Source organism: Uloborus diversus, chromosome 1 (assembly GCF_026930045.1).
Source record: "Uloborus diversus isolate 005 chromosome 1, Udiv.v.3.1, whole genome shotgun sequence".
Taxonomy (NCBI): domain Eukaryota; kingdom Metazoa; phylum Arthropoda; class Arachnida; order Araneae; family Uloboridae; genus Uloborus; species Uloborus diversus.
Genome location: NC_072731.1, coordinates 106936746 through 107040780, shown reverse-complemented (window position 1 = coordinate 107040780; position 104035 = coordinate 106936746). Strand labels below are relative to the sequence as shown.

Sequence of the window (104035 nt, the reverse complement as noted above, 5' to 3'; positions counted from 1 at the left end):
ATACATATATATCAATATGTTTTTTCTTACTTTGTCCAGCTTATATTCAAGGGGCTTCTTCGTAGTCATATACTTTGTAAGCTAAAATTTTCGGTGAAGTAAAAACGTTTTTGAAAACTTAAATATTCCTTCCTAATTTTGTAAGATTCATTGGGCGCATCCCTTAGAACCAAATATAAAATTATTAGAGTTAAAAATACTATTACTGTGGAAATGTCGAGCTTTTTGTAAATTAAAATGTTCTTCAGAACTATCCAGTATTTTGATTAACAACCATAAAAATTTTAACTTAGAGCTGTTCAAGTTTCTAATGCTGTGTAGTTTTGGATACCTTAATTTTTACTACTTATTTTCTTTGGAATACTGGTTCTATCACAGAACTCTTATGAATGTAATGCTACAAGTAAGTAATGTTTTATCTTCCCATTTTTTTTCAATAAAATTTTTTTAAAAAAATTAAGAACTAGTCTGATTTCTGTCAATTTTGGTATGCAAATTTAAAGGGGGAGGATCACATAATATCAGAAAATCTCGCTCTGTTCCACTATCATCACCTCTGGAAGTAGTAGACGACATCATAATTGAAGAGGATCGTTGTTGCGAGATTTTCAACCTGTCCATTTCAAAGTCTTGTGCCTTAAAATCCAATTATTTCTGTCTTTTGATTTATTTCTTCCTTATACATTATTATATAGATTCTAATTCAACACCCATTTAAATCTTGTACTGAAATTTGAACTTGCTTTAAATTAGTTATAAAAACTGACTCATGTTATGAATAGGATTTTTTCTCTCAAAGTTAATGATTCGTGCTATGTTGTGATTTTCTTTAAAGAAGCTTTATTATACCGTTTCTAATTAATAGTTGATGCAACGTTGATATTTCGTGACAGATTTCGTTGATATAACGTTTCAAAGCAACGTTGATAACACGTGACAGATTTCGTTGATATAACGTTTCAAAGCAGCGTTGATATAACGTGACAGATTTCGTTGATATAACGTTGCAGAAACCGTTGACAAATCGTGGCAAGAAACTATTTTGCAACGTTGCCTGAGCGTTTTGCAACGAGACATATTTTCGCTCTTTCAACGTTACCGGTAACGTTACGTCAACTTTTAAAAGCAACGTGATGTAACGTGATTAGTGTTACTTGGGGAGCACTTAAAAAACTGAATATTCGAAAATGTTCACAGCAGGTTTTTTTTTTTTTTGAGCAATCACGATTGCTTATTGTTCTCATTTGATTGTTTTGAATTCCTATCATTTTATTTTCCCACCAGCACCCTCTGCCAGCACCACCGTTGCGTCGACCGGCCTCACGATGCTGCTCCTCCTGCGAAAACCATCTCCAGGTTGCGTCCATATCTTACACACACACACGCATACACACACATGCCTACACACATACACATACACTCATGCCTGCGCACAGACACAAACACACACTCATGCCTGTACACAGACGCAAACACCTATGCCTACATACACATACACACACTCATGCCTGCGCACAGACACAAACACACACTCATGCGTGCGCACAGACACAAACACACACTCCTACACACACACTCATGCCTGCACACAGACACAAACACATATTGCCTACACACACACACAGCACTGCATACACGCGAACTGCTGCACGCAAACATCACATGCACACAGCACGCACACACACCCACACACATGCGCCTGCACAAACACACACGCGCATTCATATACACACATGCTCTCGTGATTGCGAAAAACATAATTTGAATTCAAGATGCCAAAAATTCAATTAATATAATTATTATTATTATTATTATTATTTCTTTTTCAATCGCGTTTTTCTCGAAACGACCTTTTTTCAACTGGTGTGCATTCTAGGACAAAATGTTATTGGCCAATCGTTCTGGAATTTTGTGTGAATATTCTTTATTCAATTACAATGAACCTAATTCTGAGATGATATTATTTATTATTAAAAATATTTTTTAACGGTGAAAAAGTTAGCAAAAATGGTAGAAAAACTTGCATTTTGTGACCAAACACCTCAAAAGCATTAAATGTTTCATTTTTAAAACCAGAATTAGGCTTGTATTCTGAAGAAATATGTTGCTTAACGATGAAAAAAAATTATAATGATTATACAGATAAAAATTGTGACTCCAGGAATGCACACGAGCTCTGATTGCGGCCATCCATGGAGAAATGTGAAGATTGGAGGCCGCAGATGGCGCTGTCGATTGAGCGCTGGGAACATTGGGCAAAGAGCATATTATGGGCGCCGGGAACACTGGGTGCCAGGCATATTGAGCGACGGGAACATTGGGTGCCAGGCACATTGGACGACGGGAACGTTGAGCGCTGAACATATTGGAGGGCCGGGAATATTATGCGCCGCAAAATTGTGCCCCGGGAATGTTCGGCGTCACAAAATTATGCGCTGGGAATATTGGGCACCCAGGTTTTGGGCGCTGTTCAACAATTTCGATGCCCAAAAACTGCGTCGAATCGACTCTGCACCATTGAGCTATAACACTAAGAGAAGAGAGAACTTCCCATTCTTCTACACTGAGGCTCACGGTCTGAATTTCGAGCGAGTTTGGCAAAACCAATTGTATTATAAAACACCTTGTTTAATGGCAAAAGACCGCCTTTTTTTTGCCACAACGATTTGAACATATTAAGGATTTGAAAAATGCACGGCAAAAGGCTTTACATGATAAAACTTGAGTTTAAATGTTAAAAGTGCGATTCTTTTGCCATACTCGCTTGGGCAAAAAACGGACTGATTAGTTCGCTCTCCTCTTTTAGTGTTAAGCTCAATGCTCTGCACACAACTTTCCCTGTGCCCAATGTTCTCTGGACCCAATATGCACGGCGCCCAATATGCTCGGCGCCCAATGTTCCCAGCACCCAATCTTCCTAGACCGATCCACGGACACCAGCTTCTAACTCTTCTATTTCGGGCAGAAATGATTTGAAAAAATTACAACTTGTACTTCAAAATATGAATAAAATATCCTTCAAGTTTCTGCAAATTCTGATTACTCCTTTCCTGTTGTGAAAATTTACGAAAAACATTTTAATTTCGGCCTTCTAAACTAGTTTCTCCCCTTAAATATAAAGAAGAGTTTATAAGCCGCATAAAAACAAGTATTATTAGACCCCGTAAGCCCATTTCCTCACCTAGTCCACAATGTACTGCAGTGACGTTAAATACACACAGTGACGTCAGGTGAATAGGATTTTTTTTCGTTTGACGCGCTACCTATTGGTTCAAAATGAACTATTCTTTTCGTATGCGTGTCGATTCGAACGCCTGTTACAATAGGTTTCTGGACGATTCCTTAACAAATAACAACTTTAACTTTAACTTTGATTACAAATCAACGCAAATGTAAACGGATTTGTTTTGTTCCACATTCTATCGTGCTAATTATGTATTTGTCCATAGTTTTAAATTTGAATCACGAAAATTGATTAAATGTAAACATGGAAGATTTACTGCTGAATTCTGAAGAGTATAAAATTATAATACGCCACAAAGATTTCTTAGAGAGGAAATATTTCGTGAAAATATGTGTTCCTGAATTTAAATCCTCGAATAATAATGACATTATATTTGCAGCTGTTCATGGAAACGTAAATAATATACGCAAAGTAAAAGTAAGATACACACTAGAACTTTGTTTCTCCTAAATATTATGAATGTTATTTTCCACTCAGATCATGGTTTTGGACGTCCAAACTCTTTGATCAGGTTAGATGGTCTTAACCCAAGGGTGGTTTTAATACTCTTTTCCGTCAAAAGCATCGTAAACTGTCCAAAAGTATGCAAAAGCTAACGTTTCTAATCTAATAAATTTTGTATTTTCTACAATGGTTAATTCCATGTAAATGTATCCAACAAGTGAATTACAAAAATATTTTTTTAAACAGTTATATTTTTTATATGTATTTTAGAATAGTCTGAAATGTAAAAATTTTACATCAAAAACTTTTTGTTTTTATCTGTGGTAACACTGCAGTTTCAAAATGGCTACTTTGTTTTGAAAGCATGGTCTGTCTTTTTTCATCATTTTGATTTCTTGAATTTAAAGGTAAGTGGCATTTTCATCAGATTTTTGTAGATTAATTATTAAAATATAATATATTTACCATTAAACAACCTATTTTAAATAGTGATTCATGAGTTTAAGTTACTTAATAAGAAGCATAAAAATTACCTTGTTTTGGTTGTAGTGTAAGTCACAAAAAGATACTAAAATTTCTCTACTTGATTCAAAATTAAGCTTTTCTTTAAAATTTTTAAGTTATTTCTTTCTATGTGTAATGTCTCTAATTAACACATGTTTAAATTTTAAATTTTAAGTCATTTTCTCTATTTATGAAATATTTTAACTTTGTAGTGTAAGTCACAATGTAGTGTCAGTCACAGCTTCTGTTTGATCTATCTGCTGTAGACAAGCCATTAGATTTGTGCATTTCTGATATTTTGTTCATTTTGATTTTAGATGGCTAAATCAGCAGCTGAAAGAAAAAGAGAGCAAAGGGAGAGACAAAGCTAGTAATAAATTTCAATCCTTTAAAGAAAATGAAACCAAAAAACAGAAGAGTAGGCGTACAGCAAAGAAAAAGTCAGTGACCATTGAGGATAAAGAAGCTCTACGAGTAAAGAAAAGAGAAGAAATGAGAAAGTACAGACTAAAAAAATCCATAAGAGATGCTTCAAAAAACCAAAGTACTTCTTTTGATCCCAATTCCGATTCACCAAGAAAAGCATTTAAAAGTCCAATGTCATTTGGGAAAGCCATTGCAAAAGTCAAAAGGAACCTACCCACAAGTCCTAACAAATGTCAAGCTCTTGTGAAAAAGTTAGCTCACCAGCTAGTTCCTAACATCTTAAAATCACCTGCTACCCAGTCATCAAGAGTAACCAAGATACGTAATGAAGTAATTTCTCATGTATTATCTTTTTTTTTGAAAATGATAGTATATCCTACCAGGCACCTGGTACTAGGGATTTTATAATAATGAAGGATGAAGAAGGCAACAAAAATAAGATTCAGAAGAGATATTTGATGCTGACTCTTGGAGAAGCTTATTAAATTTTTAAAGCTGAAAATCCAAGTGTTAAGATTGGTCGCTCTAAATTTTGTGAGTTGCGACCAGGTCACATTTGCCTCAGACATCAAACACCATCAAATTTATGTTTGTGTATTTACCACGAAAATGTTCGATTAATTTTACAAGCAGTCAAACAGTTACCAAAATATGCTTCAGAATTGGTCAAGCTAATTGTTTGTGATGGCAATATGGAAGATTGCTTTTATGAAAGATGTTCCGTTTGTGGAAATTTACAGAAATTTCACGATGTCATGGAAGAGCTAACTGAAGATTTGAATTTGGAAGAGGAAATTAAATATTCACAATGGATGAGAGATGAGACAAAAACCCTTTTCAGGGGAAATGTTTCTTCTACTTCAAAAGATGCTTTAGAAAAATTAGAATCTAAACTTCCACAGTTTTTAACACATGTTTATATCAAGGGACAACAAGATACTTTTTTTTAGAATTGAAGGCAGGCATATCAACCAACACTTTGCTATTACATTTCGACTTCAGCAAAAATTATGGTTTCTTCTATCAAGATGAGATACAGTCGGCTCATTGAGTCTCGAAATCGTGCACAATATACACGGCCATAGCATATTTCATATATCAAAATGAAAAAAAAACTGTGCCAATAGTTGTAGTATCAGATTACATGCAGCACGACAAATACGCAGTAGCTGTATTTAATGAAAAAATCATAGAGAAAATTCAATGCGACTATCCTGAATTGTTTATTTCAAGACTTATATACAAATCAGATGGAACTGGACAACACTTTAAGCAAAAATATTCAATCTGCATCGCCATGTTGCAAAACTTCCCCATTGTTGAATGGCATTTCTCTGCAACCAGTCATGGTAAAGGACCTATTGATGGACTTGGTGGCACGGTGAAGAGAAGGGTCAAAGAAGCCACCCTCTCCAGGAAAATTGATCCACATTCTGCAGAAGAATTTTTTCTCTGTGCACAAGATATTTGCCCAAGCGTCACATTGTTATATATTTCTGACAACAACATAAAGGGAGAAATAACTAAACTCAATGATATTTGCTCTCCAAACAGAAAAGAAATATTTCCGATTCCCGATACTCAGAAATCCCACTGTTTCATTAAAGTAAAGAAATACATACTTAAATTTTCAAATGTTTCCTTGAACCCCAAAAAATTTTGTACAGTTGATTTAACCAATGGACATGTAGATACAGAAAAAGATGGAGATGTAGATGTGGAAAAAGATGTAGATGTAGATATAGAAGAAGAAGCAGATGAAACAGAATTTGATGTCGGCGGCTGGGTTTTAGTACCATTTGCAGGAAAGAAAAGTGTCAAATATTTTGTGGGACAGATATTAAGCAAAGATTTGTTTTCGATAAAAGTGAAATTTCTGCAATGTAAAGGAAGTTACTTCACGTGGCCTGTCAATGAAGATTCGTCAGACATTGACACTGAAGAAGGTATTAAAAAATTACTGGAACCTAACTTTGACCGGCGGTTACATATCACTTTTCCCACTTATGATTTTACCATGTATGCAATGGCTTAACTTTAATTTACTATATATACAGTGACTAAACTTCCATTTACAAGATTTAAAGTTACTTAAATTTGTTCAGTATCCATTGTTGTTATAAAATTTACATACTGTAGTGTAAGTCACAAAATTAATGTAGTGTAGGTCACGCACAAAAATGCTAATAAATATTTTTCTTTAATAGTTAAAATTTGTTTGTATTCAATTTTATAGCTTTAAACCTTGTATTAAAAGAATACACTGACAGAATGTTAAATTACTGCACCAGTGAAGAAGAAAATTGAATTTAGAATGGTATCTAAAACTTGACTTCCTTTCCTGTAGTGTAAGTCACATCATGACAATTTTATGATTTTTTGGTAAAATACAAAATGTAAAAAAGTTTTTGTATATTGCTAAAAATACTACATGTTCAGAGGTAAACTGACATACAATAAGATTTTTTGATTAAATGAAAATTGATTATTAACTATGCAAGCAATACTTGTTAAATTGTCAATTGTAGTGTAAGTCACGCATGGAAATGACCCAATGTTAAACATAGTATATTAATTAGTCATTATGAACATTTGATAATATTTTCTTTAAAATGTTCGTTTAAAAAATCTATAAATAATTCTACATACTCTTAAAAAACAGTTACATGCACATTGCACAATATAATTGATTTCAGTTTTTTATTATTGAAAGTAATAAATTATCAGTTAATTGCCTTATGCCTGTTTACGATCTAAATGTGCTGTTTTTTATGTTGTTTGAAAAACCCTTGCTTGCTTAAAGGGTCTGTTTCGAGGCTTTTGCTGGTTGTTACTTTTATTCTGAATTAAGATAATACTAGAAAATAACCTGTCATGGTATGATGGGAGCAAATAGCCTTTTTATCAAAGAGATTGGCCATCAAATTTGACTTGCTTTAAAAAAAAGTCATTTTCACTACATTTCTGGAGAACATAAAAACGATCGACTACATACGATGGCTGGGACTTGTGTTCTTAAAACATTGGTAAACAAATAAGGAGTTTTTGCTTTCTTAAAAAGAAATTTACATTGTTATGGCTAAATGCGAAATAAGATTCTACATGCAATGTTTTAATAACCAGAAAATAATTTTTCTACACAATAGTATAGAAATAAATAAATACCTTTGTGCAGAAAAGTAAATGGTAATCAACAACGTTTTGTCGCTCAAAATTGGCAGATTTCTGCACTGTTTTCTGTAGCAGCATGCACCTGTTTCAAGGTTTCAAGGGAACCTCTTTTTCAATGCAAATAGTGAGCTTCTGGATGAAAAGACATCCGGTGTAAGCAATGATGATGAATGGTAGACAATAGGGTGGGCCAAAAAACACTTTTTTTTTGGAAAATTTTGACGTAGGTCGTGTGGAAAAGGTACCATCAGTAGAGCAAAGTACACATACAAATTTTTTTAAAAATAATTCTTTAATCTACCGCAATTGGGTTGAAGTTTCGACCCAATTTTGTATGATGTTTTAAGCAAAATTAGTAGAAAACATATTTTTTTATATTCAACGATGAATAGTGCGGAAAAGGTACCATTACTAGCAGGGCAATTCAACGGGTAACTGTCTGACATTCACAGAGCAAAATGATAAGTATTGAACCACAAAATTTTAATTTTAAAAAGATATTTTCTCTTCTTTTATTGTACTTTTTATTCTGAATTTCATGGTATAGTTGAATTTCTAAAATACATATTGGGTGATTTTAGAAAAATTGTTAAAAGCTTGGTAATTGACTGACAAAACTTGACTGACATTGACTGCAATGCGTGAAAAGTAATACTGATTCAACAAGAGATTTTTCCAACAGTAAATGTAATTTTTATTAAATTAAACTCAGGATCAAAAAACAATGAATAAACGTTCAGCCTATGAGGAAATTGCCTCAAATATTATCAAATATCAGTAGCAATCAAGTAAAAATATTGCTACAATAAAGAATTACAGTACTTAGAGCAGCTTGGTAACTGACTGCCATTTCTGAAATTTCCTGAACATACTAATGCAAATATTCAAAATTAAGCAGCAAAACTTATTCCTAAGAACTAAGATGAAAAGTCTATTTATTTGAAATCTTTAGTTTTTTACTTTTGTAAATTGAATCAATCCACCCTAGAGAAAATAATATTTCATTCGATTATTTATTTTTTACTCTGAAAAATGAGGGGGCAAGGCCTTTTACTTTTGGAAGAAAGGGGGCAGTTGCCCCCTTGCCCCCCTCGTCACCGATCTCTGCAGCTAGTGGAAACTTCACCTCAGCCCACTTCTCGGGTTAACCTTAACTATCTTACTGGAGATTTGTGTCTTTCAATTGAAGCAGCTGAATTATTGAGCTCTGTATTAAAGGAAAAAAAAAATCATAGTTGAAGGAACCTCTTTTTATTTGTACGGATATAGAGGGAAGGACTTTGCTAAGGTCTTCAAAGAAGAGGGGAACCTGGTTTATTGTTCTGATCTCAGATTGATGAGTAAATTCCGTATCACTTACAATACAGATGATTGGAGTCTATTTATAGATTCATCGAAAGTAAGTCTTTAAGCCTTTCTTCTTCATCACGGAAATAAGTATGCATTTATACCGATTGGATGCTCCTTCACATTTAAAAGAATGCAAGGGAGCCTTGACTCTTGTTCTAAACAACATGAAGTTTGCGGATCACAAATGATGCAGTGAGAAGCAAAGGGATAAGTTCCAGTCCCAGGCAGACTATCAAAGTTATTTTCTTGATCTTTTCCCCCCTATTCCATGGGTGCAAGACCTTCCGTCTCAGGACGGATTTCCGTCTTGGACAAAATTTCCGAGACGGAGGTCGGGACGAAAAGAAATTCAATGACTTTCCTTCAGTTTTTACTTAAAAATCGAGGTGTTTGAAAAATATGCTTTAATTACTGGATAGTTCCATAACCTTGAATTTATATCTACATTCTCTCGATTTTCCGCCATGGCTTGTTTTGTTTGCACCATGCTTTTGCATGAGTGGCTTTTAGACTCGTTCCGGTTTGACTTTTTTTTAGGTTGCCCTGTTATTTCCAACTCACGGCATTGCAGACCGCGGAGTTGCTCACTATTCTCCCTGATTTATCGAATTAATCGACTCTATTTGAAAATTTAACTTTTACTCTTTCTATTTTCCATCATGCTTTGGTTTTTTTCATTTGCGGTTTTTTTTGCAAACTTTACACCCATTAATGAAAATTATGTGCGCTCTGAAAATGTCTTAGAGTTGAATCTGAATGACCGATTGAGAGTGATTGCCAGATGTCAAATGTTTGTCCACAGGCAACACCAGGCAAAACGGGAACTATCAGGGAATTTGATAGATTTTAATAAAAATGGGAATTTTGGAAAAAATCGGGGGGGGAAATTTCAAGCTGGTTTGAAACGCCGAAGGGCAACTGTTCCTGCATTTTTTGACATGTTTCTGGTAAGATATTCTAAGATTTGAGGAATCACTAAATTCAAATGTTTTTCAATCTAAACACTCGCTATAATGGAAATATTGGGAGGGGGGAGGGAGAGAGAGAAAAGGAAACAAGAAAAATAACGGCAGCACGAATTTGCAAAAAAAAACACTGCTCTTGCAAAGAGGGTAAGTCCGCAAATTAACCCACAAAACTGAGGTCTTAAAACATTTGTATCTTGGGACAATCAAAAGGGGGGGGGGGGGGCTACTCAAGGGCTCCAGAATTAAATCTCGAAAAATTGAATTGAAAGTCATTTTGGAAGCTAGGAATGGTTTGGGATGTTTCCTCTGCAAACTCTTAAAAATTTAGTAGTCAAAAATTTTAGGCTATCTTAAATGATGTAAAAGTAGGAAGGGCAAGGTTTTTAAAAACAATTGGAAACTAGAGTCTTAAAAACACTAATTTAGGCAATCTTTGGTGAATTAATGAGGGATGGTTTTGGTGTTCTAACCTGAAAATGTTTTGTTGCTGATGTATTAAAAACTATTTGAGGCTATACTTAATTTTCTTAAGAGAAAGGATATTTGGGACCCTCCCCCCGAAAAGTGTTTGAATTTGAAGTCTTAAAACTTTTAGGCTGTCTTTGGCAATGTCAAGAGGGGGGAGGGGGCTCTCTTTAAGCAAAATTCCAAAACTGGAGTGTTTAAAAGCCCAACTTTAGACCGTCTTGGGGTTCGGGGTCCCCCTTCCTCGAAAAATATTCAAAGCTGGAGTATTCAGAACTGAGTTTTAGATAATCTTTAAAGGACTTATGAAGAGAGAATTAGAGGGAGAGAGGGCTTTTTCCCAATAAATTTTAGAACTTAAATTCTTAAAACTTCGGTGATGAAAAGGGGGAACTGAAATTTAAGTCAAAATGAGTGATTTTAAAGGAAGGAGTTCGGGGGGGGGGGGGGAGGGGTCGAATATTTTCAAAATATTTCCGTTTCTGAAATTTTAAGAGCTCTGTTTTGGGCTATCTTTGAATGATTTCAAGGGGAAGGGAGTTGGAAGATTCTTTAAAAAAGTTTCCGAAACTAAAGTATTAAAACTTTTAGGCGGTCATAAGTCATGTATATAGGTAAGGGGGGGTAATGTTCGTAGAAAAAAAATTTAGAAACTGAATCCTTAAAACTCAAATTTAGGATATTTGTAGTGAACTCAGAGGAAGGGGTTCAGGAGTTCTCTTCCGAAAATTTTTCGATGCTGTAATATTTAAAATGCCACTTTAGGCTATGTTTGAGTGCCTTAAGAGGGATGTGATGCAGAGGTGACCCTGAGGTGCAGATTCAGTTCCCCTACTGTTTTCTTTTTAATTAAGGAATATTGGAAAGTGTACCTCATTTAAAAAATGAATCCACTTCACTGAAGTGTTTTTTTTTTTTTGTCTAATTTCACCACCTGCTATCTTATAAAAGAATTATTTTTCAAAATGAAGACTGTGTGGGGAATGGTGCCAGTTCATTATCATTAGTCGCCCATACTCTTCCCCCACCTTTCCTGCTTTTCTGCTTTGTTGGTGCTACCTTGGGTAGAATTTCATATCAGAACTGAATTATGTTGCAAAAGTAAAAATCTGATGTTCCAAGCAATTTTATTACTGCAATAAAAATGTTTACGATGGGCAAAAACCTATTGGCGGAGAGCTCCGAACGCTTTTACCTTCAGCATCGTCTAAAATTGCGTTTTTGGAACTTTAAATTAGAAATATTGCCGAAGGAGAGTTCCTGAACTCCATGCCTTCGATAATGCATTCAAAGAGAGTTTTAAACGTTATGAAAGATAGAGAGTACAATTTTGTTTTTAAAGTTTCAATTTCTGGTAGAGTGCAGAGCTCCCTCCCCCCCACTCTTTCTCCAATATTTTAGAATGTGTAGATCATTAGAACTGATAGCCCCAATATTGTGATTTTGGGGACTATCAGTTTGAAAAAAAAATGATGTAAGAGAGTCCCCTTAACCCCTCCTTTCCCTGAACTTTACCAAAATGGCCTACCATAAAGTTTTTCAGACTTCAATTCAAAAAAAAAATTTCTGGGGAAGAGCCGCCAGACCCCCCGTTATTGCTGCTTTTTAGGTTTTTGGAATTACGATATCAAAACGCCGAATATACATACAATTTAAACTAAGTTCATGTTACTAGAAAAGTCAAAAGCTTGAAATTCAAGTCAAACAGATTCAAAAGCTGGTATAGTAAAAATCTACAACATTTATACACATGTATCTTTTTCCCCTTAAGCATGCATGCTTAGGGGGGGGGGGGCAGGGGGCTGAAAATATTTTCCATCTGGAACACATCACTAAACTTGCACCCATTCTTGCACCCAACTGCCTATTCTTGCTCCTGGGAAATTATACCCAACTTTTTTTCTTTCAATGTGATATATTGGACCTACTCTTGATTCATTTCATCATGCCTTAGTTTCATGTTTCTTGCTCGAACTAAAATTAAATGTGACCTGCCCATATGATCTTTGAACAATTCATAAATAGTGTACTCTTAATCATTTATTGCTCTAAATTACTTATTTTTATGCAGGAATTCCTTAGTGCACAATATGGAAATGATGTGCTCATTCTTTCTGAGGACAACGAATATAGTCTTCTTCAAAATGAAATCCCTGTCATAACATTATCTGACAGTGACACAGAAGTTTTGGATGCTTCAGTATGTCAGCTCAAAAATAAAACTACTAAGCAGTGCAAGAAAAAAAGAAAAAAAAGTGTAATCGATCTCACTTCCTCATCTGTGTGTAATAATGATAATGTTTGTGAAGTTAGTAGTACAACAATGGAACCGGGTAAGTTTTCTCTTTTTACTATTGTCTGTAAAATTTTTTGGAATACAAGAATTCATAGCGAAATTTCACTTTGAGGTTCATCTTTTCTCGTGCATATTTTTTTCCGGCCACTCTACTCATGATCTTGAGAGTCATGGAACAAGTCAAAAGTCTGGATTTAGTTCAAGTTGCATTAAATATGAACCCAGGTAAAGTGGTTTGACTGTATAGAGAGAGAAACCGTAGTTCAACTGTAACATGGGTCCTTAGTTGCTAGTTTGGCTACAAAATGTAATAGCATTTTCTTTGGAATTAACGTTTTTTTCTTCTTTTCATCATTATTAAAGAATATATTCGATATAATTTTGTTATATTTTGACTTCAAAGTAGTCAAGTTGACAAAAAATCACGTTTTTAATTGCCTCCTTCAGGTTGACAGTTGAAAATTTGTTAGTCCATCACTTTTCTGACCCTCCTTTATTTGGAAAACAATTTTTCAGTGTTGACTATACTGTATAATATGTTTCATTGTAGTTGGATTGAATGTTTCGTAACAATAAATTTAGAAAGTACTCCCATGGTTTCTTTCTTTGTCATTAAACTGTGACTGTAAGTAATTTGGCATTTAAATTAAAAGCAGTGGAGTAGACTGGGTACACTTAATCTCCTTTTTTTGTTGGAGTTTTTAACTTTTAATTGATTCAATGGAACTAAACAATCTCATGCTACATATTTAGGTCAATCTATGCCCTGCCTTAATGCTTTGCCATTAAAAAAATATATATATACATATTAGATAAATATTTTTAAAGAAAACTCTAAGGTTGGTAAAAAGATCAAGTCTCCTTGGTACAATGAAGTGTCCTTACAAGTATTTTAAATACAAATCTGTCATTTATTATTGCAACATGATTACTATTTACTCTTGAAACAACCAAAATGGTCTTGTCAAGTTTAAAAAAATGAAACAAAGCAAAAACAATAGTTATTAAAACTTATATTTAACAAACAAAATCTACTTTGTAATAGGAAAAAACTAGCAGTGCTTAAGAAACTCATCCTTTTTTCATCAGTCTTTGATCAAGTATACAGTGATAACTAAGGAATTTAAAAATATATATATATATTTAAATGCTGCTGTAAATGCAAGTAGTAATGAACAAAATTAGTGTTTTAATGTCGTGAACTATAAATATATTTTAAAATAGACACTATCAATCAGCTAAAATTAGTGGTTCAAATGAAAATATTTTTTTCTCTTAATTTTCAAATTTCAAGAATAATTTTAGATAATTTAAGTTCCTGATTAGCTTAATAATAAATTTAATAGTTGGGCTGAGAATTTTTTTTAAAATGTTATAGCAACTCCCCCAAGTCAGATTTCTCTTTTTATAAGCTTTCACTATTAATAGGGGATTTACTGTAGCTGTAAGCTAGATTTTGTAAAGCCGCTGTATTTCTGTTAAAAAATAAGTTCTGTTAATAGCATATACTTATATATATATAATAATATTAAAGGATACTTAATCCCTGATCTAGTTCCTTTGGTTCGAAAGGATCAAGTATCCCAAAGTATACTCTTCAAACATATTTCAAAATTGCAGCAAAGAAAGCCAAAATTTGGCAATTCTCATGCTTGTAACAATGTTTCAAATCTTCTACCATAAAACAATGTATGTATCACTTGGTTTCTTCAAAAACGCTACCGACCTCTTTGATCCACCGCGCGCGCACACACACACACACACACAATTCAAAAAAAAAAAAAATCTCAACTCTGAAAACTGACAGTGATCCATATCCTCAAAAGCATGTGCAAAACAGGGAACTGATGTCATATACCCTTGGCGACTTTTTCCTGTTAGCGCCAAGAAAGCGTCGCCAAGAAAACGATGTATGACGACATATGTCATACATCGTTTTTAGCAATGCTTTTTTTAGCGCCAACAGGAAAAAATCAGATAAAAAAAACACGATCAAAGCAATTCAGAACACACTATATATAAAAACAACACAAAATTACAACAAAAAACATCGCGAATATACGCTTCAAAAATACCAGAAACTAGAAAGGTTTTGTACACAAGGAACAATTACTAGAAAGTATTTAAAATGCTTAAATTGACAAATTACCATAATAGCTCACCAATGAAATATGTACCAATAGAAATAAAAGCTATTTTACAACATGCATTTCATCAAGCAAAAACTTTTCTCACACTCTGCTAAAAAAAGAGCAAAGCGATTCAAATCCCGATGTTTAAAGCGGAAAACATTCCCAAAATCCATAACTATTTCAGCCAAAAAAGCGCTTAGTTACTCAAATTTCCATGTATGAAAAGTAGAAACGTCTCAACAAAACATCCTAAACATAAACGATACAAAAATACCATACATTTATTTGCTATACAGACATGCTCTCAAAATACCTTTTATATTTTACATAAAATAACAACTTTATATTTTTATAAAATGCTGGGGTCAACTTATTTTCAGAAATTCAGTACCTCAGGGATTCACGTTAATAGAATATGTCTAAATAATTCGTGGCATCTATAAGAATTAACTTTTAGAACAAAATAACTGTACTATTTTTGCAAAATTAATTTACATACAGTAAAAATAAAGTTAAAAACTACAAGAACCCCTCAAGGATTTGTAAAAAAACAAAGAATTTCGGAAGTGAGGGTTTTTTTTTAAAAATTATAAAATAAGGAACTTACCTTTTTATAGTATAAATCCTCACACTCAGTCCAAAACAAAGCATCATATAACAATGGCACGTTACAGATACACACCACGTTGGAGTTAACTTTTAATTAACGTTCAAGTTTGAAGAAACTGGCATTTTCTAATGTTTTTACTTCAAAACACAACTACTGAATTTAAACTAGCACGAAATAAGATTTCCTATAAGGTATATTGTACGAAACAACCTGTATCTCTCCTGCGTGAAACCAAGTAAACAAGTTTGAACAAGATTGCCTTCTCGTTGCCAAACACATGTTAGTTTCACCAGGGATGCCATGCTTAAAAAATTATCGCCTCATTGGCGAGAAAAATTTCAATTTTGTGCAAAAAATCGGATGTCGCCAAATGCGGGGGTTTATCACATCTGTACCGCAAAACAGGTGTCTGACACTTCGGGATGTAAACATACCATCGCTTCTTCATTGTGTTTCCATTATCAAAATACTATTGCCTACTATTGCAGTTTCACGATATGAGAGGGTGAACGAATCTCTTCCCTATATCCAGTTTAAATGCCGGAATGAATTATTAAAAATTTATTCATATATAACCTAATTTACTCTTGCAATTGGCTCATACTAAAATGCAATATCAAAAGGAAAATAAATTTAAAAAAGGTTAAATCTCAAAAGAAATGCTATTGCATTTCTGATGCCTAACTAGCAATTTTGAACCCTTGTTGCAGCCAAATTAGGGCCTATGCAGTCAAACCGTTTTATCTGGGCTCATATCTATATAGTTGGGGCGAATCTAACCTATCAACATTGTGGTTAGGTGGCCAGCCTATGATTAGGATCTGTGTACTCTTCATAATGGTGCCAGGTTAGATTTACCCCAACTATAGTACATACATGAGATTCTTTGGATTCACAAGTTTCTGCATTTTTGTAATTTTTCTCTGTTTTCCTTTTTTTTTTTTGTTTTCTAGTTTTTTCCTACAAATTCATGTCTCTTTTAAGGCAGTGTGTGTAAAATGAGCAATGCTGCTGTTGAAAAGTTTTTCAACATATTAATTTCAGACAAAACATGAAAATAATTGAACACTTCTTCTATTGGTGTCCTCAAAGTTGATTGATTTTTGTCTCTTTTTAAAAAAAAATATTTATCTCCTGTTATCTCAGTTTTTATTTCGTCTCTTTTCTCAATATTTTGAGTCATAAGATTTTGTCTTCTGCTTGAAAATAACAAGAAAGTCGACTTTAGATTTTCTCTCTTCCTGCTCTATTAACAGCATCTATATACTGTTATAGTCAGTAGTTCAATCTTAATCAAATAATAATAATAATAATAAAAAACTCAAGTGTAAAAAATTCTTTGATCACCACATAAAGCATAAAATCTGCTTAAATGGCTGAGTACCTTAGTATTTCCTATGTTATTTTTTAAGTTGTAAATATGAGACTTCAGGAAATAAGAAAAAAAGGTCTATAATCTACTGTACAGTACGTCAAAGTCTACTGTGCATTGGTCTCTCTTATGCTTTTCAGGCTATTGGATTTTAATTATTTGACGCAGTGAGAAGCAGAAGAATGTAAGTGATCCTAGGTAGGTTTTCATTGAAATTTTGTTCTAAATTATGCTGTATAGCAGCAACTACCAGGGCTACTGTCTCTTGCCCCAAAATAGAGGAGCAGGGTTTAAACTGGATTCAAATGCTCTTTAGCAAAAAAAGCTAAAATTGGGAAAAAGGCTTCACACAGCAAAATGCTAAAATGTCGAAGGTTAATGAATATGTTTACATATCTTTTCACTGACACTATATGTCCGTTTCCATGGACACTTTTGACCCGGGAAAAATCTGCTTTTCACCGCATTCCGGTTATTTGTGGGGTGTATGGGGAATTTGTCTCCTTCTGCTACCTTCTGGAGTGAAAGTGGAGTTTTTACCCAGAATGCATTATGTGAAACAAGTTCGTCAACTTGTACTCGCTAGGTAAAAACCTCTTTCTCTGGTACAGTGGAAAACCTCTTTTTACATTGGATTTTGCGGAGCCGGAGCGAAGATTTACGGGGTCGAAAAGTGTATCTTGAAAGAGGCTTATGTGTTTCATTTCCAGTTGAAAGTGAGATTTAAAATTCAGATATGACATCTTCAGAGAAATAAATACACAGTAGCTAATATTTCTTTTAAATTTGGAACTGTACACAATATTGAGAGGATGCAAGATTAATTTTTAAAACTCCAATAAAGCTTTATTAGGGGGGATATAATGCATAATTACAAAGTATTGTTGAACTTATTGGTAGTTGAAACATTGACTGCCTCAGGAATTTTCAAAAATCTGGCATGAAATGAATTTGATTTATTTGCAATATGTTATTAAAAACTCGTAATTATAGCAGGGTTGTTGTTTTGGCTGGACAAAACATATTTTGGCCATGCCACTGACAAAAACCGACCAAAACTGGTTTTAATCAACATCGAGCTGACCAAAACTGTGTTGTATAAAAGCACACTAATATGTGTACATATATAGTTTGTATGCATAATTTATTGATTCAAATGCAACTTTTCTTATATTAACATTAAAAATCATTCACAACAAAGACAAAGGACACTAGTTTATTAGGAATACTAAACAGCCTGCAATACAATCTGATAGCTATTCTTCACAAAACTTGTAACATGTACTCAATGTATTAAAAATTAAGTAATATATTCACTTTGTTTAGATTTGAAATTCATTTTGTGCACATAAAACTATGAAACAAGTAAAGTGAAGCCTCAATAACTCGACACCCCAAGGGAACATGAAAACATGCCGATATAAGCGGTTGTCTACTTATTGAGGTTCCATTATTTTAATTCTTAAAGAGTTACTGTATCTCCTGTTAACATACACATAATGAAAAATAATTCCACTTAATTTTTCTTTTTTTTTTCTTTTTTTTTGTAAAGTACATAATAAATCACTATATTTGAATACCTTATGAGGCATAAATACATAATTAAAAAAGAAAGAGGTGAAAAAGCTTCTTGTCAGTCATGTCTGTTAAAAATAACTCCTGCTCACAACATGTGAGCAGCATGTGCAAAACATGTCAACATTCCTTTCTCTAGAAGACTTCCATTGATAGATTTATCCTACCCTTTCCTAGCTTTTAACAACTACGCTAACAGCAGAGTGGAGTGGCTGACTCCGGTTAATATACAAGAATATTGGTAGCGAAAATTGGACTACAATAGCAATTAGATATCGACTTATAGGAGTCTCTGCAAATGCGTGTCAAGTTAGCGAGGTTTTCGCCCATTAAAACTAGCATTGAGCAACCAGGGCCGCGTCATCCCTATGTGCAAGGTCGTGCGATGCACGACGGCACCAGAGTCAAAAAGGTGCCAAGCTCTATCAAACAAAAATGCTCCAAATGAGTGGAAAAAATCTCCAACCAAAAAAAATAAAATTGAACTTTCATTGTATCTAATAGTGATGGTTAAATTATATCGCTCATTAAAATAAGCAATCCTCCTTGTTTTCTTTCTAAAAGGAAGAAATTGCCTTGTTGTGTCCAAACATGCTATTCAGAAGCGCAATCTTTTACATTGAAAACACATGATTTTAATTTATGCATACATGAGCATTTTCCTTCATATGTGGAGCTGCGAATGCTATTTCAGTATGTCTATAATTTCTCAAGGTCGAGCATACGAAGCGCAAGAATTTTGCTATTTCCCATTTTGGTTCTTGCAGTGAATATGTTGTACTATAATTTATGCACCTCCAGAATGCTGAGTTGAATGTTTTTCAAATATACTCTTTATTATTTAAGAGGAAAAAAAACACATCTTAGGAAAACAAAGTGATTTTGATAAGAAAAAAATAATGATGATGGGGAAAAATTTAAGTTTCTTTCAAAAAGAAATCTTTGAATTAAACATTTTCAGTAGTTACAGCTAATTGTTCCCCCCAGCTACTCCGCCCACTGCCCTATTTTTTTTCTTTTTTCCTTATTATTTCCTTTTTTCTAGTTCATCTGAAAGTAAGATTGTCTTCAAAATGCTACTACTCCGATTCTCTCCCTCTCCCGCCACCAAAAGCATTACGGGGCATCTCAGATTTCATTTTCAAATCTTCAATTTCGCAAAATTTCCAGGGAAAGTCCTCGAATACCAAACCACATACATAGGCGGATTTACGGGGGTGCCAGGGGGTGCACCGCACCCTCAAAACTTTTGGTTGGGCTTTCAAAAAAAATAATTTAGTATATTTCACCCAGAAACGCAGTTTTGGGAAAAAAATTCACAGCAACTATATAGTAAATTTACTTGAATCCATTGTATCACCACACTTCGCTAGTGCAAGAAAAACATAACTGTGCTTTCATATTAAGAATTAAAGTAATTTTATCCATTAAAAAAAACTAATAAATAATTTCATGCAAATAAAGAAATTTCCCAAATAAGTTATTCAAAAAAAAAAGGACTGTTGCAACAAACTTTATCAATGAAATCTACTTCGAAATCAACTAAAAGGCAACATTTTTAAGGTAAATTTTTAAAAATTTTTTGAAGGGGGCCCCCGGACTTTTTGCTGCAGTCAGGGCCCGATTAAGACTTCGAGGGACCCTAGGCCAAATACATTTTGAGGCCCCCTTTATTTAAACTTCATAACTTTAGCCATTTGCTGAAACAATTTTAGCCATAGACTGAAGTAATTTAAGCCATTTGAGGGCCCTAGGTCACTGCCTAGTTGGCCTATTCCAGTAATCAAGGCCTGCCTGCCATGCTGCATCCAGGGGGAGGGGGCACAAGACCGGTGACCCTCCCCACAAAATGCTGAGTTGATGTTTTTAAAAAAATATTCTTTATTATTGAATGGAAGAAAAGTTCTCATTTTGGGAAAACTCAGTTACTTTAAGAAAAAAAAAGAATGTTGGGAAAAAATCTTAAAACGAATTGTATGCCTCTCCCCCCCCCTCCTCGCACAATCCTCTTTCTTTCATATCTCCTCCCTTTTTTTTTCTTTTTTCATTTTTTTAAATTTCGTTTTCATTTTTCCTATTTCGTTTTAATTTTTTCCAATAGTGCTCAAAATTTTTCTTCTCCGAAGCCTCTCTCCAGCCGAAGTTATTACAGAGCATCTCAAATTTCGTTTATTGGGCTTCACTTTCGCAAAATTTCCAAGAAAGATCCTCTAATCACCTAAAAACATTGAAAATCTTTTAAAATTGCCTTTTTGGAGCTTCAGTTTTGAAAAACTGCAGTGTCCCAAACATTACCAAATATGGTCTTACTCTCACGTCTTTAAGACTTTAATTTTGGAAAATATTCGAACAACGGCCTCCGACGCCCTTTCTCTAATATTATCAAAAGATTGTTAATGTTTTGGTTTTTAAAACTGCTATTTCGTAATATTTAGTAGGAGAATCCTTTTTTTAATACCATGGAGTATTGCATAAGAATTTCATTTTTAGGATTCAATTTCGAAAATTTTCCAGGGAAGAGCTCCAGAGCACCATGTCTGGTAACAGCATCAAAACTTGTCCACCATAGCGTTTTTGGAACTTCAATTATGAAAAATTAAAGAGGTAGTTTGGGGGACGTATTTCTATCTGTTTTTCAAAAAATCGATTGGAGACAGTCCATAAGTATCATTCCTAACTCAGACTATAAATATGGACTATAATCACATTTATAAGACTTAAATTTCTAAAAATAGCCTTGGAGCCCCACGTACCTTTCTCACCTCTAAAATATCACCAAGAACTGTAAAACTGCGTTTTCAAAACTACTATTGCAATTTTTTTCTGGGACGTGAATGCCTTTCCAAACCAGAAACTGAATTCACCCATTGCTTCTAACAACATCGACTTTCGTTGAAGATTTTCTGCAGTTTGAAATGTTAAGAATTGCCAATCCCCTAATATTACTAAATATGGTTTACATCGAGTTTTTTAGACTTAAAAGTGCGCGCCGCCTAAAATTACTTTCTGATTTCGCCACTGCCTTGTTACTCCGGGAATATCCTCCCTCCCTCCAGATCCCCGTTACTGTTGCACCCCCAAAACTTTCAGCCTAAATCCGCCTATGACCACATAGCTTGAAGCTACTTTCGAAAATCACCTAAAAGTGCGTTTTTGGAGCTTCAATTTCGAAAGACTGCCAGCCCTAATGTTACCAAATATGGTCTTAACTATAGCGTTTTTAAGACTTCAATTTCAGAAAACATTTGGGGAAGGGCCTGCGAACTGCCTTCCTTTAATATCATTAAAATTTAGGTTTTTAAAACATTTCTTACGTAAAATTTAAGTGAAATAGCCTCTGAACTTCTTTTCCTAATATCATAGAATATTGCTCAAGTTTTTAGGGCTTTAATTTTGAAAAAATTTCCAGTGGAGGAGCTCCAAAATCTTCGTCCCGTAAAAATCTTCAAAGTTGTCTACAATTGCGTTTTTGGAAGTTCAGTTTCTAAAAATTGGAGGGGAGAGAAGAAATTAATTTCTAACTGTTTTACAAAAAAAAATCTTTCTAGAATCCCAGAGTTTCATGTCCTATTCTAACGTCAATAAATACGGCCTATAATCGCGTTTTAAAGCTTCAACTTCTACAAATTTCCTTGGAGCCCCTGGTATTGTTTTCTCCCATAACACAATCAAAGACCGTATAAAATTGCATCTTTTAAAACTACCAATTTCAAAAATTTTACAAGAGAATTTTTTTTCAATGAACTCCTCTGAAACTATTTTCTATGTGCGCCATTGCTTCTGTTGTCATGTTTTGACAGGTATAACTGTTTTATTTATTATTTATCACTTAGAGATTAGATAGATACTCACAGTGGCATGAACTTTGCTATTTCAAACATTTTCCTTTTTCCAAAATGCATCATTAGCATATCAGAGGAGCTGCTGAACTCTAAATAATTTCGCGACATGAAGTAAAATGTACGCCCTACTCCAAAACTAAATATTCACACATTATTGTTTTAGTAAATTAAATGCAAAACTTATTTTTTTCCATTTTATATTTGTTTACAAAACTTCTTTCCAGGTGTTAACTATATTTTCCCCAAACGCCAAAGCATAAAGGTGCTCAAAAGACGTTTGCACGACGGCGCCCATCAGGCTTGGCGTGGGCCATATGGGCGGCCTTGGGCCAACCATAAGAAAAATAAATGTTGAGTTACCGGGGTAGTTGAGTTATCCACCTGTCAAGTTGCCAAAGTTTCACTGTATAGGTTATGTAATTTACACTGCTTGAAACATATTTTTAAAAAATTATCACATATTTCTCCTATGATATGACTAACCTGTTTGAACATGCCGTCATTTATTACTTGCTTCAGGCGTAAAGTTAACTGTTTACGTAAATAATGAATAGTGCCTGATTATGGAATTGATGTTTAAAAAGTTTTTTAATTATGTACTCATCTGTTTTGATTTTAAACATTATTATTTCCTATATCCATGTCCATTGGCTAAAACTGGTTTTATCCATGGTTAAAACCACCACTGGCCAAAACTTTTACAACCCTGAATTCTAGTATATAGTTTTCATCAAAAAGCATAAAAAAGGAAACCACCTACCAAAAAAAGAAAAAACATCGTCTGACAAGGCCATGTCGTATGTGTACCCAAGCACAAAACGACAAGAAACGCGTTATTTCCGTCCAGCCTGTAAAGAGGAGCTAGCCCTGGAGATTATTTTAAGAAGTTCCTCAAACAATAGAATATTTTATTTCTTGAATTTGAATTAATTTTTATAATTATATTTTTTTTGTTCTTTTCCCAAAAGCCATCTATTGATATTAGCACTGATATATTTCAAGTGAGTTTAATCGAAGCTGCACAAAATGGCAAGTAAACAAGCACGAGATAACTCGTAGTTGGCGTCCTAGAAAAGAACACGATCTATGAGTTATCTCGTAGTTGGCAGCCCATTGTATTTCTGTTACTTCGTCCTTGCTAAAACAGCATTTAATGTTGCTGCAGGAGGAAATAATAGGCTTTTAAACTTGTTCATGTACTTTTCTACTAACGTAGTGATATGGAGATCTATATTTTCTGCTTTGCGTGTCTTAAGCAGACATGCAATTTAATTCTAATTATTGTACTTTAATTATCTTGCTTTATTTAATCATTTACTTTTGTGTTTATTGTTTTGTTCTCCTTAACCTATCAGGCATTCAAGAGAAGGAACATGGGTTTCCTCGGGACTGGAAGTTATCCTTTGCAATCAAATATGGCTCAGACTTTCTTTCAAAAATCAAACCAAACAGTTGAAACTATGCTCAATTTACGACAAAATCATGAAGTGCCAAAAATTTTTGCAACAAAACCAAAGAAAAAATTGCAACGAAAAGTATGTTGTTCTTAAATATACTAATTTTCTTTCTCTGAAGCTCATGAAAAACAAAGCAGTGTGTTGAAATATTGCATTCTGCAGTTTTTCAGACTGTAACAGATAATCACAGACCCCGAAGATTGCCTATTTTTTCTACTTTTTAGAGGTCTCTCCTTATTTTCCTACTTTTTCTTTCTTTAGTATTGCACTTCTAATTGTGCATTTTTTCTTATTTTTACAGTGCCGCACCGATAATTTTCTGCATGTTTCAATTTTAAAAAGTAAAAGAAACAAGCGAATCGCAAGTTTTTAATTGACTGAATACAGTAATTTCTGGAAGGAACACTGCGGCATCTGCGTGTTTAAAAGTTAAATATTTGTAAGTGACTTTTTTGCTGTTGCGGCGTTTATGATCGACCTTTCTTTTTATCGCCCCGACTTCAGCGAAACAATAAAGAAACAGATACTTGCCCATTCTGATGCAATTATATATTTTTTACCCCTGAATTAGAAGCTTTAATTAAAGTTAACGGCCGACTGTCCAAAAAGTGCGGGAAAAGCCGAATTTCCTGTTTGCCAATTTTTTGTATAGTTGATTACAAGTGAAATGAAGCTCTATTTAAACAGAAAGGCAATGAAAAACCTTAAAAGGAACGTAAGGAAGCCAAAAATGAAAAACCTGTACACTGTACATATTTTATTGATGTTAGTACAAAATAAAAGGCACAGATAACAGAAATTCGCAAAAACAGATCACTTCAAAAATAATTGCGAATTGCAAAAAGTCTATTTGCAAAAAAAAAAAAAAATCGGTAAAACTTAGATGGGCAAAAGTTCCCGTTTTTTGGAGAAAAACCGAAAATCAATTTAAATGCGAGATTCCGTTTTTATTTCTTTACATTTTTAAAAGTTGGGGGATAGAGCCACAAGAAAATATGTACTGTATTTTTTTTCTTTTTAATGGGTATTTTCTACTCTGATATATCATCAATATTGAGGAGTTGCTCATCATTTTTATGTGCTGCATTTATGGTAATGCGGCATTGCGGAACATCTAAAAAACTTTTGACACTTTTACACTTTTCGAGGTGCGACAATTATACCAATGCGGCATATCTACTGTAAGTTATTGTACTCAGAGCGCCTGATCAAGGGGGGGGGGGGAGAGATATATGCTGGCATTTGATACCAGGTGCTCCCCCTCACTCAATTTCGTGAACAATTTCCGAATGAATATTTTTGTCGTATGATGAGGATCAAAAGAAACTACATGTCTTCACTTTTATGCACAGAGAAACATTAGTAATTAATCTTTGGCTTTGATAAAAACGTTAACCATGCTTGTATTTTTTTTTTTTTTCAGTAACATTTTGAAACAAGAAAGCGATAAAAAAATCATCAAACCAATAAAACAATATTCGTTTTTATTGCTTAATTCAAATTAAAACTGGCCCGTCATTCTGATTTCCCCCCGGGGGTGGCTAACAAAGGATGTATACTGAATGCAAATTTTATCTGGAAACAACAAAAACCGCACAAACTTGTATAGTTAAGCATTAATTTGCCATAGCCAGTGAGGGGAGAAATTGACCCCACATAAATGACGTGCCTGAAACAAAAAATTTATGTTGAATGCTAAAAGTACACAACATAATACAAATCCTATAGTTTACTTATTTCGTTATTTATTTAGTTTAATTATTTTATTACAAATTTTATGTCCCATATTTAAGAAATTTATTTTAGTTCTGTATTTTCAGTCTTTTTCCTTTTTCTTCAAATTCAAACATCTGCCCCTGTTTCTGCAAGAATGCATGTCAGCTGCTGATTATTTTTAACTAAAACCAATTTAATATTTACTTTGCTTTTTGTATCAGAGTTTATGACAACAGGAGCTGAAAGTGTTAGTATTTTCAAATGATAAATGGATGCTCTCAAAGGAATGTTTCGTTTTTGACAAAACAAATGTTTGACAAAAATGGCTTTATTGCACCAAAATATGAGGGTTTTTTTGTGATCGCTATTTTGCATTTTATTCTTTCACACTTAAACATTTTATTACTGTATTGTTGAAAAGTGTTTCTTTGTTTGGATTTTATTTTCATATATCTTTGTTTCCATCAGCTTAGTTTCCATACTGATGATTGTCAGCTTGTTTCTTTCATTTTGTTTTTTGCAACTCAACCTTTCACTAAACCCCTTTAATACTTTAAAAGTACTGTTAGTTTATTTTGGGATAGTTGTAAATCAAAAATACTGTTAGTTTATTTTACATTAGAAATAACATTTACTCTAAATTTGTTTCCTTTAGATCTGTGCGCAGTCTAATCTCTTCCTATTTTTTCCTACTTTTTTAAATGATTTTTCCCCTACTTTTCCTACTTTTTCAATTTTTGATTCCTTATTTCCTACTTTTTCTCCCCAAAAAAACACTTCGGGGTCTGTAATCAAAGCATAATATTTTGACACAAGAGCAGAGCTCAATCTAGGTTTCTATCTTTAGGTCTGCAATTTGAAAATATAAAAATTTTGTGAACGTTTTTCATTGTGTGGAAAAAAAAAACTTTTTTGGGCTTTTTTTTTTTAATGAAAAAAATCCTGTCATTTCATATTGAGCATTCTTAGCTATCACAAATTTAGGGATGGGACAGCTGCGCCAAATCTTTGCATCATCCTTTTTCAAAAGCATATCTTTGAGCCTGCCTGCGTCAAAAACCTGCAAAAAAAACCTCTCCAAAATATTCATCCTGCTCTGAATCGCTGATCGCTGAAAGTCTGCTATTGGGGGCCACTTTTCATGACAAAAACTTCAAAAAAAAAAAAAAAAACTGTGCAAAAAATTTCATCCAACACATAATCAGGATTGTTAAAAATTTGCAATCAGTATTTGTTTGTTTGTGATCAAAATTCAAAAAAAAAAAAAAAAAAAAAACCTAAAAAGTTTTATCCAGTGTATAATCGGCAACAGTCAAAAGTTTGCTGTTATGTGCTTCTTTTTTATTTCCCTTTATTTTAAAATCCTTTAGTAATTTAGAATAATCTAAAAAAGGAACTATTAACATAATAGAAATCAATCTTTAATAAGTTAAACACACGCTTAGCTAGAAATTATTTTCTTGCAAGCGTCTCATTGATTTTCATTCTGCAAAGTTTTGTCTTGTTTTTTGGATTACATTTTTTGTCAAAACCTTTTTAAATAAAGTCTCTAGCAGTTTGGTTGAATTATATAAAAGACATTAGACAAAAGCTTTTGTTAGATGTCTTTTCAACCATAAGCTCACTTCTTTTTAATTGAAAAAGAAGATCTTTGTAACTTTGAAGCATTCCTGGTAAGTTGTACATTCAAACGATATTTATTATTCCTTTTAAAGATACAAGTTATTCAATAGTTCTTCTCAAACTGAAAAAACCTAAAGGACTATTTTATAAGACATAATGCTATTAACAACTGACTTTACCAGTTGAAAGGAATCATTTACTTTTCACGTTATTTAGGTAAAAAAAAGGAAGTACTGTTTTGAAATAATTTGTTGTACTAATTTTATAGATCATATATTCTAAGAAAACTTGAAAAATGCATAAAGTGCAAAAGTTCCATGACTTAGGAAAACTAACTTTTTATAAGCTAAAATATTTTTCTTTGCTGGAAAAATCCTGGACAGAAGGAATTAATTGAATATTATCTAGAATTCCTGTCCAGAGCTAAACAGTCTTGCTTTCCCATTCACCAACTTCATTTTTTGACTTGAGTTAGATATCTTCCTCAACTAAATAGTGAATGAACGATTTGTTTTATACATGATAATGATGATTGTTTACGAGTGGCAGTGGTTCCTTTTTTCTGATGTTTTTTATTGAATGCATAATGTATTGGGTAGTTAAATAAGTCCATGCTGTTTTCCGACTAATGGCGTTACTTGAACTGACTGCACTATTTTATGATAGTGACGAAGCAATATCATTGCCTCAGAGCAACACTAAGACATCTAATCCCAGAAATAACACTAAGATATCCTACTGTTGCTTTGAGGTGACAATATACAAGCAAACTTGAAATTCAGTGTGTGTTATTTTGCAAAGGGCAAGCAACTTTATTTTTCACAGCCTAAATATGTCAAATTTCGTCAAGTAATTTTACTGCATTATTTCATTCAAAAAAAGTCTGCAGTTAAGTTTTATGAAATTCTCGTGGAGACCTTCTGCGATCATACTCTTCCTGAAACAATTTGTTGAGATTATTTTAGACCCTTTAAAAATAATGATTTTTATTTTGAAGATAAGAACGTTCTGGTGCACCGGAAAAGTTTGAGAAGATTTGAGCTGCTCAAACCAAATGAATCCATCATGGGAGATCAATACAGACTACAAATGAAGTGATTAAGTCAAGCATTGAATAAAAAACAACCGTGGTACAAGCAGAGATGCAACCAGGTCATTATGCAGCATGACAACGTTTGGCCACATGCTGCAATTCTGTAAAAATCTAATTGGAAACACTTAAGTGTAAGTCCTACCTCAGCCGTCATATTCACTGGACATTGTCCCTGTGATATCCTGTGTATTCCAACTACCATTTGTTCTGGTTGATGATACATGGCCTGGCTGAGCAGAATTTTCATTCTTATGAAGATGCTGAAAATTGGGTGCACTCATGGATGCGCTCAAAAGACATGTTGTTTTTTTCAACATGGGACTCAAGTGCTGCCAGGCAGATGGTAAAAAGTAGTGATTAGCAATGGACAATGCTTTCAGTAACATGTTTTTTGTAACTAAAGCATTAACTTTCACAAAAAAATAAATAAAAAGAAATGAAAGCTTATTCAACATTCTAATAGCTATATTTGATTTATGTTTATGTTTGCTTTTGATTTTCTTTAAAAAACATAATAAAAAAAACTTGTCTCCTTCATCCCTTCTATTTTAAAACAATTTTTCCCCTTGCAGGTCTGCAAGCACAAAAGCATTCCAGCTGAAGAGTTTATTCCTATCAAAGTTAATTCTGAGAGTGTGAAAAGTAATAATTCCTCATCAGTTGTAAAGCCAATTCCTAAAGATCCCAAATTATTAAGACCAATTGTTATTGATGGAAGTAATATAGCCAGGGAGTGAGTATTTTTTTTTTTTTTGAAATTTATAAGCATGCTATTTATGTAATAGAACCTAATTTGTTTATCTGGGCCCTTGTAAATCTGGGAAAAAAAACAAGTTTTAAGTTATGATACCAAGAATGTTACTATAATTGTGTAGAGTTTTCTTTTTACTGTGATTAAATGTACGGCTCCTATTTAGATTGTACAATAAAATATGGTAAATATAACAAACATCATGGTGTGCTTGGAGCGTCATCCTAATAAACCATGTGTTTGAAACAGAAGAACAGAAGACAATGGCCTAATTGTTTGTTATGAAATGATATAAAAAATTATTTCCATGGTTTTTCATGCCGTTGTAAAAACTGTACATAATTTTGTAACAAACCATTGTTTTACATCGTAATAAACAGGAAGTCTATTTAAAAGTTGTTTCGGTTAAACGTCAAAGTATTGAATCTTGCTTATTAACCGCAGGATGAACTTCCTAAGATTGCTCCTGTGTCTGTTAGGTTGTTTATCTTACCTAGCATGAAATTTCCTTTCACGCTTTCAATGCGACGTAAAATAAGCAACCATAGAGGCAAAGAGGAAGCCTTCATTAATGCCTTAGCTCCTTTGCCTTTATTCCGTTGTCTCGAAGTGATTAGCAAACTGTAATCGCAGTTTCAAGAAGAAATCTTTGGTTTTTGAATTAATACTGATAAAAGCTTAAAAGCTATTACTTCTTCGCGTTTTTAACCCTAGCGTCAATGACCAAAATTTTCCCTTACTCTCAATAATCGGATACCCATGTTGAATTTCGAAGATTTAGAGCAGGAAAATATTTTTTTTCTGACACCTCTTCCATTTAATTGAAACGTTTTCTTCCACCCTCATCTTGGGAAATGTGTCTAGCTTGTTTTTACCAAAAAAACAAAATGGCTTATTGTTTTTCCAACATTTTATATTTACGTTACTTGCTAAATGGTTCATTAGAAAAAAATGTGTTTCTCCAGTTTTTTTTGTGACTGGATGTATTAGGGCTTACGCTTGGGTATTTCCTAGTGATTTCATTTATTTATACCAGTAATGTTCATCTTACGACCCGCGAACCACATGGGGCCCGCGAAGCTCATACAGGTGGCCCGTTGCATCGAAAAATATTATCTGTAATTTTTATCCTCACTGTCATTTGCTCAACCATTGCTGTCATGCCGTCTGACATTTTTTAGATTTTTTTAAGGGGGGGGGGACTTCCTTGAGTGTTCCAACATGCCACAAATATCCATGCTTTTGAACTATACACTACTCTAATCCTTCAGAAGAATAATAATGGTGAATACAATGCTGTTTTTCCTATCAAATAGAAATAATTTTTATGTAACTGCCGAACACAAATAAAATTAGGGGGCGCGATATCAAGGGGGGGGGGAGTGATGTTGCAAAACAGCAGTCATATTTTGATTCAGGGCTCATTTCACATGAGAATCATCAAAAATGGTGTCAGAAGCATTTTGAAGGGGTATTTTTTGATGTGCAGTGTAATGGGTACCCGGTTATTGAATATAGGTATAAAAATTTTGAATGCTAAAAAACTGCCCCCGGAAATTTTTCTGAAAACACGGTTTTAACTTTCTTTTGTTCACATTCATGTAAATAACTAGGATTAAAAGCAATTTTACCAAGACCTAGTTAGAAAGAATAAAAATTATGATAAAAGTCGCAAAAAGGTACCCGGGTACCTGGTCATTGATGCTAGGGTTAATTTAATTGTTAAAATTGAACTTTCAATCAAAAAAACTTTGTTTTTTGCTATACTATTTGCTGTCGCCACAGATTATAAAGGTTTTCTTTTCTTCAGACTTAAATGATTCTTTTATTTTATAACCAAGTTGTATTCTTCTTTTATACATTTTGAAGTTGACCAATTGCTTTTTTTTCTGTTTTTTCCCCCTTGCATTTCAAAGTTGTTTCTTACAAAAGCAATCTAAGATTTTTCTGTTACATACTTAAATCATTTGAAAGAGTAAATATCTTTATTTTTCATTGTTAAAATGCTGTATTCATTCATTAAAACCTATGTTCTTGATTAGAGAAAAGCTCCCTATGAATAGATGTCAAAAGGTTTCATATGTTTTGCGTAAATATGTCAATTAGTTCTTCCATTCTTTCACTATTACTTATTATTCTTGCAACAATTATAATACCTTTTGAAAATTTAGTTCAAAATAATTTCAATTACTTCTTCGTTCTACCATAAATACACATGTTTTTAAGAGTGATTTTAATAGTTTCTTAACATTCTTATGCTAAGTGGTTTCTAGAAGTAAAGTACTTTTTTAAAATTTTCTATAATCTTTACATGTAGAAAAATTTAATATACTGTTTTTTAGTTTTTTTTTCCAAAAAAATTAACGTGATTTTTTTAAAAAACCATTTTGTTAAAAAAGTAGCATTTTTTAAAAATATATCTTTAGATCACAACTTACACAACTTAAAACGTTTAAAATACTGCATTTTATACAAACATACAATGAATTTCAAGTAGAGCAAAGAAAGGGAACCGTTATCATTGGTAACCTAAATCAGGGAAATTTGGTGAACTTAATCAGGGAAATCAGGGAAAAGTCAGAGAACTTTTTTTCAGTTTCTGTCGCCACCCTGAAAAGAAAGGTAGACACTGAGCCCCCAAGCTTTTGAATTTTGTTGACTTTTTTAGCTTTTGATTCAAAAGTATAAACATGTGTTCAAAATGGCCTGTAAAACAATTTTGACCTTTGAAAGACATTTTTATAGCTACTATCACGAATTGACCAGTTTTTTTCTGTTTTTTTTTTTTTTTTAAATGTTTACGTAGAGGAATGTGGAGCAAAGGGAAATAGTGGGGCAGAGTGAATTGAAAAAATATTTTCAGTTTATCTCTGTGGCAATGGTGTTACTTACACCTGTTTAGCAATATTTTAACCATTTTCTTAAACAGGTAGAATTCCAGCCTAGCAATTTGCCATCCATTTCCACTTGTTGTAGTCGATATAACTTTCATTTATGCAAGTTACTCACTGCGTCACCTGATCTACCTCGAAAATGAAAGCTATGCCAATAAGCATGTTCAATAATCTGGCTTAAATAAAAGAAAAAGTTAAAATTTTCCCGTCAGAGTAATATCAACAGTCCCTAAAAATCCCTATTTAAATTTGAACATTGAACTCTAAAAATTCCCATTCGATTGAGAAAACTTTGTACAAAAAGGTAATACTCCCTTAATTATCCAAATGCCAATACTCGAATAAGGAGAAATTTTGCAGAGAGGGTCATTAAAATTAAGGCAGCAGTCCCACTATAGTGTCAGCAAGCCCTCAGCCCCTCTCTTATATATGCCCTTATAAGAAGCTTTCTGGTATTAAAAAAATATAATCTTCCCTGATCGAGCCTGTGTTATATATTTATTTTATGATGTGAAATTTTGTGAATGAATTGCTTTTACAATGTGGAATTTTGTGAAGGGGCAGCAAAGTAGACCCATTTCGGGTCTGGATCAGCCCCTGGTTAATAAGGATGTGATTACTTAAACATATGCTCAATATGTGTAGTATGATTCAAGTAATATTTATCACTTATAACATGAAATTGATATGAATGTAAAACAATATTTTTCAAGAATGCTGCAAAATGTTTTCACTCAATGTACTAATTTTGATATGTTTTGCTGGTGAAAACTCATGCAGTTTGAAATACAGTTGTAAATTTGATTGTTTGGTTAATATGTTGAATAATATATTTTTAATTTTTTTTAAATAGGCATGGGAAGAAAAATAACACATTCTCTTGCAAAGGTATCAAATTAAGTATTGAATATTTTCTACAACGAGGTCACACACAAGTTACAGCTTTTGTACCAAATTTTCGAAGGCATTGTACATTTGGACCCGTTGTCACAACAGATCAACCAATTTTAGAAGATCTTGCCAGATCAGGCCATGTTGTCTTTACCCCCTCAAGGAAGGTGAATGGAAAAAGAGTTACGTGCTATGATGATAGGTAAAGTATTTTTTCCAGCCTAATAAATTTTTGATAATGCTGTTACCAATTCTTGTTCTAGACTAAAACTCAGTCTGGTTCTCTGTCAATAAAATAAGTCTATACAGTCAACTCTCAATAACTCAAAGTCCCCAAGGGACTGGCTGAAACCATCTAGTAATCAATTGTTTGAGTTATTGGAATTTCTTTTCCAGTCTTTTCAAGAATTGTTTTTATAGTTTTTTTGGGGAGTAGTCAGGGTTCGTCCACACTTCTTTAAAACAAAAGGACTTGTAAGGACCAAAAAATAAGGACCTCAGAATAGAATTAAATTGGCACACACATTTCAGAGGATAATGAACAATATAGAACATAAAGATAGAATCAAAACAATAACAACAAAAATTCCTAAAAATGTGACATAATAAAAGATGGAGGGAAAAAAAACAAAACCTAGCAATCAGATTAAATATCTTTAATTCCAAACTTTTTTCCTTTAATTTTACATCCACGGAACTTATTTCTTTTTCGTTTAGTGTTTTCTTTAGTTCATGTGATTGAATGAACAACTTAATGTCCTTTGATTTTTTTCAGCCTCATCTGCCAAATGATTTGCTTTTGCATTTGCTTCCATTATGTCTTTTTGGAGAAACATTTTCTGCTTCTTAAAAAAATTTACTTCCTCTTCTAATGTTTTACGTTTTTCTTGTTTTGTTTCATGTCCTTTGATTTTTAATTTTCCAAATACTGGGTGTGTTTTGCTCTAGCAGATGTAGCAGCTGTCCTCATTTCTTTGGTTATTTGCATGTCATTAACTGACCCAGACAATTTAATAAATTCATTAATTACACTCTGAAAAATGTAAGTGTCAACAGTGATTAGTTATTGCAGTTCAATTTTCGTATCAGTCATTTAAGATAGACCAATTGTATCGGGAATTGGCAGTTGCACTGATGGATGTGGATTCCTAGAACGAGAGCCGAGATGGGGTCGCATTCGCCCCCTCCCCACATTCTGCACGAATTCCCTTAACGAGGTTTGAGATTAATAAAGCTGCCACCTAGTGGAAATGGAGCACTTGCAACCACTTGACTTTCCACCAGCAACTGTAATCTTGCCCCCAGTTTAGGAGCAGCTTGCCCCCAGTTGCCCTGCAGTTTAGGAGCTCTCTAAGGGGAAATTAAATTCATTTAAATACTGCTGCTTGTCCTCTACAGTTTGGGTGATGAAGTGAGTAGCAAGTGCTCTATTAAAAAAAACAAGAATCTGATTTTTTTAAATAATGGCAGAGTAAAAATAAGGACTTATAAGGACTTGGAGCATTGAAATAAGGACTTGTAAGCACTTATAAGGCAAAATATAAAAGTAAGGACTTGTAAGGACCTGTACGAACCCTGATAGTGTGTAGACCATAACACATATAGTTTGGATTAATTAATTATTAGTACTGTATGAAAATATCTTTACAAAGAATAAATTTTAAGATAATTCGAAAAAGGAAGTTTTTTTTGACTGCTTTCATTTTTTAAATCACATTTGAATAAAGATGTTGTTTTCTGATGGGTTTTCCATTGCTTTGCTTGACAAATCTTGGTCGAAACTCTTGCACAGTAAAATTATTTTGTCACTGAATATATCCTTCTTCCAGTCTTGTGCAGTCCAAGATTGATATTTCCTGATCCAGTCCAAAAATTTTCTCTTTATTGCAGGTATTAGTTTTTTGTTCTTGCTAATTTCCCAGATGCAATAAACCTATGTTGAATTGTCCATGACTACATCCTTACATCAGTAGCTGATAATTCTCTCTGAAGATCTGTAGGTACTTGTTTTGCGAGGATGCATTTTCCTATTTCATGCAAGAAGTTTGTCTCCTTGAAGAGTAGTCTTGCGTTTGAGTCCACATTTACAATTCTGTTTTTGAGACACTGTCCCAAAAGTATTTTGCTGAATTATAATCCTAGAAATAACTGTATTTTCCCGACTCCAACTAATGCAGAAACATCCCTCACAGTCATAGAAGTATGTTGTCTACGGGTAACAATTCTAGCACTTCTCCTGGGAGTGATTTGCATAAATTAAATACGCGTCAGAAGCTGACAGTTTGCACAATCGAACACTTCTTACATCTTACACAAACTAGAGGGAAACATTTTTGATATGTCATGATCACGTGGTCAAATTGGTTTCAATTAGTCAAGAGCAGTTATACAATGGAAGAAAATGCAGTTGAAACTGGTTTGAAGCTGAAAATCTCAGAGAAAGAAATAGCTTTCCTAAAAAACATGTGTGTCCCAAATAATTCGCACAATACTGTAGTTTGGCTGCATTTTTAGGTATGAATTTAAACAAAACTTTTGTAAAAAAATTTATGAAAAAGTATTCAAAATTTTCCATTTGAATATGAACCTTGAAAATACTGCTAGTTCAATCATAGCACATTGTACTGGTTTCTGGGAATAAGCTTTCCCTCAATATCCTTTTTACTTCCTTTTACAAAAGAGGAAGTATTGTATTTGCAAAAATATTTTCACTCAAAAATCAATCTTAATTTCCATTTTACTCACCCCCGAATGAATGTTGAGTTTTTTTTCGACTAGACCACACGTGAATAAGTGCCTAAGAACGTATAGACACACAAAATATCCATTTTGACAATTCCTGAGTTAATTACCATGAGTTGTCTCGTGACGTCTGCAGTGGCGTAGCTAGACCCGACTTTCGGGGGGGGGGGGTTACTTCTTATATATATATATATATATATATATATATATATATATATATATATATATATATATATATATATATATATATATATATATATATATATATATGTATAATCGCTTGGAATTTTTTCCTTTTCTTCTTTTTTTTTTCTTTCTCTTCTCTCTTCTTTTTCTCTTTTTTTTTGAGACTAACTTTTCGGGGGGGGGGGGGGTTTTGTCCCCAAAACCCCCCCCTTAGCTACGCCCCTGGACGTCTGTATGTATATATGTCGCATAACTCAAGAACGGTATGCCTAGAAAGTTAAAATTTGGTATGTAGACTTCTAGTGGGGTGATTCTATCTATGCACCTCCCCTTTTGGTTGCATTCGGGTGTTTCTAAAGGGGTCTTTTGCCCCTTTTTGGGGGGAAATCATTGTTAATTTCGATGTAAACTGAAGTAATGTTATAATTTGGCAGATACTTGCCGATATATCGGCAGTCTTTTGGTCGCCAAGTTTTGTTGCCAACTTGGCGACAAGTTTGGTGATTTTTTTTTTAAATTCCATTTTAATTTTGCCACTGTTGGTGATATTTAGAGAGTAAACTATTGAATCACATTAAAATTGCCAGTAATGGTGAAATGACATTGAATTGGAGTGAAAGAAAGTCATGTGATGCACACATCATCTTTTTTTTAGAATTTCCTGAAAACTGGTAAAAGTGCATTTTCAATGCACCCTTCAGGACTAGTACAAGAGAACTGTAGAGAACAAGTAACCCTGTTTCGCATTCGTGTAACCAGAATTTCTTTTAGATATCATTGTTTCACATCCCCAATAAGAGGGTGGTAGAAAAAATGATTTTTCCCGACCGTGCTAAATGCTAAGTTCTGAATGTCACAGTTTTCTTGTTACATTGCACATGAATACTTGAATTTGATACCAAGTTACTTTAACTCTGCACTCTTTTTCATAATTTATCCTTTTCTGATCGTCTATTTTCATTTCAACTTGTGTGAGTCAGACATTAATTTATTGTGCTATTTTAAAAATAGCGCAAAAGCCAAAATAGATATTTTGAAATGAATTAAAAGGTTTAAGATAGCATTTGTGCAATTTTTTTACTATTATCAAAGAATGGTTTGTTTTTGCGATCATGATTTTTTCGTAGTGTTTATTTCAGCGTTTGCAATTTTTTTCTATGTTTCTTTGCAATTGCTAATGATAATTCATGGTAAGGCCATGAGTGGCTGTTTGATATGATTATTCTTCCTTTTGCTAAATGTGGCAGTTGATTCGTAGCAAATTCTTTTTTGAACATGAAATTTATTGCTAATTTATTAATAAGGGGTTTCATTTTGACAGCAAAATGTATTTTATGGGTCTTTTTACTGAAATTTATTGCTTAACGGTTTTCTCTGGGAAGGAATCATGCGATAAATTTCGACTTTGAGTTCCATTTTGTCTTGTTTTGCTTTTGTTAATTGCTTATTTTGATATTTAAGCTGTCTACTGTCCATTTTCATTGCTTTTATTGGGTGTCATCTAGAAGCTCACACCTTTCATTTGAAAAAGGGGTTCTTTGAAACCCGAAAAACACATGTAATCTGTGCATTTGTGTTAAACAACATTGGGTATTTCCTGTTATACCATCTCCAATTGTTCATATGTGCCCCTATAGGGGATTACATGTGACCAATTTTTTATGTGTATTGTCAAAACATTTTTTTTCTCCAAAAAATATAAATTGGTTTCTGAGTATGTTGCTAAATTTTGTTAAAACTTCAACCTTTTTTGACATAAAAGTGGGAATCTTATTAAATGTAATGGTTTCATTTGTGCTATAAGCTCCAACGAGATTGTAGTTTTGATTCGCCAACTTGATTACATGGATTTGCAAAAGTTTTTTGTACACATTCATGTGTGTTTAAGGTATACATTATAATAGTGTAATATGTTTACCGTAATTGATATTTTACTTAAAGTTTTTCAATTCTATATCAGATTTATTGTTGAGCTGGCATCTAAAACGGGTGGAGTTATACTTTCAAATGATAACTACAAAGACCTGATTGGTGAAAATGAATCTTTCAAAAAAACTATTGAAGAGAGGTAAGTTACTAAATTATATGCAGATCTGTTAGAATTTCTTCAAATAATTATAATAATGGTAGTACAGAAGAATCTTTCTCCTAAAATGTATGATACAGCAATTTCTCTAGAACATTATTTTGAGGTCACCCCAGATTTGTATACAATATATAAATTTCTCTAACATATGTGACACAGGATTTGAGCTTATTACTTATTGCCAAATGGCAACAGTTAAAACGTAAATAAACTGGCGGAAAATTTCCAATTTCAAAACGTTTCATTTGATTTGATTATTCGCTCACGTTTTTGAAATGTACAGTTACTTTTCAATGTAACTGCAGTTATTAGAAATGATTGGAAAGGTGCTTTTTATGTGACTGAAAGCTGCATTCTGTCTGAAGAAACAAAATCTAGAAGAAATGCTGATGCTAGAATTAGGTGTCTTACAAAAAAACCTAACTTAGTGTAAAAATATGATTTATTGGTCGCCAAATGCTGTAAAATAATCATATGACTTGTCTATGCGCAATATTTAAGAGCATAATTGCTGCAAAATGTCCGATGTTTCCTCATTTTGTAGCATGCTTTCCTGGAAACAATGAATTGAACAGACATTTTAATGACATTAGGAAACTGGGCAAAGTAACAGAAAGTTGTTGTGGTGAGTTTACAAAAATCTTAGTGCTATGGCCATTCCAAAAGTTATTAAGGCCATTAAAATATAATAATTCTGCCAAATAAATAAGTTAGGCCACAAGAAACTATTAAAGGTTCCAGTAAAATTTAAAAATAATCCACCAAATACGTATAAAGAAAATACTTTAAGTAACAATAAAAGTTCCATTAAAATGTAAAATTATCCTACAACTCTGTTGTTAATTGCCAAGGGACCATGTTAGAGTTACCCTGCTGGAAACTTCCAAAACTTCTAAGACTGTGTAACTGTTTTTTGTTCACACTTTTAGGAATACTGTTAATTTCTAAATGCAAAGTTGATTTTTTTTCTAAAACTTAAAATAAACTTTTTGAATGTCAATAAATGTAACATTGCATTTATTAAAATCTTACTTTTTCAGATTATTAATGTTTTGCTTTGTGGATGACATTTTAATGATACCTCAAGATCCCTTAGGTCGAAATGGACCATGTTTGGAGGAGTATTTGTCTTTCCCTGAAGACTATAAATAATTTGTGCTCATTTTATAAAATTTGTACAGATTTACCGTATATACTTGCGTATAGGTCAATCTTGCATATAAGTCGACCCTTTTTTAGAGAAAAAATCTAAAACCCGCGTATAAGTCGGCCCCCATACTTTCCAAAAACATTGCGAATTATTTTCAAAGAAATTTCAAAATAATGAACACATTTTATTTACAAATAAAATAGGAATTAAATAGGAAAACATTTCTAAAAGCCTTCAAACTCGCATTCCGAGTCAGACGCAAAAAAAAGTTCATTCAAGTCCGCTTCCGTCATCACCGCGTCATTGTATACATCGGCGGCTGCAGAATCGTCAATGATATCAGAGTCTGAATCGCTGTCGGCACTATGGTCATTAAATATCAGTTCATCTTCTGTGCCATCCAGTTCATTGCTTATGCAGCACTTTTTGAAGGATTTGATTACCATTTCTTGAGGGATTGCTTCCCAAGCATCTTTTACCCATTGGGCGATCAATGCTACGTCGGGTTTTCTCAGGTTGCGGCCTTTTGTTGACGTAGGCAAACCTGAGTTGATCCATTCTGCCCAATATTGACGAACATTGTTCTTGAATGGCTCATTGAGGCAGACATCCAGGGGCTGAAGCACGGATGTCAACCTCCCTGAAATTACGGCAAGCGTAGTCTTCATTTTTTGCTTGTCTTTTCGCGGCGTTGGACCGGCGAGCAATAAACATGTCCCACACTAAAAGCGATTCTTTTTGAAGGAGTGCACCTGGCTGTCTATTTCAGACGGTCTTCAACCAATCTAATACACCCTCTTCATTCATCCACCCCTTTTCTTGAGCTCGAACCACTACGCAAGTCGGAAACATTACAGACTTTGGCAAAGTTTTTCTTTTAAATATTATGAGTGGCGGTAACTTGGTCCCGTCAGCACAACACGAGAGAACGACAGTAAAATTCGCCTTCTCATGACCGGTTGTTTTTATGAGGATGGTTTTCTCCCTCTTTTGGTTTACAGTCCTGTTTCCAGGGAGATCGAAACAGAGGGGGGTTTCGTCCATATTTCCTATTTGAGATGGGTCGTAAGCAACCTCTTGCTTCTTTCGGATAATGAATCTATGGAACTCCATAATCTTATGCTCCAAATCAGCTGGCAACTTTTATGCGATTTTGGTGCGCTGTCGTAAGCACAAGCCGTGCCTATTCATGAAACGGGTACACCACCCTGCTGATGCGCGGAAAGTGCTGCCGGAAGCAACTTCTTTGGCAAGTTTTTGCTCTTTCAAACGAATTGCAGTTCGAGAAACTGTGTACCCATTTTTCCGGCAGTCGATGAGTCGATGACCCAATCGTTCAAAGTTTTTTCCAATTCTGGAAAAGATGCAGATCCATGACGCATAGCCTTCTTTGTTTTTGAGCAGCTCTTCTTTCTCCAGTCCTGCACGAGTTTTTCACTCACGCCAAACTTACGTTAAGCAGCAGAGTAGTTCGATGATTCGGCAAATAAAATAACTTGCAGCTTAAAGCTTGCATTGTAGGATTTTCTCTTTTGTTTGCAATAATCAGCCATCTTAAGAAAACAGGAGGCAGAAGTGCGCACGTGCTTTGAAAAGATATGATTAAGCAAGTATGTTGCCACTCTTAAAACAAAAAGTATAGCAGTTAATTATTTGAATGGCGTGACTGTTGACGATAAATATTTTCATACGTTTCACGATATTTGTTAATTGCTGATTTGATCCTTAATAAAGAGGAATAAAATTATTTTTATTTATGTGTATTATTTAGGTTTTTTAGTTATTATTTTTGAATAAGTTTACTTTTTCACACGATCAACTTATCAGCAACTACCTGTAACCGCACATCGGCATTTCTCGTAGCTTCCCAGCTCTCGTTGATTGGAATATTTTTTTCGGAAAATTTGACCCGCGTATAAGTCGACTCCCCCTTCCTTTGATCTCATTTTTTGGACAAAATTTCTCGACCTATACGCGAGTATATACGGTAATCATTTCCCTTCATTTCTCGGTGTAAAAATGGACCAAGATGGAAAGTATTTGTTTTTCTTTAAAAACAAAAATAATTTGTATATGTTTTAAAAAAAACTTGAAACAGATTTTATCATTTCTATTGCTTTCTCCATAATGATGTTTGTAAAGAACTTGTAAATAGCTGCTAATAAAGCCAAATTCTTGAAGTAAGCACTGCGCTTGTTATATCTTTCTAAAATGCATAATATATTCATAACATTTCATAGAAATATGAAATATTTACAAGATTCCCAGTATTAGACATGATTAGGGTCATTTGAGAGAAGGCAGAACCTTTTAGCCTCTTAAAAGTACTTACAACATTTTTTCTTTGTATGAAAAAAGGAAGTGTTGCCATATAAAAAGTTTCCTCCAAGAGTGAAAAGAAAAGGCCAAGCTTTGGCCAAAAGGTCAAAGTAGAATGGAATCATAGTGGCAAAATGTACAATTATGTTTACATTAAAAAAAATAGAAAACCTAAAAATATATTTAAAAAAAAACAAACAAACTAGAATTAAGGCTGTGAAACACAAAGGGATGTAAGTAGACATTTTACAGTTTTGTCTAAAATGCTTTTGAAGTTCCGGTCCTAAGTAGGCTTTCATTGGAAAGCTCTTCTAAATTATGTGGTATAGGACTACTTACCATGACTACTTGTACTACCTCTTGAATCAGAAGATAGGTTCTATTACTTCTATTATTTTTTGTTTTAATAAGCCTTCCAAAGCACTCGCTCCCCCCCCCCCCCCCCCCAGGTTTTTTAAGGGGAAAAAAGAAAATTTTTAAAAAAATATTTTTTTACTATTTAAACTTAACTATTTATAATTATTTGTTATATAAATAAATTAATTCATTTTAAACACTGGACAAGCTACAAAATACTTAAACTACTACTAAGTAAATCACAAAATAATCTTATGTTTTTGTCCATGATTGCCAGCAGGGTCATTCCATGTCAAGTGATCCAAAAAATTATCACATTTTTGTATTTCTTTGAAATTTGGCTCATAGAGTGTGCCCTTCAAGGTCATCGAATGTCCAATTTTTTTTTTAGCTCTTTTATTTTTTTATATATGAGACTTTGATTTTTAGAAAAACCCTCTTTTTTTTTCGTGGATGCTTGAACATAAAATGGACAATAACTCAGCACCAAATATAGATAGAAAGATTTGATAAAATGCATTTTAAAGTACATTAGTTGCTGTTTGATGTGATATGCAACATGACTAATTTTATAAAAAAAATTCAGTTTTTAAAATTTAAATTTAACATTTAAATTTTTCAGAAAACAGGTTGAAATTAAAAAGAGGTTTCCTAAATTTTCACAACTGGGATGAACTCAAAGCTAAAAAGTCTACTCTTGACAGTCACCAAGTTCTGCAACTTTTAAATTTCCTAAAAAGCAGGAGAAATTTTTCTGGTGGCAGGAGGCTAAAAATTGAACATAGAAACAGGAGCATCCTGCCTAAAGCAGAAGAGTTGACAAGTCAGTTAGCTGAAATTAGTGAAAAATTTAAGATATGTGATGGTGTATTTTAAAAACTGCTGAAGGTGGAATTAATGTAAGCAGTTAAACATCTAAGAATTTTTTGAAGTTCACAACAGAGTTGAATGAGCATTGATTCTGCCTATTATCTATTATTAAATTGCAATAACAGAAATAATACTTAATTCAACAGAATATCATACAAACTTAAAAGAAGAAATGTGACCAATGTTGTAGTTTAGGATCAAAGTTTATAACAAATTATTATTACACTATTTAAATAATGTTTTTTTAAAAAAATTAAAAAGGAAAAAAAATAAAAATAACAAAGAATGTATTTTTAAAACATTTTACTGAAAAATATTAAAAAAAAAAGTCTTCAATGGATTTTTTGTTGGTTGAGCAGTTAAAATATTTCACAGGGAAAAAAAAGATGGATTTACAGAACATAGCTAGTATATTTTGCATGCATTTGACTGTCATAACAAATTATTTACAAAAAATTGGCTGTCAATCATCAGATTTCTTCTTCCTTTTCTTGCTAGTTTTTTCTTTTATAACTACATCAGCATCCATGCCACTAATATGATCATACTAGAAAAATCATTGAGAAATAAATAGTTAGGTGATTGAATGACTAACCTTTGAATGCTGTTATGTTTTGCATGCAAGAACTTTAATTTGAATCTAAAACTAATAAGTTGAAAGGAGCTTTATAACATTTAAAAATATTTTGATTGAACCCATTGGTAGATGCATGACCTATGACAATTATTATTCTGATTATGATTGCAAAGTGTAAAAGATTGTTTCAAATCAAAGTTATTTGTCTTTGATTTTTAGTTTATTTCAAAAATTTAATCGATATGTAATTTTGTACTGGATGATTCAAAATCGTTTTTACAAATTGAGAGGGGTGATAATACCCATCTAGACAACCAATAATTACATAAGAACATTGGGTCACATTTCTCTCTGATAGGCAGAAAAGAGGAAATTTAGAATTACAACTTGAACTTACAACAATGTTTTGAAAGCAAATAAACAATACTAAAAGTTGCAGTCAGTTTTATTGCTTAGTGAAAAACACAGCAAGTGCCCAAAATGCCGACAACTGTTGTTACACAGGAGAGACCAGCCATTTTTTGCCATATTTTAAAAAAACAAAAACAATGTTTGCTCTGATTGCTTTTTTCCGGTACCAATTAAGAGCAAAATATCTTCTCAATGAAAATTTGCATGTAATAGATTCTTGATAGTCTTAGGATATGTGCAACTTAGGCAGGTACAAAATGACGTCAGAGGCGGTTACATGTATTGCTTCATCTCCAAGGATTCATTTCTACTTTCTTCTTATCTGCCTCTCAAAATGGAATGTGACCTTATGTTCCTGTGGAATTATTGGTAGTCTGAATGGTTGCTATCTTCTCTCTTGATTTGTGAAAACAATTTTTAATCACCCTGTATATATTAGTGATATGCCGGCTCGTTAAAAAAGTAGATCCGCGGATACGGATACGGATCATTAGTGTCTGGATCCGCGGATACAGAACTCAAAATTTATTTACCCAATTCAACTATCTAAGTGTAAAATTCGTAATTTAAGGTATTCCCGTCAGGGTAACGGCACTGTTTCTTCAAAGAATCATCTACGGCAGAAATAAAATCAAGACCATGATTTACTCTTTAAAGAAATATCCGTTAAAATTGAGGGACAGTTGAGGGGAATAGGACAGCGGTGCATTAATGCTTAAATAAAATGTGTGCTTGCTCGGTAGATGTAGGGAATACAAGAGCAAGAGTCTAAAGCTGATACTCTGGAGAGGCTAGAAATAATTTTTCACATTTTATTTCAGCATAAATGCAGCGCTGACCCATTCCACCCAACTTGCCCTTACCAACGAAATAACAGAGCCAAGAACACCTTTACAAATAGTAGAGTGTTTAGCCTCGGTTTTTTTTGAAGAATGCCGAGAAAAACCAAAATGAAGAAAAACAGAAACCCCGAATCAATAACAATACAACTAATGATAAATTAAAAATTAAAAAACAACATGTCCCAGAGCTTCGACCTTAGATTAAGATGAATTTTGCGGGTCAGAACACACATTGTTAAAAAATATGAACTGACAGCAGATAGAAATTTTAAATCATTGAGCTTTGTCTTCTTGTGTCTTCCAACAATTAAATCCTAACGATCACGCATATATTGGCTTAGAATTGCATTTAAAATTTACTTAACAAGATCCTACTGTACATAACTTGAAAGTCTCAAGCGAATATTAAACGCAGAAAACTTCGTTCTTTAAATTAGTGCCAATATTTTTAATGTACGGATAAGTTTTCACTACCATAAGTGTGAAAAACGTTAAATCGGTTTTTGATTAATATCTTTGGTAATTAAAGTTCAGCAAAGACGAGGCCAAGCTAAGAACACTTTCGATCAAGTAACCCTTTGAAAGAAAATAGAACTATCAAAATCAGTTCATCTGTTTAGGAGCTATGATGCCGGAAATAGACACAAAGATACACTTTTAAAACTTATTCTTCTTTTTTGCGATGGGTGGTACAAATTGGCTTTGTAAATAATACCTTATAATTTAAATAGGGAATATAGCCTAATTTAAACAGAACTTAAGTGTTTTATTCAAATATTTAAGAATTTAAGAATAAAAAAGATCCATTTAAGATCCGTCAAAAAAGTAACGTATACGGATCTTTATTTTCCCTCGGATATCTGCGGATACGAATATCCGGCACATTATTAATATATATATACAGGGTGTGGCAGGTATTTGAGAACAAGTTGATGTCTATAGAAAAAAGGGAACAAACTGAAGAAAAGGAGAATGTATTACATATTGGAGTTTTTGTACAGGTGGTCAGATATCTATAAAGGACGACATCATTTAAAAAACCCTCCATCAGCGACAATGACAGCTTGTATACCCTGTCAAAACCAACTGCAGGGAATAATGAGATGAGTCTTCAGAATTTTTGACATTGTTTCCACAATAACAGCTGTGAGAGCTGGAAAAGTGTGGGAGAGACTATTGGAGTCCCCCTCAACTGCGCCCCACACATAGCAGTCGATTAGATTGAGATTTGGTATACAAAACCATTGGTACCTCATCAGGGCTTTTACACAATCAAAGATACTTTTTTGTGGCTCACCTTTTCATCCTGAAAGAAGCTCTTCTCATCTAAAAACAACAGAATTTTTTAAAAAATACTAAGCACTTTTCACAACGCGCTCAAAAGGACAAACTAATATTTCTGGGTCAAAAAGGACAGTTTAAGTATTCCTATATTTTTCAAAAATTCCAAGAAAATGACACCATAAACAAGAAAAGTGCGGCTCAAGTCATGAAGAGAATTTCTTATCATTATCTAGCTTTGAATCTTAACTTTAAGTGTTGAAACAAGCATATTTTTCTTATTGGGAAAGTTAAGTTAGAAATGGTTAGAACCGCACTTTTCTTCGCGCGTTTGTGGTGTCATTTCTTGGAATTTTTGAAAACTATAGGAATACTTACATTGTCCTTTCTGATCCAGAAATGTTTTGTCCTTTTGAGTGCATTATGAAAAGTGCTTAGTATTTAAAAAAAAAATCTGTTATTTTATTCTTTTTAGTGTAAATGTGTTTCAGAAATTAAATAATGTTACCATCACGAAGCTTCATCTTAATTTTTGATATAAATGCTCCATACTAAAAGCTAAAACTTTAAGCAGATGGCACTAAAAATTAATCTTTGTTCCTCTCTAGGATTTATTCAATAACAGGGAATACATTTCATGCTTGCTACAGAGAAGCCTTGATTCAAAATTTTCATTATGATTACTTTTAACATTACTGTTGCAAGGCAACTCTTCGGCAGTTGAAAGAATTGTGGAGCTGGTAAGTGAATCTGCAGAAATTCATTTGAGGTATTGGACGCAAGAGACGGATTTATATGAAAAATTTTATATTCGCCAGCATCAATGCCAAAACTGAATCATAAGTCCTACTCGAAACTTAGAAACTTGTTTAAATAATATTGTTATTGCGAATATAAGTTACTTTATAAATATACTAGCAAAAAGACCCGGCGTTGCCTGGGTTAGCAATAATTATGAGAAACAATTGTTACTTGCATTCGTTTTCTGTTTTAAGTGAAAGAACTTAAAACACACCTTTTTGACGTGATTTAAAATCTAACTTCTTCCTTACTCATAAAACTAAAGTAGCAGTAAGTAAAAAGAGCAAAATAGTATTCATTTAGAAACGAAAACACGAAATTTAAGCGTATACAAATTTGAAGAATTTCCGAAATATGAAATTAAACTTCAGTTTAAAAAGATTTATCAGTTAATACTTATTTTTTTTTTACACGGAGTCTTACCTTCTCTGTTTGTCTATTGAAGAACGAACTGTTTAAAAAAATGTAGCCGCGCGCCCGTGATCCCCTTAAACTTGCTTTAGTTATTTTAGAAAATTTTAATTATTGTGTGTTCTTGGTGCGATTTAAAATGTTACCGAATTTGCAGGAATCATTTTGGGATACATTGGATAATGCTCCTCCTCCTTACTTTGTAAAACGGTATGTTACTAATTTTTGTTAAAGAGATATTGTCGCCATATGCTAAGATACTTTTGGTCACCATAAAATGGCACTAAACAATTTCATCCGAAATGTTTCCAAAATAAGTAGTGAAATTTAGCGATAGTTTGAATTTGTGCACAAAGTCACATTAATGGAAGTTTTTGTGCTATTTATGGATTTGCCTAATTTAGTTGCTGGATTATTTTACAGTAAAAAAAGTTTTTAAAGATTCTTTGATTGACAATATTTTGTTTACATGGTGAAAGCTGACAAACATTATTACGTAGTCTTTGACTTCAAAAACCGTGATAGTTGAAAAAAACTACCAAATGCATCCGCTACTGAAATCTTTCTGCATAAATTTTAGCGAGGTTTCTGCTGTTAGATTGGATAATGATTAAAAAATTCAATCAGAACAAATATTTTTTAAAAAACCCCATTAATTACACTAAAGTTCCGTTTAAATGGAAAATAATCAACCAAATCTAGTTATTATTAGCCAATCTTGGGAAAAAAACGTTACTTTAAGATTTGACTTGAGAAAAGCCTCAAACAGTCCAGACGAAACACGAAATTATTCAACAATTCTAACTATGAACTGGGAGTTGAGATGATACACTAAATAATGAATTGGGTTGAGGAAAGCCTTCGAACATGGAACAAAAAAGCCCATAACTCATTTTTCATACAACTTAGAACTTTCAAACAGATGCCATCTTCAGCAGAAAAATAAGCGCTTTGGATGGACACATAATTTTAATATGTGCACGTATTTTTTAACCATCATATTGGGGCATTTATGCAAAAATTTGGACAAATTAGAATAAAAAAGGAACTATCAATCGGATTTTTATCGAACTGGTCTACAAACCTCCCCAATACCAAAAAGAACAAATGGTGAAAGTTTCAGCCAAATCTGCCGGGTAGTTTCTGAGATCTTAGGGAACAAATTTACCAAAGTCCATTTTTATATATATAGATAAGTCCTGTGTATAACTATTGTTCTTGGGAATTTCAGGATTTAACACAAAGTGCAACCACCTACTTGTGGTGGGTTCTCGATTGTTAATGCAACAAAACATAATTGCATTTCCAGCAAAGAGTTGTTTTGTGCACATTTATAGTAAAAAAAAAATACAACTGGGATATAAAAGAAGAAATACTGCCCCCCACCCCCATTTACAATTTTTGCTTTACTTCACATAATTTAGTGGCTTATGCGCGAACTAAAAGAATGTAAATATTTTTAAAGATATAGTTAAAGAGTATTAAAAGGAAAGCATTTAAATGGTATTCGTACAAAGATTTTGAACAGTTGGAATTTTATAAAAATATTTCAAAATGGATCATGTTTTACCTTTTTTTCAAATTTTGCTGCTAATGTGTGACCTGAAGAAATAAATATTAATTTTTTAAATTATTTTTCCCATATTTATTATGACAATACACAAGTTTTTTTTTGCTCTTAGATTTTGCTTCTTGAAAATATCCTTTTTTTGGCCCACCCTACTGCAGAGTTACCCTACTGCCCCCCAAAATTTTTTATTTAGGGTCACCCACTATATTAATCGGGCCATGAAAATCAGGTGAAGCGAATATATGCAAAGCAATAACTGACAAGTGAACCTTAATTCGTTGAAGGCTTGGTACTAAACTTGACAGATATTTTGAATTTTAATGAACGTAACTAGACAGCAGATTGACAACAGATCAAATATGCTGGAAGTTACCATCTGTTTCAGAAGCCTGTACTTGCTTTAAAAATGCACAAAATGGAGTTAAAACTACATATTTTGGATAAAACAGCAGCAAGTATCTGAAAAAGTAGAGCTGCTAGAGAAAAACTAATCTCATATTTTGATTCTGAGCCCCAAACACAAACATTCAGAACCTTAAAATCTGTTCTCAAACTGAAGGGCAGATCCAGAAATTTTTGTAAGGTGGGTCAAGTTATACCTCTTACATAAAAAAAATAAGTAAATCAGTTAAGCAGGGTTGCCCTGGTGCACCCCGTCATATGCTACAGAGCACTCCCCCCCCTAAATGAGAGCAAAACCCTTTCAAATTGCCCCCTCCCGCTTCAAAATTTTCTAATGGCACAAGTTGCACCATGGATCCTAGTCCCTCAAATTTTCATCAAAACTCATATTTCTTTAGGCAGATAGATTAGTGTGGCTGTAAGCTTTGAATATGTGAGATTACAGCTATAAAATATTTGGAAAAAGCCAACACCCACACAATACAAACACACGACATGTGGTTTGAGGTGAAAGAGTGCTCTGAAAAAACGTAAAGCTAGAGATAATTGCTGGTTTGAAAATGAACAAAAAAACTCAAATAAGCAGTAGCCCAGTAAACAAACCAGTCAATACTTTGAGTTATGATAAGCTGAAAAGAAATACCTAACAGAAAAAAGCAAAAAAAAAAAAAAAAAGGTTAACATTGATTCCATGAACTATTTGTTTGGATCTAGAAAACTGAAATTTTATAATAATCGTAAAGAAAGTAAGTTTTTTTGTCCCCCTGTGTTGTGGTAGATTATGGTAACATAACCATGATTACTCCAAGCTAGTACATAACTCAATCTATCTAGCATAAATATTTTGTAACATTTGCATTGGCATAGCCACTAAAATTATTTTTTCGGACAACAAGTATGCTAATCAAAAACTCATTTAACTCACAAGCTCTTTCTTATAATCCCAAGAAACCTTTCGCTACTGATCCAGCATAGCATTTGTGCGGGATGTTTGATTTTTCTAAATGTGAGTAAGTCTTGAAACAGCTACCCTTAACAATCTTTTTTCTAGCTTTTATATTGAGTTTCAACAAAAAGAGAAATAAATGCCGCCTGGACCAAGGGCCCTTTTCTTGCTCCTCCCTCTCCTCATGGATCCACTGCACAGCATGGAAATCAACTAAATACTATCAAACAATTTTTAAACATTATTCTTTAAATTTTGATCAGCAAAATATACATACCCGAGTAGCATCAACTCATCGGCCGTTCATCGAAATCCGATCAAACTTAGATCGGATTCCGATGAGTTTTCATCGGAAATTGCTCCAATATGTCTCATCGGCAATAGTAGAATCCGATCATCGGAATCCGATGAATTTTTCTCTCTATACCAATGAGATTTGGAGCAATATATGAGCAGTGCTGTTCCGAAGCGAATTTTGGATGAAAATACGATGAGATTTGGATCAATATACGAGCAGTGCTGTTCCGAGGCGATGAATTTTGGATGAAAATACGACGAGATTTGGTGCAATATACGAGCAGTGCTGTTCCAAGGTGATGAATTTAGGATGAAAATACGATGAGAAGTAGTAACAACCGCGATATAGGGACAAGCAGGAGGACAAAAAAATGAACAGTGGGAAGGGGGGTGCGCCATCTTGAATGATTACGTGACCCTTCCGCCATCTTGAAAACTTTTAGGAGGGGTATTTTCGGTTGACGTCATTTGGGACAATTATTTAATATATTTTAATTTTTTTAATAACTTGTTTATTTAATTTCTAATTTAACGACTTTTGATGAACGTGAGTCATGAGTTCAATCTAAGTCACTTTAGCTGGGAATCGAACCCTAGAACTCTGGAATACGAGATTCATATGCTAACCACTAGACAAGTAATGCTCTTTCCAAGGAGGAAAATAATGTATTAAATGGAAAATCATTTGTGAGGGCTATCCATCTATCGGGGGCAAAGCCATGACAGATTTCTGAACGGAAAGTGAGAATTTTATTCAGCGAATATACTTGTGGCCAGGGGTGATTGTGTTCCGGTATTTTACCGAATTTCCGGCATTTTCGGACGTATTTCCGGTATTTTTATGTCTGAAAATACCGGAATTATGTGTTTTTTTTTTGTTATGCTTTTATCTCCCTACCTTCGCAATCTTTTTAAATTATATAATACTCATCAAATATACCTGCAAGAGCCTTGAGATGGACACCTATCCCTTAAGATGGACAAATGTCAAGATAATTTGTATAACACCAGCTCAAAAGTAACTTTGTAACCCATTAAAAATTTAACCAAATGTACACACAATATTTTGACTCAGAACTATTTAATACATTTAATACTATGGCAGAGGTGCACTTAAGTAATAGGGGCCAAAGATTACCCCCCCCCCCCCCCGTTCTCGCTTTAAAACTTTCAGGTATTTTTTAATGAACTCACAATCATCCCTGCTTGTGGCGCCAGCTAGTAAAGAGTCGGAGTCAATCATTTTGCCCGCAAACTGAGTCGGAGTCTATAATTTTGGGAGTCAAATTGAACGGAGTGGAATTGTTTTGGAGTTAGAGAGAAATCATTCCAGAGTCGGAGTCTCATTTTGTTCGCAATTCCAGTGAGGTAATCGGGGTTGGAATCGTGGAGTTAAAGTTGAATTGATTTTGCAGCAAATCGGAGTAAACCCTTCCAAAATATAGGAGTCGGATTCAGAGTCAAAGTCTCAGTCATTTTTCCTCCGATTCTCAACCCTGAATGTTGATCCGTATAGCCTTACGTTTCATCAATAGCCGGATATTCGAATAATAAAACTTATCCTATTTTAACAGTTGGGAGATTTCCAAAAATTTTAGATTGGGAAAATTTTTATCGGAAAATTTAAACGACCTACTTTTTTTAAAAAGAAATGTAACTCGGCAAATTTTCATCGGAAAATTTGATCGCTACGATCTCTTTTTCCGATTAAATGTAGCTCGGCAAATTTTCATCAGAAAATTTGATCGTTAATATCTCTTTTTCCGATGAAATGTAGCTCAGCAAATTTTCATCGGAAAATTTGATCGTTAGGATCTCTTTTTCCAATGAAATGCAGCTCGGCAAATTTTCATAGGAAATTTTGATCGTAAGGATATAGTTTTCCGATAAAAAACCGTTCTCGGATTCTGATCGCAACGATATCAGCGTGCATTACACGATGAGTTTAGGAGTTGATGATCGGCCGAGCAAAATCCGATGAGTTGATGCTACCTGGGTACATCGTAAAACAAAAGTAACCGTAAAGGCTTTTAAAATTCCACGCAAAAGGGTCGAAATTTAATAGTCTGAGTAGTTATGGACAGGAGGCTCCTGTCTACGAAAGATTCGAAATCTTCCATGCAAACAAACAATTGTAATGAATTCAGATAACTGTGTAGAAAACACATTACAAATCAAGCACTAACTTCTGTATGGAAATACACAGAAGGCTGCAATACTGGTTCAATATTGCTGCTTTTTCTTCCTCCCCCCCCTCCAGCCAGAAATGCGATTCAGGACATTTTGGTCTGGATAGAATATGTGAATCAAGGAATTTTCATTGGTAAAATTTTTTAAAAGTCCGAAAATGTCGCAAATTACACAAATTTGGGAATATTTATGAAAAATATCAAAAGTTAAAACCAGCTTAAAAATTCACTATTCAGTAGTTATTTTTTTAAAAATATTTTTAGAGATTGTAAGATTTTTGGGTATCACATCAGGATTTTTTGGAAAAAATATAATAATTTTGTTTGTATGTAATTTTTCCCATATTTAAAATTTAGTTATAACAGCTAGTTATGTTTAGTTATACAGCTTGTTAGATTTCGCTTCAAGCAGAAATCATGAAAAATCTTGGAAAGCCATGGCTTTCAAAACTCTAAATGTAGTAGTCCTCACTTTCAGAGGCAGAGGTGGAACCTTTGGAAAAATTTTGAAGGATATGTCCAAAAATTGCTGACATAATGTCTTTGACAGCTTGGAAAAGGGAGGCGACAAATGTATTACACACGTGGAGACTATTTAGGTAAAGGCTCAACATTTAGAGAATTAGAACACAGTTTGTTTTTATTAATGTCCGATCATTCTCTATCGATCACTTTTCGTACATGTAAATAACTACTTTCAACCTATTCTTATCTACAAACATCATTCATAATCTGAGTAGGAAATAAAATTAACAATGGAAAAAAAAAGGAATACATACCAGTAATTTATTTTTCCTAGCAAGTAGTTTTACATCTTCAGCATTGATTGTTGATCTTTTAGCATGGCTATACAGAAGACGCAGAAACATTAATTACCATTCAGTACATTGTATGCCATTCAATACATTATTGCATTTAGTTTTTAATTTTTTTTTCATTTGTGTGAATTCGCATTGTTTTCTAGATCTGCTTTTATACCTATTACAGTGACAAATATTATACCATATGGAAGAAATTCCCTGTTTTTTTTAGAATAAAAAATGTAATTGAATTTTTGTGTCAAGTTGTACCCACTCTTCCCCTGTACTAAGTTACTACGTAGTATTATAGCATATTTACAAATTTATTCTTTTAAAATGTACTCATGTATTTGCAAAAAGAAAAATAAAATAAAAATAAATTTTATTTTATTCTTTTTTATTTTAAATGCCAAAAAAAAAAATAAAATAAAATAAAATAAAATAAAATGTTCACATTTGGCTATAACATGTTAAAAACACTACTTTTATACGTTTAACTTTACATTTCCTTGATGTCAGGTGTCATATGTAATGTTGAGGTTTCATTGTAATTGTGCAGCAATCTTTTTGCATTTGCTTTCAGCTCACTATACTTATTACTTTCTTATTAATATAAAGTATAATACATATTTAGAAAAAATACAAATATATTTTCAGTCAATTCTTCTATCTTTAGAAACTTTATAGGAGGTCAACCTTTGTAATAGGAACACATTTAAAATAACAAAATTCACTTACTGAAATGTCTTTCTTTCAAATTTTTATTTTCTCTAGATAAACTGTCCAAATTTTGCTTGTAAGTAAGCAAGTAAGCTAATATGTTTTTCCCAAACAAAATACTTTTTAAATGAAAACATCATTCAAATACATTAAAAAAATATTTAAAAAAAAAAAAAATCAGTTAAAAAAAAAGAAGACTTGAAAAATCTATAAACAAAAAATGCAAATAATACCCAAAGTGAAAATGAGAACAAATGCATTCATCATGTTATTACGTATCAGTATTCAAGCTCTAGTGATAAATGTGCAAAATGTCGCATTCATTGATTTTTATTTTGTTCATAAAAATGATTTTTCCCAGGCAGATTTATTCAACTACAAAATATTAGCATTTTTAAAAATATTTAATTTTCAAAGAATATATGTATACTGAACTTATTCCTCTAAATGCAAACCATAATTATCAGACCCATACAGTTACAGAAAAGCATTGTCTAAAATCAGTTTAAAAAATGGCAAAAAAATAATATCACTGTAGTTGAGGCAAACCAAACCTGGCAGGATTGTGAAGGCTGCGCAGGTTCTAATCACAGCAAAACAACATTGCCAGGTGTGGTTTTCCCCAACTATAGCTTTGTTCTTGATAATATTGTGGCATTGTACATTATTAATTCATAATACATATTTTCAAAAGGTGCTCCAATAGAAGATCACTGCCGCACAAAATTTTTTTTTATAAAATTCCTTATGCGGCACAATTTGCCTGACGATTCAGCAAATTAGAAGATATAGAGCAGAATTGCAGTTTTTCCTATGCCTATAATATGTCTCCTCATTTGACGTAGGTTTGTGTGCATGATCATATTTTATCACTTGGTAAAATTTGAAGTTTTATTTGGCATTGACTCACTGACACTATAAGATAGTTTTGACTTGGTTAAATTATTAAAATTCCTATTGGCACAAGCCTAAATATTAAAAATTCCCCCAATAATGAGACCCCATAAAAAAATCAATGGCACAGTTTGAACCATGCCCCCCCCCCTCGGCTGGAACTTTAGCTCAGTGCTTCTCAACTAATGAGCCACAGCAAAGTCCTCGGTGGGCCACAGTATTTTTGGAGTTGTAGAAAAACGAAGAACGGAGACATATTTTACCTGCGGAAGAGATCATATATAATGTTGCTTGTTTAATTAATTGCCAAAATGCATTGAAAACTGCAAAACCAAAATTTAAGCATTTCTTTTACTAGCATGTAAGAAGTCAAACGGGGAACAATGAATGAGGTGGTCAGAATGTCAATTCCAAACAATGTTACTAGTCAACGAATTAATGACATGACGAGTGACATTAAAAAACACTGGTTGATAAACTACAAAGAGCTGGAAATTTTTTATTTCAAGTTGATAAATCATCAGACATAAAAGGTGCACTACTCTTGCTAATGAGGACGGCATTCAAGATAATTGTATTTTCTGCAAAGAACTTTCTCATCTTGCAACAGGGGATGAAATGTTCAGCGTTGCAACTAAATAAATACTAAGTTACAGCTGCACATGCGCTTGCAGTGATGGAGCAGCTGAATGAAGGGAAATGTCAAAAGGTTTACATTAAATGCAAAAAGTCAAAATCCCAGTGTTCAAATGAGTTTACTCCATCCTGAAACTCTCTTGGCAAACAACATGCCAGATGAGCTTAAATAAGCCATGGTTGAAGCCGTAAAAATCGCCAACTTCATGCAATTAAGACCACTGAACTCACATATTTTCATTGTACTTTATGAAGAGGTGGGGCAGATCACCACTACCTGCTCCTTCACATGGAAATCTGCTAGTTTTTGAGAAACAAGGTCCAACCAATAATTTTTGAGTTATGAAACAAGGTACAAATTTCTGATGTTTCATAATGAAAACAAAATATACCAGTTTGTTACATGACAAATATTGTCTGCAAAGCCAAGCGTATGGGACTAATACTTTTGAGAATTTTAACCAACTAAATCAAATAGTTTATGGGTGTGTAGTGAGATTGTGTTTATATGTATGGACAAGCTAAACCGGTTCTAATCCAAAATTCAGTTGTAGACAAAGGAATTAGATCGTGGCTCACTGGACATGTTCAAACAGGCCAGCTAAACACATCCTGAAGGAAAAGCTTTTGAATATGGTGACAGAGCATTTGACTATAATTCAGAACAAATTTTAAGCACTACTTCTACTTGACTGGCACAGAACAATATGACTGAGTTCGAGATTCGTTGATGCATCAGCGGAGAGCCATTGAAGGCATGAGAAAATATTATGGATCACAGGAGTGACCGCTTTTTAAAACTAGGGCTCAGTGAAATGCCCTTGTACGCATATTGGTTGTTAGTAAAAAGAATACCTAAAAAGCTCTGATCACTCCAGTCATGAGCTGTTTAAAACCTAAGGCTTACAGCTAAGTGGTGGGGTGTGTGTGGAGAAAAGTCATGAGCTGTTACTGTTACAGTTTCAAAAAGATATTTGTAACGTGGGATTCTTAGCCATGACACTTTTCAAGAACAACAAAATATTATATCTATTTCCTTGATTTAAAAGCTTCTTGTATTTTTTTCCCAACATAGAGCTGAATAAAAAGAGCCACTGTCCCTCATGAAAGGCACAAGTGTCTCAGTCGTGTTAAGTGAATGTTTGGGGCGTGCTAGCCGTAATGAGCACTAAAAGTCATATTGAACTTTAATTCAATTTCTAAAATTACTGCAATATTTAAAAGATTAATTTTTATATCTTTATGGAAACATTGTCTTATTCTCTTCCTTACTTTGACTAGTTAATGACTAAAACATTGTCCATACATATAAATTAAATTTGGTTCAGTGTGCTGCAAGAATCGTGCCAACTATCAAGTATGGGGCCAATTTAAAAAGGTTGAGAAGCACCGCCTAAGCTGACATTATGATGTTTATCTCGAAATTTAAAACCATTACAAACGAAAAAAATTAGTTACTTTGAAAAATGTTCCAGATCAACAGCAAAAGAACCAATCTGACGGTAGGTGAGTTTTGCAAGAATAGCTATGAATTCCTTGGAGAATGTCACATTGTGTTTCTTGGCTATTGTCATGCATATTTTTCCAACATCATAATGGAGTGTCGTTTTTAAACCCTATAATGAAACAGCAAGAAATTTTTAAATAAGTTAAAATATTTGTATTTTATTAAACGTAAAATTTGTATTTTCAGTTGTAATAATTCATAAATTTCATTGTAATGACCACAAAAGTAGTATGTATAAAAATAATAAAAACAAGAAGTTCTGTCTAGAACTAGACGAGCCTACTTTCCCATATACCCATACTACTTTCTAGTACCTGATCAATACTCCCAAAAATAGCTAAAATCACAAATGTTTTCAAACATATTTTCAAAATACTTAAAGCTGATTTCTAGGAATAAAATATTCCTCACTCATCTAAAAAAAAAAATAGATGCGTAAAAAATAAATAAATAAAATAAAATAGCAGCAACTTTTAAACAAAGCAGCTAATACACTTTATTCCATTAAAAAAATCTTTAACAGCTTTCAAAACGAAAAAACAATAATTAAAATTAATAAGCTCATTAAAATAAATACATCATATCAAAAAAAAAATGTTTCTTTTTCCCCTGTTGCCAAAAACAATTTTTTAAATGAATTAATGCACTTAAAAAATTGAATAAAAAAAAATAAAATGTCAACTTAAAGAAATAATTTTCATTGTGAAAAAAAAAATAGTCTGCGCATATCTTTATGTAGAAACATAGATGACTTCGAGTTTATTCGCCGAAAACTGAATGCCTAAATTAAAACTTTAGCGTAAAAATAAAAACAAGTCAAATCAATAATAATTATTTCACAGTCAAAACCATAGCTGCGGAGTCGGAGTCAATCTCATTTTGGGGTAAAGGAATCGGAGTCTAATATCTAAGAATCGGAGTCAGTCATTTGTCCTCCGTGTACAAATTTTTGCCAAAGCTACGAAGTCGGGGAGTCGAAGTCCGATTAATTGTCGAGCACAGGAGTTGGAGTCGGAGTCAAGTGCCCCTAAATTCTCGGAGTCGATGTCTGGAGTTTGGCGTCAAGAGCTATTTCCAACAAAATTTGTTTGAAGTAAATCCGCCTTCAAGTACGGAATCTACATTGACTTTCAGTTTCCCCGTAGGCGCTAATGTTAAGAGACTTGAACTGTTCAAAATTGAATGAAAACTTGTTCAAATCAAAAAGATATTTTCGATACATGTTTTTCATCAAAAGCTTTTCCCTACAAAGTTTGTTTGGAGCCACTTCGCCTCTAAGTTCAAGATTTATTTTTGATTTGAATTTCCCCGTAGGCGCTAATGTTAAGTTTTTTTGAACTGTTCAAAATTGAACGAAAAATTGTTCAAATCAAAAAATGAATTATGGGAATGGGATGTTCTCGCCGAGATCTTTCTAACAAAAAAAAAATGTTCGAATCGGACTATTCATTCAAAAGTTATTAGGGGGGGGGGGGGACAGACAGACATTTTTCCCCATCTCAATACCCTACTTTCCAATTTTTAATATTTCAATATTTATCTAACTATTTTATTTATTTTTGACTTTTTTTTGTTTTTCGGGATATTTTTAAGATGCACTAAGCCTTCTTTCATGCTTTTTTCTTCTTTCTCCGACTTTTACTGGGAAAGTAGGCTAAAAAGCAACAAAAATCAACCAGTATAATTATATTTAGAAATGCCATATTCCAAAGTGCCAAAATGTTGGCAACTCTTTCCATTGAATCCCTTCCCAGACGTGCAACTTTAGTATAGTAAATTAATTGTCCAAATTTTATTCAGGTAATCAATGAAAAGTACAACTAAATTTTGAAAAGTATTGTGCAGACTCAAAGATTTTAATCACACTAAAATTTCATTAGAAAAAACAATTTAAATATGTACTCTGAATTTTACTTTTTATAATATAAAAATCAAATATATTTTTTATTTTCATTTGCAAAGCAGTTACACAAAAAGCAAAATTATAATTGACTTGACTTAAATTTTTTTGACACTATATTAATCTTTGCAACTATATATACAGTCGACTGTGGAAAAAGTATGAGTTGTAGCTCAAATTAGATTTGTCGGGATCATAAAAAGAAATGAAATATAGTGTTTCTTCTAAGCTTTTTTTAGGAGTGTACTGTGCCCTGTCCCTTTTAAATTAATATTTGATGCAACTTCTTGTAGTCTAAGAGCCAGCGACATTTTTTCATGAGTCATTTACTTTCGGCTGAAAATTTCCAAAATGCTTCCTGTAAAAGCATAAAAAAAAGTTAGTGAACGTCAGCTACAGCGCCATGAGTGGGTAAAGCAGCTTGTTTAAGTGCAAACGCGTGAAAAAAAGAAAAAATTTTATCATTTACTCCAGCTTGAAAATTTGTCAGTAAGTAGTTGACGTAAAACTAAAACAAAAGTGAGCTGGCTGCACCGCGGTGGATTAAGCGTCAGCTGGTCACATAAACTTGTAAAAAAGGAAATTTTTTGTAATCACTTCCTCTCCCTCAGGAACTTAAGAGATATTAATTTACTACTTAATTTTAAGAAAAAAGTATTGTAAGCTGGTTGTACTCCAGTAGAATGGTCGTCAGCTGATGTAGTGAAACGTTCTATATGGAGCACCATCCATCTACCCGTATACGGTCAGCTGACTATTTTTTTAAATAAATGCAACTTATAAACTAATATCTTTGAAGTTTATGAGCAAAAGGAAAGGATTTTAATAAAATAATTCAACAATAAATGGTGATTTTAAACCTGAAATGATGACTAAAATTCATAATTTTTGTTATGCAAGATTTTATTTAAGAATAATTTTATATATATAAAAAAAATCACTATTTACATTAGTAACAAATCTAAACTTTCAAATACTATTTTATTACTTTACAAAAAAAGACATGTTAGGGGAGGGTGGGCCACAATGAGACATTGTTAATTCCAAAATAAATACTATTCCGACAGCTACCACTACTTAGGAGGAGTAAACATAACCAAAATGCTTCCTCGAAATCCTAGTTACATGCTGTTCTATGCTTTTGTTTTGTAGAAAAAAAAAGTTACTGTTTCGACACACTATTGAACTATTTACTATTTGCACTAATCATGAGTAGGAGGCTAAAACATCCTTATGAAGTGTAGAGTCCGTAACAGCCAAAATACTGTGAAATGCCCCTTTAAGAAAACTTCGCCACAAAAGCAAACTCTTTTTTTAAAAGGTGAAGATTCATGCAAGTCTGGCCGTGAAGAATAACTCTTTCAGATCACTTACACATTAAAATCTGATATAAATGGAAATCTGAATGTTTTTTAGCATTATTTTTGAAACTAATTGTTAAAAATATTTTAAATTAAATTTAAAAAAAAATGATTAGTATAAAAAATACTTGGATTTCGTAAGTATACCAAAGAAATGAAAGTCATAAAAAGCATTTTTCTATTACAAAAAATCTATCAAAAAGTGTCCTTTAAATTGAATTAAAGTGCCCTTTTATCTGTAAGTACCCTGCTTCTTTCTTAGTTTGGGAAAACACTAAAATAGAATAAATTACACAGGCCTGCAATGATAGAAATACTAGAGAAATGATAGCTGAACTTCATGTAATTTTGGTGCTGATTTCAGGAAAAATAATAAAAAGTTTCCATCATGTTACATTTTTTTTGAAAAATTCAATTTTTCATCCTTGAAGCCAGTATGCATCTGTATCAGTTGGGCAGTCCACACATTTAAAAGAATGTCATGAAGATCCAACTCTTGGCGATTTAAAAGTCATTTCCTAGATCAATATGATGGCACAATGGAAAAAGTAGCCATTTTTTGTTTGGGGGTGGGATAGCTGTCCGTAATAAAGCTCTACATAAGGTTAAATTTTTTTAAAAAAAGCTGAAAAGTGCTTGAAAGAAATATCTTGAACTAGGCATCAACAGTGATTCGGAAAGCTGACTTGTGCCAAAAAGAAGTATTATTACTGCCTCTATACATAAAAATTAAGAGTAAAGAAGCAGTTTGTCATAGCTATACCAAAAGATGGTGATAGTTTCAAATACCTGTGCAAAAAAATTTCCTAGTTTATATGTAAAGTTTGTCTCAGAAATTAAAGTATGAAGTTGTCTCATGTCAGGTTTAGAATTAAGTGTGTTGTGATATTTTTCTTTTGTTAAAATAAAGAGAGAACTAAGTTCCAAAAATAGATGAAAATGGTGAAAGTGCCATAAAATATCGTTTCAAAAGATTCGTTTCTGTACCTGACATAATCCCAGTGTTGTAAACTAAAGACAGCAATTTCTTCGGAACCCAGAGGTTCCGTGGAACACAATTTAGAAAACCCAGCTCCAAACAGTAACCAAGAGATTTGAGTCGAGGGCCAACAAGAAGTCCGGCTCAGAAACTGAGTAGAATACATTTAAGTTTTATTCATTCTACTCAGACAAATAAGTAGGTCCAGCAACCAAACAGACTAGAGGCCCATCTTGGCTCTCTGCAGCCAAGCCCTGCCTGAGCTTGATATTATGAATATAGTCTGTAATTGAACCAACCAATAGAAAACTATATGTAAAACCACAAACATTCCAAACAAAAGGAAATATTTATTATTTATCCCAACAATGTTAAAACATTAATAGTAACAGTTGTTTTGTAAACAAAAGGCTACTAATGTTATTTGCTTATAAAATAATTTAATAAAACACTTTTTACTTCTACATCTGAGTGTTTTTCCGTTGTTGGTTCCATTGAAAGTTTACTAGTTTACACAACGATACATTCGCCGCTTTAGCACATGAGAGGAAACGATAAGAGCAATTGTAAATGGGTCTCTCCTTTCCACTAACGCTCGAAGAAGAAATTTCAGTTCCGGCTCCAACAAACTATAGGGGCACTGCAGCCGTTGTCTAATGGACAGTATTCACCTGACGTCACTGCGGGTAAAAAACCCCTCACTGCAGTGCATTGTGGGAACTGTAGCAGACGAAAATCCCGCACTACAGCGTATAATAACACTGGCTTTTGTGTGGTTTATAAACTCTTCTTTCTATTTAAAAATGGGAGGTTTTTTACGTTTTTAACTAAGAAACGTTGTAAAAGAATGATGAACGATTCATTTGATACGGAATACTCTCTTTATTATCGTATTTTCATGGGTTTAAACCTCTTTGGTTTCTTATCAGAAACATGGTGAAAACTCGAATTCTCTTTTTATTTTCCCTGTTTCTCGGCATTTTCCATGCATTCGTAAGTCTTTTTAAGCCCTTAACATGTTCATTATGCGCATGAAGTCCAGTAATCCTTCAATAAAACGAGTTTTTTTAGCACTACTGACACTACGTAATTGGTCAAAATACCCGCAGACGGACAGCTGATGGGACCGTTGCCAAACCGTGAATAAGGTCCATGGCGAATGAAAAAGGTAAAACAAACACTCGCCGTAATATATAAATTGCTTCTAAGCTTAGTAAATGACAGACATTTTTGTTCGTGTGTATGATTTTTTTGTTCTTCATTCTTTTGAAATGATTTTTTTTAAAGTCTTTTAGTTCTGAACCTAGAAAGAAATGAGAAATCAAAAAGTATTACGAATAAATACAAAACACACAGTAAATTGCTTTCAAGCAGCCATTTTTACGATATTGAATTCGATATTCATAATTTTTTATGTCCATTTCAAACGCCATTTTCATTTTTACTTGTTTTTTCTAAACATTAATACTTATTATTATGTCTAGTTTCGCGACATTTCCGGCATTTGATGATATTTTTGTCATATTGTGCACGTACAAGACCGTTAGACAGTTCAAATCGGTTTAGTTTTTATTCTCGCCGTTTCATATATTTCTGTTTCACAACTAAATGATTTAATTCTGTCATGCTATGCTGTGTGAATCATCTACAAAATGCTAGTGGCAGTTTTGTTTTAAATCTTCAAGATGCATTTAATTCATTCGTCATGGAAATGATTTAAGTGATGAGCGAAATCTCGGGGCGCCGGGAACATTGAGCGCCGAGCATTTTGGGCTCCGGGAACATTGGGTGCCGAAGACATTGGGGGGACTGAGCACATTGGGCCCAATGTGCTGGGCGCCCAAAGTTCCCGGCACCCAATGTTCCCGGGGCCCAAATTTCCCGGCATCCAACTGACGGCGCGCAATCTTCCTAGACCGAAAACAAAAACCCTAAACAAATTTTTGGGAAAACTTTTCCACCGATAATGCAGCTTTTGCAGAGCAATAAAGTAAAGTTGACGCACTATTTTATCGTTAATTCCAAGCTTTTATTTTCAATTGTTAAAATTCTTAACGCTCTTTCTGGATTTTTCATTCCATTCTGCGATAAATATTTTCAAGAATGCATACTGTCCATTTCAGTTACATGCTTTAGTAATAAGGATATTTAAATCAATTATTTGGAATGAGGTATATAAGTAGGAATTCTTCAATATGGCTGCAGTATCACGTTCGGATAAATCTGTAACGGTCTACCAATGACGTCACAGCTACGTTTTGACTTCTGATGTCATCAGAATGGGTGGAGCTACGTTTTCTTCTGCCGTCTAGAAATAAGCGGATTAATGTTGCGTTTCATCTCGCTATTTTTTTCTTTTACTCATTCTTTTCCTTCCTTATCTTTTACTTTTGTAAATCAAACTACAACCATGTGATAAGAGCATGTGCACATGGTTGCGGGCAGGGCGGTCCAAGAGGTGTTCTTATGCCAAACGGCTTTTGAAAAAAAATCAAAAAACAATTATCAAATGACATTTTTTTATATTCATTTTTTACTAGTTATTTTTAAGAAATTTTTAAAGTGTAAAAAGGTTTTCTTTTATTTTTAGGTGTTAAAATTATTTTTAGGGGCATTCTTACAACCCTTGACCCCCCCCCCCCCCTATAACAATTAAATTGGATTAGTTAAAAATATTGAAAAATTGCAGAATACCGTAAGAACTGCAAAATACATCTCGATAAGTATTATTCCCTCGCTTATGTCTACTCGAATCGGTAAGAAGATGCATCCCCACCCCCTCGATTAAAAAAAAATATATTTAAAATTTTAAAATATTTTTTAAACATGTTTTAATGGTTATTAATACTATAAATATAAAAGTAAGTAAAGATAACCGCATAATGTAACTTATAAACTGAATAATTATATAAAAATACGTTTTCGAAGTCGCTTTAAGATTTAAATTAAATAAATAAATATTTAATCACATAATTTTTAAATATTGGAAAATCAATCAATAAATAAATAAATAAAAATTAATTTGAATTTTGACAACTTGAATTCAAATTATGTTTTTCCCAATCACGAGCGTGTGTGTGTAGGCATGTATGGCTGGGAAGTCGGGTGGGCCGAAAAAAGAAAATTTTTGAGAAGCAACTTCTAGTAGCAAAGTTGTGTATTTTTATCCTAAACATGGGAAAAAATAAAATAATTAATATTTATTTTTTCACATCGCGCATTGGCGGCAAAGTTTGAAAAAAAAAAGTTAAAAAATGGTCAATTTTCAAATATTTTTATAAAGATCCAAGTGTTCAAAATTTTTGTTCTAATCCCATTTAAATGCTTCCTTTCAATAGTCTTGTAATATATCTTTGTAAATATTTACATTCCTTTACAATTTTTAGTTCGTGCGCAAAGTTAAGTGAAAAAAACCAAAAATCGACGTTTTTCGCTTATTTTGTATATTGCAGTATTTCTTCTTTTAAATCCCAGTTGTACATATTTTTTTACAGTAATTGTGCCCTATACAGCTCTTTGCTGGAACTGCAATTAAATTATGTTGTATTAACAATCTTTACATAATATATCTTTGTAAATATTTACATTCCTTTACAATTTTTAGTTCGTGCGCAAAGTTAAGTGAAAAAAAACCAAAAATCGACGTTTTTCGCTTATTTTGTATATTGCAGTATTTCTTCTTTTAAATCCCAGCTGTACATATTTTTTTACAGTAATTGTGCACTATACAGCTCTTTGCTGGAACTGCAATTAAATTATGTTGTATTAACAACCCAGAACCCACCCCAATTTGGTGGTTGCACTTGGTGTTCCATTTGTAGTACCCAAGAAAAATCGTATTGACAGGACTCGAACATTTGTAAAGTAACTTGCAATAATAATAACGTTTTGGTTTTAAACAAGTTTTTAAGTTTCGATCAAGGTTTGAAGTTGGACTTGTGACTTAATTTTTGCATTGAGGATCGAGAGCATAAAGGTTTCCACAATAATCCATATTTTGTCTCATCCCAAAAAACACCCTGCCTACCGACTCACTAATCAGCTTAATAACCCATTTTACAGCCGGAGTTGTAAAAGAGGAACATTTACTGATTTATGGGTAAAGCATCAACTGTTTTTTAAAATTAAATTTTATTAACTTAGAAAGAACTCGGTCGGAAGAAATCGAAATTTTGGAAACTGACTTAAAAAGCAAGCAAAAGTATTTGATGGATATTATTATTGCAATACAGAAAATAAAATGTGGCTGTAATCTCGCTCCCACAAAACTAAGGCGTTTTAGTCATTAGCTTTCGTTAACGTGCGCTAACAGAGTGCTGGGTCTGTATAATATTCAAGAATGAAGGAACTCGTAAATAATATCTTCAAAAACTATGCTTCTATAATGGCTTGATGTAATTCAAATTTAAAAAAAGAGCAAACTTCCGTGAAACATGGACCTGTACATTTATTTAGAGTTACAAAATCTACAAGTCAGATGGGTGATAATCTTCCAAACATCGTGGATCCGGTGATTCAATGAAATGCTTGTTATTTTGGAGAAATTGTTACTGGTCATGGCGATGCACTAAATTCGAAATATAAAGGAGTTGGATTACAGTAGGGTATCTAGACAACGCAAAAAAAACTACCAATCCAGAAACACTTTAAAAGCTACAAGAGAGCACATTTCCTGTAAAAAAAATACAAAACTGGTATCTAAAAGAAGAAATGCTGCAATATATACAGAATAAGCTAAAAACGTCAATTTTTTGGTTGATTTTACGTAACTTTGATCTTATGCGCGAACTAAAAAATGTAAAGGAATGTAAATATTTTCAAAGATATATTAAAAGACTATCAAAAGGAAACATTTAAACGGGATTAGAACAAAAATTTTGAACACTTGAATTTTTATAAAATTATTTGAAAATTGACCATTTTTAACCTTTTTTTCAAACTTTGCTGCCAATGCGCGATCTGAGGACATAATAATAATTTTTATTTTTTATTTTTCCCATGTTTAAGATGGCAATACACAACTTTTTTTTTGCTATTAGAAGTTGCACGGTCTACCTCGAAAATAAAAGTTATTTCAAGTGACGTGTGTTCAGCAATCAGGTTTGAACAAAAAAAAAAAAAAAAAAAAAAAAAAAAAAAAAAAAAAAAACCAGTGAAATTTTGCGGTAGGTTACGGAAAAATAACCAAAAAGAAAACATTTTAAATTCTCCGATTTCACGAAAAGTCTCAAAACAAAGTCAAAATTTTATTTGTTCAAATGCGAGGGCAAAAAATAGCAACAAATCTTTCTTCTCAATGATTTTCTTAACCGCTATAAATTTTAGTAAAAGCGTTGTTGCGGGAAGTTGAGATGAAGCACTGAATAATAATTTGAGTGGAGGAAAGTCTTCGAAAAATAGGAATTTTACGTCGATATCTAAGTGCCATAATTAATAGTTTTTAGTTGATATCTCCGCTAATTATTATCGGAGGATTATGCTAAGTAGCCAAACATAAAGATGGGAAGATTACTAATCCATCGATACCTGGTTCGATGGTCAGTTCACTGTCGTTCGGTAGAAGAAACTTGGACATAGTAGATACATAGATACATAGGTACATACATAGATAAATACGCTCAGTTTTTAATTATATAAGATGTTAGCTCAACTGTATCCTGTCTTTAAAACAAATCAGCAACTTCTTTGAAATTCACACATAAATAGTGTCTGAATTCTTCAATAAAACTTATGTGTTATGAAGTTATGATTTTAATAATCTAATAATATTTTATAGTTAAAATATGAATTAATTTATAAAAACTCAAATGCGGCATGAGTTTATTTAATAACCTTGCCCTAGTGTTATAAACATTATTTCAATGTTCCTAATTAAAACCCCGCTCATTGTATTTGTGACATTATATTGGGTTTAGTACTTAATTGGCTTGAAACGTTTAAGATGTTTTCCATCCACATTCAACGTGTATTGGTGCAGCATAATATTCATGTACTTAGAAGTAGCTTCATTTACCTAAAGGAATCCTAAAAATAAATAAATAAATGAAAAAATAAATAAATCAAGTCCTAAAAAACTATGTTATGAAACATCGAGTGTGTGTGTGGGGGGGGGGGGACTATTCAATTTTCCTGGCTCCCTCCAAAAGATTTTTCTGTATCCACCACTGGCGATCCCGTAAGAAATCTGAGTAAGGAAAGCATACTCTAAAAATTCTCTTCGGAATGAACAGTTCCTTGTTGCACTAAGTTCCTAAACATATAATCAGAGGTCTCTAAAAATTCCAATTGAAATGGGGATACTATTCTCCAAAATATCTGCATTAGGAAAAGGAGAACCTTTCCTAAAAATCCTCTTTATAATGAAGATAGCTGAAAAGAAAGCCTATAGAACAAATAGTAACGGTTTTCAAATAATGTTCACGGTCTTTTTAAAATACTTCACCACGATGCGAAAAATAAATGCTGCCTGTAAACAAAAGTGACATCTTGCTTTTTTTTTGCTTCATTATTATTATTATTATTTAAAGATGGAAGAGGAAAAGAAAAAAAAAATGTGTTTCCTTCTTGATATTAATTTTTGAACCTAGGTCGAAAAATTAGTCTCAATCCTAATCAAGTTCCTTCCTCCCCGTATATTTAGTTTATAACTACTAAAAACGATAAAGCATCTGAATGATACTGAAGTTAAAAACCAAGTTGGGGGGAGGGGGGGGGATTGAAAATAGAAACTGAAAGATCAACTTTTTTTTGGAACTCTGCTAAAAAGAAATCTGTCAGAAAATCCAATTCAAGCATAAACTACTCTCGAATGATTTCCAATGACTAACACATTTTGCTAGAAAACCACATGATCTCTCTGAAAAAAAGAAAAAAAAACCCCCTCTTTTTTGCATTATTTGTATGTTACACAATTTTTAAGGAACTAATAACAAAAAAAGGGATTTCTGTTGAAATTTGTTTAAGGTTTCGTATATCTAAATACTTTACAAATAGGCACAGCAATTTTAGTTTAAGCATTTTTTGAAATAAAATTTTCAACAGTTCAATGAGTAACGCAATTTTTCTTACTTTTACAGATTCATAAAATTTAATGCAACAAAAATGTGTCTGGCGTTTAAAAATTTAAAAACATGAATTACAGAAAAATGGAAAATATTCTCGTTTTCTTCCCAAACTATTTTTCATCTGAGAGCTAAGCGAAAGAAACATGACAATTGAATAAAATGCTCTTTAGAAACCATTTTTATCACCAGTTTGTTTGAGAAGTACGAAATACGAAAACATTTTTCGTACCATTTTCTTGTATTAGCATTCCGGATGATTCCGCTAAAAGAAAAGAATTTCCTTTTTATAAATTCTTACTTGGAAATTACTCTGACTTTTTCTATAGCATAAAATAATGAAGAAGCTTTCGGATTCTTACGAGAAAGGAATTTAGAACATCATTGATTCACGTCTTTAATGCGAATGTTCCTCGCAAAATTAAGATTCTCATTTGCTTTTAAGACCTGATTTTTTTTCGTTGGAAGCTAAATGGATCTCTCGTACAGTGATTCTGGATTAGTTCGATTTCCAGACCGGAAATTACCATCGATATCTCACGGAAATGAAGCATCGTCTAAGTCTGATGCCAAGAATAAAATTGAAGTTTTGAAAATAAATGCTTTTCAGATCGAGAACGAAGGTAAATGGCGTCGCATTGTCATGGAACGTTTCGTGGAATAATTAAGGAACGATTTTCTTGCTGGAAATATATTTTTATTATCTCTTGTCTTTCACGCAAATTTTTGGAAGGCGGAAGTTCTCAACTTGCCGAATGGAACGCCAAATTTATCCGAAATATGATAATTCTGCCAAATAGAGCTCCAAATTTTGCCGAATATAACTCAACTTTTGCCGAACAGAACTCCAAATTTTGCCAAATGATGACACTTTTGTAGAATCGTCAGACGAAATTTGCTGAATGAGGAAATTTTTGGGAGGTCCTTCCCTGACCTCTCATCGGGGTGCCCCTGTCTCTTGCTAATGACGCACAGTCATGAGTTTTCATTTGCGGTTCAAAGCAAACACGTTAGCTAGGAACACGCATAAGTCTACAAAACCTTAATCTACCTGAATTATTTTTGCCAATATTTTCCAGTGATGCTCAATATACGGCTCGTGTGCCATATGCTGCCCCCCGGAGCTAGTCCATGTGGCCTGTTCTTATGTTCAATGCTACAAATTTAAAACTATGTTCTAGAAACTACCAAAGCAACTGATCATTTTCATAGAATGAGTTTTGAAAATTCGGAGCCAAATGGTGGAAATTGAGCAGTAATTTACTGCCTATAAGCCAGGGCTAAGGCAAAACTACGTGCAATGTACCAACAGCCCGGTTATCACATTCAGACTGCAGTTTTGTCCTAGTTATGGATTCATCAGTCTAGAATAGTGAATAACCGAGCTCGAGGCAGATGTCATCTCATTGAAGCTAAAAGCGCTAACAAACTGTTTACTTTATCTACCAGTTACTCTACTAGTTTGATGGCACTCTCAGATCTCCACTGATTGCACCATTGATTGCAGATTCTCGCTGGATTGGTAAATTAATTTACCTACTAGTTTGAAGGTTATCTCAATTCAAATGAGAGAAAATATTCCTCCAGCTCGGTTATTCACTATCTTAGACTGATGAGTTCATAACAAGGACGAAACTGCAGTCTCTATGATAAGCAGTCTCTATGTGATAACCGGGCTGACAGTATTTTGCATGTGGTCGAAATTGATCTCTAAACGACAAATGAAAACTTCTTATTGATAAAATTAGCATGTAGTAAGTGTGACATCAAATTTTGGTTGTAATTTTCCTTCATTTTCTGTTTTTTTTTCCATGTTAACTAAGGAAGAAAATCAAATGTGTTTACATTTTTCACGTGTTCTGGTTCGCGAGATTCTTCAGTTTGAAGTGTAGCCTTCGGGTAAAAGAAAGGTTGAGAAAACACTGACATATTCAAAGACTTGATGGAAACGAAGCACCAGAAATAAGATGTGTGATGAAAAATTGTGTACATATAACTGCAAAAAAATTAGTTCGCTTCACTGTTGTTGGCACTCGGCAAACTAAAAAACTAAGCTAGGTTATAAATTAAGCTGGGTTATAAAACAAAAATTTAAAACGCACAATGATGCTTAAAAACAAAACTTGTTTCGATAATGGTTGGTTTAAGTAATTCTGGTTTCTCTTGAGCAGATTCACCCGAAGACGAATGTCGTCAATCGTGAGGTGGTGGACTACAACACTACAACTAGTGCAAATAAATGAATAGTTTTTCACTTTAGGCGTACTTAGAGGGTAGCCTAGGTAGCGACATCAAAGTGGTTTTAAAATGGAAATTGAAAAAGTAATGAAAGTTGTTTTATTTTTCAGCTATGGAATTCCTCAGTAAAATATAAGTGAAAGGTAAGCATATCAGCTTTTGTCTAAAAAAGTTGAACTTTCACTGTAAGCCTACGTCAGGACTATAACTATAGTGAATTCAGCGAGAACTGATTGTGGAAGTAAACAAAACAACGTGACACTTGGCGATCCCGTTGTGAGCACTGCGGCACTAGGGGGACAAAAACATCCAATCAGATACGCGAAATGTTTCTGAGAAGATTAGCAAATTCAATGAGTAATTCCTGAAAGTAGCAAATGTTGGTACACAGAAGTAACCCTCTTTGTTTATTTACTGTATCAATTCCTCTGAATACAATATAGGATACTGTGCATGAGTGTTAAGCTTCTTCATATACTTTTCATGGAAGATCTATTACAAACAGAAGCATGCAAGGGCACAACAAAACACAAACTGTTGTAAATTTCTGTACCCGGTTTTGATGCATTCATTTTACCACGAAATCATATTCAATAAACCATTCTGGTAAAATTTCTCAGAGATTTAAGGTTATTCATAATAGACTGCGTAATTCATTGATCTCTTGCCTCCAATATTTATGAGGGTGATTCCCAAAATGGATTCCACTGTACGAAAAATGTCGTTTGTGGCCAGTATATAGGAGAAGTCTTTATTTTACTATGAAATGGACAAACAGCGATAAAATCTCCTTTTAGAGCATCCCTCTTATTTGAGCAAGGCAACGGTCCGTTATAATACAAATAGTTAACGAAACAAAATGTAAAAGGGTTTTAAAAAGGATGATTTCAGGTTTAGCGTTAAAGTCACTGCAAATTGAGGTTTTGAGCCATTCCAATGCGAAATCGGGCATTCCATGGCTTTATTGAGCATTCACACCATTTATCATAAATTCTATTACTTTATAATGAAGTGGGAGGCTGAAAAAGAGCAAAACATAAACACTTGAAGGTATTTGTAACGACATTTTCTAACAATTTTGAGCTGAGCAGAATCTTTATTATAAAGAGAGAGAGAGGAAAAAAAAAGCTTTTTTTGTAGTAATAGGGGACCAATGGGGTTGTTTCCTTCAGTCAAAAGTACTACGTTTAGTCACTGTAATTGATAGAATTAACGCAGCTATCAACCATATCGTTGCTAGTGCTCACCAATTTGAATAATTGTTAAAAAATGCTAAACTTTGTCAAATCTTAATATATAAAAATCAATGTCCTGAAATAACATATATACATATATATATACATATATATATATATCAACGCACAGCCGAAACCGCTGAAGCTTCACACTTGAAATTTGGCAGGCATGTCCGCATGATTACGAAAGTAACCACTAAGAAAGGATTTTTTGAAATCTCAATTAGTTCTGGAGAAATTAATTAAAACCTCTTAATTTCTGCGAAATTAAAACCTGTCATTGAAATTCAAATCCCTTATTTTCGAAGGCTTTCCTCCATTCAAATCATTATTCAGTACTTCATCTCAACTTTTGGTCGATAGCGAACTATAAATTTGATATTGTTTTTGTTTCTCACGTGATTTTTCGAGGCTTTTCTCAAGTCAAATCATAATGTTTCTGTCTTTTGCTTTCATTTTTTCAAAACTAGAAACGAAGTTTTTAAGAATATCATCACAGGCGGACTATCTTTTTGAAGTTAGAAGAGTGCAGTTTCCCGTTAAAGTTTGCTTTGCAATAACCATTAATAAGTCACAAGGACAGACATTAAAAGTAGCAGGGATCGATTTAAGAGAAGACTTTTTTTCACACGGTCAATGTTATAGCACCAGGGAAAAAAAACTAAAAATGTTGTATACAAAGAAGTTCTTGCTTAAACATAGGTATAACAATAAAATGTGGATGGTCTGTGTTTGCAAAGATAATCAATACTTTAAAAGGATCGTTAATAACAGTTAAAAGATCGGTTAAGGACAACGGCATATATATAAGGAGTCCAGGGACCCCGGGATCCTCCCAAAATTAGGAAAAATTATAGGTAACTAGAGGACCCGACAGACGTTGTTCTGTTCAAACTCTGTAAATTGAAAAGTAAAAAAAATTCAATAAACTATCAAGTGTTTGAACCGATTTGTTGAAAAAAATAAGTAAAAAGAAAGGGTTTTAAACTGCTTGGTGTCAGAATGCGTATGTTTATTACAACTTGATTTATCTAATGCCCACTGAGCAGTTGTTTTATTAACTATTTTTTCTCCCGTACTTGATGGTTTGTTCTTTCAGCCATACTCAAAGGATAAAAAGCGTCCTCAGATATTAAGTGTAAAAACTAACTACCCATCTAGAACAAACGGGAAATCCTGTTGCAACATCCCCCATATGAAAAAGAATAAAACAATGAAAAAGTTATCGTATAAAAAAATGATAAAGGTAAAAACAGTTCTCTGAATAAGCGAAAATCACTCATCCCTCCCCCCCCCCCAACGATGTAAAATAAACGCTTTCTTCAACTAAAATGACTAAAAACTCTTTAAAAACGAAAAGCAACTCTTTGCAATTGGAAATAATTCGCCAAATAAACAAAATATACAATAAATTACATTGACAGTAGCTTTAAAATGTAAACAAATGATCACACAACTCTATTGTTTACAGCCAAAGTCGCCAAGCCACCACGTTACTGTAATCCAGCCGATCAGTGAGCGAAGCCAACTCCGACCGATTAGCGCTCCGATCTTTTGAACGAAAACTTTTTAAACTTCATCTATTGCCTAATTTGTTCTCTCCACCAAAGATAAAGATCTCCCACTGCACTGATCTTTCGTGTACAGAACTACCCTGTTGTAATTTATCTGGACGAAAATAAAATTTGTTTCGTCTTTAAATTCCATCATCTTTTCCTTTAATAATGTACTGATTACTTAGATAATCCTTAACGTATTCTTGACATTGGTGCCAAAACTCAGATGGATTTCAGCCGAGAAACAAATGTTGCTAAGTACGGACGGTACTTTCTGATCATTTGTTAGGAAAATCTAAAGCACCGATCCGGTCAAATGGTTCAACTACGACGACAGAACACACGTTTTGCGTGAACCTTCCCGTACTTTACTTTAAAATATATCACGGAACCTAAAATCGTTGCTTCTAGGAAATGGAAAGCTTCATTCTCTCTCTACGTTTTATCTATTCTCAATTGACATATCACAGTAGGAAATTTCATTACAAAAAGCAGAACTGGCTTTCTTATTGTCCTTTGGCAACAGGTTAAATATTTATTTCAGTTCTCGCTCAACAATAGGTTAAAATAAATATTAATCATTTGGGAGGTATAACCATCCAATGTTTAAATTAATTAATTAATTAACAAAAACGTTTCCGATTCGATCCATCTTGCTTCGAAACCATGCTTGCACGCAAAAAATTTGATCAAAATTGGTCCAGCCGTTTAAAAGCCTTATGAGGACAAACGTCCGCACAGAAGATTTTCATATATTAAGATAAGTAATTATTATTACAGGGGATTTTCGAAACTAGGTGCACCAAGCACTGTTAACCCCAGCTAATTCCATTACCCGAGCAATGCCGGGTACGGGAATGCTTTTATAAAAGGATTACATTTTATGTTTTTAAACATGCTCTTTCAGAAAAAAAGTACTGAAAATTTCGGAAACAGCCGAATTGTAACACGCTCATTGTCATGTTTAAGAACAGTTTGAATTTCCTCTAACTACTTCAGAAACAAAAGAAAAAAATTATGTCAACATTAAGTTTTGATTCCCTACAAGCCACTTTCTGTACGAAAATATTTTGTTATTATTGAGTTAAACAGGCTCAATATCTGTTGTGACGGAATGAAAGTAACAGAATGACAGTAACGGAATTGCAGTAGCGGAATGACAGAACGTAATGAGTTCTCAAAGCAAATAAGAAATCTTATTATAAGATGTTTCAAAAAAATAAATAAATAACCATGGTTTCTACGCTCTGTTTGAACTAAAACAGGTGAGAGATCATACCTTGAGCCGACATGCAGGTACCCTCCCTCGGCATATTTTCGATACTGAAGTTCCGAAAACATAATTGAAGACAATCTTCAATAATGTTACAAAAAGGAGGGCTTTTCCTGAGAATTTTTTCAGAATTACAGTCTTGAAAACGTAATTTTAGCACGTCTCTTAACTTTTTAATGTTAAGGATCGAAACTATGTATAGGAAATTTTTCGAAGTTCCAAAAACTCGATTTGGACGACCTTAGATGATATCAGATGTGGTGTGGTCCGGGATCTCTATCCGAGAAAGCTTTTAAAATTGAAATTCAGAAAAGAAGAAGACATTATGTGACATTTCTGATGATATGACGGTAAGGAATGGGGTTCAGTACACTCCTTCTAAAAATTTTATAAGTGGAAGTTCCAAAAAAAAAAAAAAAAAAAACCTAAATGTTGGACGATTTTCCATGATGTTGGGGTGCAAAGGTTTGGGAATTCATAACAGAGTAAGTATCTGTGAGAAATCAAACACCCCCTCCTTGAATACTTTCTAAATCCGTCCCTGAATACTAAAGGAAGGTACTTTAAAAATTCGTAAATGTGTTAGACAAAACAATGCATTCATATTCATTTTGAATTTTGGTCGTAGTATTTTCATTAGTATTTAAATTATGACGTATCATGTATGTCTAAGTTATTTCTTGTCAGTCTGTAGTACCATTGAGTTTAGCACGTTGCTGCTCAAAAAAAAAAAAAAAAAAAAAAAAAAAAAAAAAAAAAAAAAAAAAAAAAAATGTAGGTGTTGTTTTATGTGTGATTCCCAAACGCTATATTTAGCTGCTTGAAAGGAAGAACCAGTCACTCACATTGCTGTATAATGCTCAGTCAAACAATTCAGTGGCAAAAATGCTTCAAATCGTTAAAGGTTTTAAATTATTTGTAGCATTGTATAATTTTATTCTGCAGCAATCTATATCGGCTCGACACTCTGTCAAAATGCGTTCCTTTGCTGTAGAACATAATGAAACATCTTTCAGCCAAATATTTTACTTTAATATGAATCCTTACGCAAGTTCTGATGAGAAAATAAGCCCTTTTTGCTCCCCACACAAAAGAATAACAATTATCGTGAGATGCAATACCAATACCTCATCAATCAGTCTTATAGACAGTGGACACTTTTTTAGTCTACATTTATTTGTAGCCTTGTAAGCAAAAAATTTGCTTTCCGAACATCGCCTCCATTTTGAACAACAGAACTGACGGAGTCGTTACAATGCCTATATTTTCCAACGCAATTTCGTTTGATTGTTCTTATTTCATTAATACTTTCGGTCCGCCGACAGAGATAATCAACTGGGGAAATTGATTGGTGTCTTTCTTTGGCAGATGGCATTTCTGTGAATGACTTTTATTTCTCCTTATATAATTATAATCAGACTAATAAATGATGAATCGATTTTTGTTTCTTGATGGGTTTGCTGTTACATATCTGTAGATACAATAACAACGGAAAAGTTCATTGAAATTACGTTACAATGAATACTAATATAAACGAAATATCTGTCTCAACAAAATAAGTTTTCAATTCCGATTTCATTTTCATTACATTGCTTGAATTTACGTTAAAACGTAAAGTTTCAATTCGTTGTAAAGGGAGTTCACCGTACAAATTATGTTACTGTAGTTGAAGTTGTAATAAGTGCACCAAATATCAAGTATTCAAATACGTTTTAATCGTGGCTCCAAGATGGCGTTAATAGGATCACTTGTATTTTTTTTAAATCTTTCGATTTTCAAAGGTGTGTATGAGCTGCTAAATTCAGTTTTATGGACTATTTTTTGAAATCCAAATAGTAAATATTCATAATCAAGGCGTAATTTGTCTAGAAGCCCACGGGAGCTGAGTTCCAGCACTTCTTTTCAGTTTTATGCAAATTTTAATATTTTAGGGGAAATTCAGTCTGTTTATGCTTCAAAATAAGTTATGGGGGACTAGCCATCATTGCCAGCAAGTGCCTATTGCTTTTAAATGTTTAGGCGACCACGCTACATCGTCACTATCTATTGATTCCAGCGCTCCCAAAGTGATGATTTCGATAATAAACGACAAAGAACGCAGCAGTGCTCCAAAAAAGTTCAAAACGAGGATCTCAAGGAATTGCTTGATATTTATCCGTCTACACGCTATTTTCTTCACAATTTGTTCAGCTATTCAAGAAAAACGACAGGAATGGTGGGATAGACGCGAGAAGCTGTTTTGCAGCGTGACAACATCCCGCGAGTTGATCAACCCATCGGAACATGTCTAGAAGGTATGAAAGGGGAGGTTCGATTCCTCCCGCAATATTCACCAGACATTGCCCTTTCAAACTAATAGACCAAGGTCCCACTAGGCTTGACCTACCCTCATCGAGTTTCAAAAAAACTGTTGCCATTGATGAATAGTAAAAGTAGTAAATAAAACGCGAAAGTAAGATTTTTTACCTCTTTCACGTGAACTAATCAGGGTTGCAGGGGTTGAAAGGTGCTTCAAAGGAGTAATTTACCCTCATCGAGTTTCTGAAAATTGTTATCATAAATGAAGAACAAAACATGGAGGTAAAACGCTAAAGTAAGGTTGCTTACTTTTTCGGATTCCTAATCAGGGTTTTCAGGGAAAAAAGGTGCCCAAAGAAGGAGATTATTTACCCGTCACCGAGTTTCCGGAAATAGTTGTCATAAATGAATAATAAAAGCTCTAAATAAAACGCTAAAGTAAGATTGTCTGCCCTTTTCTGGTTCCGAAGCAGGGTTTTCAGAGGCTAAAAAGTGCCCAAAAATGAATGTTTAATCCTAATTGAGTTTCCAAAAATTTTTATCACTAACAAAAAGTTGTAAACGAAACGCTTAAGTATAGTTGCCTACTAACTGCGTGTGAACTTTCAAGGTTGCCTGAGGCTAAAAAGTGCCCAAAAATAAGTAAGTTACCCTCATCGAGTTTCCAAAAACTGTTTTCAAAAAAAAAAAAAAAAAAAAAAAATAATTAAAGCTGTAAAGAAAAACGTTAATGGTTACCTACCTTTTTCCGGTTCCTAAGCAGGGGTTGTCAGATGCCAAAATGTGCCCGAAAAATTAGTAATTTACCCTCATCGATTTTCCACATAAGTTATATAAAAAAATGTAGGTAAAAATATTACAAAAACAATGGTATAGGGTTGATCAAGCAAAAGTGGTCCAATCATAGGGTTGACGCAATTCGAAATTTCAGTTTATGTAATGCTGAGGCAAAGATCTCAAGTCACATTGTTCAACTTCGTCGAATCGGAGACACGTTTTACGTGGAACGAGTGGAAGCAACCTGATTTCTTTTAAAACTCTACTTTCAAATTTTTCACGTGACTCGGGATCTTTGCTTCGAGAACTGAAAGCTCCATTCTCTCCATCTTTTATTTCTTCTCAATGGATAGTGGATAGATTTCATTCTTTACTTTAGGCTAGCGAAAACAAAACATTGCAGAAACGACACTATTGAACAGAACGTCACAGAAAACAACTAAACCAGTGTCACATCAAACATTTTGAACTGTTAAAATGATCTTTGAGGCTTTTTAACAACACAGCATCAATAATAATAAAAATGCTCAAGCTATGTTATTTTAAAGTTATTTGTTTGTAGAAAATCTCTCGTCAAGATATGACGGATGAAAACCGCTTCTGAATTTGAACGAAGCAATTGCCTGTTTGGTGATATTTTGATAGTTGAAATTTTAACCGTAACTCCAGTGGATTAACCATAAACTCCAGTAGATAGCGCTCATTGTTGACGTTTCATCATTTCCCTGAAATGTAAAACAGTTAAGTTACCGGATCCAGTTCAGCCTTGTCACAATAAGCCCTTTCCCTGCATTTTAAACATTACCAAAACATATTATCAAATTATCATGCCGTGGGGCAAGTTTCATTGATAATGACGTCAGGAGCGTTACTCAATCATTGGCAATTATCTATATGAGGATGCATGACTAATTTTCCTGAATATATACTTTAAAGTATTACGTTATATGTTGCTCTTGCCTTACTTTTTATTATACTAGAGTGATAAACCTTATTACTCGACTTTGCAAATCCATTGCAAACGCATTTTATAGTATAAACTGCTCACAAAGGAGATATAAGTTCTTTTACTTATTTAATATGTATAACTACACCTCCTTTGTGTATCGCATTTCTTCTTCTGTAATTTAAAAGGTTAATCGATAATAACATCCTTCCCTAAGCTTTATTGATCTTTAAAAATATCTTATCGCAAGAAGCATCAGTCGTTGTGTGTTTGGGGAAAAAAAATCCAATTTAGAGCGGAGCTCAAAGATTTTGTTTTCCATTTGATCTTCAGGAAAAACAGATAAAAGGCGAAGAAAATTGCTACATTTCCCAATTCTAATGCTTTCATAAAAGAAACTTTATTTTTTTTCTATTCGTGAAAATGGTCATTCAAGAATAAAAACGTGGTCGTGAAAATAAAATGAAGGAGCTTCAGTTCTGAGAAAATGTGCACTCAGTACAAATTGTGGTGTAGAGCTTAAGGGTATTTTTAGTACATTTAAGGTAGGCACAATAAAAACATTGTTATGTTTAATTCATTTATGTATAGGGGAGACTAGAGAACTGATCCCCACTATAGTTTTCAATTTTTATTTTTTCTTTGGTGCAAATTATCAATAAAAAAGTGCGTGAACAATGGTAATTTTTCCTCCACCTGACAGTATTTTTACTTCCTTTTACAAAAAAGGGAGTATTGCATTCGCGAAAAAATTTTCACTCAAAAATCGGCCTCAATTGCTATTTTTCTCACCCCCGAATGAATGTTCAGTTTTTTTTAGACTCTACCACACGTGGATATATGCCTAGGAACGTACAGACACCCGAAATATCCGTTTTGACCATCCCCGAGTTAATTACAACGAATTTTCTCGTGACGTCCGTATGTACGTACGTGTGTGTGTGGGTACCTCGCATAACTCAAAAACGGTATGTCCTAGAAAGTTGAAATTTGGTACGTAGACTCCTAGTGGAGTCTAGTTGTGCACCTTCCCTTTTGGTTGCCTTAGGATGTTTCTAAGGGGTATTTTGCCCTTTTTTGGGGAGAAATCATTGTTAATTTCGATGTAAACTCAAGTGGTGTTATAATTTGGCGGACACTTGGCGATATATCGCCAGTGTTTTTTTTGCCAAATTTTGTCACCAACTTGGCGACAAAGTTCGCGATTTTTTTTTAAAAATCTGATTTCAGTTTGGCCACTGTTGGTGATATTTAGAGAGCAAACAATTAATTTACGTTAAAATTGCCAACAATAGGGAAATGCCATTAAATTTGAGTAAAAGGAAGTCATGTGATGCACACATCAGCTCGTTTTCAGTTGAAAAAACATAGATTGATTAACGTTATTACCCACTAGCAAAAATACCCGGCGTTGCCTGGGTCAGTAATAATTATGAGAAAAAATCGTTACTTGCTTTTGTTTTTTGTTTTAAGTGAAAGAATTTAAAACACATCTTTTTGACGGATTAAAAATCGAGTTTCTTCCTTTCCCATAAAACTAAAATAGCAATAAGTATAAAGAACAAAATAGTATTGCTTCAGAAACGAAAGCACTATATTTAAGCATAAATAAATTCCCAAAACATGAAATTAATCTTCTCATGTTTAAAAAGATTAATCTGTTGATACTTTTTTTTTAACATGGAGTCTAAAACCTTCTCTGTATGGCTATTGAAGTACGAAGTTTTTAAAAAAATGTAGCCGCACTCGTAATCCCCTTATACTTGCTTTAGTTATTTTGGGAAATTTCAATCATTGTGGGCTCTTGGTGCGATTTTACCGAATTTGCGGGAATCGTTTTGGGATACCTTCGATGATCTCCCCCCTTCTTTCCTTACTTTGTAAAACGATATGATATTAATTTTCGTTACAGAGATATTATTGCCCGATGCTGAGATACTTTTAGTCACCATAAAATGGCGCTAAAGAGTTTCATCCGAAATGTTTCCAAAATAAGTAGTAAAATTTTGCGATTGTTTGAAATTGTGCAAAAAGGAAAATTAATGGAAGTTTTTGTGCTGTTTATGGATTTGCCTAATTTAGTTGCTGGATTATTTAACACAGTAAAAAAAGTTTTTTAAAGATTCTTTGATTGGCGATATTTTGTTTACATGGTGAAAGCTGAGAAACATTATGACGTAGTCTTCGGCTTCAAAAACAGCAACGTTGAAATGCTGGATGATTGGATAATGAGTAAATGTTCAATCAGCATAAATAATAATAAAAACCATTAATTACATTAAAGTTCCGTTTAAATGGAAAATCATCAGCCAAATCATGTATTATTTGCCAATCTTGTGCAAAAATCTTACTTCAAGATTTGACTTGAGAAAAGCCTTGAACAATCACGAAAAGCAAAGAAAGTGAACAATACAACAATTGTCGCTATCGACAGGGAGTTGAGATGATGCACTAAATGCTGTATTGAGTTGAGGAAAGCCTTCGAACATGGAACTAAAAAGCTCATAACTCGTTTTTTATTCTACTTAGAAATTTCGAACAGGTGCCATTTTCAGCAGAAAAATCAGAGCTTTCGATGGACATTGTAAATATGTGCAAGTATTTTTTCATCCCTATATTAGAGAATTTACACGAAAATTGTATTTTTATTGTCCCTTAAGGGGGTTTGCCCCCCCATAACGGGACGAAAACTACCCTATGTGTTATTCTGATGCATAAGCTATATTATTGTCAAGTTTCATCAAAATCCGTTCAGTAGTTTTTGCGTGAAAGAGTAACAAACATCCATACATCCAGACAAACTTTCGCATATATAATAGTAGTAAGATTAGTTTTAAAAAACTTATTTCAAACTCTGGAAATCAAATTTTGCATTATATTTGACTTACACAATGAACAACTCTCTTTTTCATTGTAAATCTAACTATAGCAAACTCATTTTTTTAATTCAAACTAGGATCATTTTTTTTCAACTTGTTCAAGCTCATTTGACTGATTCGAACATAATTCATCAGTAGAGTTAGTTAATGTTTATAGGTTTGAGGTGTTATCCTCATATATATAATAGCGAATGATCGAGTAACGAGCTCGATAGCGTGCGAGACGGCATTATTTCATTGTAGCATCACTTAAAAATTCAATAAATTTGTTTATAGTTATATAATATTTTTTTTGGCAGCGTTTGAGAAGCAAATAAGTCATTGTTTTAGACATGAGTAAAAATTGATGGCTCTCCGTTTTAAGTTCAAACCATTATGACAATGATAAATTTAACTTCTTCCCAATGACTGTTAAAATTTTTTCTCTCTTAAATATCTATTTGAACAAGTCAAATTTTACGGTAAATATCCCTAATGAAGAAGCAATTTTCACCCGAGAAGAGTTTGGTTACAAGTACGAAGTGATATTTTAATTATTTAGCAGATTTTCTGCAGTAATTGTTTATATCTATTACTTATACTATGATAAACGGCCGTGCAGGGTCGAGAAGACAAGAGCAATGCAGACAATAAGATGTTCCGAATCCATGCATTTAGATCGCAGAGCATGTAATATGGATAGGAACATGTTTATATTGTTATAGGGATACTTTATCCCTGGTATCATGTATACCTGAAACGAAGTATAGTATATATATAGTATCCCTAATATGAGATTTTTAAAAACATACTAGTTATATTTTTCACAATCAGTGGCAGTTTACTAAAAATATGTCTTAATTATTAAAGACTGTCTATACTTTAAAAGTACACTTATCTATTTTTTTAAAAAGTTGTATATAACAGATAATGTTTACTTCAGAATGCTTTTCTTAAAAAAAAAAGTTTCCATTGACACATTTAGACAATTTTTTGAGCTAAAACAAAATGGCTTAAAAAAGACAAAGTGTTGAGAGTTTTTAAGTACAAGTAGGGTAAACTCTTCTTTTCTGATAATCTTACTAATATTGTGATTTTGGTGCACACGATAAAGTTTGTTATAACCCTATAAACCTCAAATCTTCAAAGTACGCTGCGCATTCATAACCAATTTCTCATTTCGATCTCTTCATCCTCCTATTCATTCAACTACTCATCACCACTGCTTAGTATCTGTAATTACTTAAGCGATTGTCCAAACTGATAGCAGATTTCATATTCGAGCACTGATTGCCGTAATAAGCTCCTAGTCTGATTGTCATCTATGTGCTACTTGATTTACAAACTAAGCAAGAAGCCTTTGTGTACATAAGGGAGGAAATGGTGCACAGTGGGACAAATAATATTTTTACATAATTTAAGTACTAAAAATTAAATGTCCCATATTTTAATTTACTTGTACTTAAACACTGTGGAGACTAGTCACTGCAAAATTTCATCTTGTAGAAAAACTGTAGCGTGTAGCCTTTCTATTTTTGCTATATTTTTGCTGTATTTTTGCTAAGTTTTATGTTTTTTTGAAATTGAGGTATAAATCATTATTCAATAATGAATATTAATGCTTTATTTAAAGCTGAAACTTTCTAAATTGCATGCATGTAGTGTTGTGTATTTCTCTAGCAGTACCCGCACGGCGGTGCCCGTGCTAAGAATTTAAAGGAAATCCGTTCAATTAAAAAAAAAAAAAAAATCCACTCTCCCTCCCCCCTTCCCACTGATGTGAAGTGATAATTTTTCTTTAAATAAAATGCATACATACCTTTGCAAAAAAAAAAAAAAAAAAAAAAAAAAAAAAAAAAAAAAACTATTAAAGTTTCTTTGGAACTTAAAACTATTCGCCAAAACATTAAATTAGATTTACTGTTGCTTTAAAACTTAAAATAATCCTCCAACTGAATTATTCATCGCGAATGCGCCAAGGACCACGCTACCGGAACCCAGCCCTTTTGCGAGTGAAGCGGGAAGTCCGTTGGATAAAAAAATAATTAAAAAAAATTGCAAACGTTTTCTAAAGAAAATGTTCAAACAAAATTTCATTATCAGAAAAACAACGTAATTACAAAACCCGGTACACATGGGACAAAAAAGAAATCCCGTACCAATTAGAATGTAAGAAATTTTTAAAAATATGCTTACATCGCCGTTTGCTCCGTCTTTTATAATTTCTATTTTAATGGAACGTACACATTTATTTATGACTCGATATTTTCATTTAGCAAATAATTTTACATTACAAGGATCATTTAAAGTCTATTTGGCGATTTAGGTTTTTAATTTTAAATGGCTTGGTTAAATTACTTGGAAAATTACTTTTCATTTTATTAGTCTTGTTCCAAGTCTTGTTTCTTGTTCAAAAAAAAAAAAAAAAAAGTACAGTGACAAAACAATGCATGCTTTTGTCAAAGAAGTAGTTTCTACATAGGTTTGATCAAACAATAAGCTAAGCAAAAAAAAAAAAAAAAAAAAAAAAAAAAATCGCCAAGAATAATAATGTGCCGTATCGTACCTATAATTCGCAACTCCAATAAACCATAGGGGCGCTGCAGCCACTGTCTAATGGCGAATGAAAAGAGGATATTTCAATAATAAGGAATCTGGCGATCTTTCTTCATTGGCGTCAATTTTTGGCTCCAGCGCCTGCGCGAGAGGTATTTTTCTTTGCAAATCAAAACAAAGAGATCGGAAACATCTATTCACATAGGGTTACTATAAATCAGCAGGGTTAACAAAATAAAATTACTTACGCCAAAAATGAGACGACCGCGCCAGATTCCCAGTTATCAAAATATACCGATGAAAACGGTAAAACAAACACATGCCGTAACTTATTACTTTAACTTAAACGTAAACGTAACTTAATTAAAACGTAACTTATTACATTAACTTGTTTTGATGCTCAGTGAATGACAGTAATTTTTCATCGTGTTTGTGGGAAGGTTTATTTTCTATTCTTCTGAAATTACATTACATCATAAAATGTCTGAAGCCTGTAATTTATCCAAAAGAAAACACGTGGAATGGAATGTTTTACCTTTTTCTTTAGTATTGTTAATCACCGCAAGGTAGCGCATTCGAGCTCTGGAGTCGCAAATGGGAAAAATTGTGTCTCAGATAAAACAGTTTTCAAAGAGCGTCAATCGCCTTTTAAAATCCTCGTGTGGAATAGTTTTGAAAATAGTCACTGGAATGGGTCTAATAGCATAAAAAACACCATTTCAAATAACTGAAATATTCCTCAATATCGCCATTAAAACAAACAATATCATTCACACTTAAAAATAATGTTAAAAAAAGGAAAAATCAGATTTTTTTTGAAGACTACACATCCATTAAAACGTTACCGTTGCTCGCTATTGCGACGGTTGTTGTTACTCAAATAAAACTTCGTAAATCCCGAGTATACAATTTATTGTAGACGACATGACATACACAGGATATAATTCTTAAACATATTGAGCAACTTAAAACGTATAATAATCGTATATAATTAGCTTAGAACCGTAAGACGTATAATAACGACAATTCAAAAGAAAGGAATTCTAAACATTTTTCGTTGCCAGGTTCACTAAACATAACTATAGTAAAAACAGTGTTGCCAAAATATCAAATGAGTTTCAACATACTCCCACCTTTTGTATTGCAAATAAAGCTGGTCGCAATACAAAACTACAATAAAATAAAAGTACATAAGAAATAATTTCGAAATATAACAAAAATGAAAAACAATGAAGAATAATGCAAATAATAGTGAACACAATTTTAAAGTCACAGTACGAGAAAAAAATAATTGAAGTCTACAAGTCCAAACGTTGTGGAGGGACTATTCGTCGACCACTGCGGGTTTGTTTCACTGGCTGAGGTACCTCGGTCATGGGAATGAAAATCTCAATGTCAGGGTTGAGGGTTTTTGGAATAGGAACTGCTGTGGACTCCAAGTATCCAGAATCGATATTAGCTGCTACCTCCTTTCCATTTGCTGCTAGGTCTGATGGCAAATCACTGATTGACATTTCGAGAGGATACAACCTCTGCAAAGGTCTAACGAGGTAGCCATTAGCAACTCGTAGTTTGGCAATTCTTTGGATACCATCCCTGCCAGGATACAGTTCAACAACACGACCTAATGGCCAGTTCAATCTCTTAGTGTCCTCACACCCTATGAGAACTATTTCTCCCACCGAAATTTCCTGCTGTTTTGATCTAGATTTTGGATTGCGTACAAGTTCACCTAAATATTCCTTCTGGAAGCGTTTTCGAAAATTATCGCGCAAACTTTGCACATAACGCACTCTTTTTAATAAATGCTGGGAGTCAAGGATGTCCAAGTCATGTGTTTCTGATCCTCTTATGTCTTGTATGAAATGAGCTGGAGTTACAGGTGTCATTTCATTCGGATCGTCCGAGATATAGGTGAGTGGTCTCTCATTAATGACACTTTCTGCTTCGCACAACACAGTGAGCATCTCTTCGTATGTCACGCAAGCCTTTCCCAAGCACTTTCGTAAAATTTGTTTAATACTACGTACCATTCTCTCCCACCAACCACCGTACCATGGCGCGGTGGGTGGGCTAAAATGCCATTTGATGTTTTGCAAGGCACATTCAGATTGTATTTCCTCCCAATTCAATGATTGAAGGGCTCGTGCTGTTCCAGTAAAATTTGACCCATTGTCAGAATACATTACAGAGCATCTCCCTCTTCTAGCGAAGAATCTTCTCATTGCTTGCCGGAATGCTTCAGCTGACAATGACGTGACGAGCTCTAGGTGAATGGCTCTGTATACAGCACATGTGAACAAAACAATCCATGCCTTGGTACCTAGACGTAAGTGTAAAGGTCCCGCCAAATCTACACCAGTGACTTGGAATGCAGAAATGCGTTTTGTTCTATCAATGGGCAGAGGCGCTGTATTCGGCTGTACTGGCTAGCTTGAATGTCGCTTGCAGATCACACACTTGCTTATAACCTCTCTAACAACCCTCCGACCGCGAGGAATCCAGTAGAGCTCTCGAATATGATTCAGAGTTGTCTGAACACCACTATGCATCAAAGCTTTATGAACGTATTCGATGTACAGTCTCACGATGGGATGATCTGGTAGTAGGGTTGGTTTTTGAAAATCTTCTGGGTCTTCACCCAAAACTAACTTAGTTTCAACTTTTAAAACTCCAGACTCTTCGGAAAATCGTATAGACTTCGAGTATTTTTCCTTCAATTCAGCATGCAGTTCTGTTTGTACCAATTTAATGACGGCGAGTTCTGCCTTCTGTATTTCTTCACATGTTAACTCGGAGATAACTCGGGTGGACTTATACCTAGCATTATTTATAAATCTCAGCATCCAAGCTACCATTCTTATAACTTTGCTGTACTTAGAAAAGTATAGAAGCTTCTTGCTAAAGTTTTCCTGTAAGTTAATATTCGTGCTGCAGATAACACTTTTCTTTCTTTCAACTAAAGCTTCTTCAGGCATCGTAATCTCAGTATTTGGCCAGGTATTTTCTGTTTCTTGTAGCCAAGTGGGACCCTCCCACCATCGACTATCTATCAGCTCCTTCCAATTACAAGAACGCGAGGGCAAGTCGGCCGGATTCATAGATCCTGGTACAAATCTCCAACTATCGACATTTGTAAGTTGACGTATTTCTTTAACCCGGTTACCGACGAAAGTATTCCACGGTTCTCCTTTCGTTATCCAGCTCAGGACAACCATTGAATCGACCCAAAAGGAAATTTTCAAAGGTTGCTGTATTGCTTCTAAAACGGTACTTGCTATTCTTGCACCCATTGTAGCTCCAAGCAACTCTAAGCGTGGAATCGTCGGTCTTTTCATCGGGGCTACTCTGGCTTTGGCAGTTATTAACTGGACAGAGGTTCCCGTTTCTTCTTCAGAGCGTAAGTATACACAGCAAGCGTATGCATCTGCGGAAGCATCGGTAAAGACATGCAGGCTTGTATTCTCAAGAGTTCCTAGCATTAATCGACGAGGTATTCTGCACTGTTCTATGAGATCAATATGCTTCACCCAGTGTTGATATCTATGTTGAATATTTAGAGGCAGATCGTCGTCCCAGCCTATCTTGTTTTTCCAAGCTTCTTGAAGCAATAATTTTGGAAGAAGCGTTGCAGGTGACGTAAATCCAATAGGATCGTATATGCTGTTAACTAAAGAGAGAAGCTTTCTCTTTGAAAGGACGTTTTCTGAAGTCCTTTTACAGCCAGCACAATAAAGTTCATCTGCATGAGTGTCCCATTTCAGGCCAAGTACATTCTGATCTATACTTTCTTCAATTCCACTGTAAGCCCAGCATCTTAATTCAAAGGAACCCTTTTGCATTACTTCTATAGCTTGCGATTTTAATTGTTCCAGTTCTTCGCTGGTATTCACACTCGTGACTAAGTTGTCTACATAAAATCCTTCTTTCATTCGATTGATCGTGTTTTGCAGGACTATTGATTGGAACTCCTGCGATTCGAGATGAAATTTAATCGTGGCATTTAATAAGAAGGGGCTTGATGAAACGCCGAAAACAACACGACAATGCCTGTAAAATTTCATCTTAGTGTGTTCTTTGTCTTCCCACCAAAGGAATCTTAGGTAGTCTCTATCTTTGGAAGCTAAAGAGAGTTGAAGAAATGCTTGTTTAATGTCTGCAATTACTCCAATGGCACCACAACGAAATTTACTTATGAGGCGAGGGATTTCACTTAATAAACTTGGTCCTGTACTAAGACAGTCATTTAAGGAGGCATATCCGGGGCGTTTGCATGAAGCGTCAAAGACTGGCCTGACCTTCGTGGTAGCGCTTGATGATTTAACGACTGGATGATGTGGCAAATAATGACAAGCCTTTGAACTTGACATTTCAGCTTCTGTCACCTCCTCTATGATGTTATCATTCTTCCACTGCTGTAAGACACCATCATACAGTTCGTAGGAATTGTCTTTCAAAAGACGCTTAGTAACGGTGCGAAGTCTTGCTTCTGCCTGGTCGTATCCATCATACAAGTGAGGATGTCCTGCTAGCCATGGAAGAGCCACCTCATACCTGTTGCCAGTTTTCCGAATTGTCTCTTGAAAAAATGTGACCGTTTCTTCATCTAGCTCCTTAGTTGTTTTCCTCTCAGTGGGATCTGTTATACCCAAAGATTCTAAGTCCCAAATTTTGTGTATCTCTGAGTGATGCATACATAGCGATACCATATTTATGCTGCTCTTCTTTCCTGGACCTAAAACACTCCATCCGAGTTTCGTTTCTACGGCTGTTATACCAGATGGCAGAACTTCTATTCTTCCTGTTAATATTCCTCCCAGAAAGTCAGCACCGATGAGCATGTCAATAGGAGGAGTTTCTGGACCTATGTCTGTTAGTTCAATTCCTCGACGTTTTAATTCTTGTACTAAATCTGGGTCACGTATGCGAGGCAAAGAAGAACATATCTTGGGCTGGTCCAAAATTGACATGTTGCACGAAAACCTTCTATCGATACTCTGAACGTTGATGTCATAGCGACCATGTTTAACTTCAGCTGTTTGCTTACCACCAAATAGTCCTTGGGACAATAACTCTGTACCTGAAGGCTTTAACCTTAACTCTTTAACTACTTGGTTGGTTACGTAAGATCGCTGTGATCCATCATCAAGGAGGGCTCTGACATAAATTTCTTGATTTCCATTTCTTAAACGTATCAATATTGTTTTCAAATATATAACCTTCTGAGGTGTAAGTTCCGTAAATAAAGTGGACGTATTCACTTCTATCTTTGATTCATTAGGGAGTTGAACCTTATTTTTTCTAGGCAATTCTGGGCACAAAATTACGTAGTGTCGCTTTCCACATACAAGGCAATAAATATTACTGCGACAGTTTTTCGCCATGTGTCCAATCTTCAAGCACACCAAGCAGCAGCGTCTACGTATTACAATTGATTTTTTTTCTTCTGTACTCATAGAGGCAGCTTTATGACAGTCTTGACTGCCATGACGTTTCTGACAAAAAATACACTCAGTCTTACAAGGCCTTTCGTAAGAAGATATTAAACTCATTGCTGTAGGTTCATCTTTGCTTGAAGATTCCTTCTTACCTTTTGCGGGTTGACCAAAAGCTCTTTCAGCTAAAGCCCGATGTTCTTCCCCTTCTATCTCGCGACGAAGAAATGACATCAACCTTTCCAACAGTTTCTCTTTCGTAATTTGGACGGTTTCTTCATCATCTACCTCACTGTTTAATAAATATCTATCCCAAGCCTTTAATACATCAGTTGGAAGACACGACTCCACAACCGGATACAACATGGCAGCATAATTTTGCGTAGTGACGCCTAATGTTTCCAGAGCTCTTAAACTCGAACCGAGCTTGTCGTACAAATCAGAAAGCTTAATGTTAGCTCGGTTGTTTACCAATGTTAAAAGATCTCGTATAAACACGTCAATTAATAAATCACGTCTGCCAAACCTGGACTCGAGATGTTCGATAACCTTAGCATAATTTTTCTTAGATGGTGGATAACTTTCTACTATATTGCGCGCTTTCGAAGTAGGCTTCAATGATGACAGAAGATACTGAAACTTATCCTCTTCTAATATACTAGTATCTTCATGAATACGACTGTATTGCGCCCAAAAGGCAACCCAAGTCCTTGGCATTAGGTCATATTCTTTCAATTCAATTTTTGGAAGCTTCAACTTAACAATCGTAGCTGTATCAATTGGCGAAGAAGCGCCAATCATACTACGCCGTAAACAATGCTCATATTCTGTTTTAAGTTCAATAAAGCGATCTCTATACGTTTCCATTTCATCATATTCCTTATCGCTTTGCTCGTAAATTTCCAATAATTGAGCATCAGCACTAAATAAACGCTCGGCTTTATCCGCCAACTTATTAAAAATTGCGCCAAGTTCATTACCTCCGACTTCTTCTTTCTGTGTTCTTTCAAATTGATTACAAGTCGTGGTAAATAACCTTCGTAAATTAGTTCTTTCTTTCCGTAATCTTTCAAATTTGTCGAATTTCTGAGTGATAACGGCATCATCTTTGTCTTCGTTGTCAGACATATTCGCTATTCGAATCAAAAAATACAAAGTTCAAACTTCACGGACGCCACTTGTTGTTACTCAAATAAAACTTCGTAAATCCCGAGTATACAATTTATTGTAGACGACATGACATACACAGGATATAATTCTTAAACATATTGAGCAACTTAAAACGTATAATAATCGTATATAATTAGCTTAGAACCGTAAGACGTATAATAACGACAATTCAAAAGAAAGGAATTCTAAACATTTTTCGTTGCCAGGTTCACTAAACATAACTATAGTAAAAACAGTGTTGCCAAAATATCAAATGAGTTTCAACAACGGTCACGATTAAAATTGTACATGAAAACATAGACTTGCGAAAACTTAATCAAAAGGGTAATATATTTTAAATGCCCTGCTACAGACAAAGCCCCATTGCATTAAAAACCAATTGGAAGAAATTTTGCTTCTAGATACTCAAGCAAGAAATGGCAACAAATAATATTGTTCAGCTTTTCTTCAAGATAAAATTAATCTCGCGCAAAAAATGGAGGAAGAAATTTGAAATAAATTAATTTTTACTTCAAACGCTTATAACTCTTTTTGTAGTCATTTTTCGATATCCGCGGCTCTAGTCCTTGCGGATATTTTCGAAATGATTATTTTTTACGGGCTTTCCAACGGTATAAAAACCAAAAAAATCGGACTATTTTTTGGCATAGTTGTAGGTTCAAGTGGACATAAAATTGAGTTTTTAATTAATATCTCCGTTAATTAGCATGTATGACGCTGAAATATTCGTAACCCTCGTAAAATTTCGAATTTTTTAATACCTGGTTCGACCCTGAACTCGAGCCCATTCTTGAGAATTCTTGAGAATCAGAATATATTATCCTAATTATCTAAGTTTTTGTGTTTTCAAACATGAAATAACATTTGGAAATTATAAAAACGTTTTGCTTATGGCTCTTCAAAAAGAAAAAAGAATATATTATGATTTCTTAAGATATTTCCCTAAGTTGTAAAGAAATTTTGTTTATATTTTACATTCTATCATTCCCACTACGCAAAACTTATAATTCCGAAAGTAATTCGTTTCGAAATGCTGGTAGTTGTTTAAAATTTTTAACCTTGATGTTTAGAACATCTTTTCTTTCAAATATTAATTTTCCAACCCCCAAAAGGAAAACTACTGTAATATCTTCAGTCAGATAAAATAAGGTTCTATAAATGTGTCGTTTCATAGTTTTTTTAAAACAAACCGCACCATGACAGATATTACAGACAAAAGTATCAAAAACCACTTGAGGCAGTTAGAAGCAAAGGGATGTAAAGGGAGTTTTTAAAGTTTTTAGTGACTCGCGTCCCAAGCTCAAACCCTAGGCAGGCTTTTATTGAAGAATTTTTTGACATTTAGGTTATGAAACAGCCTCTATCAGAGTTACCATATTACCATCTCTCGCTTCAAAACCTTTCTACCGTTTGCACAAGTTATCTCCAAATTTTTAACCGACTTCAAAAAGGAGGCGGTTATCAGTTCATACCGTATGTATGTTTTTTTTTTGTTTGTCCACTCATAGCGTCTCACCTAGTGAACCGATTTTGATGATTCTTTTTTTAATGGATAGAGGATGGCTCAACTTAGGTCCCATTACTTTGTTTGACCATATTTGTTCTTTAGATAAAAAGTTATGGGCAAAAAACAGTAAATTTCCCTATTAAATGATTAAAATCATATTGTAGCGAAGTTCGCTCTTTTCATCCGTGGATAACGGTGGCTCAGTGGTAGAATTCTCGTCTCCCACACGAGCAACCCGGGTTCAAATCCCGACTAGGACAAAGTGAATTTTACTAAAATTTCGTTTCTACTGTTCCCGTATTTTCTCGAATGTTCTATTAATTTCTGTATCTTTTCAAGTGCTGGAAACTTCCAGCACTTTTTCAAGTTGTATATAAGGAGATGTAACGTTCATTCGTGGTTCTGAATAAAGATCTCGAGTTGAGACTAACGAGTATTCGCTTCATTTGGCTTTCACATTGTCTTCGCTATCTTCATCTACGCGACAATATGAAACTCATTGTTATAAAAGTTTGGTGCCATATAACTGTAACATTAATAGTAATTGTAATGATAATTTTGAATAAAGGCTTTTCTAAAGCAATACAGTGATATAGAGCCGCACTTCTTACTAGGTAACTTCTTATTTTTACTGAAATATCTACATTTACACTAAAAAGAATGAAATAAAAAAATTTTGAAAAAAAAAATAGAACCGACTTCAAAATTGCTCTAAAAAGTGAAAAATAATTTTATTCTTTAAACACCTTCGATAATACTTTTAAACATAATTTTTGAAGTTGGCGCAAAAACAAAAAGTAAAATCCATTGTAACCATGCTTCGTTCATATTTTTATCAAAAAGTCATCCAAACTTAGGAACGAAACATTTATATCGTTACTCAAATATGCTGTCATCAATGCGTAATGCATGTGGTAGTGAAGAAACTGGAGCTGGTTAAATTTATACTTGTAGTTGAGTTATGGCTGTGAATGATTTTATCGATCGTTTTTGCGCCAACTTCAAAAATTATGTTTAAAAGTATTATCGAAGGTGTTTAAAGAATAAAATTATTTTTCACTTTTTAGAGCAATTTTGAAGTCGGTTCTATTTTTTTTTTCAAAATTTTTAATGTTGGCACTTACACCACTCTGCTTCTAGACGCTTCATTTTAACAATGCGAGTTGGATTATTCTTTGTCTATTTGTAAAGCGGCTGAAACAAAATACGTAAAAAATTGGTTCATGAGGTTCAATTTTGGTGCTGATTCCGAATCGGAGGTTGCTGTTTCAAATCTTAAAGTTGATGCTTATTTTAATGTAACGAAACTGTTATTTTATACTCTGCATTGTACCTGATAAATTTGACATATTTCATGCGTTCCTAGTGTAAGTAGGAATCAACTATAAATAAGTGACTCAGATTTTTCCAAGACTGCATACCATACACGAATTAGCAACTTCTGAAGTTGCAAAAGTGCTGTTAACATCTTTTTCATGATTTTGGAGGCCTGTTCATTATTTTGACTTTTGATGAGAAGAATAAGGAAAGGAAATAAGTTGGTTGGTTGGCTCTATTGAGTTTAATGGCGCAAGAGCCTGAACAGGCTATATTGCGCCAAACGATTGTCAAATAGTGGAAAGAAGAGCCAAAAAAGTGATTTTTATTAAGCCGCAAAGGACATAAAACTTCTAGAATTTTGAAGGGTTTCGCCAAAATAAACACATAAACGAAGTTTTAAATTTTGATAACTAGCCAAAAGAAATAATTTAGATTAACGTAAAAACACTAACAGCTAAACGAAAAAGAGACAGGAACAAAAGGACACAAACTAAATTAAAGAAAAAAATCCAATCTATTGAAGGAAGGGGAACAATTTCAGATGGAGTGTATCCCCTAATAAATTCTTCAAAGACGGATGAATGGAGACAATGATTGAAGAATTTAAAATGAACATGATTGATATTCGGACAATCGGAGAGGATATGCAACACTGTCTGATTGACATTGCATGTGTTGCATATTGGAGCTGATTCTCGAGAAAAAATATGTTTATGTGTGAATCTGGTATGACCAGTACGAAGCAGAAATATTATAACTTGTTCTGTAATGATGATCTGGTGACAGACTGTAATATATATATATATATATATAATCATTTGCTTTTAATGCGCCATGTGTCTGAAATATACAATCCAAAACTTCTATTTTGAGAGCGATTTAATATTTCTTATCATCTTAAATCCCGACCTCACTAACCAATTTCTGAAACAAAATTCCAAATATGTGAGCTTTAAACTGATTGATTTTGTGTTACTGAGGACCTGAATTCACTTTATGATGGTTTGAAATTCGGAGCTAAACAGTTATCCTTCCATTCCTGCGCCATCAAGCCTCGACATAAAATGCTTCCAAGCTAAAACTATCCAAATAAAACCTCACAAAACGCGGCTTTCATTTCTCTAGGGATAAAACTCGGAGAACAAATGCAATTTTACTACTTTCAAATGCCTTGATTCCGCAACATGTGAGTTGCGTGGGGAACGACAAAACGAAGAGAGGCACACACACAGTTTGCAATTTTCTTGCCATTAGCTATTCAATTTATGTAAAGTGAAATTGACTACAAGAAGAGGGGATATAATTTTACACTGCTTTGTTCTGCTCGCTGTAGAAGATAAACGAAAATTATGCCACTGACTGAATAGTAATGACCGGAAAATCGACTTGCGTGAGTTACAAATGCAAATGAATCATATATCAGTTTCTTAAATTTCTTGTAAAATGTACTTTGTAGCTCTCGCTTAGTAGAGAAAGGTGCTAATTCTAATTTTCTAACTCAAACTTGGGGGGAGAAACAAATTTACAGGGAAAGTGTAGTTACAGAAAGGTGTATTCTGGGTAATTACACTGATGTTAGTGAAATAAATATGTACATATGTTTTTTTCTTTCTTTTCAAACTTCCTTGCATTCAATATGCTCGGTAATAGTCAGCCTCTAGATATAATCGATTTTTTCTAACTAAATTGAATATAATGCTTGCAAAGTATGTTTCATAAAAGCGTATGTTTTGATGCATACATAATTCGGAAAAAAAATGAGAACGAAATTAACAATTTTTAATGATGAACTTGAAAAATATAGATAGAACAAGATTTAAAAACGTGATACCATAGTCTCGCTAACTTGTTAAATTACGGCATTAAATGAAATCAAACATAAAAATTTCATGCTCAACAAACTGAAGTTATGATATCAGACAAAGAGAATCATTTGCAATTTTCAGATTTCACGTTCCATACATCTTTTTTCTCATTAACTTATAGCTATCAGAAATTGATGAAGAATTATGTGTGAAATAGCACTGGAAAATATTTAAAAAAAAACATTTCACCCTGAAGCATAATTAAACAAAGATGTCCTTCAAAGATGAAGAATCAAAAGACGTTTTTACTATTATAAAAAAAGAAGGTGAAAGTGTTAAAAAAACATATGGAAACTTGGTTAATGAAATTTAAACAAATGATTGAAAGAAGTGGAAACTAGTGTAGACCTAACAGTGAACGAACACTTAAGCAAAATTTCGTTTTCAAAAACTCCTAGCATCGTTAAAAACTAGAATTTGTCACACTTGACAACAAAAATGTTTTAAATGATTTATCTAGTTTATTTTCAAAAAATTGAGAGAACTTTTATGGTTCTATATCAGGACTTTTGAGGGATTGAAATGAAGATAAAGAAATCAAACTCGGTGAGATGAACATCCCAACCAGTTGCCAATCACTACATTTTCTAGTCATTTCCTTTCTGGAAATGTATAGATGGAAATAATTACTCCCAATATATCAAAGAAGAATGTTTTAAGATATGATTTTTGCTTAAAAATTACTAGCTGTTCATTCACTGGTCGGTCTATCCTGTCAACATCGGAGTTTGATGAGTAAACATGTAAGTATTGCGTTGGAAAAGTTATGTTTTTGGTTTGTTTACTGGTTTCTTTAGCAGTTTCGTAGGCATTTTTAGTGCTTTCATGAAATAACCAAAGAGCGTGGATGATCACATCGTCATCATCATCATCATCTGGCGGTAATCCGTTTCTGGGACCTTGCCTTTTTTTAAAAAGGTCCAGCCAAGCTGTTCTCCTTTTGGCCATGGATTTTGAATTTTTGGTCTTAATAGCACTAAAATTGGAGTATAAACAGTCGACCCACGTGGTGACATGGATGATCACTGGCAGAACATATATATCTTCATATTATACGGGTAATCACAATTCCAGCACTTGCTGCGACGTCAGCGTGCTGTACGTTTCACAATAGTCTGCTGATATCAAATTGCGTCCAGTTATGACTTCTTTTGTGCAATAAATCATAAGTCAAAGGAAATCAAAACACCTTGGGTGACGCAGAGGTAGTTACAGTTAAAAAATACACTTTGAAGAAAAGATACATTCATTTAAGGCGACACAAAAAAGTACAGTCGGATCTTCATATATCGAAGTAGCAAATTGCCGGAAAAAAATTCGATATATAGAAAGTTCGATATATAGAAAACATCTTATTTTATCCTAAAAATCTTCTAAAACATTAAAATTAAAGCTAATTTTCGCGTATGAAACCCAACTTCTAATTTATACGAGCATCAAATTAAATGAAAGTTAATAATTAAAAAAATAACAGAAATTACATTTTTGTGCCGTCATACGTCTTCATTCTTTGGCAATCCAACTTGATCCGCAACATTAGGGGATTTTCGTTTTGACAATGTAATCGAGAGAAAAGTAAAAAATCAATCTACTTAACTTGAATGATTTTTACTGAAGCTAAAAAGATTAGGAATAATAATCAACAGACAAAAGGGATAACTTGAAACTGATTTTACAGTGTTACTGGTTACAACTTAGATTTGAAATAAACTTGAGAGAACTTAAAAACTCCAGAACAAAACAACGACCTATCTACACACCCCTCAACCCCAGATTCCTTATGAGTTTCGTTAGCAACCTTTAGTGAACATAATTTTTTCCCCTAACCTTTATTTTTCATGAGATCAACAGTCTAAAATGGAAAAAAAAAAATGTACGAATGTCCCTAAAAAAATTTCGATATATAGAGATTTTTTCGATATATAGAAACAATTTTTCTATGCAATGAACATAGAAATTTGCTGGGATTTCGATGTATAGAAAATTTTGATATGTGGAAAGTTCGATATATGGAGATTTGACTGTAGTTCCAAAAGTAACACTTAAAATAAATTCTTCTACTCGCAGGGTGAAAGCCAAGAAAATGTGAAAAAACGTGTTTCCGAATAATGGCGTGGACAAACCTGCGTTGTATTTAAATTCCCTCTTATGTCATTCAGAAGCAATAAAGGCAAGTGCAAAAATAAACAAGCGACAGTCAAACATTGCTTCGCTTTTTGCCTTGATGAATCGAGCGGAAGTTTCCAAAGCTTTTCCCCTGCTATAAATAGGCGAACCGCAGTAGTAATTTGTCAGTCGAAAGGTCACCTCGTTAAACGGACCGTGCCAATTCTTTGTCACTATAGTGAATTATTTGGATTAAATTGGGGGTGAGATCACTGATTGATAACTGATAGCTTTGGGTCTGCATCGGCTGCTAGGAAAAAAAAAAAACACATTCATAGGAGCTTCACGTGATCAATCTTGGGAAATGTAGAACGATTTAACCCATTGCCATCCAAAGATTTTGTTTTATTTTTCACTAGCTGCGTTGCCCGGTTTTGCCCGGTTCACCTTGAAAATAAAAATTTTGTTAAGTGACGTATATTCAACCATCAGGCGTAAAAAATAAATTAAAAAAACATCATGATTTCCCTTCCAAACAATGACGACATATATTAAAATACTTTTAAGAAATTAAATCCAGAAAGATGGATTTAAAATGCGTAACCATGGAAACACAAAATAAAATAAGTTTAAGGAAGTAAAATGCGAAAGAAAAGGGTTCACAATTTGAATGGAATCGAGATTTCTCAAACTTGAATTAAAAAGGCTTGTAACTTTTTTTCCTTTCGAGATAAAAGCTTTTTTTTTTTCGACCATAGGTAGAGTTAGATCTGGAGTAAAAAAGGTCGCTTTTTCCAATGGTGTCAAAAAAAAAGCTGTGGGGACAATTTCTTCACTTTTTATTGATTTATTTAATGAAGGAAGTAGTGCCTAAATTTCAGCTAAGCCTAAAAAAAAAAATCGAGCTGAAAAACGCAAATAACTCCTTCCGTAACAAAGTTAGAACATTGAAACAAATTGCGTAGAACACGGAAAATTCTACCCTTTCTAACGATATGTAATATAATTATGTGCAAGTAATTTTTTCACCCGCATATTTGAGAATTTATGTGAAAATTGGACGTAAATTGGAAAAAAAAAAGAATTATACATCGAATTTTATTCAAAACTGGGTCTGCAAACCTTTTAAAGGAACAAACTGTGAAAATTTCAGCGCAATCGGCCGGGTAGTTCTCGAGTTTTGCGAGTTCAAACACATAGACGCTTTTTGGGGACTTCATTTTATACTATGTAGAGATGAGGTACAGTGTATTCCTTTTAAACAGTGGAAACAGAGCAAAAAAAAAAAAAAAAAAAAAAAAAAGGATTTGTAGCGCAAACATTTGCATTATAGTCGGGAAATTTTGTTTAATAACTTGGTATGCGTTAAATATATATATATATATATATATATATATATATATATATATATATATATATATATATATATATATATATATATATATATATATATATATATATATATATATATATATATATATATATATATATATATATATATATATATATATATATAATCTAAGTTTAAGAAATAATAATAAAAATTTTTACTGTACCACATGTAGAACATTTTAACACATTGCTATCCGAAGAACTTTTTTCCATGGAGATTAGGGTGTTCCTTTTAAACAGTTTAAAAAAAAAAAAAAGATAAAAAGTGCAAACTTTTCTATTATAGTCGGGAATTTTTTTTTTAAACAGTTCGGTATAAGTTTAATCTAAGTTTAAAAAAGTATAATACCAAATTTTAATGTACCAAATGTAGAGCAATTTAATCCACATTGCTATTCAAAGATTTTTTTTTTTTCCATGGACTTAAGTGTATTTCTTTTAACAGATGAAAGAGAAGGATATGTCACGTAAACGCTTGCGTAATACATGGTATGCGGTTGATCTAAGTTTAAATAATAAGAGAAAATGTTTCATATTGGTACGTTGAAAAATAAGCGGAAACAAAGATCTCCAACATAATTGCAGAATTTGGAGTATTACAATACCCCCTGGAGCACGATGTGAAATGAATGCGATATTGTTAAACACGTTTCGCTATTTTTTAAAAATAAAAGCATTTATTAAAACCTATTAAAATGTTTCGATGCGTAGAATATAAGATTAAAACATATTCACTAATTGAATTTGCGTAGATGCAAATATCTGGATAGAAAAATTTGCTAATTTTGTTGTATTGTACTACGTTTTCCTCTACTTTTAATATTTCTCAAATTTTTACGCAATTTAATTTTCTGAACAAAATTTAAACTACTGTTAAGCATCAACTGTTTTCCCTAATTTAATCATGACCAATATTAAAAATAGCAAGTTTTTGTTAAAAATCCTTTATTTTTCCGCACAGGGGAAGACTCGTTCAAAGGAAAAAAAAATCTGTCCCAGTTTTTTATTATATTTTAATTGTTTTGCTAATTTTTTTAGACCATTAAAAAAAAAACTTGAAATAGGAAAAAGTTCCAAACCAAATCTTTGAGGAGACGTAAGAGGAAATAGTAAAATATTTTAGTAATTCTATGTGACAGCATGCTTTGAAGTAGAATATACGAGAATTTCTTCTTCGTTTTATTGCTGAACAATTTTCTGTTTTATGTTTGTACTAAAATTTCGAAAAAGCGTTAGTGATATAACTTAATTTAAAAAACACTTAAGTTTAACCTTTTAACAACTGTTTATTTACTAACTGCAATTTGTTTCGTTGCTCAGCTTTATGCGCTTATTTTATGTTATTTTCTTACAGCTGATAATGTATCGTTAACTCTGAAGTCAGCCATTTTTGTTTATGGTTGTCAGTATTTTTATCTAGAAAGCCCAGATAAACCTAAGGAAAAAAAATTAGTTTCAAGTTATCTATAATGATTTTTCACGAGGAGTTTCTTGCATCAAGTATGTTCTGCATAAGGTTTATATGGGGGATTTTGGCTACATCATCAATGATATTTTTTCATCACTAATAACCTACTAATCGGTTAAAGATTAGTTTACAGCGGAGTAAATACATTTAAAAAAAATCGGAAGTTATTTCAAACAATTAATTGTGGACTTTGTAACCGCTCAGAAAATTTTGTCGGAATGTGCTAGTTTTTATTGACTTGATATAAGGTATAAGCAAGCGAAATGTTACAGTAGTACAATGTATTTTTTTACCAAGTGCTTTAAGCTAATGACTGCTGAAAGAGGTGAAACTGAAGATCCAATGAGACATCGGCGTTGTCCGTGCAAACAGGGGTGCCTCGATGGTAGGTCCCGGGCGGTCACTGTGACCTTCCAAAATTTCCTTATTCTGCAAACTTTGACTATTCGGCAAAATTATCATCATTTGTTAAAATTTGGGGTTCCGTTGGACAAAAGTATTATCATTCGGCGAAATTTGGAGCTCGATTAGGCATAATCTGGGAGTTACATTCGGCAAATTGAGAACTTCTGCCCTCCCAAAACTTTGAGTTCGGAGCTATCACAGTGGCGGGGGAAAACGGCAAAAAACGCATAAAAAGGTTTTTCAACCTCTCTCGTTTGTTTGTTTTCACAGCCGTGTAATTAACAAGTTTTTTCGATTTGTTTGGGCTCAGGTCCAAAGTTCGCAGGTTTACGCAGCGCAGTCTTTTCAGAGTCTTTCTACAGATCATTAATGACTAATTGATATTAATGTCTAAGAGGACATAAGAAGATACATTATTTTTTGCAGTGTTTTGAAAAAAAAATAATAATTTGAATTTTGACCTCTTGAATTCAAATTATGTTTTTCGCAATCACGAGTGTGAGCATATAGGCATGTGTGTTTGTGTGTAGGGGGTATGTGTATGTGTGTGTAGGCATGTGTGTTTGTGTCTGTGTAATGGCATAAGTGTGTGGGTACTTGTGTGTATGAATGTGTGTGTGGGGTGGGGTATGTGTATGTGTGTGTAGGCATATGTGTTTGTGTCTGTGTGCAGGCATGAATGTGTGGGTAGTTGTGGTATGTTTTTGTGTGTGTATGTGTAGGTGTTTGTATGTGTGCGTGTGTGTATGTGTTTGTGTATATGTGTGTAAGTGTTAGTGTATGCGTGTAGGTGTATGTGTGTGTGTATGTGCGTGTGTGTAGTTGTTTATGTATGCGCGTGTGTGTAGGACATGGATGCAACCTGGAGACTGCTTTCGCTGTAGGAGCAGCATCGTGAGGAGCCGGTCGACGGTGATGGTGCGGAGGGTGGCGGTGGGAAAATAAAATGATAGGACGCCAAAAGCAGTCAAATAAGCAATCGTGATTGCTCAAAAAAAAAAAAAAAAAAAAAAAAAAAAAAAAAAAGGAACTCTCTAGTTTCCGGTGCTGATCAAAACTGAGTTTCGTATTGAATATTGAATTACAAATTTTCTTCGTTCTAATACTATCGTTGGACACGAGAGAAGCTAATATATCCGCTGTTAATAAGAAAACAAATTTGTCGACTGCATAAAAGTAATTTTTGTAAACTCCCGCACTCATGGTTCTTTACCGTCTAAAGGCTCCCTTCAGCTTGTTAGTGGATGAAGGGGGTCTAAAATTCTAGTTCTGATTGCCTAAGGGGTAGGCCTGTGCAAATTTATTAATCCTCAATTGGATGAATATAGGGGAAAAAAACAATTTTTAAGCGCTTTTTGGCGTTTTCGCCCCATTGTGCACCCTGCGTGCAAAATCGAAATATTTTACCTCTTTGACTAATTTCTTAAATCACCGCAAGGTGGTGCATTCAAGCTCTGAAACTGTGAATAGTTTTTATCAAGAACTTATACCGAAGTATTTCATTTAATCCTTTTTAACAAATGCTTATGCCGCGAAAGTGTTACTGCAATACGATTTGCTGAACCATTAATGCTATTTCCCCAAGCTGGTAATTAACTACATGTTTAAAGCAGTCACTTTTATTCATGGTTTTTACCGTTGTTCTCTTCGGTGATGTGGTCATAATCCCTACATTTCAGAGCGGTGTAACTTTAATGCATTTCTGATGTTTGTTTTACAAGCATCATAAATCATGGAGACAGGTCTAGTAGTAATGCAAAAGTTGCAGTCCCCTATGAGAAGATTTATCTTCATAATGTTTATTGACGCGCCATTGTTGTTTTGTTTTAAAACTGGCTGTGATGAAGGTAAATAAGCATAAAAATGTAGAATATCCGTTTTCAAATGTATGTGGCTCACATTACATCAGCGCTTGTTTTCTTTCACTTTGAGGAACATTATTAATATAAAAGGGAGAACGAATGTGATGCAACATTAGGGCGATAGATTACATTGCACGAAATGGAAACATTATGATTTATTTATTGTCCATATCTAAATTTACTTTTTGAAGATTTATAATGAAGTATTTATAAAACTCATGCAGAAGAAAGAGATGTAATGATTTCACTCTTCATAATTTTTTTTTTAAATTTTTTTCTCTCAGCCGTTCATTATTTGCTCTTAAGATTTATGACGCATTTCTAACTTTCTGACTGATTTCTCCAAGAAAAGAGTAACTGATCTAAAAAAGTTTAAGCTAATAAGAATTCTGTAACTCACCAAAGTATTTCTTGCTATATCCGGATTTTTCTCGTTAAAAACGAGTTATAATCTCATTCACTAACATTGTTCTAAAATCAAGCATTTCTGATTTCCTCGTTAAATCCGAGTTCTTGTTGAAATAAGGCTTGTTTTTAGCAATATAGAAGTCGGCAAAAAAAAAAAAAAAAAAAAAAAAAAACCCGGCAGGAGAAACTTTCCGGGCGAGTCACGGGTTTTAGCAGAAAGTTACCGTCTCTAAGCCGGGGCTAAGGCCAGAATTTCATGCAATATACCAGGCAGCCCGATTACCACATCCTGTGACTGCAGTTTCATTCTTATTAGAATTCCTCAGTCAGGAATGGTGAATAACCGAGCTGGAGGCAGATGTCATCTCATTGAAGCTGAGATGACAGAGTTGAGTGCAGGGTTGTTGGTTTTGAGTTCGATGTCAGTTATAAAAGAATCATATCTCCGCACGTTTTAGAAGCTTGCTTGTCCTTGGCGTAGTCTTTTTTGGGTGCTATAGAGCTTTGTTTTGTCAAGAATTACGGTAGTAGGTCCTACTCTAACACCTACCGTACAGCAGCTCAGGCTCTGGAGTCGGATCATTAAAGGGGACCACACCAAGGTCTGCCAAGTTTCTAAACGAGTGATGATGTCTGATTCATAACCGAATCGATTGTTTCAGAAAGGGCATAAGTCCAACTAATGCATTTTTTCAGGAATCAATAAAAAGTGATTATTTTATTCAGAGATGAACTAAATTCTACAAAATATTTTATGTCAAATCAAGCCACAAGTAGGATCATTACCTCACCTTAAATTACTTTTCAATTCGTCACTGTTCAGTTTTACATTTAGTGCAGACCTCGTAGATTTTATTGCCCTCGAAAAACGAGAGACCCTTTATGTGGCCGCTCGCTAGTCTTGAGACTGCAGTTCTAGAAGCTCTGTCACAATTGATGGTCAAGAAAGAGCCTGAATTTTCACTTGCGTACCAGTGATGGCAGGGAGGAAACCTCCACGCATTGTACTACGAAATTATAACGTTTTTCATGACGTGTGCCAAATTCTGCGAAGCTGCACAGAAAGTATCATTAGTTTTCTGGAATGAAATAACACAACTGCTGGGAAAACTTCAAAAACAAGCTGTTTTGGTAACGCTGAAAAAATGAAAGCACGTTTCTCGGACGGGACATAACGTACGTTCATACGAAGTTAAAAAACAGCTTCATTTATATCACTTGCAACTTCGACGAACTTTTAA

General features: G+C 33.6%; 4 protein-coding genes across 4 annotated transcripts; 1 reads left to right on the top strand and 3 right to left on the bottom strand.

Moving 5' to 3' along the window:
• Positions 1-23767: 23767 nt before the first annotated feature.
• LOC129218548 (ribonuclease ZC3H12A-like) lies at positions 23768-39024 on the top strand. The gene is made up of 5 exons (XM_054852886.1): positions 23768-23934; positions 28861-29021; positions 32787-33026; positions 37713-37820; positions 38879-39024. Exons 1-5 carry the CDS (start codon positions 23773-23775, stop codon positions 38988-38990), a joined length of 783 nt encoding a protein of 260 aa, XP_054708861.1. The 5' UTR covers positions 23768-23772; the 3' UTR covers positions 38991-39024.
• Positions 39025-42397: 3373 nt separating this feature from the next.
• On the bottom strand, positions 42398-61645 carry LOC129218459 (centromere protein S-like). Its single transcript, XM_054852775.1, has 4 exons — positions 61518-61645; positions 56770-56927; positions 53041-53107; positions 42398-43081 (listed from the first exon to the last, which is right to left on the bottom strand). Exons 1-4 carry the CDS (start codon positions 61551-61553, stop codon positions 42998-43000), a joined length of 345 nt encoding a protein of 114 aa, XP_054708750.1. The 5' UTR covers positions 61554-61645; the 3' UTR covers positions 42398-42997.
• Positions 61646-85154: 23509 nt separating this feature from the next.
• On the bottom strand, positions 85155-86042 carry LOC129234240 (uncharacterized). The gene has a single exon (XM_054868204.1). The coding sequence runs from the start codon at positions 86040-86042 to the stop codon at positions 85155-85157; it is 888 nt and encodes a 295-aa protein (XP_054724179.1).
• A 243-nt stretch (positions 86043-86285) lies between these two features.
• Positions 86286-90419, bottom strand: LOC129234239 (uncharacterized). Its single transcript, XM_054868188.1, has one exon. The coding sequence runs from the start codon at positions 90417-90419 to the stop codon at positions 86286-86288; it is 4134 nt and encodes a 1377-aa protein (XP_054724163.1).
• Positions 90420-104035: the final 13616 nt, after the last annotated feature.

Bases quoted from the DNA above. Each gene is read 5' to 3' on its own strand.
- LOC129218548 (XM_054852886.1), top strand. From the start codon at position 23,773: ATGGGTTTCCTCGGGACTGGAAGTTATCCTTTGCAATCAAATATGGCT. The intron at 23,935-28,860 runs GTATGTTGTTCT...TTCCCCTTGCAG, and splicing joins AGAAAAAATTGCAACGAAAA to GTCTGCAAGCACAAAAGCAT. The intron at 33,027-37,712 runs GTAAAGTATTTT...ATTCTATATCAG, and splicing joins GTTACGTGCTATGATGATAG to ATTTATTGTTGAGCTGGCAT.
- LOC129218459 (XM_054852775.1), bottom strand. From the start codon at position 61,553: ATGGAACCAACAACGGAAAAACACTCAGATGTAGAA. The intron at 56,928-61,517 runs GTAAAAAGTGTT...GTTTCATTATAG, and splicing joins AAAAACACTCAGATGTAGAA to GGTTTAAAAACGACACTCCA. The intron at 53,108-56,769 runs GTAACTAATTTT...TCTTCTGTATAG, and splicing joins GATCTGGAACATTTTTCAAA to CCATGCTAAAAGATCAACAA.
- LOC129234240 (XM_054868204.1), bottom strand. From the start codon at position 86,042: ATGTATTCTGACAATGGGTCAAATTTTACTGGAACAGCACGAGCCCTT.
- LOC129234239 (XM_054868188.1), bottom strand. From the start codon at position 90,419: ATGTCTGACAACGAAGACAAAGATGATGCCGTTATCACTCAGAAATTC.